The sequence below is a fragment of the Protomyctophum parallelum genome (genome assembly GCF_964188405.1).
Source record: "Protomyctophum parallelum genome assembly, chromosome: 13".
NCBI classification, from domain to species: Eukaryota; Metazoa; Chordata; class Actinopteri; order Myctophiformes; family Myctophidae; genus Protomyctophum; species Protomyctophum parallelum.
Window position 1 is genome coordinate 23428142 of NC_139708.1, and position 142768 is coordinate 23570909.

The following is a 142768-nucleotide window of genomic DNA, read 5'->3' on the forward strand; positions in this document are numbered from 1 at the left end:
GGTGCTGGACCAAAAAGAAAATACCACAATGAAATTATAAAAGACAGTCCGCAGTCTCCGCACACTGTAGCTCCCTTAGATGCAATTTACATGTGCCATTGTGCCAATAAATCACATCCAGGTGAGTTACAGGTTCGCAGACCAGATTTTATGTTGGCTTTCCAGGGTATAGTTTACCATAAACCCATCATCATTGTGTTTGTGTGTAATGGATACTGAAAATAAATATGAATACAGATCTTTAGTTTGGGGTGTTTGGCTTTGGCATGGTTTCGACAGTATAAGGATGAGAGTGTGCATGGCTTAAGGCCTCGACGGAGAGGATGAGGTGATTGCTCTGTGTTTTGTCTCAATGGGCTTGATGAAATGAGGGCTAAAATTAACCAACAAGCCCACATGCCTTTCCATGACCCTTTGGTGTGAGGGCCAAGTAAGACAGGAATGTGTGCTAGAGAGGGCAGTAGGCAAAGAGCCTTAAAAAGTGTGTGTTTGTGCGTGTGTGTGTGTGTGTGTGTGTGTGTGTGTGTGTGTGTGTGTGTGTGTGTGTGTGTGCGTGCGTGTGCGTGTGTGTGCATACGTGTACATGATTGTTTGGGAAGTTTCAATAACACTTTCCAGCATCACAATATAATTTGTGTTCTGTTTTCCTCAGAACTAAACAATAGAATACACACCATTTGTAAATGTACATCTTTGCTAAAATCATGAAATGCGTTAGCAGACTTCATTATCTATTCTTTGTACACTTGACAACGTCATGTCCCCAGGACAGATAACACATTTTACCTGATTCCCATGCTACTCTAAAGCAGTTACCCAAACATTGGGTCCGGACCCATTCTTGGGTCACAGGACCATTTTGCGGTGAGCAGAATATGTATTGAGAGATTAGAATATATATCATTTTTAAACATTCCATAAATGTAAAAAAAAAAAGGGCCACTCTTATCATTATACATCATCATACATCATCTCATGAACAACTGAATTCATGCGATTGGTTGGTTAAATTTACGTCATATTTGACATTTCACCTAATTTCTCCTTTCATTGTCAATGGCAAATATGAGACGTGTGGGGACAAGATTTAGCAGACATTTGACCTAATTTCTCCTTTTATTGTCAATGGCAAATATTGAGACGCGTGTGGGGACATAAGCTGTATATAGGAGGGGCTAGCGCCAAACTTTAAGAAATAGTGAAAATGGCACATGTACAAATATCACAACACGCCACGAGGCAAGCTTGTATAGGCTATTTTCACTATCAAATAGGGCTTAAGTGGTTAATTCATCATGTATTTTTGAAATTTGGGTACAAAAATATATTTTGGGTCTCGGCTGGAAAAGTTTGTTTACCACTTTAAAGAGATGGAAAAGGTTTTGCGGTCCAGACGTCAGGGCCCACACCCTGGCGGACTGGCGGAGTGAGTTTTATCTGTTGAGAATTCCTTCAGCTCGAGGCCACCTCCAGTGCGGACCTGAGTCCCCCATTCCTCAGATAAGACCCAGGCGAAACAGATACGTATGTACTTTACACACTGTTGCAATCGTACAGTCACAGAGAGGACAAACGTTGATGCAAACACAACACAAAAACACACAGAGGTGTACACATAAATACATATTAGCCCCAGGATATAGTATATATATATATAGTATAGTATACGGAAATAGATATCACTTCCATTATATTAATCCTGATATTCCTGTACACACAATTTAGAAATTAACCCCATTTATTTTTTTCCAAGTGCAGTTGTACTTGTTTTCTTTAAGTATATCTTATAGGATTTGTTAGACAATCCTTTCCAGTTGTGTGTTGTCTATGTGTGAGCTGCTGCTATTCTTGGCAGCCATGTGTCTCAATGTATGTCACTCAATGAGTGACATTTACATTATGAGGTGAACTCGCATCTGCTCGGTCCTAAGACTCTAGGCAATGAGCGAAAAAGATCAAACTGACGACCACCAGTGCTTTTCCCAGCCAGTATTTTAACCTTTTTCTGGTTGAGATTGATGCTGGGCTGTCAGTTCAGATAATACTCAGCTTTGAGGATTATGGTGATGTGTGAGCAGCAAGGAACTCACAGTGAGTCATTGCAAATCGTGAACACAGCATACTAATTCCAAGGGAAAAAACAGGTGACCTAACATTAAATAAAGCAAGCAAAGTAAAAATCACGAAGAATGATTTAGCACAATTTTAATAACGCAAAACAAAACGATACACAGCAACACGATATCTGACAAACAACATTTTATTGATGTTAACATGTCATTATAATGTATAGTGTGGTGACCAAAGCTATAGTTTTATTAACATAATATTTACGAGTAAGGTTTCTGCTGAACAGCGTTACAAGTTAATCTACAACTGACAAACAAAGAACATGAAAGTGGAAACAAGAGGGAGGGATGTTATTGTCAGAAACAGGAAGAGAGACAGAGACAGACGGACAGACAGATGGTAGACAAAACAAAGGCACACGTGAAGACAATCACAGTCTATCTTCGGCGAAGACGGAACGATACACAGCTTCAGTCAGTCACTGAAATGAGCGTCAGCTCGGTTAAGTCCACAGGGTTTCCGCTATAGCAGTGAGGGCTTCATGTTTAGTGCTGCGACATCCACCCTTCCTTGAATGTAAAATCAAGGCTTCCTGCCGAGGGTGGGGCAGGGTGGGGACTGGGGATGCTGTAGCCATGGAGACAGCCGCATCCCCCACAGCAGTTTGTCCTAGCACTGTGTTATTTCCATGACACCCGCCTCTCTCCATGTCTCTCTCTGTCTGTACTATCACTTCCAACACGCCAGAGACCGACCCTTGACTGGAGGTCGGGGGTCAAAGGTCACATATTGTGGTTCCCCACACTCCCGTGTCTCGCCTCTGCTATGCACCCATCACCTCTGCTACTTAAGTGGGCATGCCCTGACACTGGATAAGTGTTAAAAAATGATGTTCTGTTATCAGAACAGTGAATAACACAGCACCAGAGAGAGGGGGAGGACTGTGGCAGGTGGATGGAGTGATAGAGGTGAGTTTTACAAAGGGTTTATGCAGACAAAGGTGGCCGTGGCAACAGTGGAATGAGCCATACAATCACAACCGAATGAGAATAAAACGGATCTACTACCAGCTGTGGTTTTGCTAAAAAAAAAGAGAAAGAGAAAGAAAGCGCTGTCATATACACCCATCATACTTGTCCAAAGTCCATTCCTGACTATTGCTTAGTACTTACTCTTTGCTCCTGTAGTTTCCTCCTGATAGTTCACATACCGTACAGTATGTACGGTATGTACAGTAACCACACAACTTCAGCGCCACACAATCACTACGTTCAAGCCAAGGCCTCTTCTTCTCTGGCCACTACTCTTCCAAAACAATGATAAAAATCTGATCTGTCACTCAGAATTAAAAGAGGAAATATGCTACCAGTATACTGTTATTGGAATAGGCCCAAGAGCCAACATAACACACTCAAAGTTTGAGCAATCGCCAGAGATTCTAGGGCCACATTTACACACACAGATTTATTACAACAGAGCATTAATTAAGAATAATGTTGGCGTCAATGACATGGATTGTAGATCATGAAGTGAGAAAAGAAAACAGCCCACGGGTCAACATTATTGTTTAAAAAGGAAAAGGAAAATGTAGGCTAATAAAAATCATTCAAATCTTCAGAGGGTTACAGAAGACAAGATGACAATATGCGTGCCTGGTTGGAAATTAAGGAAGATCTTTGTGTTCAGTTGTCGATTCGTTAATAATCTGAAAAGCAAGGAGATCACAGTTAAAAATAGCAAAGTCCCTGTTGAGTTGCTGTATCAGCTGTGTTGCTGCTCAATGTGTGGATGAAAGTACACAATATGACACACTGCCCTCTAGAGGCAGTGAGAAGGATGTACAGAGGCAGCGAGAAGGATGTGTACAGTGCAACAATAATAATAATAATAATAATAAAACTTTATTTGTATAGCACCTTTCATGACATGAAATGCAGCTCAAAGTGCTTTACAGAACAATGGAGAATAAAAGAAAAGCAAGGCAACGACATTAAAAAAAACAAGCAGTAATGCAAAACAGTGAGGACATGAACAACAAAAAAAATAAAAAATAAAAGATCAATTAAAAGCAATGTTGTAGAAGTGGGTCTTGAGCTGAGCTTTAAAAATGTCTACAGAGGCTGCCTGACGAAGGTACAGTGGGAGCTTGTTCCATGCCGACGGCCCGTAGAAGCAAAAAGCTGCTTCCCTGTATTTTTTAGTTGCCATTTCTTTAGGCAAAGCGAGCAGGCCAGCAGTGGAAGACCTTAGGGGGGCGGTTTGGGACATATTTAGGCAGGCAGTCATGTAGGTAGGAAGGTGCGAGACCATTGAGAGCTTTATAGACAAGTAAAATAATTTTAAAATCAATCCTAAAAACAACCGGAAGCCAGTGCTGTGATGCCAAAACTGGAGTAATATGTTCTCTCATCTTAGTTCTAGTTAAAACTCTGGCTGCTTCATTTTGGACAAGTTGTAATCTGTCAGTTGTTTTCTTAGGCAGTCCTGAAAAAAGTGCATTGCAGTAATCAAGCCGAGAAAAAACAAAAGGCGTGGATTAGCGTTTTTGCATCGTCCAAGGACACATAGGCTCTGATTCGTGCAATATTTCTAAGGTGAAAAAAGGCAATCTTGGTAACATGATTAATGTGTGAATTAAAATTCAATTCAGAATCAATAATAACCCCCAGGTTCTTTACTGTACTGTTACTTTCTACAGTCAGGTTGCCAAGTCTGCTTAATATTGATTCTTTCTGTTCACTAGAACCGATTATGAGAACTTCTGTCTTATCCTCATTTAGCTTGAGAAAGTTCTCACTCATCCAACATTTGATGCTAGACAGACAGGTAAACAGCGGGTCTAAAGCACAGGGATCATCTGGAGCCACAGAAAGATATAGTTGGGTATCATCAGCATAGAAATGAAAATTGACTCCGTGATTGGCAATGAGTTCGCCCAATGGCAGTATGTACAAGGAGAAAAGCAGAGGGCCAAGAATCGAGCCCTGTGGAATACCAGAACTGATGTCGTGTTTGTCTGAGTCAAACTCGGCTAGATTGACAAAGTAACTTCTGTTTGATAGGTAGGAGGAAAACCAGGACAGGGCCGTACCAGACAGGCCTATCCAGTGCTCCAGACGCTGTATTAAAATTGAACGATCAATCGTGTCAAATGCAGCCGTTAGATCTAGAAGTAAGAGAACGGATACATGTTTCTTGTCAGCAGACACCCTAAGATCATTCATTACTTTTACAAGTGCTGTTTCTGTGCTGTGACCTTTCCTAAAGCCAGATTGGAATTTGTTGTGCACATTATTGTTCTGTAGAAACACATCCAATTGATGAAAGATGCATTTTTCTAAAACCTTGCCCAGAAAGGGTAGATTTGAAATGGGTCGATAGTTACCCAAAACAGAGGGATCAAGATTGTGTTTCTTGAGAAGGGGCTTAACTACAGCAGTCTTCAGTGAGTCTGGGAAGACGCCTGATTGTAGAGAGCTGTTTACAATTTTTAGGATATCTCCAATCACACTGTCTAAGACCTCTTTGAGAAAGGTGGTGGGAATTGTATCCAATGAACAGGAGGATGATGTCATCTGTGATATGGTTTAGCGGAGTTCGTCTTCATCAATTGTGCAGAACGATAATAGGCTCCCCCTGGAGAGATCTACCCTGGGACCATTAGCTGCTGTTTGAAGGTTTGCGCTAGCAGCAGCACCATTCTTAATATCAGCTCTAATGTTAAAAATGTTGTTGTCAAAAAAGCATGCAAACTCATTACACTTAGCTTTAGAGGCCGGGAATGACTGCTTGTAGGACTGGGGGGGGGGGGGGGGGATTAAAAGTCGTTCAATGGTAGAGAATAGGACTCTGGCATTTTTCTTGTTCTCATTAATAATGCCAGAGAAATATGCCTGCCTTGCTAGACGCAAGGCTTTGTTATAGGCGACTTGACTTTTTAAGAATCTCTAGGTGGATGGTGAGTTTGTTTTTTCTCCAAGCTCGCTCAGCTCTACGACATTCTTGCTTCGGTGAGCGTGAATGCTCATTTATCCAGGGTGTTACTCTGGTGGTATGTTTCTTTTTTGTTTTCAAAGGAGCCACTATATCAAGAGCTGACTAGTTTAAGATTAAAAATTTGAACCATATCATTCACTGGGGGAGTATCGGGCAGGGGGGGGGGCCCAGGTGACGAGAGAACTCGTCGGCTGCAGAAGAGCTAAAAAAATGCTTTTTTTATGGTATATTCAGTGATGTTTTTCTCTAGATCAGAGACAGTCATATTAAAACACAGCAGATAGTGGTCCGATAGCTCAGGCCTTTCAATAGTCCTTTCCACAGTGATGTTCAGCCCTCTAGAAATCACCAGGTCCAGAGAGCCCTTTTTTTTAAGATTTATTTATTGATAATGCAGATATTTACAACAATGAATTACAGAATCATGATTTATTTTTTATTTTTTAAACAAGACAAGACAAACTTAAAAAAAGAAAAGACAAAAAACAGTAAAAACAATGGTGACATCGTCTGGTAAGGGGGGTTGACTTTATTCCAATGTTTATCAGGTCCACCATGCCCGGGGTGAAAGAGAGGAGATGTATTGGTGAGGGAGTTAGAAATTCTTCCAATCGACTGTCATTGAGGGACCTCTTGGCGGCCTCAGTATCTTGTGGTTTTTTCTCCACCAGGGGACGCTGTGACTTCATGCTCTGAGATTTCTTCTCCACCAGGGGACGCTGTGGCTTCATGCTCTGTGATCTTTTCTCCACCAGGGGACGCTGTGACTTCATGCTCTCGGCGGCCTCAGTATCTTCTCCACCAGGGGACGCTGTGACTTCATGCTCTGTGATTTCTTCTCCACCAGGGGACGCTGTGGCTTCATGCTCTGTGGTTTTTTCTCCACCAGGGGACGCTGTGACTTCATGCTCTGAGATTTCTTCTCCACCAGGGGACGCTGTGGCTTCATGCTCTGTGATCTTTTCTCCACCAGGGGACGCTGTGACTTCATGCTCTGATATTTTTTCTCCACCAGGGGGCGCTGTGACTTCACGCTCTGTGCGTTTTCCTCCTCCAGGGGGCGCTGTGTTTTCTCCCCCAGGAAGCGCTGTGACCCCACGCTCTGTGCGTTTTCCTCCACCAGGGGGCGCTGTGACTACACACTCTGGAGTTTTCTTCCGCCAGGGGGCGCTGTGACTTCACGCTCTGTGAGTTTTTCTCCACCAGGAGGCGCTGTGTCTCCACCAGGGTGAGTTGTGGGTTCACCATCTGTGACATTCCCTGTTTTTGGCTGCTTGGCAACCATTGCCACCATATTATCTGTTTTGGCTAGGGCGCTATCTCTTGATTCTGCTCTGTCCTTGGAATTTATGTTGTGGGGCAACACGTTTCTGGCCAGTTTGGAGAGTTGACAGGGATGATTCATGTTATGAAACATGTTGGTGAAAAATAATTTAACACCCAACTTGTTTAGGTTGCGTGTTGCGTCTACAACAATAAAATTGAATGATTTTTGCCCGGGCGATTCTTCTGTGCATGCCGTTGAGATACAATACAGATCAGTCTGGTCTCAATCTTTGACCCCCGGACCAAAACAAACTGGGGAACCCCCATTTTATTTGACTGTGAAATTTTGAATTGTTGCAATTGAGGCAAAGATTTTGTGAGTTTGTAGATAAGAGATTTAGGCTATAATTTATACAATTGGAGTTGTTGCATTTTGTCTCCCTACGCTTCTATTGAGACATTTAGATTTAGTCCATGTCTGACCTAGACACAGGATCTGATACAAATGTTGACCTGATGGTCTAGATTAAATTAATCCCCTGAGCAAGCAGGCAGGCTCTTTTAGATCAATGGTAAAAATGTCAGGGCTGGAAACCGGGTTTAAATCCAGGGGTAGAAGTTACATAGTGCAGCTATAAGTGGTCAGATTCTTGGCCCGCAAACGCTTTGGGGATTTTCAATTTGGCCTTGATCCACAAAAGTTTGGGAACCACTGGCACTGATTAGAATATAGGCTTGTGTTCTAGGTTCTATTTGTACACATACCTCGCCATCTTGAGTCTCCACAGTTCGCACCACTATGCTCCTCTTCACGTGGGCCACTGGAGGTTCCCGGTGCGCATTTCCGAACGCACCCTTAGTGTCCACACTGGTTTCTGAAGGATGGGCACAGGAGAGAGCTAGGGCCAGAATCATCATCCACTATAATGTCACATGATACGATTTACAGCGATCACAGGTGTATGGAGAGGGTGAACGTTGAAGCTCTCAACATTACAGTTACAGGAAGAGGGAAGAAATGAACATGGAACAAAAATAACTGGAAGATGCAATCAAATCAATATACAAAGTCCAGTCCAGTATTGGGTAATCAACCATAATGCTAAGAAGTAATGATAGTGATACAGTCGTGTTGGCTGTACATAATAGTGGGTGGACAATCAAGTGCATCTCAATGTTGCACTTTTCTGTAGTATTGTTATTTGTATTTTATGTTTAATAGTGTCACTGTCAAACCTTGTGCTTTGTAGTATTGCACGTGTGTAATAAAAACAGCAGGTAATATGATCAGCATCCAAAGCCAACACGATTAATTCAATAAAGTAAAGATTGATCCACCTCTGAACTGCAGATTGGCAAAACTCTGAACTGGAACAGTGATCCTAAAAAAAGAGAAGCAAGTGCGATTACAATTACAGTTTCCAAACAACAGCAATTATCCTAAAGTCATACCAACAATCTAAAATGCCAGCCCTCTTCCACACACACACCTGCCCTCCTCCCCTTCCAGTAGTTTCCGATAGGTGGCAATCTCAATATCCAGGGCCAGTTTGACATTGAGGAGATCCTGGTACTCCTGCAGGTGTCTGGCCATCTCCTCCTTCAGAGAATGCATGTCCTCTTCCAAACGACTCACTGAATCCTGGTAACCATTTGCCTCCACGGCAAAACGGTCCTCCATGTCACGCAGCTGGCGTTCCAGGGACTCGTTCTGCATGGTGATCGACAAGAGAGTTGTGAGGCGATAATACACATTAATTAATAGTGGTTAATTAATGTAGATATTCACAGTGATCTTCATCTTAAAATACTGTACTGTGAGAGGGAGGATGACTGATTTAAGCAGTCACACCTGGCCTGAGTCAAACTAGAACTGGACTCAGAGCTGGGTGTGGCTGCGCACCTGTTGTGCATGGACTTGATCAAGGCACAACAGGTTAAATCAGTCATCTCCACAAACACTCAGGAGATAGCCTCTGTCCGGACAGTGGAGAAATCGCCTCTCCGGTGTAATGTGATATTATTGTGTATAATTCCCTGCACATGAAGGAATAAATCTACAAATTTAAGGAAGCTGTCCTGTGTTGTGTCCTTCCTTGTCCTGGGTAGTGACTAGTCTGTCACATGTACAGTACATACTCCAATTCCTCAATATACTACCTACCTACCAGTGAGGAGCCCCCAATGGGAAGACATAGCACCACCGTCTTACTCCTCTCACCAAACCACTCCCTGCTGACAGGTGCCGACTCAAACCGTCCGCAGGAGTATATGTGCAGTGACAAATATCACCCTTCCCTCCCTCGAACGCGGGCCAATTGTGTTTGTATACTGTAGAATAGATAGACCCTTGTGGTGGATTCAAACCAGTCTGCAGTGGTGGGCAGGTATTTTACCACTGCGCCACCTGAGCACACCTGTCGCTTAATCATTAGAACATAAAATTAACTCTTGATTGGTTGACTCACCGTCCCGCGGAGAGCCTCCAGGTCACAGGTCATCACTTGGATCTGCCTGCGATAGTCATTGGCCTCCTGCTTTGCCTGTCGCAAGGCCTCTCCATTGCGATTGGCTGCATCCGTCAGGTCAGCAAACTGTGTTGAAAGATGAACATTATGCCCTGTGCATCGTTGCACTTGCATCGGTGTATAATAGATGCTAGTTGTTGTTTTTGTGGTGTTATTGATTTTATCTTTTGTGTATACTGTGTAGGCTGGAAGACCTCCCACGGGGCAGCTGCACCTAAACCTAACCTTAACCCATGTCTAACCAATGACTAGTCTAAGTATGCACCCCATGTAGGCTATCTTTCATGAATTTCTTCATGAAAAAGAATCTCTCCTGTCTGTCAGTGTCTCTAGTCTCTTGCTTTAGACTGAGTGTCACAGTGTCACATCTGTCCTGTGCTTCTCTCCCACTTTCAGCAAATCTGTCTAAAAGTGTGGAAAGGGGGTGTGGACTGCCCACTCTCCAACAAAACAAAAACCATGAACTCTGCCTAAAGTTCCTAAACCAAGATATCTCGGTTATACGCAACCCTGTTCCTGAGATATTACAGATTATGACAGACACAGATACACACACAGGACTGATGATTACATTAGCTGAATAAAGAATGATGCAAATGTGAATGTGCTGACCTTGGATTTGTACCAGTCCTCTGTCTCCTGCATGTTGGAGTTGGCCATGACCTCATACTGAACCCTGATGTCTCTGAGAGCAGTGGTCAGGTCTGGCTTGGACACATCCAGATCCACATGGACCTGTTGAGCCTGCAGCTGCTCCGCGGCATCACGCAGCTCCTGCACACAGTGGCAGGAAGCAAGGAAGTTAGGAAAAGGAATAATATTTAACTAATTTAATCATAAAAATAAATATTCATTTATCTAATTTATTGATTCAAGTGTAGTAAGTGCTAGTAGTAAAGTTAAGTTAAGTGGCCTTTTGGAAACACTGGTGCCCACTCCCAAATCTCCTGCATGTTTCCATACAGCGTCCAAGTTAAGTGTGGGGTAAAGGAACGGTGGGCGGTAATGGTGGTGGGCTGATGGTTGGTGGGATGGTGGTCATGGTAGGTGGAGTGGTTGTGGATAGTGGTGGCTGGTGGGTGGAATTGGTGGTGGCTGATGGTAGGTGGATTGGTGGTGTTGGTGCTAGTGGTGCAGTTGGTGGGAGGTGGCCACGCTCAGTTAGTTGGTGATGGTGATGGTGGGTAGAGTTGGGAGGTGGTGGTGTAGTGGGTGATGGTGTTGCTGTTTCACCTCGTCATGAATCTTCTTCAGGAAATTGATTTCATCCTGCAGGGCCTCAATCTTCCTCTCCAGCTGCACACGGTTTAGAGATGCCTCGTCTACATCCTATGATGAGCGGTCAAACAGAATGTTTAAATAAATAGATATCACGCTGTGACAGAAGGTGACAGATACCTTAATACTTGAACTGGGAAGTGTGTGTGTGTTCAGGTAGGACTTTGATCTAGTCACAGGAATTACAGTGCACAGGGCGATGTTGCGCGGTTAAGGAGCACACCATACACATACACCACCACTATTATCAAATAAAGGCAGAAACTGCAAAAAAATAATAATACTGTAAACTGTACATAAAACGAGGAACTACAGTACAGTACCTGTCTAAAGATATTCATGTTGTTCTCCGCATCCTGGCGAAGACCGATCTCATCCTGCAATCTGGGCATCACACGAACACAACAAAATCAGTTGGAAACACTGACGAAGCATATATCAAAACATACTGCAAACGACACATCAAACAACTCCCCAGTATAGTTTACAGTTACATCAAGTTCAACAGCAAGTTTGTTTGAACAGTATTACTTAATACAATAGGGTTATGCTGTAGCATAGATACTGTAAAAACACAGCTTTGGGAATTGGGAGTTTTGTTGGCTAGTTTCTAATGATAGATGCACTACTGTTCCTCGATGCTACAGTAGCAGAGGTGTGCACACACACACACACACACACACACACACGCGCACGTACACGCACGCACGCACACGTACACATAAACACACACACACACACACACACACACACACACACACACACACACACACACACACACATGCACGCGCACGTACACGCACGCACGCACACATACACATAAACACACACACACACACACACACACACACACACACACACACACACACACACACACACACACACGGAAACAGACGCATGCACAAGCTCACAGTCGCAGACCAAAGGCAACATCTGTATGTGTTCATGCACTGTTAGCCAAATGGCCCACAGAGAAGAACAAAACCATACAGGGACCTCTCTGACCATTACTATTCACTCACTCCTTCCGTCAAAGAGCGGCAGCTGTGAGGTCATCAGAGGGAGCTTGTCTCTGAAACTGAGCATGCTGAATTTTAGAGATGATTTGATCAGATTCCAGAAGATATCCAATTATGAAATGAACACCTGGTATGAATGCAATAGTCTGAGTTAATTACTTCAGCCAACTACCTTAACAAGGATAATTCACTTTCAAACATGTTTTTACGCAGGCTTTTGTGAGCATATTTGATATAAATGTTATCATTGTGAAAATAAAGGTAATAGGTCTGCACACACCAAGACTGCGTTTTTATTTTTTATTATTGCATGATGGAATGACAGACGATTCTGCTATCCAGCCTTCATCAGCGTGTAGAGTTTCTGAATGTCAGTCCCTTTAAGGGAATGACATTCAGGGACTGACATTCAGAAACTCTCCACACTGATGAAGGCTGGATAGCCGAAACGTCTGTCATTCATGCAAAAAAAACAAAAAAATAACACAGTCTTGGTGTGTGCGACTCATGTACCTTTATTTTTACAATGTGATTTGAACAAGTAACGCACCATAAGTCAGTGCGCGGTGGTCACAAGAAAAAGGTATCTATATTAATTTATCAGACAACCTTAAGTTCCCATATGAACTCATTGTAACTTCAAAACTTCAACCTCCAGTCCATTTGTCACAGCCCTGGCCACAGTCTGTGCCACACCCACTCATCCACTGCCCTGATGACGTCCTGGACCCACCTGTGTGTCTCACCTCACCTGCTCCCTAATTAACCTAGTCTATATATAGCCCTTGATGCTCTCATGTGTTTGTTGTATTATAAGTTTGCTCTGCCTTGACTAAGTTTATTCCTGCCTTGAAATGGTGTACCTTATTTTCTAATTAAATACTTTAAGTTATTCCTGTGTTCTGCATTTTTGGATCCTTACCTGGATAGAAGCCTGACAGTATAATACAACCAAAAAGATGGATCCAGCGGAACTCGCCCAGCTTCGAGCTGCTGTCACTTCACAAGGACAACTTTTGGGCCAGCACGAAGCTATTCTGGTTCAGATGAATGACCGACTCGCTCAGCTGGTCACCGCCGTTCAGACGCTCACCGTTGCGCTTCCCCCCCCCGTCGCTCCAGGGGGGGTCCAGGCAGCCGATGGCCAGGCTGCCGCCGGGGGTCCCCAGCCCCCCGTTATCACTCCCAGGGAACCAAACGTTCAGCACCCTGAGAGGTACAGTGGAGATTCCGGCTCCTGCCGCGGGTTCTTATCCCAATGTTCCCTGGTGTTTGCTCTCCAGCCTTCCGCCTTTACCACTGATGGTTCCAGGGTGGCTTACATAATGACTTTATTATCGGGCCGAGCGCTCGCCTGGGCGAATGCGCTGCTAGAGAGACAATCACCATTGTGTCATGACTTTGATCAGTTTATTCAGGAAATAAGGAGAGTTTTTGATTGCCCTGTGAGAGGCAGAGACGCGGCTACGCGTCTGCTGTATCTCCGACAAGGACGCAGCAGTGTAGCTAACTATTCCATCGACTTTCGCGTCTTGGCTGTAGAGAGTGAGTGGACCGAGGCGGCATTAATTCCTACTTTTCTGCACGGCCTCTCGGATGAAGTTAAAGATGAGCTTGTTTCCCGTGAGATGAGTGAGGGGCTAGATTCGCTCATTACACTCGCCACCCAGGTTGACAATCGCATCCGCGAGCATAGAAGAGCCAGACAGCAGACCAAAGCGCCAGCCCCAGCCGAACGTCCCCGAGGTGGGCCGAATGCTTCCGACTATTCCCGAATGGTTCCGACGTTCCCTGAGACAGCCGAGTCTCCTCCCCCTGAGGAATCTATGCAACTAGGGCGCACCAAGCTGTCAATCAAAGAGAGAGAGAGAAGGATAGCCGAGAGACTGTGCATGTATTGTGGCAAGCCTGGCCATTTCCGGATTTCATGCCCAGAGAGAGAGGGAAAAGAGGAGGCTCAGCAGCAATTGGGGAATTCCTGGTGAGCCATATTGTTTCTTCCTCCCCATCATCTTCTTGCTTTAAAATCCCTGCCGTTTTGTCCTGGGAGAGCCAAAGGCAGCATGTCACAGCGCTTATTGACTCTGGGGCAGCAGGATGTTTTTTGGACATTTCCTTTGCCCGCCGTCTGAAGATCCCTTATTTTAAATTAAATCACCCCCAGAGAATTACTGCATTGGATGGGCGCCCACTTGGGAGGGGCGTGGTCAATTACCTCACTGAACCACTAGGCCTACGCTTGTCTGGCAACCACTGTGAGCACATTCAGCTTCACCTGATTGATTCTCCTGAATTGTCTCTCATTCTGGGACATCCTTGGCTTGTGCACCACAACCCCCACATAGACTGGCCATCCGGGACCATATTAGAGTGGGGCCGTTCCTGTCACTCCCAGTGTCTACGCTCTGCCTCTGGGGCTCCTAGGTCCCCTGGCCCTGGCCCCGCCTCTGACTCCGCCCCTGAGGGCCCTGAACCCCCGGCACCCGCCAATGTTCCGCCAGAGTACTCTGACCTCAGTCTGGTCTTCTCCAAGCAACGTGTGACGTCCACCTTGCCTCCTCATAGGCCCTATGACTGTGGCATTGACTTGCTGCCGGGGACGTCTCCACCCCGTGGGAGGCTCTATTCACTCTCCGGTCCAGAGGTGGCTGCCATGGAGAGCTACATTGACGAGGCCCTCTCTGCAGGGTTCATCAGACCGTCCACTTCTCCAGCAGGCGCTGGCTTCTTCTTCGTCGGGAAGAAAGATGGCGGCTTGAGGCCCTGCATTGACTACAGAGGTCTCAACAGTATTACGGTGAGAAACCGTTACCCCTTACCTCTTATGTCATCCTCTTTTGATTGTTTGCGGGGGGCTACGATATACTCTAAGCTTGACCTCAGGAACGCTTACAATCTCATACGCATAAGAGAGGGGGATGAATGGAAGACGGCTTTCAACACTCCTAATGGCCATTATGAGTATTTGGTCATGCCGTTCGGCCTCACTAATGCCCCTGCCGTCTTCCAGGCGCTTGTGAATGATGTTCTGAGGGACATGTTGAATCGTTTTGTCTTCGTTTATCTTGACGACATCTTGATTTTCTCCAGAACGCTCGAAGAACATGTCCAACATGTCCAGCTGGTCCTGGGCCGCCTCCTGGAGAACCAGCTCTACGTCAAGGCGGAGAAGTGCGACTTCCATGTGTCCACCATTGCCTTCCTAGGCTACATCATCACCACTAATGGTGTTACCATGGACCCGGCCAAAGTCAACGCGGTGGCTGACTGGCCCCGCCCCTCCACCCCTAAACAACTGCAGAGGTTCCTGGGCTTCGCAAACTTCTACAGATGTTTTATCCGGGACTACAGCAAGGTGACGTCGCCACTCCACGCTCTCACTTCCTGTTCGGTCAACCGTTTCCGCTGGACCCCCGAAGCGGACCGGGCCTTCAGGGAGCTTAAGCGGCGCTTCTCTTCCGCCCCGATTCTGACCCACCCGGACCCTTCGTTACCTTTTGTGGTAGAGGTTGACGCGTCTGATGTCGGCATTGGCGCAGTGCTCTCCCAGGCTTCCCCCAAGGATAAGAAGCTCCATCCTTGTGCCTTTTTCTCTAAGAAGCTCGACTCGGCGGAGCGCAACTATGACATTGGCAACCGGGAGCTGTTGGCAGTCAAGGTGGCGTTAGAGGAATGGCGACACTGGTTAGAGGGGGCGGAGCATCCTTTTGTGATCTGGACTGACCACAAGAATTTGGCATATATCCAGTCGGCCAAGAGACTCAATTCCAGACAGGCCCGGTGGGCTCTGTTTTTTGACCGTTTCCGCTTCACCCTTTCCTACCGTCCGGGGTCCAAGAATCTGAAGCCAGACGCGCTCTCCCGCCAGTTTGACCCCTCGGAGAAGGACCCAGACCCAGGCCCCATTATCCCTGGTGCCCTTGTCATAGCACCCGTGACATGGGGTATAGAGACCATTGTTAGACAGGCTCTTCAGCAGGATCCTGACCCGGGCGGTGGCCCACCTTCCTGCCTGTTCGTGCCTGGCACCGCTCGCTCCGAGGTCCTCCAGTGGGCCCACTCTTCCAACCTTGCCTGCCACCCCGGCGTTCGACGCACCCTGGCTCTCCTTCGGCAACGCTTCTGGTGGCCGTCCGTGGAGGCTGACACTCGCTCTTTTGTCCGGGCGTGCCCGGTCTGTGCTCGTAACAAGACCCCCAACCTGAGACCTTCTGGGCTACTCCGACCCCTGCCGGTACCACACCGCCCCTGGTCCCATATCTCGATTGACTTTGTCACAGGACTCCCCCCCTCTGAAGGGAAGACTGTCGTCCTAACTATTGTGGACCGGTTCTCGAAGATGGTCCACTTTGTCCCGGCGCCTAAACTCCCCTCTGCCAAGGAGACGGCCCAGCTCATGATCGACCATGTCTTCCGGTTACATGGCCTGCCTCTGGATGTGGTTAGTGACAGGGGTCCCCAGTTCTCCTCCAGATTTTGGAGGGCGTTTTGTTCTCTGTTGGGGGCTTCCGCCAGCCTCTCATCGGGCTTCCATCCCCAGTCTAATGGCCAGACGGAGCGTGTGAATCAGGACCTGGAGGTCACGCTCCGCTGTCTGGTGTCGGATAACCCCTCCGCTTGGTGTAGCCAGCTCGCATGGGTGGAGTACTCCCACAACTCTCTTCCCAGCTCCTCTACGGGCCTGTCCCCGTTTGAGTGTGCGCTGGGCTATCAACCTCCGCTGTTTCCGGAGCAGGAGAGAGAAGTAGAGGTCCCTTCTGTTCAAGACTTTATCCGTCGGTGCCGACGCACCTGGAAGAAGGCCCGGACCGCTCTCTTACGTACAGCTACGAGGAACCGGAAACAGGCTGACCAGCACAGAAGGCCTGCCCCTGACTATCAACTAGGACAGGAAGTTTGGCTTTCTACCCGAGACCTGCCCTTGCGGGTCGAATCCCGGAAACTGTCCCCGCGCTACATTGGTCCGTTCAAGATCATACGCATCATCAACCCAGTGGCTGTTCGGCTCAAGCTTCCCAAGACCCTCCGGGTGCACCCCACCTTCCATGTCTCTCAGCTCAAGCCGGTGTCTTCCTCCCCGCTGGTGCCTCCTGCTAAGCCCCCCCCTCCCCCTCGCCTTCTGGACGGCCATCCCACCTACACTGTCCGGCGCCTATTGAAGATGCGCCGCTGGGGCAGGGGTCGTCAATACCTCGTGGACTGGGAGGGATATGGTCCAGAGGAACGCTGCTGGGTCTCGGCCCGGAACATCCTCGACCCCTCTCTGATCGCCGACTTCAACCGTCGGGCTCCTGGGGCAGCTAAGGGGACGTCAGGAGCCGTCCCTAGGAGGGGGGGTCCTGTCACAGCCCTGGCCACAGTCTGTGCCACACCCACTCATCCACTGCCCTGATGACGTCCTGGACCCACCTGTGTGTCTCACCTCACCTGCTCCCTAATTAACCTAGTCTATATATAGCCCTTGATGCTCTCATGTGTTTGTTGTATTATAAGTTTGCTCTGCCTTGACTAAGTTTATTCCTGCCTTGAAATGGTGTACCTTATTTTCTAATTAAATACTTTAAGTTATTCCTGTGTTCTGCATTTTTGGATCCTTACCTGGATAGAAGCCTGACACCATTTTAACCACTTAATTGAAAACACCCATCCTTGATTCAGATGGCTGATATTGGCCTTGTTATATGTGATGTGAGGAGGCATTGTTTATTCAATGACTTTCAAAATTGAATTTTAGTTGATTTATTTAGCCTATTTTATCATTTCCCAAAAAATTATAAAAGAAAATGAAAAGCACACGGCCCCTGGCCTCACATATTTGGACAATATCAGTCAAGGACGGTTGTTTTTGATAATATATCACGGTTAAATGGTGTTACAATGGGTTTGTATAGGAATGGGGCGTGTCTGATAAAAAAAAGAATATCAAAACATGTTTGGAAGTGAAATATCCCTTTATAACCCCCTAGACTCCAGGCTCGTATAGAGTTTTTCCTGTCTACACACACACCACATCTCTTCGTGAAAAAACAGGTGATCTTACATGCAAGCTCACAACACATCACATTTCAACGTGTTGTGAGCTTGTAGATTGATTTATTTCTTTTAATTTTTTGACAAAATGTTCCCCTCAGAATATGGATGCTGATTAAAGGTATAACAAGAGAACATCTGCCTTGCTCACAGCTGTCTTTGTGAAGAGCTCTATTGTGTTTCCTTCATCCGTGGCTACTGGTGACTGCTGGATGAAGTTTTATATGAAGAGGAATCCTTTACCGAAGCCCCACCAGATGACACCGGTGCAAATGCCATCAAACCAGAAATGCACAATATATGCATAAGTAGACGTTTTGTTTCATTATTTAGAATTGACTAAGTAGTAGTTTATTTTACTGCTGATTTAATGTTCATCTAAACCACCTCACCTCAACTCTGTCTATGACAGATACAAATAAAAACTAATGACAATTATGTAGACAAAACTGAAAATAAAAATATATTAAAGCTGTTTTCTGAGCATTTGTGAGAAATAAGATATTATGAAACATGATATCCTGCTCCATTGTTCCACTGTACCTCTGCTTGAGTGTGGCCACGTCTCCCGCCAGGTTATCCCTCTCTATTTCTACGCGGGTTCTCCCCGTGCCGAGTCCGTCCACTTGCCTACGCAGGTCCCTCAGCTCCTCCTGGTAGATATCTCCCAGGCGACTGGGCTCCTTTCCTCTCAGCTGGTTCAGCTCGACCGACAGCACTTTGTTCTGCTGCTCCAGGAAGCGCACCTTCTCGATGTAGCTGGCGAAGCGGTCGTTGAGGCCCATCATCTCCACCTTCTCGTTGGTGCGGGTCTCCTTGTACTGGGCCTTCAGCAGCGAGTCGGCCGAGAAGTCTAGCCGGTCCCCGGGGCTGCCCAGGAGCAGGGCCCCGCTGGCCGAGCCCATGGAAATCCTGGTCACCGGGGTGGAGTGGGTGAGGTGTCGACTGGGGCTGCCATGCCAGGACAGGCGGGCGAGTCGGCCACCTGAGACTGTGCTGCTGGAGCCCGGGAGCCCGAAACGCCTCCTGTAAGATGACTGGACTCTCTGAGTCTCCATGATGAGGAATAGAGCTTGGTCAGGGGACAAACAGTGCTTTTATAGAGATGCTGCCCCCCCCCCCCCCCCCCCCACACACACACGAGTCCCAAGCAGAGAGGACACAGGGTGGGGCAACAGGGGAGGGAAAGTGGCAGTCAGTGAAACAAAAAAGCTAGAGAGCGGAGGGGTGGTTTATATGACACTCAAAACATAGTGTGCCAGGGATTGTTTGTGCTCGTCCACTCAACTACAAATGTCTTTCGGTATTTCTTTTTTCTCCACCCTCTTTGCTGCTCTCTTCTCCGTCTCTCTCAATTGAACGAATAGGAATTTGTGTGACAGAGCTTGGCCAGCAATTCAACATTACCACACATGCTGCTCCCTACAAAAACAGATCGAGAGTGGTTGAACTCTTTTGTTCAACCACTCTCGATGGAATGAAATTAAGTTCCTTACCCTCCTCGAACATGACAACAGTTGTGATTGAGAAAAGCTGACAGATGAAGCAGATTAATTGATACTATGGAAAGAGTAAATGTAGAGTGTGTCGCTGTGTGGCATGAAATCATTGCATAATTATGACCAAAACATCAACATGCATTGTGTTGTCTAAATCTGATTCATTCTCACTTCAGCTGTGAGTTAAAGGTCCCTGTAAATTACTCTAGGTCAAGACTCAAGAGTGGGCAAAGTTTTATGTAAAACGACATCTGTTCCCAAATTACGCCTATGTAACACTGAATGGAGTTACGGCTTTCAGTGCAAGTGGGAAAGATGCTTAAGCCTATAGGATTTAGTGGAATTACGCTGTGCGGCCCAATGCCACAATTGTGGGGAGGTACAATCTAGGGGGAGCAACTTGGCTCCTGTTGCCCTTCTGTCTTGCTTCTCATTTTGAGGCATAATAACTGTGCATAGCAGGGAAGAAATAGGAAACAGAAATGGAGTAGTAGGCTATACTCAAAATTCTGTTCGTTTAGGGTGTGAAAATTTACCCAAGTCAAACTAGGCAAATTGTAGTGGTTGGTTGTATGCCAAACTGATATAGTATTTGGAAGTGGTTCCCCCAGGGGGGTCCCCAGACTTCTAAAGTTACAAATATGATTATTTTTGGGGGTCGTGGCCTGAAAGGTTTGGGAACCCTCTGTATAGTATAGTGAAGACTTAACCTTTAATCTGTCAACAGATTCCAGAACGAAAAGAGGGCGCTGTTTTCCCTAAAAATAAATGACAGACAGACGGGCTCACAAACAACAGACAGACAGGCTGTTACAAATCCAATTTCCCTCTATCACCATGACAACCTTAGGGACCAATGCCAACAACACTAAAGTGAAGAAAATAAATGTGATTTTCTTCTTTCAAAAATCTGCTCCTAAAAAGAAAAAAACTGAGATTAGCAAAGCTGTGCAAGTTCAATTAGGAACTTCATAAACCTGATTCTGCTCAATTAGCCCATCATGATGTCTCTTATCTCTCTCTCTAAAATAAACAATTATTTATTGTATGTAAACCTGCCAATACGTACCCCACTCCGCCTCACTCCAACATCAGCATCCAGGCCAAGTGATATTTTTTGGTTAAAACAAGTTTGTTGTTAAAAAGTTAAATCACTATATTCTGATAGTAATCATTGCTATAGAGTGTTTGTTCAATAACAGGGGTCTCTCCAGCTCTTTAATAGACAGAAACAAATATTTCCGGTACAGTAGGTGATACATTTTCAGCCAATCAGGAGAAAGTAGCCATTTATCAGTTAAAGTTTTATGTGTTCCAGTTCCAATTATATCTGCTAATTTCTTTGTGTCGTCGTCACTTACAATTTAATTTGTTTAATCTGTATACTGACTGAGCTGGGGAGACATGGAGACTCCTGTTACTGAACAAACACTCTAGTCTATAGCAATGAGTACTATCACACTATAGAGCTATTTAACACTTATTTTAACCAAAGAAAAATAAAAGTCCTTTATTCCCAGGGGAATAAAGGACTTCTTTGTCATGAGCTCATAAAAGCATGGGGAGTGGAAACTAGTGGTACTGGAAGATGGTAAATACAACCCAGCAGGACTTCACTATGTGTTAGAGATAGAGAACAACAGAGTGACTTGAATTCCAATTACCTGCCGTTTAATGAAAGGTCAAATTAGGGAGCCCACTGTTAAATCTGGCAGGGTGTTGTTGTTTTAAAAGTCTCCAGTCCTGAGGATTAACGGCATGATTGCATCATTAAGGTGACACAAATAGTATTGGCCCCCTGGATTTTTGAACCCATCACAGCCGTTGCCTCAGATGTGGTCACTGGGGTAATATCGCCCCAAGGGCAAAACATTACAGAGAAGAGAGAGAGAGAGAGAGAGAGAGAGAGGAAGAGAGAGAGAGACGAGGGGGAGGGAGGAATGGTTGGCCCACACTTCTCCTTTTCCACCCCTTGCTTTTGCAGTCAGTTGACGGTCACGGCAAAGAGCTGATTCATGGGTCCACAGGAGGAGCCCATCTCGTTTAGCTAGAGACAGAAGAAAAGCACAGAATGTTAATGTTGTTGGACTACACTGATCCCCAGCCAACGCAACCTGGCTGCCAGCTCCATTCAGACCACACAGTACTCTCTCCACTTTGTCTTCAGGCATTTTACGCTGACAGTCCAATACATCCACCCCTCAGTCCCGTTAACACGTGAACATAAATGGTGGCATACTGTTGTAAATCTGACTGTAGTAGTCCAAGTAGCTGGAGCTGGCAACACACTGCTTTGCTCCTCCCTCCTTCACCAGACAAACAAAGCCTGGCTCAACAGCTTGCTCATTTGCTTCCTCTTAGCTTGCTATGAACTATGTCTCCGAGTCCATCCATCCATCTTCAACCGCTTATCCGTAGTCGGGGTGCAGGGGCAACAGCCAGAGAGCTCCAGACTCTCCTCTCCAGAGCAACATTAGTAACTTCCTCCTGGGGGATCCCAAGGCGTTCCAAGGCCAGTGAGTCGATGTAATCCCTCCAACTGCGCCTTGGAATGCCCTGGGGTCTCCTCCCAGTGGTGAACTTCTCACCCTATCTCTAAGGGAGATGCCAGCCACCCGTCGGAGAAAACTCATTTCGGCTGCTTGTATTCGCGACCTTATCCTTTCGCTCATGACCCACACTTCACTTCATCTCACCATAGGTGAGAGTAGGAACGAAGATTGCCTTCTGGCTCAGCTCCCTTTTTGTCACAACAGTGTGGTTGTCCATCCCACAAATGAATAGAAATATATAAATATTATTTGTATATGTATAATCTGATATTTATGTTTATGCATTCTGTTTTCTCCACTTGTTCAGCAACCTTTTCTCACCTCAGAGATGTTATAACAGAGAGAAGTCATGTTGCTGCGACACTGAAGCAGCGAGGGAGGGCCCCAGTGTGAATGGGGCGTACTGGGAAAGCAGGGAGCTTAACCGGGGCAGACAGGCAGGCTATAATATGACTCAGCACCACTGGGTCCAAACAGAGTGCGCAGGCACAAAGAGCGGCAATGGGGAGCCCAGTTCTGATGATCATGTGTGCCTGTCAGCAGTAAATGCCGGGGGCCCGGCGGCTCAGAGATATAGCACAGAGACAGAACTGCAGACCACAAAAACCCAATCGCATACCAAACGCATACCACCCAAAAACACAAACACGTGCCTGTGTATACCACCAAAAACAGCAGAAAAACACATACCTGTACAAGGATGCATATACGTGAGATGTCAATGTAAAGGTTGACTCCGACCTGTCAACAACACCATGGACATAAAATTGGCCGGGGAAGGTTAAAGGTGTTAAAGGACCATACTGGTGGTCTGGCATCTTTAACCCATTGACCCCCGACCCTCCTCCCCCCCCCCCAACCCCAACCCCCAACCCCAACCCCCAACCCAACATATCAAGCTCACCTTCTTCATGATTCTGTTCTCCAGTATGGTTGTGAATGTAAAAACCCCTAAATGGGTTTATACACAACCAGCATTAGCATGTTACCAACAAGCATCTGGTTACTGAGACTGAGTGATAAAAATAAAATAGCATCTAGGTCTAGGTGGTGAAGTAAGCTTGCTGCCGTGGGCGTGGCCGGTCACTTTGCAACAGCTCCCAGCCAGCAATTTTGAAACAAAACCTGTATCACACGAGGGGGAATCCCACCTGTGGATGTTCTTCATAAAGATGCAGGGGCAGAAAGTACTGGTGATCTAGCGTAGCCAGATGTATGGAGGTGATTGAGATGAGGTCTGAGGATGACCTAGAAGAGTGTGGAATGGTATAAGGGTGCAACAATGACCAACATGGAACTGCAAGTGAATCTCACACAGCCACTAAAACACACAATCCTCTCCAGCTCAATGACATGTAATTGACGTTCCACTCCAGTAACAATGAATTAAACCATCTAATGGCCTCACTCTGTGTGCTTGAGCAAATTGATTAGTTAAACTTATGCTAATATAATATAATATAATATAAGACTGAGCTTCTCTTCTTCCCAGCTAAGTCCTGCCCTATGCGGGAGCTAACTATTTCCGTAGACAACGCCCTGGTAACGTCTGTCCCAACAGCCAGGAATCTTGGTGTTGTCCTGGACAGTCAGCTCTCGTTCAAACCTCACATCACAGCTGTCACTCGATCCTGTAGGTTCACACTCTATAACATACGACGAATTAGACCGTTCCTCACCCAGGAATCAGCCCAGCTCCTAATCCAGACAACAGTCTTATCAAAACTCGACTACTGTAACTCCCTCCTTACTGGCCTACCAGCATGTGCACTTAAGCCTCTCCAGCTGATCCAAAATGCAGCAGCTCGCTTGGTCTTCAACCAGCCAAAATTCTCACATGTCTCCCCCCTGCTCCGCTCCCTCCACTGGCTCCCGGTCGCTGCCCGCACAGAATACAAAACTCTGATGCTGGCATTCAAAGCAACCAAAGGTATGGCTCCCCCATATCTTACAAGTATGATTGAACCCTACAAACCCTCCCGCGCACTCAGATCAGCCAACGCAGGGAAGCTGGAAGTACCCTCACTAAAAACGCCGGGACAACGCTCCACACGTCCCAAACTCTTCTCCCTTCTGGCTCCAAAACTGTGGAATGCACTTCCCATTGCAGTCAGAACTGCAGCATCACTCCCAATCTTCCGCCGTAGCCTGAAAACCCACCTTTTCAGACTCCATCATGGCCCTTAGCACTTACCCTAAACCCTTAGATAGCATTTCTGTTGGATTATATAGCATTTGATACAGACTTATAGCATGTTATGTAGACAGCACTGTAATTGTATTGTATGTAGTCATAGCACGCCATAGTACACATATATAGCATAGTAGTAAAGATGTATAGTTTATATGTATAGTGTATGTATAGTTTCACTATATAAATATTCCACTGTTACTTTCTTAGCTTACGCATGTTTCATGATAAATGCTTTTTATGTGATGTATTCCCATGCCTTGTTCTTGCTTAAATGTAAGTCGCTCTGGATTAAGAGCGTCTGCTAAATGCCTAAATTGTAATAATCAAATGCTGTTTTATGACAATGAAATATGATTTAGATTACACAGCGACTTTACATAATGACCAACAATATAATTGTGAATCTCTCTCGCACGTGCGACTTTACATAGTGACCAACAGTATAATTGTGAATCTCACACACACACACACACACACACACACAGAGGAAGCTATAAAACCAAAATCCATCCATCTTATCACATAAGCTCAACAAAAGGAACCTTTTGTTACAATAGCTTTCCCATCTCACTGCCACAGATATGTTCACAGAAATCCCTCTTGTGTGTCCGCCTCCGGTGTTTTCCTCAGAGAAGAAAGAACACAGAGATGTTCAGAGAGAAAAGGATGAGCGAGAGAACAATATCTATCACTCAGCTTCTTACTTTAACAATGGGCTCAGTCCACTGTGTCCATTTATTTACTGAGTCTGTATTTGTTAGCAGCTCATGACACCAATACAAGACATGCTAAGTTGCCTTCATTACGCTATAAGCGTAGGCCTACAAACAATTGAACAAAACACATTGTGAATTTGTGATAGAAGACAACAAAAAGACAAAACAAAACAATTTATTTGTTTTTGAGGGAAGGCATGATATATAAAACCGCTGTCATTAAACATAGGACTACTCTTTTCTTATTGTAAAATAAATTTGATACACTGGACTTTGCACTGCAAGTCCTGTCGTGGTACACAATCATTTACATATATAAAATCTCTAAAGAACTAGCTCATATTCATTTGCTTACCCCAGGGTTCTTTCTTTGTATCTTTCTTTATCCTTTAAAATATTAACTGATATAATTGCAATACAGAACTTATTTCAGCTGCCTTTTAGCATTCAGCAGCCAGGTAAAACTTCATAGATAAGAGTTAAGCCTAATTTATACATGGTCACGGACAACAACTGATTATCCAGCCACTTCTTAACAAAATTAGGCAAGTATTAGCAGAGCCTTTTAGCTTAGTGCTGATTAGACCATACATTCAATACTCGAAGTGTGAACCCTGGGCTAAACAAAGTCGTCTTATTGGGTGGAACAGTGAACTCTGACTGCTAGTAGGCTACTTGCTACAGTGCTGAACATGTGTGGCTCGCAGCGCACGCACACAAACACTAACCTCATCCAGTCACAGAAACACTGAGACCTAAAAGGTAAATGCTATAAGTATGGCCCATACAGGATTTAACATGCACTCAAGTCATTATTTTAACTTTCCCAGTTGTCACTTATGCAAGTTTAACTTTCAGCACAAGTAATGTTCTCAATACAGGTTTATATAAGTTTCAAAGTGTAACCCAACGATCTAGACACAGGTAACTAGAACAGTGGGCCCCTGAGAACACTGGGCACCATTGTGTTTAAATATTTTATATTTTATTTAATCTACATTTATTTTACGCATATTTTACATTTAAGGCCCAATATTTCAATTTTTGCATGTCAGCAGATATCACTGAAGCAAAATCTAAAACCCTGTATCCACCATTCTTCGGCACATTCTAAAAAACACCTGTCAGACTGAGCCAGACTGAGCATATTATTACATTTAAGGCCCAATATTTATTTTGCCACAAATTGCTACAAAACCTGTGAGTGTCATTTTCGGGACAAACAAGTTGAAGGGTAGATTTAGGTCTGATAACGATGTACCGTGTACGTTCAAATTGTGTATACTTTACATGATTCCAGACCATTTTCCAAAGCATAGATGTATTCATTTTTGAAAGAAAACTGCCAATGGCGCCAACATGGTTTAGGTGCCCACTAGACCTGTATCTGTAGACAACTACACAGCAAAAGCTTCAGTGTAAAGGATTTTACAGTGCAGGCCTATGTTGCCAGTGGATACGTTATATTTCAAATAATTGTAATTAATATTTCTAGGAATGTTTCTTGCACTGGAGCATGAACTAGACTGCCAGAGTCCATTTTCCACCCAGTTTTCAATTATAACCCCAATTATGAAATCTTTGCAAAACCAGCTGCTTTCAATTTATTACTTTTAAAATTTCCCGAAAGAAATTGTCTATATATAAAAAATATATTTATACATATATATATTTGCATATAACATCAAATTGGATGAACACAGGGATATAAATAAAAGTGAAACAACTTTCACATTTAAAAGTAAAAACAAAACACTTTGGTAAGGGGAACAAAAGCCCAACAACATTCATTTTACAATAAAAGTGCATCTGACTTAAATAGGCCCTTGAACAAAGGGATCCCAGTCAGGGATGTTTGGCCCAGCTGCACATCAACAGTGTGCTTTCAGGCAAACGCAACGGTCGGTCAATCACTGTCAAATCAAGGCCTATTGGGTAGTATCGCCAAGAGTTATACTTAGTTGCGTGCCCGTATCGTGCACCAAAACAACACCCGATCTACAAGATCACAACGCAAAGTTTTGTGAGCTTGTAGATCTGCTCATTTCAGTGTGGCATGCGCCCAAATATTAATCAGGCATAGGTATATTGCTGTAACAAAACACCATTTGCTTTGTCAGCGGATATCACCGAAGCAAATGCAGAATCTAAAACCCTGTATCCGCCATTCTTTGGCACATTCTAAAATGAACACCTGTCAGACGGCGAATGAAGGTACAGTAGCCAGTAGGCAGGTACAGGTACAGGACGACAAGGACACATTATTGGGAAGGCAGCGTGAGATTACGGGAAGTCTTAAAAAAAGATCTTTAAAATGATCTCTGTCAAAAGGGGAACTTGAAGACGGATCTTAGCAGTATCGGGGATAAGGAGGAGAAAGCAAAGTCCATTCTCATTAAACCCATTCAGGCCTGACGTCGAAAAAAAAAAAAAAAGTTTTCTAAATCATGACAATTTTTGGAAAGATTTGAGGAGCATTTTAACGATTTTTCAAAAATAGCAGACCTACAAGCTCGTATTATAACATAATGTTTAAAACACCAAAAGGGGTTCCTGCCCAAAATGGGTTTAACATATAGTGCACCAGAGACCATTCAGCATGGAGGGCATTGCCCTGGGGATTAAGGTTACGTGTCTTGGGTTTGAGACAGCTCAGCTATAGAAGCTTGAACGGCTACGTTTCCTGTCAAACACTTCAGCACATTTCAGGCCTTTCTCTTAACATCATAGTGAGAGAATGTAAACAGAGAAGTGGATCTTTATCATGTTTCCGGGACATATTCGGTACATACCTCTGACTTGCATGTAGTTATCGGAGTGCATTGTTCTTTAAAACATTGCAGTGTACGGAGATCATCAGACCAGTCAATGGAGAGATAACCTTGGTGTTTTGCTTCCCCCTGGTGGTGAATATAATAAGAACATGCACTGGTAAGGTTGTCAAGGCAGCACACGGACTGTGATTGTCAACACCAATAATGGCTCTGGTGCGAACAACAGTGCAGTCAGAAATGAAACCATCTGTCTGCCATGGCAGTGTTTGAGAGCTGTGGAAGGTCAGTTCCATGCTCTGGTGATCCTGGCGTTCTGCTGTAGAGCTACACAGGCTGCTGAGGGAGGCTACATGTGAACCACGACCGAGGCACGTGTTCAGAGACAAGTATAGGCAAGTCTCAACACAGGATCTGGGAGAAGGAATGTCGAAGAAGCTCCTCTGCGCCGGGTCTGTGCTTGGCCTCCACGAAGATGCGCCGAACGAAGTCACGCGTGTGGTCGGAGATGTGCGAGGGCAGCAGGGGGTTGGTGGGCTGTGTGGCTATCTTAAATATGGCCGCCATGGCCTCATATTCGGCCCAGGGTGGCTTCTCGGTCAGCATCTCCACCACAGTACAGCCGAGGCTCCTTGGTAACACAAAGATACACATGATAGGACATTTCTATTTGTCTCCCATTAAAAATATTTTAAGGACTGGGTGATGTTATTGACCAAATTAAATACCACATACAAGTTTTATTGAAAACTTCAATGTTTAATATGAATACGCACAAGATATTTGTATGATGTATTTGTTGTTCATTTAGTTCAGCTAGAACCATCTAATACCATCTAGAACTTTAGACAGCGGCGGAAGCTGTATGCCCAAGCAAACGTAGCATGTTCGGTCAGGTTCTCAACTACATTGTGGAACCATTGGTGCAAATGTTTGTATGTCAGAAACTGAACAGTGTGGGATATGTGCATTTATTTTTTTTATATTTATTTCCTGTTATATTGTATTGTTTAATTGTGATATGGATCTCCCTGGGTCTGACATAAAGATTGATTGATTGATATATATGACTGCTGGTGCTACTGGCATGACCCCAATGGAGACTGGGAATATTACGACCTCTGTTACAAGCTCACAGCCTGTCCTTCAGCCAATCACATCCCTCGTCTGATGCGTCACCAGCCAATCATATTGCACCAGGGACTGCTCTGGCATCAGGTGGATTCATACCACTGTCAAGGCCTGTGTGTGGGAGAGTGATGAATTCCTCCCAGTTAAACCCTACATACTTTGTTGACCAGGGTCCTCCGGGGTCTATCCTTGGCCCTCTCCTCTTTCCCCTGTACACTAAATATTTTCACCACAAACAGCTGATATGATCGACAAGCTCACAACACGCTCCAACGTGATGGAAACCATTTAAAAACATTCTTTTATGTATTTCTGCCAAATGTTTGTCTATTTTTGCCAAATGTTTGCTTATTATGACATGGCCAGAATAGGGATGCTAGGATTAAATGTAGCAACTTCCCTGATTATATAACATTTTTCTCTTTAAGAAAACTGCCTCTGACACAATTTTCACTTCCTTGACATTCAACTCCTCATGCCAAGAATCACTACTACTACTGCAGCAGCAGCAGCAGCAAGTTCATCCAAAGAATAAACCTCCTTATAAGGGCGTCAAGGGTACAACTCTGGGTAGTGGGTAAGGCAACCGAACAACTCTCTTTTTATTTTGTCGTCAGTGAACAAATGCCTTAACATCTGTAAATACAATATAATTCACCTTCTAGCCCCTTAAACAGACTGATCTGTTTCCTCATCTTACCCTAGGAACAAACCAAAGGAAATGTCACCGACGTCATTTTCTCTACCCTCATTCATTCACTGGGTGGCAAACTGCAGCCGAAACACTGATGGAATACATTGGAGTCAATGGAGCCGAGTGGGCCCAGGCCGTAGCGTAACGGTCTGGGCACCGGACTGGTAATCCAGTCGCAGTGTGCCGCGGGTTCGACTCCCGGACCCGACACGGCCTTTACTGCATGTCATCCCCCCATCTCTCTCCCGTTTCCTGTCAGCCTACTGTCTGTCCCTTCAAAAATCAATAAAAGGCGTAAGCCGCAAAGAAATATCTTAAAAAAAGAAAGAAAAATGGAGCCGAGTGGACAAGCATATGAAGTTGAACAAACATATTTCGGAATAATTGAGAGCATTGTAAAATAATCGCTTCTGGAAAATAAAAGACATATAACACATTATTGTCTGCTGTGTTGCTTTTCGATGTGTACACTGTAAATGTATAGAGGTATCTAAAGAGCAAAAAGGCTATCCATCGTTTCCTGATATCCACATATCACAATACCTCCAAGACAGAAACGTTACCTGCCGTTGTTGATTGATGCCTCAATAAAATGATGTACTGCACACATCGAAAAGCAAGTGATTAGAAAACAACCTCTGATATGTCTTCTTTTATAGTCCTAAACCGATTATATGACGGAAAGGTCGGAATTGTTCATAAATAGTGTTTGTTGATGAGCTGGTCAGTTGGGCCAGTCGGCTCCATCCACTGCTATGAATTTCATCGAACTTCCGGTGCGAGGTTTGTCACCGATGCGCATCCGGTGTCACGTGACTCACGTCCATTCCTTTCAGCATTTTCCTTGATTGATCTTACCAGCAGTGTTGATTTTGTTGACTAAAACTATGATGAAAAATGTTTGTCGACTACCCTTTTTCACTGACGAAAACTAAATGGAAACTAAATGAAAACTAAGCGATGATGACTAAAACTAAGACTAAATATATTGACAATTTAGACTAAAATGTTAGGAAGGAACTAGTGGACAAGAGATCCAGTATAAGTCATTTTACCCTTGGTTTTACACTACAAGCACATCGCAGCCCAAGAAAACAACTGTAGATTTAGTCTAAAACCGCATGACATTTAGTCGACTAAAACTAGACTAACACTAAAACATTCCAGGTGACTAAAACACGACAATAAAAAAAAAAAAACTTTATTCAAAAGTATGACTACGGTATGTCTAAAACTAAAATCAAATGTTACTGCCAAAAATCAACAGTGCTTACCAGACGTCAGCCTTTCTGCCATAGCCCTCTCCACTGATCACCTCCGGACTCATCCAGTAGGGGGTGCCGGTCACAGAGCGGATGCCGGTGCCAGACATGCAGATGGTCTGCAGCCTCTTGCTGGCACCAAAGTCGCCCAGCTTCACGTTGCCTGCAGAATCCCGCAGGATGTTGGCCCCTGAAGACAAACCCGTAGGAGAATACATTGAATATTATTCTATAACCACCTTCTTCCACACTAATTTTCGAATTCCGGACTTTTACTTGCAACACTATATATTTAGTAGGCCTATTTCTACATTGCATGATACAATACTTTTATATACAAGTAAAAAAAAGTGAGTGCTTTTTCCACCACTGAACAGAAAGAAGTTAGTACCTTTGATGTCCCTGTGAACGATCATGTTACTGTGCAGATAGGACATTCCCTCCAGGATCTGTCTGGTGTACTTCCGGGTCACATTCTCCGTCAGAGCCCCGTAGGCCTTCAGCTGGTCTTTGACTGAACCCTGGGAGGAAGGAAGTGCGTGGTTTACATTCCAGACCCTTAAAGACAGCAGGGCATGCAGTCATGCATGCAGACCCTTTGAATGTAAATGTGTCTGTTGATACCAGTGCCATGGTCTGCAAGTGGTTACTACAATTCACTTCCAGTTGTGAACGTTTGGTCGCAAACACAAGCACAGCAAGTCAGCAGACTTTATTGTGTCACACTATCACTTGTTTTCTGCTTTCACAGTTGTGCATGCCCACTACTTATTAATATATATTTATTAAGATATTTTGGGGGACTTTTCTGCCTTTATTTATAGATTACGGTGTAGATAGACAGGAAGGAAGGGGGAGAGAGAAGGAGAGAGACATGCAGCAAAGCTCGTCAGACTCGGGAACGGGACTGGAACCCGCGATGCACTGCCAGGCCGCTTATGTGCCTTAGTGCCTGGACCCCAGGCCGATACCCTCATGCATTTCCATAAATGAGAAGACAGTGCTGCCTCAGAATTAATGTCAATAACAAACCTTGTTAGCAGGGAATTGCCTTGTAACATCCAGCCCTAACTGTGAGACCAAAGACCAAAGCCTGATTTGTACTCACTTGCCCACTGGCAAGATTGCAGATCTGCTATTTTTGGTTGGGCGACACCGAGCGCGACTAAGTATACATCACCACTAAGCCTCTATGTGTGAATATTACTGGGACTCACCCCTGGCATGTACTCCATGAAAATGGTAAGGGTCTTCTCACCGAGGTCCCTCAGGCAGCCATAGTATTGGACAATACGCTCATGATGTAGATTCTTCAGCAACTGGATCTCACACTCCAAAGCACTTACCTCCTAAAGAAAAACAACAACAACAATAACAACAACAAGTCAATGGGAGGAAGAAAGCATTAATTAATGCTTAATTAATATACCGTCGTATGAGAAAGTATAAAACAGGCTTAAACCACATCATTCGTATCGTAAACAACATGGGCAGAGAATGGATAAAGACAAGCATCACCCCCAAATATTTGTCTTATTTCATTTCGTTTCACGAATGCCAAATCACACATCAGCAGTTTTGGAATGTCAAAATCAAAGAGGAGATTCCACTGCTCTCCTCACAAAAATGGACACCACTTGTAGATTGGCTATGTTCGGCAAATACATTTAGTGTAGAGGGAAAAAAGGAGCGTACCAGGTATAGAGCCCTGGGGGACTCCGCTCAACAAAGTATACAGGGTTACATCGATTGACTAACTGAAAACTATAATTTTGGTAAAAATGGGGATTTAACCATTTTAGGAGTGAATATCTTATGAATACAACGAACGGACAGTGACGAATGGAAGACAGCAGGGCGACAATTCTGGGGCAAACTTGCCGGCATATGAGTAGAACCCAAAGCCGAGAAAAAGGAGGCCAATGCAGTTCAATTCCTCAAAAGAGGTTCCGGTGTTTACTGTTTATTTTCGGGAATGTGAACACAAAGGTCACATCACTGGGGACAGACAGAGAGAGAGACGTACAGACAGACAAAGGAAAAGACAGAAAGGGAGGCAGATAGTAAAAGAGATAAGACAGATCGATAGAAAAACAGAGACACACACAAAGAAATAAAATAGAGTGAAGGGAAAGTCGAGGCACACAGTATTCCCAACAGCCGACACAAAAGCCAACAAAATACGACGTAGAAAACACAACAACTGATACACATCCGCTGCAGGCTAGTGGTTAGAGAGGAGGAGTGGGGGGGGCTTTAAGGGGTGACAGGAGGCCAAGGCAATGCCGACCCCCCCCCCCCCCCCCCTCGCTCATCAACCCCCACAAACACTCCACTCAGATACAGGAAGTGACAGTACATGTTTTCTCCATGGCAGACAGGAAAGGACATTAAAACAGAGGGGTGGTTATGTGTGTGTGTGTGTGAGAGCAGAGGGGGAAGGGTCGGCGTCTTCAATACATTCCACCTCTCCAGTGGATTTCTTTCCTGGGAGATTCATTGCTGCATCTTGAAATGGGGTCACTTGAACACCGCAGAGGTGCATTTAACAGACCAGTGTTCAGTGTCAGACACGCCGAATACCTGCACTACAGTACAACGGCCAGGGCGGATAAACCAACCATGACAGATTAACGTGCAGAACGTATCATGACCTCAGATCCCTGGCATTGTTCCAGCAGAGACGTGGCACTGGCTCAGCATCTCTGGTCAACCATCGTCAACATACTGGAAACAAAGGGACCGTGACTCTTAGGACGTGTGTGTGTGCGGCGCTACACTCTCAAAATAAGCAGGGAGCGATTACAGGCCATGATTTAGCAGCTATATGCGTAATGAATGCAGGCCGAATATGAAATGTGCAACAAGAATGCTGGGCCCACACTTTGCCGTGAATAGGTTACCCTGTGCAGACCGGCTTTAATATCTGCAGGGGGACTTAATTAAACAAAATTGGAGAGGAGTGCGTTCTCGCGATGTCATGAACTTTGTAAATGAAGACATTTAATAACAAGACCTGTCCTGTAGCTGATCTCAGGGCAGAGAATGAGCTGTGTATACCGTTAGGGGTAACATGTTAGGCATTCAAACAGTCAGTTAAATCTACTGCCACTACTACAGTAGACGGTCAGAAAATAGAACTGAAAGAAGGAGAAGCAATGGTAGACATCAGGGAGGATGTGATGGAAACCAGACATCTGTACACACAGTAAAAAAAAATTATGTATTTTTTTAAACTCTGACCATAGTTTTAACCCATTACAATCAGGAAAGCATCCGTGTCATTTTAGATTTAAAAGAATCTTCCTGTATTATATATATTTCTTTTTTTTTGTTGCAAACATTATTAACTCAAACTCAAATCTGTGCTTCTCGGGGGTTCCTGGAACAAAATATTTGAAGATGGGGGTCCCCGGGGTCCTCCTCAAAATACATGAAAATATTTTGGGAAGATATAGAAACAACGGTTTTTCAGAGAACTGTTAAAGGTTAAAAGAGCATCTCACCTTACTGGTCTCAGGGCTGTTTCAGAGAACTGTTAGGTTAAAGGAGCATCTCACCTTACTGGTCTCAGGGCTGTCAGGATCAAAGTGGACCTGCTTGGCAGCCAGCTCCCTCCCAGTGTCCACATCGTAACACAGATAGACCCTCCCAAACGCTCCCTGGCCCAGGAGCTTGCCCCTCCGCCACGTCACTGGAGCACTGGGTGCTTTGGAAGATTTACAGTCATGTCAATACAAAATACTGTAGTAATACTGTAACCCCGGGGAGATCGAGCAACGGACTGACCTCATACATACTTCCTTCTATGCATGAGGAGTCCAACTACAATTTACGTCCCAAACTCTTCTCCCTTCTGGCTCCAAAACTATGGAATGCACTTCCCATCACAGTCAGAACTGCAGCCTCACTCTTAATCTTCCGCCGTAGTCTGAAAACCCACCTCTTCAGATTCCACCATGGCCCGTAGCACTTGCCCTAGCCTAGCCCTTTATGTAGACTTAGATAGTAGACTTCGGTTAGCATTGTTATTTTAGACAGACTTATAGCTCGTTACGTAGACAGCACTAGAATTGCATTTTATGTAGTCATAGCACTTTATAGTACACATGTATATTGTATAATATATAATATAGTATGTATAGTTGACATAGATACTCCACTGTTACGTTCTTAGTTTATACATGATTCATGTTAACTACTTTTGATATATGTGATGTATGCCATGCTTTTTGTTTTTGCTTAAATGTATCCCATGCTTTTGTTTTTGCTTAAATGTAAGTCGCTCTGGATCAAGAGCGTCTGCTAAATGCCTAAATTGTAAATTTAAGTTCCACACTTACATTTATGAGCAACAGGGCGCTCCTGAGGGCGGAGCCTGCCCTGGGCGTCGACTAACTGCCGACTGCCCTGCAGGCTCTCCTCGCTGCCGTTGAGCGAGCGCCGCGACGGCACCAACGTGAACAGGTTGCCCTGGGGGCGGCGTATCCGCGGGAACGTCCGCCGGCCTGGGGGACGGAAGGTTTGTTTGATTGATTGATTGATTGAATACTTTAATTAATTTACTTTAACCCATTTTGACCTGGAAACGATTCTGCAAATGTCTTCTAAATCCTGACTGTTTTCTTGAAAAAGCAGTTTTTCTATGTCAGTCGTTCTCAAACACTTTCATGTCACTTTTCACGATTCTTCAAAAATAGCAGACCTACAAGCTCGTAAAAAATAGCAGATCTATAGCGCGCCACCGAGTGGCGTGCTATAGATCTGCTATTTTTCAATAGCTAAAGCATAACATAATGCTAAAACCAAAAGGGGTTCCCAAAATGGGTTAACAGTTTACAGAACAAAAGCACAGGCAAGTACAGTTCAATACACGGTCCGCTAAGAGGATTTAACCCATTTTGACCTGAGATCAGATTAAAAAAATGTCTTCTACATCCTGACAGTTTTCTGAAAAAGCTATGTTTCTATGTCAGTAGATCTTCGTTTTTTCAAAAATAGCAGACCTACAAGCTCGCCACCGAGTGGCGCGCTATGAGATTGTAGATCTGCTATTTTTCAATAGCTAAAGCATAACATAATGCTAACAACACCAAAAGGGGTTCCCGTCCAAAATGGGTACAGTCTATGGCTTGTGAGGAAGAAATGATAGGGTTGCTTATATTTAACATTTATATTTTACCGTCACTCATTCCCTTGGCAGAACTACCATACCACTGACCGAGTGCTATTGTAATTCTCCCCATAGAAAGCATAACAACACCACCTGAGAATATTGTCTCGACTATTTTGCTTAGGAAAGTTTAGGAAATATGGGGCGAAAAATAGGGCCCCCAAGTGTCTTTTACTACGTTGTTGGGCTACCATACCACGAGCTGCCAGAACAACTTCAGTGAGTGCACTTTGGCATAAATTGTGCAAGTCTCTGGTACTCTAACGGAGGGATGCACTAACTAACAAAAGAAATTCCCTCATTTGGTGTTTTGGATGATGTTGGTGGAGAGAGCACTGTCTAAAACACTGTCATGGATGTTCAGTTGGATTTAGATCTGGAGACTGCGATGGTTATAGCATATGATTCACATCGTGTTAATACTCAATGATCCTTCTGTCTCCAAAAACTCTAAGTGAACCAAAATGATGTGAGAAAATGCCCCTGAAAGCATAACAGAGCCACTGGACCTCCTCATTGAAGAAGTTGAGCATTCTACATTTGGAGAATATGGTGAAGGGTGACTCATATGACCATATCATCTTTTCCACATCTCTGTTACACCCCATGAACTCTCAAATGTGCATCTGTCTATGTAATGAGGGGTTTATACACTGCAACCCTGCAATAACTTATCTCTCCATGTAGTTGTCGACACATGCCGACAGTCTGAGTTCTCAATCAGAGGAAGATCTGCCCTTCTGTTTTTCCATATACCAATCAATGTTTTTTCCAGACTTGATGGTCCATATATATATATATGACACTAATGCACGAGCGTCACAGCCATAGAATGTGAGCTTTCACCCACAATTTCTATAGCTGATGTCTTTCCCATGCATGAAAATTCAGATGCCAGTTTAGTAATCGTTTCTATGGAAGTAGGTGGACAGATAACACATATCTGCACTGAGTTTAATTGAGTTGAAGTGTATCATCATTATCCTTAAGACTATTGAGATCTTAGATGCCACGTCTTTCCTTCGGGTCCTGTCAGCCATTGCTGCTCCCAGTTCTTGGAATGTCAGTCCTGTGTCCCTGGAGATTGTGTCAGGATTATGTATGAGGCCTGGTTCCTCTGGACGATTGGGGGAGCCGCCATAGCAGGATATCTGCTATTACTTGATCCTTGGAGCGGTAGCAGTGACCAGCAAAGATCGCTCTGCGACGTGTTGTTATTGGTGGCAGTTCACCATAGATCTGCTCAAAGTGTATGGTCCTGGAGTAATTCAAAAACAGACTCAACATAAATGTGAGACTGGGATAGATGAGAGGCGTAAGCTTACCTTCACTGTGGTCCTTGTGATGTAAGGAAACGTGGTACCTCCGGGGATAGGTCCCTCCTTTCCCCATCACCCTGTCGTACATGTGATTCTCCCGGTCTGGAAACAAAACACATGGCCAGAGGCCAAAGGTTAGCAGAAGAATGCAATAATTCAATTCACAGTTTAGCTCGTTTTGCACACACTATCCAGTCCACGTGAGCTTCTGCAGTTAAGACCGGCTTTGCTGCTCAGGACAACACTTGTGGCACTGTTACTAGAAGACGTGAAATGGTTGGAGGCTGTTTTAAGTGCTGGCTAGTGGCACCGTTGCCAGGAGCTATTTTTAGGAAGAGATGCCATGAATCTGGGCAGAGAGAGGCCAGTCAGTCGGGCAACACCCACCTGAGACCTCCTGCCGGTTATCAGGGTAGCTCTTTGCTCTGTGCATACGAGACTTCCTCATGGAGGGGCTGCAAGGGACAGAGACGCATAATAATTGGAACCCAGTGGAACACTACAAGCACAAACTTCTCATGATTACACACGATTAATGTGTAAAATGTGGGTGGCACTACTAGAAATGTTTAATATATAATGTAGCTGTACTTGGAACACTAGCTGTATCTGTCAACGTATCAATGTGAGTTATAAAAATCATTGCACACTATGAGAGGGAAGGTGACTGATTTAACCTGTTGTGCCTTGATCAAGTCCATGCACAACAGGTGCGCAGCCACACCCAGCTCTGAGTCCAGTTCTAGTTTGACTCAGGCCAGGTGTGACTGCTTAAATCAGTCACCCTCCCTCTCACACACACACACACACACACACACACACACACACACAGTCAAATTTAACTCTCAGGGGTGTACAGATGGAAGCAAATGGACCCATAACTCTTGAGTGTACAGGTCTGTTTACTCCCAGAGTTAAACGAAAACTCTGGGATTTTGACGGTGTGTGCAGGCCTGTCTTTCTTTTCCTCACCTATCGGAGCTGCTGTCCAGAGACTGACAGCTTCCAGAGACAGAGTTCTCCGTGCTGCTCCAGGGATCAAGTACCTACGGAGAGAGGACAGCATTATGTGTGTTTTCGTTGTAGTGTTTACATGTTACTATTTCGTATACATAAAATTAAGTAAAGATTATATAAATAAAATATTTGAATATCATTAACCCATTCTGACCTGAGATCAGACTCTAAAAATGTCTTCTACATCCTGACAGTTTTCTGAAAGCTATGTTTCTATGTCAGTACGTCGATTTTTCAAAAATAGCAGACCTACAAGCTCGTAGCGCGCCACTCGGTAGCGCGCTATGAGTTTGTAGATCTGCTATTTTTCAATAGCTAAAGCATAACATAGTGCTAACACCAAAAGGGGTTCCCGCACAAAATGGGTTAAAATAGGAAAGAAATCCACCCTGAAACAGAATCCACATTTCTTCATTCCGATGGTAACGGTCCCGTTAATCATTATTCATGCCTAATGGAGCAGGTCCAGATAGCGGCTTAGCTCCCTTGACGTGCGGCTTTAGAGAGGCTTGTTTTATGTCTCCACAAAACGTAATTGAAGTATTTCAAGATCATGAACCCATAAAACTGGGATTTTCCCTTTAACCCATTCTAGACGGGAACCCCTTTTTCGTGTTAGCATTATGATATGCTTTAGCTATTGAAAAATAGCAGATCTACAAGCTCATAGCGCGCCACCGAGTGGCGCGCTACGAGCTTGTAGGTCTGCTATTTTTGACTGACATAGAAACATAGCTTTTTCAGAAAACTGTCAGGATGTAGAAGACATTTTTTTAATCTGATCTCAGGTCAAAATGAAATGTGTGTGCGGTGCTGTGACTCACACACTGATCACTGGTCTCGGGGATGAACTCGCCCTCGCTGTTGATGCTGGTATACGAGCCCTGGCGAGCGATCCTCTGCTGACGCTCGGGCACGTAGCCCGGGGGCGGGGAGCTGCGCCCTGTGTTCTGAGAGCCTGACCATTGGACAGGAGAAGACACATTATGGGAACACATCCAAAAGAAGTTACATACAAACAATTCAAAGGAGCGACGGGAGGAGCAAAGTGAAATGTGATGAATTCAAACTAAATTGCGATATGGGGTATATAGGCTAAGCTGCGATATGACTCTGGAATTTGTAATACTAGAGCGTTGCCCCGTTTTGGGCACTGGCCTACTTGGAACGATGCAAGTTGGAAATGAATGACGCACCCCGTTATTATTTGTCAGGCATGCCCAAATATGGAGTATATGCAGATGTCAAGGTTCTTTATTATTTGTCTCCCGAGGAAGAAATTTGTCTTAGACAAAGGGCCCGCATGCAAGCGTAGCCCTTATGCCCATGTCGCCGCAGTGCAGCGCCAGAATGTCAGAACCTCATTGTTATGTCAGAACAGGCCAGCTCCATATATGGAGATGTCCGGAGCCCGGGCTTTTGTGCTGGTTCTGGACAACCGGGCACCGCACTCCCTGTGGTGGTGTGGAACGCGTGTGTCAAATTTGAAGTCGGTGGGGAATTAAAAAACTTCAGTGCACTGTGCCTACACATGTTGCGACTACACATGTTGCGACCGCACGTCGCAACATGTGTAGGCACAATGCAAGGAATAAATGCATTCGCCATGTATCCGAAGGAAGTCTGATCCAATCATTTTTAGATTTCTCCAGTTTAATCCTGAGTTTAAGTTTTGTTGTGTTCAAGATCTGATTTTAGGCATGTTTAAGCCTCCAGGAAAATCCGTGTTGAGGTTCTTAATCCACTGTTTTTCATTAAAACGTCTTTGTCCTACTGTCCAGTTGGGATTGTGTTGAAGTCCAGCGCATTTTAGAGCTTCAATGCCGTGAGCCATGAAATGTTGCACAAACCTTGTGGTTGTCTTTTTTCCGAACGGTTCTGTTACGTGGATTACAGACTTACACACTACGTTGCACGTACAGAGACTTGGTGCATTTATAGATAGATTTTTTTCAATTTTGTTTTTGCAGGTGAAACTTAAGGGAATTCTTATGGTTTGTGATATGAAATGTGAGCATACAATAAATCACAGTAATCATTAAATCATGTCTTCCATCATATTCAACGGCTCCAGTCACTTTCAGCTTAGAACAATGCAGAGGGGTGCGTGTTGGAAGCTCGTTAATGTTACATGCATCAAGGAAATGATGTTTCGGGTTAGGGTTAGATATCGTGATCCGAATAGCCCGGGCTGATATATGATAATAAACAAGACAAACACATCAGTGGAGACAATAATAACTGTAGTGATATTCAGAACCCTAAAAAAGAACAAAGCAAAAGTAAAAAAAAAACATCTCTCCTTTTATTATCTATGAAAAAGTGAATATAAATGAATATTTATGATTGTTGCAGGTGCCATTCTGCTCAAAGGGAGCAACGGTCTCCCCGCGCCCCCCCCCTCCCCCCCACTGCTCGGCTCGTGGAGAACCTAATCACATCAACCTCCTGCAGACCCTCCTCCCCACACCACTCAAAACAACCAATATTTTGTGAACCAGGCCTGCTGGTGGTCAGCAGGCATTGTAGAACAGCCAGCGATGGCGGACAGGAAAGGGAAGAGGACCCACTGCTAAGAGGGGAAGCCAGAGAGAGGGAGAGAGAGAGAGAGAGAGAGAGAGAGAGAGAGAGAGAGAGAGAGCAATGGAAACAAAGATAGAGCAATAGGCCGAAGCGGGGTGGACAATATGACATAACAGCGACCCAATATCAACATAGCAGTGAGCCGTCTGTTTTTTTTTTAAAGCCTGAACACGATGGCGCTATACTTCCTTTTTTCAATGTGTGTGTGAGCCAACTTGTCAAAGACAGAAAGAGGACGTTCAAGCCAGGACAGCAGGAGGTGTGAACCCCCCCCCCACCCCACCACACCCGCTGCTCACACTCACTAGAGGACAGGTGGCGCCCCCTGGGCTCCGAGGTCTGGTACGCTGTACTGACGTCCCCCGTCGACTGAGAGGCCTTTATCCTCACCTGCTTACACACTGTGTGGTGGGAGGAGGAGGGAGAGGCCTGGAGATGGAGAGAGATGGAGAGAATGACAGAAAGAGAGAGAGAGAGAGAGAGAGAGAGAGAGAGAGATGGAGAGAGAGAGAGAGTGGAGAACAGGCGGATTATACATGCACTGCTGTGAGCGAATAGGCTGTTGCATTTGATGTCCTGCTGCAAAGATGTTCTGAACTATCTTCGTACTTCTAAGGAAGGGAAATTGTTTCATGACTTTTCTGGATTTTAGGTGTTGATAAACTATATTAATCCCCCAAGATGAAAACGTCATTAGCCACTGCATGACAACACCATAAAAGCACAATACAAACATTAGTGTATAGTCACGACAGAACTTACACAAGAACCAGACACTGCACTCAGTACTACCCAATACAACAAGAGAACAACACACACAAGTCTACAAAATGACCAGCTGATCAAGTGCTGATCAGCTGAAGCCTAAAACAAATTCAAATGAATGTTGTTGCTCATTAATGGGGATACACACATACTCCATTACTGTATGCTCATATATATTTTTGTATGTGCATGCATGCATACATGTCAGAGTGTGTATGTTCACGTGTGATTGCTGCATTGAAGTGTTCTACGGTGAGTCTGTGTGTGTGTGTGTGTGTGTGTGTGGGGGGGGGGTCTCACGTTGCGGTGTTCCTGCGTTAGAAGCAGAATCTTGATGCTCTTCATGTTGGAGCTGCGGTCCAGTAGGTCGATGGCTTTGTCCAGGTCGTCCTGATTTCGCAGAGGAATGGACAACTGAACAAGACACACACACACACACACACACACACACACACACACACACACACACACACACACACACACACACACACGTCAGCTACTTTGACTATGTATGTATGGACGAGGGCTGGACAATATGAACAAAATATAAATAAAATAAAAAGCATATTACACACATAAAAATCCCAGTAAAGTGTTTCTTGTGTCCTAAACATTAAAATAAGCTCTGGTTGCAAAAGTGGCTCTTTAAGACTTAAGTAATCACTTTTGTCATGTGATGATATTACGATATATCAGAAAGGGAAGAAAATGTCCTTTTCACATCACTTCCTTTTTTTGTGAAAAGGACATGCATTGAGTGCTGGCATTTTCTTCCCTTTCTGATGTATCATCGAGCCTTTAAATAACTAGAAGGGTTTTTTCTCTAACATGGAGTGTTGCGGGTTGTCTGCTTCGGCAGAGTTTTTCTCCTCGTGATATCACGATATGCCACATCCCAGATGATATCCAGTCTCTATATCGATATAACATTGATATTGTATATAGACTCATTGTTGTGTATAGGAGCAGCGGGATTAGAGGAGAGGAGAGAGTTTGGAATCAAAACGGCACCTCATTGTTCATGTAGTGCAGGTCTAGCAGCTGGCCGAAGACCGTCTTGATTTTCTGCTGGATTTCCTCAAAGATCACCGGGCGGCCGAACATCAGGATTCTGCATAAGCAGGCATTTGGACAGACACATGGCCAAGATAAACCAGCTGCCATTGAAACCACAAGAGATTTACCGTCATGCCTGGTTTATAATTTCTTTTCTACTACGTGCACACATTGACACATATGCTAGCAAACACGAGCGCACACACACACACACACACACACACACACACACACACACACACACACACACACCTCTACGAAGTAACGTCCTAAGAGTGTGTACAAATGTAACCGAATGGACCAATTTTGTACACTCTCGGTTAAATGAGCGCTGAGGATTTTACAGTGTAAGTATACACCTTGCATAGCTGTGGTTTGTCCTGGCAGCCGCAGCCTAACCACAGTCCTTTCCCTTTTCCAGTCTGCAGCTCACATACCAGTCTTGAATTAAGTGCTGGAGTGTGTGTTGGCATTGACTCATTCCCATGAACTAAGACGTGCCACTGGACAAGTTCGGCATGTCTGAACAAGCATGCGTGTGTATGTGTGTGTGTACTGTGTATCCTAAATCATAACTCCACAACTCAATTATTTGCATATGGAAATATACATCCACAGTAAAAGATATTGATGTTAATTTAACTAAGCTAGTACACAATATACATCAACATTAACAACACAATACACATGATCAGACAAGCAGACCGGTTGTCTCACCTCCTCTCTCCCGAGAACTCAAACTTGATCCTGACGTCGTCCTAAATAGACAGCAGAGCGGGTCCAGGACGGTGGCATCAGAGGTCATGAAAGGGTCACAAATAAAGGGAGATATCTTTCATCACCATGTAAGGCCACGACTTCCCAGTTAAGTGTTGTTTATAAGCCAGGACAAAACGTAATGGCTGCGGTGGTGTGGGATTCTGGCCTCTCGACCTGGTATTACTCAGAGTGATGTAACTTTGTGTAAGAGATTGTACTGAGAACAGACTACTGGTTCTCTGTCCTACTGCCTACAGCGTGGATGAACCCGCCGCTGGTCATTACTTTTGCACCGCAAGCACTTCAAGAACATGGGAAAGACAGAACAGAGTATTTTCTGGTCCCCGGGGCAGGGGAAATTAGCCAGCAGATGGCTATTCAGATGGCTTTGGCGATCGCATGTGGGGTAGCTGTTAGACGTTTAAGCGTCTTGCTCAAGGATACTTTGACAAGTTGAGCGGGCAAGCCAAGGTCCAACCGGCCATGTTCCAGTTCCCAGAATTGACTGTACTAAAGCTCACAGAGATTTCAAAGGACATTATTTTAATTGAACTGGTGAATTTTACACCAGACAATGCAATTTGTCTGGTTAATCTTACACTGACCTAGCCTGAAGAAAGCATAATTATGCAGGCTGGCTTATACTGTAGGTGCTTAATTATACTTTTCTTTTTATCCAGCATCAGCCCATGCAGAGATCCCATACCTGTCGGTTAGCCTGGGCAGTGTGGGCGCCTGGCAGTGGCTTAGGCTTGCCAGTGTCATAAGATGGCACAGGCTGGCGCCGTGTCATCTGGAGGGCCACCAGGTCTTTCATTATAGAGTGGAGAGCCTGTCTCTCATCTGGACAGGATAATGGGTTGGAAAGGAATACACAGTTAGAGCAGGGATTGGTGGATTCATGCCATATACAGCGTGCGTGTGTGTGTGTGTCTGTGTGTGTGTGTGTGTGTGTGTGTGTGTGTGTGTGTGTGAGAGAGAGAGTGAGAGTGAAAGTGAGAGTGAGAGAGAATGCAGCAATGACTGCTTAGCCCTGCACTGGAAAGGTGTGTGAAGACAATTAGTAAGTCACCCTTAACTAAAACCATATTGGGAGAGTATCCTGTGACGGGGCGTAAAGAGACGACTGCCATGCTTTTTGATATTCCTATTCCCATGTTTGATCTTGGAGCGAGCGCTGCCTTGGCTGCGTTAGATCACGAAGGGAAAATATTCTCCCTTTGTGTAGCTTGGACAGACATCATACAGCCCAGGGGCAGCGGCGAGAGAGAACCAGACCCCCATCTCCATAACACTGAAAACCAATCCTTCACCCGCCGCCTGCAGTGTCTGGAGCAACGGCTAACACGGCCTCTATGGCCTGAGGGACAGCGCTTAGTGCTTGGAAACTGTGTGGAAATGTGCTTGCACGCGTGCGTGCGTGTATGTGTGTTTGTTTTTGTGTGTGTGTGTGCGTGCAAGTGCCTGTTATTATTTTGGCACACATGGAAGAAAATCATGTACTACTAGTCTGTGTAGCATCACAACATAGACAGACTCACTCATTTTGGCGACGTGTTCGTTTGTTGTCTATGTGCCAATCTTCAGAGACTGGTATCGGCAGCGCCACCTTCCATCCAGGACCTGCAGCTGTAAACACCAACGTCATTTGTTTGGTACACACAGGTCCATTTGTACACACTCAGAGCTAAATTAGCACCCATGTTTTTGCAGTTTAGGCTTAAGGAAAGGGGAGAAAGTTCCAGAAATTAGGGTATCATTTCTGTTTTTTAGGAATGACATTCAGACCCGCTATACGGTCAGAAATTGATATGCAGGGAGTGGACCGTAACCCACGATGCTACCCCACAGAACAGGATAACGATATTACAGCAGAGACCAGCAGAGGAAAGGGAATCATAGGGATAACAAGGTTTGAAGAGCCTGGTAATTAACATGTCTCCATGTTGTAATCAAGCTAAATGGTATGTGATTCGTTTTTGCATGATGGGGTATTTTAATGAGATGCTGTAGAAAAATCATAGCGTTCCTCTACAGATCAGGTCATTTTCCCCTATGGGGGGGGCATATAAAAAAGTTGAATCAGACTAAAGGGCTTTTCTGCGATAGTCTTGTCGAGTGGGAAACTCAAATATAAAAGACAGAAACTGTGCACCACACGTGAGAATGTGGAAGCGTGTTTTGTCCATGAGGAAGACAATTGGAAAGGTCTGAAACTCAAGCTGCATTGGCACTGAGCAGGGCCCAATCCATATGGAGAGAAAGTTCTTACTGGGAATACTTTTCCATTTTAAATATCTGCAAGCCTTCTCAAATATCATGTGCTGTAAAACACTTACTCAACTGTGTCATAACTCCACTGTTAATGTTAAGAGGGCAATTTTATTTTCATAGGGATCATTTGAGGTCGGAGCCAGATACACATTTCATGATGATTTGGCATGTCCCTCAATAAAAAAGTGGTCAATCCAAGGTGACAACGTGATAAATGTAGCCATTTTCTTTAGTGCAGTGTGGTCCCAAATCGGTAACAATAAACTGAGGAACAGCTATAATTGAACACAGACTACAAAAGTTATTTTGGAAAGACCTCAGTCTTCTTAACTTTAAAGACTTCAAACATGAATTGTTTAACAATTAGACAATGGGTTTAATGTAGTATTGTAAAACAGATGTAACATATTTTCATATTATAGATTTGTGCAAGGACAATAAGCAGCCAGCTAATCACTATCTCTTCAATTATTTGACAATAACAAACGAAAGAAGAAACTTCAACAAGAACAAATATTGCTACAAGGAGGTTAGGACGTAACGCGTGTATGTGTGTGTGGGGTGTCAGGCCAGCAGTTCAATGTTTTGCTTGAGCACGAGCCACAGTGAGTCATATCTTTGTGAGGTAGTATTAGTAAACTATGTCACTCCAGATAAGATTAGTATATTCACTATTCCTGCCCTACACAACATCTCACTACTCCCAGATCAATAAGTTCCTATCATTGATCCAAATGGACAACCACAGGTTATGGATAAAAACCAGAGGAAGCCAGAACCACAATAATCACCTCACAGACAGACATATCTAACCTTTTGCAGCAACTATGACCATTCTACATAAACATTGTTAGGTCGAGTGAGTATGGAGAATTAGAGCTCAAATTAAAATTCAGAAATTAGAAAAATGTACTCCTCGGAGCACAGGATGAAATATGAAAACTCTAACAGGTCCGTCTTGATGATATTGACTATAGAGATAACGTGTACCGATTTGCGTGAAGTGTAGGAGTAATCCAAAAATGGGTTTGGAAAGAACTCTCCTGGTGGCGCTATAATGGGCTGATGTGAAAACTTTGGGTCAGAGGTTCTTCTCTGGCCTCCAGGAGATCGGGCCAACGGCCGGTACACAGACGGATGGAGGATCACACGCGCACACACACACACACACACACACACACACACACACACACACACACACACACACACACACACAAAATAGAAGATATGCAAGAGAAAAACAAAATGCCTGGATGATACATACAGAAAAGGAAGTATAGTTGACTGGTTGAGGTGATGTATTTCAGTGTTCGACGTTTTGTCGAGGATAGAAAACAAGAGACTCTATTGCTGACTGTATATGAAATGTCTATCTCCGGCACCTGAGGCAAGTCAGTGACTCTGGATTTCTGGGTAATAATCACCCACAGGAATGCTGAGCATGTCCGTCTGTGGTCAATGGAGCGCTGGCACTTTCAAGCTGCCTCGCTATAGTCGCTGTGCTCACCTTTCCTTCCCCGACACCAAAACCATTTGGTCTTCAAGCCCCCATACATCATGCATGGTTCTTTCCTCTGCCTAGCATTAATTCTATGAGGAATGCAAACTCCAGGAAATACCAAGCCTTTACCCGACAGCAAATACTCTACCATGAGTTTAACATGGAGGTGAAGCGATCTGGCAATGTTCAGGTGACCAGAAGTGACTAGCCTCTCTGTCAATCTGTTGGTCACTCTGTTCTCTCCCCAGCTCTCCTGATTTTAATTAACCTCCAAAATGGAATGTGGGGAATTCAGCAGAGAGACAGACGGAGAGCGAGAGAGAGAGAGTCCACTGCCAGTCCAGTCAGCTGTGCCCGCTTTATTTTCCTTGTATCACATTTCCAGGACTAGCAGGATTTACATGGATTTTCCTCCTCCTCTCCCCCCCACTCCTCTCCGTCTGCTTAAGAGGTGTTTAGTCTGAGGCTGTTTTTCCCAGCCACAGTCCTTGCTCTGTCTATAGACTCGTGGTGTTGCATCTGGAGACAGTGCCTTGCAACAACCAAAGAAATACCCCTGTCAGGCCCTTCAGCTGATGTTCTGTGTTTTAAGGCTCCCGCCTTTCTCTGGATCTGGGAGACCTCCTACACTGTTGTTAGACCACAATAGAGTACAGGATACTCTGGTGTAATAGCATTTTACTTCTCCTCTTAATAGAGCAAAACTGCGGAACTGTATGATGTGATATTATCTACAGTCTTGTCTTGAAGGTGGAGAAAATGCCATGGATTTCAGAATATTTGATGCCTTTTACCTTCTGTTTTGCTTCATCCTGGGTGATGATCATTAAACATGTTCATATCACCCACTGTAACAAGTATTTTAGTAATAAGCCGCTATTAAGCGCAATAGGCAGCACTGAGTCTGAACCCAACTCAAACATAATTTGTCAGTGACAGATGTAAACCAAATTAGATTCAACTTTATTGTCACATCACAGGTTTACAAGGTAAAAAAGAAGGGGGTGAATTTAGTTTGCATAGTTCCCTTCATAAGAAAGGGAAGCCACACATTGGTTTGCAGTTTGCATTATTCCAGCCATAGGCTACAACAACAACAACAACAACGAGATCTACATGCTAGTATTAGTAGGCTATTATATCTGTAAAGTCTTTGTCTTGAGGAGGAAAAAAACAAACAAAAGAAACATCCTTGGCCTCTAAAGACTGTGCATTTGCATTTTTAATATAAAAGGAGTCATGTTGTATATTGACTTATTGAGTATATTGAATAATAAGTGTAATGATGGTACGTTATGGGTTACATATGACAAACAGAGCAAATACAAAGCAAACAAGGCCGCTTTCATACATGTGATGCTGGTCAGACTGACAGGTGCACATCATTACCTGTTGCTCTAGCTCTCAGGGATGAGAGTGCTCGCCTCTCCGTCTGCAGCAACTTCTTTCACCACAGTAGCTTGGTCGTAGATATGGTCCAACTGACCGCTAGTCCCTGTGAAGCATCGCGATTTCTGTGCTGTGCTTTAGTGACAGTAGTCATCAGGCCGACCACACTGAGATGTGTGCGGATGGCATAGTGGGGGGTCGCCCCCCAGGTGTGGGGGCGCTTGCAGGGGGAGCGCCTTTCCGACGTAAGTTGGTAGCAAATGATGTGAATGTAACACACAAGCTGAAACCAGAATGTCACATAAGATCCTCGGTGTTGGCTTTGCGTTTAAAAAGGGAGAAAATATGACAGCCGAAGAATTCTACAACGGGCTTCTGAAAACGTACAGCCTAAAGAACGGTCTGTTCAAAGACCACAACAGAACTTTAGAAAACATTTTGCGAGAGTCCCATTGCATGTCAACTGATGAGGCCTACAGCCCGAACTGGCGACGGTGAACACGGATTCATGGTCAGTGAATTTTTGGGTTTTTCCGCAATGCTCACAAAAGGTGCAACAATAACCGTATTGCCTTTATGAAATCCATTTGTAACTGTAGGCATACACCAAAGGAAAATGACCAGGCGATTTCCGTGATTTTGATGCCTCTCTTCCTGCTAACTTTGCAGATTTCCCCTCAATAGGACTGTCACTTTTTCCACTACACTACTAACGTTATGTATAGTTAATTGTGCTTGCAGATGAATAATGACATGGTCCAGTCACCTCGATGCGATTCCAACGTAGCCCTGAGTTATTTAAGTGTTCACTGTGTTCGGATAGGCCAATAATGCCCTACAACAACAAACCTCAGTGGAAAAGTGCTTCAGGACGCGACATTGTTGCAGGCGGTCAGACTGGTTGGTCGAAACAGTGTAGCTGACATAAAAGAGTAATAATATTCCCACAATACACCAAATGCACGGTGGCGGGAATCCTGGTACAATGTAAAACAAAGTTTGGTCACTTCCATCGACTGAAAAACAGACCTTTGCTGCTCTGCACGCATCAAACTTGAGAGAACCCTGCAGCATTCGCGAGGAAGCCAGTCATCGAAAAAATGTGAAAAACGCCGTTAGCTGTTGCAGAGAATATTAAATTCACACATTTTGTTTAAACGTGATGAGACGTCCACGACAGACAGTCCAGGGTCTTTCCCACCAAAACAAAGCGAAAATAAACTTTAATACGTCAAACTTCCTGACAGAAAATATAGAGAGAGAAAAAAGCTCGCCACCGGAATCCCCTTTTATGCGTCCAAGAAGACAAGTTACAAAACATGAAAAGTATATTCCAAGCTAGCTATGCTTCCCGGGTAAAGAATGCCATGTTGTTTGTGGCAATGGTCAAACAAAAAAAGTAGTAAAGATCTGGAAAAATGCTAATATTGTGATTACAGTAGCAGGCTAACTAAAGTAGCGTCTGTTTGTTCCTCTGTCGACCTCTGTCTCCGCGTAGCGCGCACAGTATTTATATGGCGTTCAAACCCGGAGCTCCGTGTGTACGTATGAAATGCATTGCATCCAACTCACTCACTGCTGCTGTTTTCATCCCAGACCACTGCCTCTATTGGTTCATCCCTCAGTCCATGGGACTGCCCTCACGTTTTTGTATCGATATAAATCATATTGGAATATATAATTATGGACTGTATGGATGTGTTTTTTCTTCTTTTAAAATCCAAGTTACAACTAATCTAATAATCGAATAGTGAAACTATATAATCTACTAAAATAAAAGGTTTGGCTGAAAATATGTAGCCTACTAACTAGAGCCTACTACTATAAAGTTTGGATGAAAATATTAGATTGGAGCCTTCAGATCAGCACTGTACACATCAAGATGGTGCAAGGCTGCAAGCAATTATGTGACTTTAGTTTAATGACCCAGAGTTGGGCCCTATTTTCGTCGGTCAGTGCAGCTTATTCACACACGCAAAGAAGTTTATCACTAAACTTCTTTGCCTTTTTACCATTTTGAAAGACATTTTTGAATAGTTCAAGTAGACGATCTACAAGCTCACAACTTTTTGATGTAGAGTTGAACAATTTTAATGTTTTTCAAAATAGTAAAAAAAAAAACGAAAGAAAATAGGTCCCATAGTATTTAGTCTTATATGCCTACAAAATGAAATACCAACCAGACCAGTCACTCCACACAGTTTTAGATGTTTTTATTTTTTCCAAAAGCATGTAAAAAATGAAAATTTAAAAACCATGGAAAGGAAATGCACAAACATGATTGCGTGTGTTTGTGTGTTGAAAGATAAGGTTACATCTTAAAATGCTGTAAACCAACTGAGCTGAAATGAGGGTGTAAGGACTATAGGAGAAGAGAGAAGAAAAATAAAGAAAACACAGCCCAAACGTTCTTTTTGCTATAAGGCCACCTCATTCCACAGATCAAGTTTATAAGTTTACAATATAGAATACTTTTTTTTTTTTTTTTTTAAGAATGCATACAGCTAAAAAATGTCAATGACAAACAGTGACACCTGCATAAAAGACAAAACTTAAGTCAAACACTGAGATTTAGCACAAAACTAAAATTAGTCACAAAACAAATAAGTCACAGAGCTATCATTCACCTGAGCCTCTTGGCACCAGTCAGTGTAGAAAAATGTACCTTTCTGTTTCACTCTGCAATTCACATTGTGCATCAGTTGTACCTTGGCGCACTGCTTTACAGAGAATGACAGAGACAATATGGATGTAGTTGAAGTGTCTATTCTAAATATCACATCATTGGTTTCAAATCATGCAGGGACCCTTTTTTTTCAAAAGAAAAATAAATATAAAATATACACTCTGACCCTTGGAGTGATGTAATTAATGTGTGTGGATATTATGAAATCTGATCATAAAAATGAATGCTGGTTGTACGTATGAAGTATCCTCAGGTTTAATATTGGAACTCTTAAAATAATATCAATTTCCCTTTTCAACACAGAAAAATCCTTAGTGTCAGTTCAACTTTGAGTGTACAAATGGATCCTTACAGGTCCATTTCCCAGAGTTAAATTAACAGAGAAATTTGCTTTCAAGTAGGCCTAGAGAAATTATTTTTTGAGGTCTGTGCATTTAACAAAACTCTAATTTGGAAAAGCATTAAGGTTTGCCTTTCTTTCTTTTCTTTAAAGAAAAGGAAAAGCTAATTTCTTTATTCCTATTATCCACAGCATGCTCAGATTCACAGTAAACCCTCAAGTCACAAAAAGTATGTGTCATTCAGGTGTCAGTCAAGTATCAGTGGTTTGTAGTCCTTTTTTTTAATAAATGGAGATATTTGAATGGCTTTAATCTCATTCTTTGTGAAGAATGAGAGATTGAGTCGTTTTGTCTGACTAGTCTTACTTGCCTTATCAGGGGCAGATAAATAAAAAGTGACTGATAGTGCAGCCTCGGCACTGCAGACTGTGGCAACTCGTTTATTCAAAACTTTGAATACAAGCTGTAATGAGTTCAGGTCTCAGGGCAAAATCTAGCCCACATTTTTACATCGACTGTCACACTACCATCTCCCCAGCAGGGGGCAGCCTGCACAGGGCTTTGGGTGGACTGCAAACTGCAGAAACTCCACTGGGGATCGTTGTTACAAACCTCCAAGCTCTGTTCAATTCAGTACTTAGGCCTATAGGTCCAGGTGCTAAGAAGCATTTAGCTAGTAAGACATGAGATGAGAACAGGAAGGCATTTTCTTTTAAAGCCTGATATACTACTTAGTCCTACGATAGTGTCGCATGGCGAAAATAGCTGACCTACAAGCTCATAAATCGAGGATGCTATACTCATGAGCTTTCCTCATAGCTCATAGTTCTGCTATTTTCAGCGCGCAACACTGTCGTACGGTACGATGTAGCATAACATAGGCATAAGGGGAACTATGTCCATGCTCTCTGGATGGGACTTGGAGACATTCATAAGAATTATGTAAAATGTGATCACATACAGTGGCCCCACAGTGGTTCTTTACTAGCACACTCACATACAGCAGAGAGAGGCCTAACATTAATGGAATATGAATGCCATAATGTTAAGTGGGGTTTCTACAAGGGTTGAGCCCTATCCAGACAGGAACATACTCACTTTTGACCCTCACAGGTCAGACACAGACAGAAGTGGAAGTCAACAGATTCATCAAAATAGCCAACAAATTCAATTAATGTTGGATTTAGTTTAGCATTTTAGAATATAGAGATAAGGGAGGTTTATTGACAAGACCTATGCTTCCCTGTGTTTAACATCTTGCCTGGTGATCATGCATGGTCATATGTGCAAGGCAAGCACAGTAGAATATAGTGTGGTACGTTCACTAAACAGACTACAGCAATATGTACAGATCGTATACGAACAACAATCTTAAAAACCCATTAATATTTCAACTATAAAAGCTCAGAGAGCGTCAACTTAGGCTGTGACATCAATCAAATCCAGCAAAACACAGAGAAAGTGCTTCTCGGAACATAAAAATAAAAACAGGTATAACTGATGAATGAAATGGAAAAAACACATGACCTAAGTCATCCACAACACAAGAGACAGTTATGAGGGAATGGGTGATTTATACGTAATCGACCATTTATAATACATCGATCAGTTTACGGCATGTCGCTCGATATACATACCATGTATTTTTCACATCATTTTTGTCGAGTGGCACTTGTTGAAAGGGTCGTGTGAAGAGTATACATGATCCGTAAGCCTAGTTCAGACCAAAGATTTTGCGACAACACAAAATCAATTTAAGCATGAAAAGACCCTTTTAGGCTACTAAGACCCAATCCCACTAATAGACATGCAAGAGAGAGAAAAAAATCTGTCATGCCTGTCGTTAAGACAAACAAAACATGGAATCAAGTGGAAACAAGAATGGTGAGCTATACTGCCCATGTGTGCGCTCATTTTACAGTACGTTGTACCCTGTTCGTTTCTCAAATATTTGAAACGTGACAAACTGTCATATTCTGACAGCAAAATCTAAATTCAATTTTTTTAAAGTTACGTTGTAGTTGAATTTGTAAAATGTTAGCATAAAATAAAACCAAAAATAAAACTAAGTTTGCAAGTGGAACCCTCCCCTCAGAACATTGACCTGAGTGTATGCTCTACTGCAAAGAGTGTATAGCCTCTGCCGATATGTTTGCCTTGGCATACAGTTTACTTATGAAAGAAAAGATGCAAATTCAGAAAGTAATCAAACATAACATCAAACTAACTAAAAGCTAGTGTGATTAGAATCCCAAACCTCCAGCAAAAAGTTAACGCTGGATTGTTGAGAAGGCATTTGGTCACAATCAACAACCAATTCCAAAGAGGAAAATGTCAAATAAAAATGTTCAAAAATAAAAAATAAAATAAAAAGCCACTCAATGTCTGGCCTGGTCATTTACTAGGCGTTTGTGCATGCGTGTACCTGTGTTGATGACTTGGGAAAAATTAAGTATGTGAAAGACTTAAGTGCACGCTCCATATGAGGCATGTGTTCTTCGAGACGAATTGGAGGTTTAATGTAGAATAAAGGAGGAGAAAGGCAGGGACACTACGGGTGGGGACACAGGCAGACATGATTATGTGGTCTTTGTTATGGTCTCCGTCTCCTTGGGGGTCCAAAGCTCCTTGTGCTGTTTGCGTCCAAAGCCTTCGTCATAGTTGCCTTTGCTCTTGAAGAGCTGCTGGAAATGGGCTTTACAGTAGAATTCACCCTGAAGAGCTGCGAAGGTGCCAAGGCTACAGGGTGGGCAATTGTAGGGTCAAATAAAAACAGATGAAATCAGGAAAATCACAACGTGAAGAAAGTTACACATAATTGATGGGAAGAAGGAGAGAGAATGCAGAAACTCACCTGAGTTTGGTGTTGCAGTGTTTGCAACAGAAGCAGTTTGAATGGAATATCTGACTGTTGGCAACCAGTCTCTCCATTGGGTAGACCGTCTTCTCACATGAAGAGCACACTTCCTTTTGAGTTTTAAAGCTGAAGGACTGAAAACATGAACGCACAACTTTACTACTGTGCCAGTGCCCAGTGCCACCAAGAACCCAGAACCCATTCCTCACATTTTAAACCACAATTTAAGTAGGAACTAATTCCAATATTCCCCCCTCCACTGTGAGCATGCGTAAATGTGTACGTGCATGTATATATGTGTGTGCACGGATATGTGTGTGTGTATATATATATATATATATATATATATATATATATATATATATATATATAAATAGTTCAATTTGTTTTCTTCACATTGCTTCCATTATTGCTAGCATTTAATTGTAATTACTTTAATGCATGATTCTCAAACACAGTAACTTAGGGATACAGTTAATATGGGGCTCTATGGTCTATGGTCGAAATATTGGGTAGTCGGATTTATGGGTGTCGGATTATTGGGACGTCGGACTAACGCTACGCCCGTGATCCCAGGTGCTGTCTGGTGGCTCAACAAGTCAGTACACGATCTTACAGAGATGCTTGCAAGCAACAACTTTCCTTCTTAAAACAAAGTTAGGTAATAAAGTTGCATAAATCTGGATAGATATATGATCCATTTCTGAAAGTAGTGAAAATTTATAGCTCCAAGGTGCTCTTTTGAAATAAAAGATGATGCAAATTAAAGGGATCGGCTCACTAGGACAGCAGGAGTAACAGAGACAAGTTGATACAGGAACATGAATTTGAGAGCACTGCGTCAGGCATATTTACCTTAGATTCTGGCATATTTACCTTCGATCGCTGGACAGGTTTCTCTTCAGTGGTGGTGCTTCTGTTTTCCTGAGAGGCGAGAAAACATAATGACATTTTATGCAAATATTTCAGTAACAATTGATGGTTCAAATGCAAAGATAATTAAAGTCACATGTCATCATTATGTACAACATGAAATGAATAATTTTGTCACTGTCCTCTCTGATTAGATCTAATAGTCCTTCCATTATGTCCTCATCAGTCTTTGCTCTCTAGTCGACTCTCCATCCAGGCCTCCATCTGTCTCCATGTGCACCCCCGAGAGGGGATCATGTGCCTTCTGTCTGGGTATGTGAGCCGAGCTGTGGGATGCTCTGCATGGGGGCTGCCCTCAACACTACAACATGGAACCAGCATCCAAATACTGACTCATAGAACTGCTCTTCACATACAGCTATACAGATTACATGGGGCTGGGTACAATAGCCGATATACCGCGGTTAATGTTTTTGATTTTTATTCACAACCTTTTGGGGAGATAATGTGATATTGCGATACCGTCGGTAAACAGAGATTTATTATCGTGATAACAAAAAAATCCATACCGCCCCAGCCCTAGCCATGACATGGGTATGGGAGTCGCAAATAACATTTCACCCATGTCTGCACAGCAGCCTTTCTTTCGTCTCCATGTTAATGAAGAAAGAAATATTTCAAATTGGATTTAGTGACGGATATTTATATAGGAAGACTGGAACAGCTTAACATCTACATAAGAGGAAAACTAAAGCACTGCACAATCTGCTTTGTTGCAGCTTCATAACATTTTTACTGTTCAGCCTCTGAAGAAGATGACCCACAATCATATACCAAAACGTGTACTTTTCAAATTTCTTGCAGCCTTTTCATAGAGGTCAGCAGACTCAGCACATTTTGTATCTTTCCCTGCAGGACATTCTGCAGGCTAACCAACAGATGTGGAGGTTGTCATCTAATTGCAGCCAGGTCGAAAGTTTAAGTTTCAAAATGGGCAGAGAAACACATCCCCAGGAGGTCAGCAAGACCAAATCATCCTGGGTCTGGTGTCAAGCCTGGCCAAGGGAAGCTATTCTGTCTCAATGATTTGAGCTGTACTGTAGTCATGTAGTAGTGTACATCTGCCTGTTCCCCGCCAGCAGCAACATGCATAACCACAGCATTTGAACCAGAGGAACAGGTAGTTTGAGTGGATTATAAAATGACGAGCATGCCAACGCCAAAAGCTACTGAAAATTTGAAAAACGCTGGTGCGCATGGAAAGAAGGGTTCCTTCTGTTTGGAAAGTCCTTGCTAACTTGACTTTTTACTAAAACCATGTTATGTAAGGAGGTCAGCTTGGAGAGGGGGAGGGGTCTCTCTCTCTCTCAAAGTTGGACAGGACAGAGAAGAAAGCCTCCAGGGAGACAACAGCTGAGCTCTGTTTGCAACTGCTTTGACTTGCACTGTGCGCACAAGTCCCTGCTTGTAGGTTCGGAGAAATGCAATGTGAACGGCGCACTGTGATGAAAACTTCACCACATACCACTACAGTGATTGGCAAGCGTGGGAGCACCCTACTCCCTTCAACAGTAACAATTGTTTGAAAATGAAATCAGGGCCCAGGCCGTAGCGTAACGGTCTGGGCACCGGACTGGTAATCCAGTCGCAGTGTGCCGCGGGTTCGACTCCCGGACCCGACACGGCCTTTACTGCATGTCATCCCCCCATCTCTCTCCCGTTTCCTGTCAGCCTACTGTCTGTCCCTTCAAAAATCAATAAAAAGGCGTAAGCCGCAAAAAAATATATTAAAAAAAGAAAAAAAAGAAAATGAAATCAGAGGTCCATTCATTCAACAAGTGAATCAATGATGTTGCAACTAATATACTAATAATACCAATACTTCCACTGAGGGTAAATCCAACCTCTTCTACAGTACATGCATCTGCAATGTCACCACCACTCTATAATAAACAGACCTACAGCATTAAGGTTGTGAAGACAATGAATATTATCTTTATGTGATTCCAGTTATCTTTTAAATTCACATTTAATTGTCCTGCTGATTACTTTGAAAACCCTTCATCGTCTTTTGCCAGTCAATGAAGGGCCAGGAAGTTAAGCTAGGGGTTTTTCTTAATTTACATCATGATTTCGGAATGACTGGCACATTGAGAGAGTAAACCATTCAACTTCCTTAATTAAGATGTAATCAGTAACTAAACCATCCTTCTCCTTGTTAGGCCTGGATCCTGATCAGCTCTGTATACTGCAGTGCTGCTAGCTTGCATGAGGGCTCACCCTTGGTTGGTTATCTGGCAAGGCATGCATGTACACAAGGCATACTGTACACTAGACAACAAAAACACCACCTCCTGTATTAAGCAACACTTTAGTTTACTGAAAACATTTTGTAACATGATGGATATAAGAGATAAACAGATAAACAAAGCGTTGGACGGTTCCCCTACTACGAGGCTTAAGGACATTCAAATAAGTCAAGAACAAATGAAGCAAAATACAAATGTTTGCAAGAGGAAATGTTGATCCGAGTGAGGACATAGCATTTTTTCAAATGATCAATGTTCTACTTGCTCAGAGTGTACAAATCAAACCAAATGAACTGTAAGGGTAAATTTGGTTTAATGTGTACACTCCTAGTTAAATGAACAACACTGAGGATTTTACTGTGTACCATGCTCTTCTAGTAAACAACTAATCATGTTTTGGAATACTGTGTACCATGCTCTTCTAGTAAACAACTAATCATGTTTTGGAAGAGTGTGTGCACCATGCCGCCTTCCATCTTCTTTTGCCTTATATGTACATGAGAGAAGAGGATGTCATTGTCACAGAAGAGCTGCTAGAACGTGGCAGGAAATTGTGATGACATGTCTGACATCCTCCGTCTCACAGAATCCACAATGGGATAGTCGATATTAATACTGGCAATCCATGTTCAGGTAAATCTATAATATGAGAATGAAGGCATACTCCATCAGAAAATGACTATGTCCATTGGATTGCACAGAGATATTAGCCTTAAATGCTCATGGTGCATCACTACCATACAAGAGAATAGAATACATGATGCATGTCCCCTTTAGTAATGGAGCAACGCAACGCCACACACACACACACACACACACAACTTTTCATTTAAACAGCAGCATGAATCTAGGACGGTGTACAGACTGTAACTTTGCCTGTATGCAAAAGCAAACCCAACCCCCCCCCCCCCCCCCCCCCCCCCGTAAATGTTTTGGAGTGCTTGGTTGGCCTGCTGCACAGATCAGGGTTTGATACTCTTCTGTTGAGGACTCCTATAATCTTATTACTTTCCCAAATCCCATTGCCTTTACTCCCAGAGCAAAGGCCCCTGTAGAGCTTGCCCGGTGAAACCCCCTGCCATCTCAAGTCTACATTATAAATTCAGGAATGTTCATTTAACTCAGTAAGAGTGTAAAAATGGAACCAAATTAGAACCGATTTGTGCATTCCTCGAGTTAAATTAACGCTGGAAAGAAGGCAAGGGTACACCATACAATCCTGAAGAGTTAAAAGAGCATATTTCGTACTTCACTGTACAGACGCATTGCAACAGATTTGCACAACGCATAGTCACTCATCTGTTATTTTTGGCGAGCGACATGGTCGTGTGTATTAGGCTCAAATTTGCGACAGCGTGGGAGAACTAGGGTGCAGTTTACAATACATGCCTGCATATTAGCATAATGATGTGTGGATTTTAGTGCCCAAAGTGTTCATACAAAGCTTCACCTCCGTTGAGACAATAAAAAGCTCTGGAATTCCAGCATGCACCATCCATGACATTAACCAGGCCTCTCTCATGCCATATCAGTGTTTGCAAGCGATATCAACTGACAGAAATGTTTAGAGCCATTACAACACCACTTCGGAATATTACATGGGAAAAATAGACAAAGTGGTGGTTCTGGAGTATATGCATGCAATGTGGAAAATGTTCGCTCTCCTGTAGTGAATTTGATATGCCTGATTTATACTTATACTATGATGCCGCCAATGCATTGTGAGCTTATAGATCAGCTATTTTTGGTGCACAACACTGCCGTACAACTAAGTAAATTATACACAAGGCTTTAGCAGACTGTAGGACGGGGATCCTTCAGTGCTGACTAAAGTTCTGAACACAACTGGCCTTAAATGGCAAACATGGAGGTCTTATGTTAACAAACGTCAGTGGTCATTTATTCCACTCATCCTTATTTTTAGAACAGCGTCTGATCCACTTGAGGGATGGAACATAAACAGAACAAATAAGAAATACCTCATTCTTCAGACGCATCAAAACACTGTTAATAGGCCTACGGCTTCAAAAGTAATAAATCCAAATTATGATCTATTTCAAGTTGATACACGGCATTGGCCTGAAGTTAAATACTTTCCTACTGAAGATATCATCTTAGATTGCACATTTTGGACATGCCCTGAAGGCCTCGGCACCGCTCCAGTGATGAAAACGGCTGCCACAGGGTAGATATATAGCCTTGCCTAGACAGTATTCTTCCACCTATTGCTCTAAACATGAAGAGACAGAGTTTGTAAAGTTATGTGGGAAAAAGTACCTAGGATGAAATTCACGATACAAAACTGGGAGTGCTATAAAGATAAAATATTTGTTTTGCATAACATCAGTGTTAATTTAATTCTGTGCATGTAGCAATTTCACTGTAATCTGGGTTGAGTATCAAAATATAACAATAACACTTTTAAAGAGATTTCTACACTAAAGGGCAGTGCAGAAAAAGATGTCAAATGGGACATTGCTGGTCATTGCATTGCATTGCATTTAACGGATGTCTCAAACTAGTTCCTTTTTCCAACTTCCTGTGATAGACAATCAACGTAACAAGACAAAATGCACTTTTTGCTTTGGGTGCCATGTTTGCCGAGATAACTTACACAAGTCTGGGGAGACTACTTCCTGTGAGGAAATGCAGTGTGTGAGATTGCTGCTGCAAGACAAGTGTCAGCGAAACAACGCTTTATAAGGCCTTTCTCATCTTAACCACTTAGACCAATTTCATACCTCGTCATATGATGTGGTGTCATAAGAGTTTTTGATTGATTGAAGTATTTAATACGGTATTTATTAACAGTATGCACTGCAGAATGGGTACATTTCAAAAGAAAGTTCAAAAGAAAGACTTTTACTGTGTACCATGATAGCATTACACTTGTTTACAACAGGGTCAACAATTTTCAATTCAGCAGAACATTTAGAGACGTACAAATACACTTCTATACACAAAAAACTAAAAAAACTAAACAGGAAATCATCATATAAAAAGTTTCTTTTTGCAGATAGTCATGGCATCGCAGTTACAATGTTTATTTGTTTTGTTGGGTTTTTAGGTTGTCCAGTTGAGCTTGGAGATCACTGTTGAAGCGCTTGGCAAGCTTTGACTTGCATTTTAGAAATTCAGAGGATTTGTAGTCTCTGGTTTTCATTGCAGTCAGTATGTCCGAATTCATCCATGGCTCCGAGCGGGTTTTGAGTTTTGACCCTGATGGTTCTCAGGGATGTCATGTTGTTCAGTACTGATGTAAATTTGGTTTTGAAGCAAAGCCGAGATTCTGGATTTGTCCGAGGTCAGAATGAGATCAATGAGGGTTTGAGTAAATCACACACAAGTTTGATAATTAGCTGACTGACACAGTGCAGGTCACAAAACCTACTGAATGATTTGAAGACAGGCGCCTCTTTAAGTTGTACATCTGTGTTCAATCTACTCTGCTATTTTCACTAATATTGATTTTGTCATGACATGCTGAAAATATGGACACCAGGTTGGAAGTGCTTACAGTAGGAAGAAACTGATGTGTTAAAATGATGCGTTCATCTATCCTGTGCTGGAAAAAGCTCAATAACCACAGGATATGAGCACCATGTTGTATTCACTTTTTTGTACATGTGTGTGGTTGTTCACCACCACTGCTACAACCTCATTCGAGGGGAAACACAAAACACTGAATGTAAAAAAACATAATAATAATAACAGATGCTCTAATATTTCACAAGTGTGTTTTCACACTGGTGAAATATTACACATCTGTTAGTTCAACTGCTCCATGTTTTGTGAATGTCAAAGTGCAAATCAGGTGCTCTCTTTTACTCAAACAGCCTTTATGAAAACTGTGAAGGAGACAAATCCCAGAGATGTTTTTCATAGTAACACCTAGTTGTTACTTAGGTGATGAGAACTGAAGTCTCGGAGCAGCAGAATAACATCGCCTGCAATTTCACGAGTTATTTTCAAGTTATTTTTTATTTTAAAAGGACAACTTTAGTTTTTTTTCAACCAAGATTCATGTTTTAGGTTGTTATTAGAGAAAGTAAAAGATGAGTGTTCGGGATATACTGAATGTGTCAAACTGGCATATTGAGCCTATGACACAGTGTGGCTTCCCCCCAGTAGTACTGAATGTGAAGGTAGCCTCGTGATCTTTTGTGGCCAGATGTAATTTCTTGGGGTCTAGTAGGACTATAGTAAAGAATAAAAAAATAAATCGCTATAAAATTTTGTAAAAAAATACATATTTAGCCCCGTGCTCGAATGCCCCCACCACCCTGTCAAAAACAGCTAAAATCCCTAATACGAAAGAAAGCAGCAAATGGAAAAAAAAGAACACTCATCTTTTACTTTCTCTAATAACAACCTAAAACATGAACCTTGGATGAAAAAAAACTAAAGTTGTCCTTTAAACACATGAACCGTAGCATCCCCATATCTGGGTTGAAACAATAGGCGAAGTTTCAGCAAAAATAGGAAATTTGGTGAACTGAAAATAGACTGTGTAGTGTGTACATCCTCACAACGCATGTCAGTGCAAGTTTAGAGTGGGGGGGAAAAAAAGGAGGGGAACATAGGCCTCCTGTCAACAAAGTTTATACTATCGTTTCCAGACCCTAGATATGTAACGATCTCAAAACCTTTTCAAAAATATAATTTTAACTTAAAAAACAGTACTTACTAATGCGAGTACTAGCTAAGCTCTAGCTATCGAATCAACCCAAACTTGTGGTCAAAGTTAATCATTCAACAAAAGCAGTGGACTGTAGATGCACTCTGATGCATTTACCCAATTTCTTACAGGATGGCTGTACTTCATTAACGTGGAAGGATATTGCTTACTATTTCAGCTGACAGGGAATGCAAAGCATCTGTGGATAGTAACTGGTCTAGTATGTCATCTATCTTACTAACTAGACCACAATGAAGCCTTCTAATGAAATTAATGCCAGTGTAATTACCAGTATTCTCACTTCAAAGAGAGAAAGAGTGAAAGGTATAGAATGTGTTCAGAATTTGAAACATGTATTGACATGAACATGCAATAACCCAAGGAGAAGCTACTGACATCTACACTTGGAAGTCACTCAAGTCAAGATTAGAACCTGCCTTAAGTACCAAGAAAGACAGATGTTATCACATAGATTGAGACAGAGAGGGACAGGCAACATTTCACAACTGAAGCCTGCTGGGGGATTGGAATTCAGGACAACAGGCCCCATCACGTCCACAACATCCAACATGCAAATATCTGGTTTACGTCTCACTACATTTTACACTACCCATAACAGATGGTTCCTGTTATGAGTATTCTCATCCAGCCCTTGTTGGGTTGAGAGACCATGGATTTTCTTTACAAGCCAAATAATGTTGATTTTGTTGTGGTGAAGTCAAGTGGTTAACCCATCAACAGCCACTCGCACACATGGCATCTTGTTGGGACACTTTGACAGGACATGTCCTGTCAAAGTGTCCTTGCGCAAGATGCTTTAGAATATTGTTCGAAAATGACATGGGTGGTTTCATTTCAGGTACAGGGAGACATTGAACAACAACACATTTCAAAATTAGTTTCTGGAGGCATTTCTGTTCTGTTATGGCAAATTAGCATATTCTAGTATCTGCTCTATGCCGAAATAACACGTTAGCAGCCACCAGGCACCAGCCTGATGTGGCAAAATACCCAATTTCCACTCATCTGGTGTTTATTTTTTTTAATACTAGACCAAGTTTTGACTGTAGCTCATCACCCACAGTCAAGGAGGCAATCAGAGGAAACACCCATGCTATACATTTTGATAGTGATTAAAATATGTACAATGGCAATTTAAATGTATAAAGCGACTTCACAAAATAACCTACAGACGCAACAGATCAATCTTTGTAACACCAAGAGAAAACTGAGACGTTTGGACAATACAGTCTGGACAAATCCTGTAATACCATACAAGTCTCTCTCAGGTCCCTTTGGAGCAATTAAATGACAATTATTGGATTATCTTCATCTTAATGGAAATGAGTCACTGTGGGCAGGAATTGCATTTAGGCCATCAGAGATTGGGTTTAAACTAAGTGAAGTGTGGTAGTTAATATTAATGTAACTGGCCTCTTAATTGAAACAAAGTGAGTAATAACAATGCACTAACAAATGTTGGCGTTCAATGTGCATGTTGTGGAAACTGTTAATCTGAGTATTAATCAGAGTAGTAGTTTAGTATTGTTGTACACGACTGGTTAGTGGTTAGAAGAGTAACCCTCCTCAAACAAATGGCACTTTCAGACATTAACAAATTGGGTGTGTATGCCCATTCTTATTTCTTACCATTAACAGAAGAATGTATGATAATGGAAAAACATATCTTAATAGTTCTCATCAAAGCCTTGCCTTTCATTCTGATTAAAGCCTTTAAAATTGTGATAGCCATTGCTGTTATATAGTCTGTCAGACCTTTGATGTAAATCAATCTAGAGTACTAGGTGGTCAGTCTGTACTGTACACAGGAAGGCCAGACAGATCCTTGACCGTTTAGTCCATGGAAATGACCATAATACTTACTTGCCCCTCACCACCACACAGGCCAAGGCTATAATTATTAATTATACAGGCAGCTGTAGATGAGGCATCTTGAATGGATAAAAAGGTGGTTTGACAAAGCCACATATAGGTTTGTAAAGTAAACTGGTTGACGAAATACACATGGTGGAGAATCTGTGACTTTAAACGTGTGTACTATAGTGTACATCCTTCCGCCAGTGCATAGAACCAGTGTAAAAAGCACCATCAGGATTCCACCAAGGGTTTAATCCAGTCGCTTCATTCATTCAGTATTATCGCAGCTATCTCATCCATCAGTGCTCAGTGGTCAATGAGTTCATGCGCAGCACTGAATGCACAGACAGACACCTCTTATTCACTGGCTGTTGTATACCTGCTTTACAGACATTTTACATAACACCGTGACTAGACTAGATCAGGTCTATATGCACGATGATGAGAATTTTACACTATTAGAACTGTGCCACCAGTCGCACCAGACAAGACAACACACGGCCAAGGGGACATCGATCACCATCAATCACACTAGAATCTGAGAATAAAATCTATCGAGGAAGAGGTCACTCACAGATTCAAAGACAAATCGCAAACTTCCACAGAAAAACAGACCATTAATAGGGGGTGTGTGCGCGCATCATATTATGCAATCAACATTTTACGAGATTACCTTCGTGAGTGATCATAATTAGCAAGCAAGCTAACGTGAATTTACAACGTTAAAAAGGGGGTTGAAAAAATGAAATCTGAAGAGCGCAAAGCAGAACATTATGAACAACACATCGGCGGCGCCTCGTTTAGACGCCCTTTAATGTAATTAGAATCGAAAATATAAACAAATATGCTGCTATAGTCTCATCCTTACAGACCCCACCACCACGTTGATGGGTCAGATAAGACAATATGCGGCTCCCATGGTGGTGCTGGTGGGGAGCTAGCTTTAACATTAGCGAGTGGACGGACATGAAATTAAGCTCACCTCATCATCATCACACAGAAAGCAGCAGGAAAACTGTCTCGGCCGCACGACGGTGTCGCGCCGCACCTTAAAATAGCCGATCCACAAGCACACAACGCGTCGCCTCGCGACGCGTTGTGTGCTTGTAGATCGGCTATTTTCTGCAAATCAGGCTAGAAGGAGGAGAGGCTGCAGCCACGGAGAGACACACACCAATGGATGAGGAAACGCTGGCTTACCATCTGTGCTCCTGTCTCTCGGTCTCACACAACGACGACAATGTGGTGGGGCTCTGACTCTGTCCTCCGCTCACTCAATGTGCAGAAGTGGACGTTCTTCTCGTTGGGCTTCCGCGTGTGCGTACGTGTGTCTGTGTGGTGGATCAGTCAGTGTGTGTGGCTTTGTTATAGATGAGCCTTCTTGCCACACAGACCCGGCGAGTTACCTCCTGCTCAGTGCTCAGTGAGCCTCGGTGCAGCACCACCCCTCTCCTCGTCGACGTCGTCGTCGTCTCGTTTTTCAAGTCGCTTTCCCACTGTTTTTTTTTTTTTTTTTTTTACTTGCTTTTCTTTTTTTTTACCCCCACATATCACAGCAGGAGATTGCACGCTATTGGTTCTTCATATTTCTGCGCCCACCCCCCCATCCTCGCGTGTGTGTCCCCTCCCCAGTCCCTCTACTGTCATCATGCATAAATTAAGTCACATCTCCTAATAATACGGCTGGGCACGCCGCTTTGAATGCATTTTCAAATTGATGATTAGATGGATTATGAAAACTCAACATGCATGGGCATGTTGATACGGTAAGGGGGTAATAGATAAGGGAAAGAAAGTGTGTGGGGGCACTGGGGGGTCACGTCTCTCCCTGAGTTTAACATTTTACTTGACATAAAGTCCAGCAGCAGACAGTCCAAAAACACACTATAGCCTACGCTGTAAGCCTAGGTCTCAACGTTCATGCTGTATGACTCAATCGTCTCAATGGCTACAAAAGCCAGATGTCCACACAAATATTCTTTTACACTCTGCCTTTTCCACTATTGTGCTATCTTTCTGTTACTATAGTATAGAGACCTCACGCTGACTAATCCTGCACCCATTATGACATCTCTGTCTTTGTCCCTTCTATTGCCCATATATGGATATCTCTCTCTCAGATCCCTGGCTTGATGACGTCATCAGTATACAGTTTGCCCATATATGGCCATGCCGATTGCCGATATGTAGTGTACGTGCTAATAGGCATACCACAGCATAGGTAAAATAGAGCATATTTCTGGACCCACTGAAAATAATTATTTTAAACCTAGAATCCAACAGACTACGGATAAGCGGTTGAAGATGGATAGTTTCATTACCATTCAAAGCCATGTGAATGGTAATGAAACCTCTTTTGGGGTTTTATTCAGGTTTTTTTAAGAGTTGATTAATAACACCCATGAAGTCTGCATCCAGCTAGAATACAAGCTCAAATTCTACCGGCAGAAGCTAACTCCATAGAGATAAATAGGCTGACTGTCATAAAGGTTTCACCAGTAAATACAATAGCACCTTAGCTTTAGCAGACAGACTGGTCTTAACAAATCAATTCTCCACCTAAATAATCTATTTCATGCAAGAATCTTAAGCTACTTGGTAAGTAGACTCCCAATACTATAGGCTAATCTATCTCCCTTATGTAAATGGACTAATACAATAATTAATCACCCAAACATAAATGATTAAACAGCCCAATAGAAAATAAACACACAAGGATGACAGTGTAGTAGATTTATTTATTTTAGAACATTTGTCTTTCTGTATGAATGCATATAACTGGGCTAAGTTTTCAGGTGCACAGATGTTTAGCTGGGGCAAATACGCTGAGGGACACAGATTTACAAACAGCCATAGATAATAGATACAAAAATAGATGAAAAGGGAGTCTTAGTCAAAACTTGACACCCACTCATAACCTTTTCATACAAACAAAATGCAGCTTGATGACATCAATTTCAAGAGAATAAAAAACACTAAATGCCAAGGAAAGGCACTTTGCTAAAACTTAATAGACAAAAAAACTGTTATGACATGTTACATAACGCAAACACAATTCGTCATGGAACACCTTAAAAAAGCACTGTCTAAGAGTTAGCACTGTAGATTTAACAACACACTTAGCAAATAACCATTAAGAAAATACGTCATCAAATCTTTGAGCACAAAAAGCATGTGGAGATGTGTAAGAGAAGAAAAGACAACCAACACAATTGGAGAGCTCTCTGACAAAAGAATTAACTCTATTGCTCAAGTGGATTGACATTGATGAACATTCTCTGAATTCAGATTAAAACAGTCATATTATTATGTAAAGTGGCGGAATTATGTGGGCCTGTCTGATGCCAGGAGGGGTTTGAGCCCTATCACAACTGCCTCACCAGTATCACAGTATCATCCCTTATCGCTCTTCACTCAAGAACATTATCTGAGGTTCACCAAATCATTAAAATCCCTCGCTTGTGCCAGCCTTCTCCGATATGCTGTCCGGCTCTCTGTCTACAGATCCTACTGCTGTGTCCAGATATTTTGTGTAATTTATTTTCTTTTTTAGTTGTCCCACCTGCTCTTTTTACGCTTTGGTGGATCTGGAACAGCAAAGCTGTCTCCCCCTTTGTCCCCCTTCCCAAAGCTGTCTCCCCCTTTGTCCCCCTTCCCAAAGCTGTCTCCCCCTTTGTCCCCCTTCCCAAAGCCGTCTCCCCCTTTGTCTACCTTCCCCTCCCCGCTAGCCTTGTCTCCACATTCCCTGTCACCACTCCTCCCATCATCTCGGTCACCACTCCTCCCATCCTCTCGGTCACCACTCCTCCCATCCTCTCGGTCACCACTCCTGTCACCACTCCTCCCATCATCTCGGTCACCACTCCTGTCACCACTCCTCCCATCATCTCGGTCTCTGTCCCTTCTGCCTCCTTCTCCGTTACGGCTGCTGCCGTGGCGATCCCTGTCCCCTTGACGATCACGCTCCCTGTCACCGTGGCGGTCTCGGTCGCCGTGGCGATCCCGCTCTCCTCCGCTGCTGTGCCGGTGGTCACTCCTGTCACCATGGCGGGAGTGACTGTCTCCGTGGCGCCCTCTGTCATCTCCATGCCTGTCCCGGGAGCTGTCCCTGGGTGACGATGGGGCAGGAGGAGGGTACGTAGTTTGTGAACTGGGCTGACTGTTGGGCACCATGCTCAGGGAGCCAGCACTGGCGAAGCCAGCCAACTTTGTCCCACCACTGAGAGCAGGTGGAGGGGCCATGGGTGAGGCAGATTCTGTGGGCACCGAGGTCATGCTTCCAGCACTCGTCCATCCAGAGCAGCTATTGGACTTGGCGGTGAGCTTAGGAGGGACGCCAGATGCAGCCACAAAGTGGTTTTTGTACTGGGCCTGAGGAAAGATGAAGACTCGGAGATAAATGACCATTTATCTCCGAGTCTGCCATGTTGGGAAAACAAAACAAAAACACATGGAGTCATTGAGGACTCAACGGCATACATGATGAGAGGCAGTGGGAATACCTGAAAGGCTTGTTTCATTGCTGACATGCGGTCTCCCATAGCTCCCGTGGTTGGTTTGCTAAAGCTTTCAAGCATGCTCGATGACAATCCACTACCGCGTTCCTGGAAATGAATACAACAGTTAGTAATATTATGAGTCACACTATGACTCTAGTAGTTAATCTATAATAAATGTACAAAGAAAGCTCTTTTGAGTGTACTAGTATTGTGTAGATTCATGTCAACACGTGATCAGACAGCTTGCTTGATAAAATTCTGTTAGGATACATGCCTTCTGAGACACAACTGAAATTAAATCCAGCTGAGAAAGGGTAGTGAACTTTGAAAGCTATAGTTTTATTATGTACCGTATACAAGTATTATGTTGGAGCTGTTTTTATCACTGTGATGCTCATCTTTAACAGAATTTTATAACAAAGGTTATACTAAATTGCTTGTATTAATTAGAGACCATTATTGATGCCAAAAGTGAAATTCAGTAGTCATAATTACTCAAGTCCTTGAGCTTATATGTAGTAGTGGTCTCCGTCTGGTGAGGCCACCCTTGGTAAAGGGAGTTTTTATTTTGTATGCCTTTGTTATAGATAGGACAGTAGGCTGACAGGAAGTGGAGAGAGAGAGATGAGGAGTGACACAAGTTACAACAAAGGCCGTCAGGATCGGGACCCCGCGACATGCTGTCAGGCTTCATCGTAGCCTAGGTGGCCGGACCGCTACGCCAGCAGGCCGGTTAGTGGAGTTTATCGCCCGTAATATTACTCTCAGGCAGCGCTTACTCACAGATCATGTACGTGTTGCATGATGGACAATTCAGCAATAAATGAAATCTGCGATACTGTGCCAATAGTATGTATACTCACTCAAACTTTTGACATTATCATCATTACCATTAACATAATACAAAAATAGACAATATATTTACCAGGTGAATAGTTTTTCTATTTTATTTAATTTTTTACACTTACGCTTTCAGCTCCCAGGCCGGGTCTCTCTCTGTACCCCAAACCACCTCCTCCAATATTCAACTTCTTTCCTTTACCACTTTTGAAACGAGATTTTCTAAACCAGGGATTCTAGGGGGGTAGAAAAATAAATTAACATTAGAAATTTACCTTGTGAAATACACAGTTGAAGGTTATTTTAGAAGCTTGCTTATGTAATTCACCTGCATGGCCAAGTCCATCAGCTCTTTTGACACATTCTGGTTGGCCCCCTCCATATTACGGACGAGGTCACCAGCGAATGACGTATCTTTATTGGTGAGTAGGGTGTAAGCCAACCCCTTTTCTCCAGCACGACCTGTTCGACCAATCCTGTGTGTATGCGTGTCAATGTCTCTGGCAACGTCATAATTCACTACAGTGCGAATTGATGGGATATCCAAACCACGAGCTATTGATAAATAAATAAAACAGCAGATTAGGCATCATAAAATGACTGTATTAATTTGCTTCGGTAGTCAAAACAACTTTTTCAATGCAAAATGCTGTGTATATGGTCTATTGCCAGGATTTGCCACCCTTATCACTGTCTGGCACTCACCAGCAACATCAGTGGCCACTAAAATGGGCAGGTTCTTCTTTTTGAAGTCAGCAATGACTTTGTTCCTCTCACTCTGGTCCATGTCTCCATGCAAGAGACCTAGGCTGTGACCTTCCTGGGTCAGATTCGTGGCTAGCTCATCGCAGTTGGCTTTCTTAGTGACAAAGATAAGAACGGAGCCCGAGGACGTGAACTCAACCAAACGTCGTGTCAACCAGCTCCACTTCTCTGCTCCACTGTGAAACAGCTCCACCATCTGGGTCACATCTTCATTGGCCTGTAAGAAGAGGGTGATGGGTGTTTAGGCTCCTTTGCCCTTTGTACTACAGAGTATGAGAGCTGCTTAAGTCTATTAGGCAACATGCTAACGCTTTAATAGGTGTTAAATGAGTGAGGGCACATACCTCTCCTATGTCTCCCTGCACCACACGAATGGGATCTATTAAGATGTCTCTGGCCAGCCTTTCTATCTTCTTTCGGAAAGTAGCACTGAACAGAAGGGCTGTAATGGCAGTCATGTTTAGATCCAAAGGAAAACGACAACTTATGTTGTACGTTAACACATACTGTATATCAAACAGCAAATTAGATACAACATACTGGACTTGCAATTACCGGTATTACTAAAAACTGGGTGCTGAATCACTAGTGGTAAATACTAAGATAGCAATCCTCTTTCTTACCACCAATATACTACAGAGAGGTGGTAAGACAATCCTTCTACAGAGTGCGTCGTATAGACCTGATACTCTTTCCCTATGATGGGTTGAATTTCATTCGCTTTTTCCTATGAAATGAATGTGTGCAATTGTTTGTGCTTCCATCAATTTATTTCATTTATTAATAAATTACCTGATACCTACATTATGTGATCATGGCTCCCTCTGCTGGGAAAGACCTGTTGTGCTAGGTTGATATGTATGATTAAAGCTGCTATAAGTAATAATGTCAAAATATTAATGACCTTTTTATTTTTTTGGTATTCAGACAGCCAGCAATGGGTAAAACGCTCCCGAAAAATATATAGTCTCTGTGACACATCTAGGGGCCGTAATCTGAATTCAAAGATGTTCCTAGAAGCTTTGTCATTGGTCGAAAAAAACCTGGTCGCAGTGACTAATCAATCAGGAAGCAGACAGGCAAATCGACCAATGACAAAGCTTTTAGGAAAATCTTTGAATGCAGATTGTGGCCCCTAGATGTGTCAGAGACTAATTTTCTTTGGGAGCGTTCTACCCATTGCTGGCTGTCTGAATACGAAAAAATAAAAAGGGCATTCAAATTTTGACATATTATTGCTTATAGCAGCTTTAACTGCTATGAGCCAATTGCCAATGCAAACTTTCTGTATGGCAATAATCTGTCAATGGAGTGCTGTCCTTAATTACAAACTATCATATAATCTTTATTTACCCGTTAAATCTGATTCTTGAATACAATGTCTGGTATACTACGTAATAAACATTTCCTTTTTTATAGTCACCCTGTCATAATACACACAATCCCAATCCATCACATTAAAGGTTTATCTACTTACTCTGTCTATCTGGACGGACATGGCTAGCAACAGACCTCACTTGGTACTCTGAAATACAGAAAAGTATTATAAGAACTCAACACCAAACAAACCGAAAAAGAATACATTTTACAACATGTTAGGCAACCCACCAAAACCCATATCAAACATGCGATCTGCTTCATCAAACACTAGGTACGTGACCCTCTGCAGAGACGTGGCCTTCTTTTTCACATGGTCAATCAGTCGACCCTGTGGGAAGACAAACTGTTCAAATTACATTTGCAGTAGCACATAATGCACATTAACATCCTGCTTCTAAAAAAATACATGGATTGATCATGCACAGAGCCGCGTTACCCAATTCCTTCCTTACCGGGGTGCACACCACTATTTCTGCGCCCTCCTGAAGAGCCTTGGCTTGCTCCCACATGCTGCCTCCTCCGTAGACCGCCACGGACCGCAAAGAGTAGGCTTTGCCAAAGCGCTTACACTCTGCATGGATCTGTGCAGGATTTTTAGTCGTCATATTATTTTGATAACTTTCTCCAAGATAGGATAACTGCATTCTTGATTTCATCATGTAAATCAGGGGTGTCCAAAGTGCGGCCAACGGGCCAAATGCGGCCCTGGGATGAATTTTATATGGCCCACAGCTTCATACCTGAATTGTATTATGAACGGCTACCCTATGGGATTTGTCAGTGTTCCTTGTATTTGTTTTTTACCTTGCTTGTATGGTTACATTTGGTAATGTGACATATGGCTGAAAAAAACCATTGATATTAAATATTGATGACGATAGTTAAATAGAATCGTTTAAATGTGATGCATGTATATGTGACTTTGTTATAGTCCGTCGGTACATTATGTTAGGAGATGTAGTTGGCCCTTGGGTGTTTTAATATTTACTTTGAAAAAAGTTTGGACACCCCAGATGTAAATGATAGATTCTTAGATATCTTGTAGTTGTCTTAAGTATTACGTCTGTTTTCAATGTCTTCCAATAAATGTGAGCCCAGTTCCACATGTCTTACCTGCTGACAGAGCTCCCTGGTAGGGCACACTATGATCGCTATTGGCCCCTCTCCGGCCTCCAGTTCCTTCTGGTCCATGATATGAACCAACATGGGCCAGATAAAAGCTGCAGTTTTCCCACTACCTGTTTTAGCTATTCCAATCATGTCACGTCCAGAAAGTGCTATGGGCACTCCCTACATCCCAGACAAAATAGAAAATAGGTGGAATTAAAAGAAAAGAACAAAATGTGTTCTTTCTGGTATTATTTCATTAAAAATGGTTTACTATACCTGACACTGAATAGGTGTGGGCTGAGTGTACTCAGACTTGCGAATAGATTGCATTAGCTGCTCATCAAACCCAAAGTGGGCGAAGCTGGTACAAGGTTTAGGGGGGGCTGCACCAGATGCCTAGGGACAGTAAACAGAAGATATAAGAGAAATAAGTTAAGTTGCCAAGATTATAACAGCACACATGTCAAAGGCCTAAATAAAGTTTTAAATAACAGCATATCTATTTTATTTTCAGTTTTTTTCCCTACCAAGTCTACCATTACAAACCCATTTTTGAGCGGGAACCCCTTTTGATTGTTACATACATTGTGTTGTGATTTGGCTATTAAAGGGTGGCGGATCTGCAAGCTCATAGCGCGCCACTAAGTGGCGCGCTGCGAGCGTGTAGGTCTGCTATTTTTGAAAGGTCGTTGAAGAAATGTGCCTCAAATCTTTCAGAAGATTTCGACGTCAGGCCTGAATGGGTTTTAATATCTTACATTAATATATTACATTCATGGAACTGGTGTAATCAGGGACCTCTCATGTATACTACAGTGATGAACACTATTACAGTATTGTTCCATCATCACTATGTCTCATGTTTATATCAACAGGTTCTATTTTCTGTCTTTGTATTTTGCAGTAGCACATAATGCACATTAACATCCTGCTTCTAAAAAAATACATGGATTGATCATGCACAGAGCCGCGTTACCCATTTTTTTCTGTCATTACATTATTTTCTGTCTTTGTATTTTCATACAATTGTCATCACACAGACTCATTCTATGCAAATTGAACAGACTGTACGTACACTATGGTGCGGGAGGGGGGGGTTACATATGTATGTATGTATGTATGTATATACATGCATGCATATAGAAAAATGGGGGGGGGGGGGGATGGCTCATGATTTACTGAGATTTATATTTTATTTTATGGAACACGGAGTGGGGAGTAAATATATGGAGAGAAATAAATGGTACAATAATGCTATAAATGTTTATGTTCACTCTCCTCCCAGTTCTGTACAACTGTATAAATGAGTGTGCTTATCAATAAACAGAATTTAAAAAAAAGAAAGAAAACAGCATATCTGTGTCCTGGACTTACCCGCAAGTTGAGCTTCTGTCTCAATTCCAATTCTTGAAGTGGTGTTAAAATGTTGAGCTCTTCATGCTCTATATAGAAATTCTTCTCAAAAGGTGGATAGTCGATCTACAAAAATAAAAAGCATGTTAATAAAACTAACAAAGATATTGCATGAAAGACTTCAGTCTAATAATGGTTTAGCTATTGATAGCAAATCATTGTTTCTTGAATGCATAGATTTTTAACTATGATCCAGATTTCACACTCTTCATTTTCACAGGCCTTTGTGGCCAAAGGTGGTTCATTTTCACTTTAACAAACATTTCAGGCCTTTGTGGCCAAGGGTGGTTCTGTGTTGTGAAGTCATGTATCTATCTAGTGGCATGAGCTGTGAATAGTCTACTTTGGAGGGGACACACATAGTACAATACATACAGAAGAAATAAAATCAGTACTAAAACGTTACCTCAGAATGGTCAATGGGCGGTAGAGGCAGGATGATTTTCTTGGTGGTTGGGGGAATTGGGTTCCCATCACTGTCATAGTCGATCATCTCATCCTCTTCCTCCAGGGTCAGCCCGGCAGTCGGATTCTCTGCCATGTATCGAAAATATGCTTCCTGCAGAGAGTACAGAACAGAATTACATTGTAAAACACTGGGCTAGCTCGCTGCATAACACAGCGTACATGCTGCACTTGTGAAGTGACTCACCAATACCTGATGGGACGTTCATCTTCAGAATTAGAACAGTCAAAGTTAACTTTCAACACACTTTCATCACATATCAAATGTATTCTGTTGTCACTTCAAGTGTGAAAGATTACCGTATATATGTTCAAATAAGTAAACATTGAAGATGATTAACCAAATACGCAACCTGCATGTTGCGTACAAGAGGGTGTGAGAGTGGGAGCCGGGAGGGGGAATGGTTGAAATCGACACTTCTCTGATCAGAGATGTAGTGAATTAAGAACTTGGGATGGATCACTCACTTGTTCATCTTCCTCTTCAATGTCATCACGAATACCCCTGAAAAGACAAGCGGAGAAAAAAAACTTCCCTGCGGCTCGTTCAAACACCAAATGCAGCCCACATCCCACTATGACTAAGGTCACTTATCTGATGTAAATCTTTGTCAAATCGAGGAGTTTGTCATATGCCATCTAAGCCAATTGAAGATATAAAAAGAATGATCATTGTAAACTATCAGGATAAATTATTTGCCAATAAAAATAAATAAAAAAATGCTAATTTGTCTTGATTGATTTATCATTAGATGACCATGGTACAAATTTGGGCACCTGCATAAGGACCTTAGAAAGGACTAAAACAAATACAGTAAGCAAATAAACAAATGCAAGTCTTACTTTGCAGATTTCTTCTCCTTTTCCTTTTCTTCTAGTTTCCTCATGTCTTTGGCTGCTTGGCTCTGGGACAATGACAGAACATAATTTTTTTTAATCAGGAGGAAAATCTAAAGCACAATCTCTTAGGTCTGCAATAATTTGTTAACACGCAGCTCGCCAGAACCGCAGTGACCGTAGGATTAAATTGTCTAGCAGTACTTGGTGAATGAGTGCTTCAGATAGTGATTCGGAACTTTGTGGCCATATTTGTACTTAGTCGTACGACAGACAAAAACAGCCAATCTACAAGCACCTATATCAGGATTATTGATTAGGGTTGGAATCGTTTAGGATTTAAACAAATCCGGTTCCTTAACGATTCCCTCTTAATGGTTCCCGTTAACAATTCCTATAGGCAGTTCCAAATGGATCCTTACAGGTTCATTTGGTTCCATTTGTGCACTTTAAGAGTTGGACCATGAAATGTAAGTTTGAGAACCACCAAGTATTGTAATTATACAGCAGACGTGAAGTCCACATACGAGCTCTGACAGCCGGGATCGGTTCCATCACATTTGTAAGTGATTCTGGTTCCTCGTGGTTCTGGATCCCCAACCCTCTATCCTTGATGGCCCGCTCACCTCGACCTCGGCCATGAAGGCATCCAGTGGGTCATCCTCGCTGTCGGAGCCACCACCAGACGGTAACTGTTGCCGTGTGGGCGAGTTCTCTGCCGGAATATATGGCAGATCAACATTGCTGCCGGACTCCTCTTCGTCATCCTCAAAATACCTAGATGATGAACATAAGAAAGACATGAGAGAGACCTTTTTTGAGGAAGAAGCAGAGCCTATTGAATTTATATTTGACACACTGGTACTCCTACAGAGCAAATCTTTATGGAAGGGGTGCACACACTCACGCATTTTCTTCATCAAAATTGGCTCTTTTTGTCCCTATTTTGTAAAACGAAGGGAGCTGCTGGTTTTTCCCATATGCCCCAGATGACCCTGTGGCTCCAAATGACGCAGCTTGAGGTAGGCGGGGTTCCTCTTTTTTCCCAGAAGAACCTCCGAGAGTGAATCCTCCAAAACCAAAGCCTCGCTTCCCCCCCGTCGGACCACCCTTATTCCAGTTCATAACTGCACTGTGGTAGAAAAATGGAAGGAAAACAATAATTATGGGAAGAATTGAACAATCAAAATGTGACGCCAGCTTCATAATCCCAGTGCCCCAATGGAACAGCAGCACAAGGTGACATGTTACTTATGTTTGTTAACGCTACCGGGTCAGGTAAAGTGTTTATTTATTCCACAAATGGAACCACGGTTCCATTGTGTTCCATTTGTGCACTCGAGTTAAATTAACTATGGATTTCCTAAGCCATCTGGGTCAGGCATAGGGGTCAGGCCTGCCAACATTTGACCAGATCCCCCCCAAGGCGGTAGGCGGGTAGAGTATAGATGTGATGTAAATCATGTAATTCCCTGTGTTCTGGTGAATTTAGGGAGTTTGATACTTATATCAGGCTTGCTTTACTAGCAACTTAAAAAAAAAAGATGGCTATTGGCTACGTTTTTAAACTGTATCCATTAAAACTAACAGTAGACTACCGAAATTGATTTGATGACTGAATCAATTTAATATCCATATTAATAATAACCAGTGATCACTTAAACGTGAATATAATATCCATATGTTATGATGATTGCATGGCATGTGCTGACCACACCCCCTAAATGGGGGGGGGGGGGGGGTAATGTAATTTCCTGTGTTGTGGTGAATTTCAGAATTTGGAGTTTGATACAAAATCAAGGCGAAATCAAGGGAACTCGTCTCCTGCCGAATCAAGGAAGGTTGGCAGACTTGGCAGCAGCCCTGCTGCGTAAATGCAGAATGTAAGGTCAAATGTTGGGTCCAACGCTGCGTGGTCTCATTTCAAACAACTATTCCAAGCATCATATTATATCATATTTAGGACATGCTAATAAATGCAGCAGTTTGAGCAGAAGAACCATGGTGTGTGACAGTGTGAGTGACCACGGTACTATTCAGTGACCACCACACCACCAGGACACCAAGGCGTCTTAATTGTTCAGGCCGCGACGGTGTGCGACGAACGATCGAGGCTCGACGGTGTATAAAACATGCTTTAGTTGGGTTGACCTCCACAACGCAGGCCGCACCGTAACGTTCTTAGTTTAAGCTGTGCGCGTTTATAACGCTTCATAGGACCACATGGACGCCATATTTACCTGTTTGTTTTCGGATCCAAAATTATTTATGGTCCTCTTATTTCTTCCAGATCCGTCCGACCTGTTTGTTTGACGTCATTACTGTGCGACGCCGCGCACATATTGTCCGTCATGATCGGTCCGTACGGCGGTGTCGCGCGGCCAAAGAAACCCGCAGATCTACAAGCTCACGAAGCTGCGCGGACGCGGAGCGTCGTGAGTAGTATAGTTTTAAATCCGATTAATTTTTTTTTTTTTTTACTATTTAGATAGTCTTGAGAAAACATGCTGCTATTTGTCCCAACTCCCAAAGTGACTGCAAATAAACACCGCCCCTGCAACTGTATATACTTTCCCCATTTTCAACTGTTTTTATTATATTTTGACACTTGCTTTGGCAATGTAAACGTATGTTTTCCCCTGCCAATAAAGCTTATTTGAATTGAATTCAATTGAGCTTGTAGATCTGCGTTTTGTTCTTGGGCGCGCGACACCGCCGCACGGACGTAATGTAAACAGGAGCGCCGCGGCCAATCAGAGCAGAGAGCTGTCACCGCGCTGGAAGGGAAGGGAAAGATAAAAGTGCTGTTGTGTGTTTTTTCTCTCCCTCATATTGGCTTCATAAAGCGTTACATCGACTGACTGACGCGCTGCTACGAGGCGTTATTTCATCCCGTCGGTGCTGAAAACACGTCCCACACCGGTAGGTTACTTACTACTGGGGAATCTATTGGCAGAACCAGGTCTGTTTGTGATTGTTAATGTGATTTATGACCACAGCAGCAGGCTAACGTTAGCTTGTTCCCTTCCCTCCATCATGGCAGAAAAGAGAGGTCTGTCGTCAATCCATTAAAACGTCGTTGTTTTTAATGGTTAGTTTTCTCTCTCCTCCAGCGTCTGTGGAAATGCTTTCGGTGCAGCCTTGAATAACTCGTTGGTTGATTTCTAATAACACAGTTATTACGAGACAGACACTTGAGGTTCACATCATTAGCGGCGTCAGAGACAGCCTAAGTGGATTGGCAGTAATGCTTGAATGAGACTGTCACTGAATATCTTGTGAGTTTTAGATAGAAATATATTATTATACGTCAGTTTATGTTTCTCAGAATGAGAAAATTGGTCTTAGTTACAGGAGCAAAATTATTTAACTTAACTACTACCAATATTGTGTGTGTTCAAAATTCAAATGCTAATAAATATATATATTGTTGACATCAGAAGGAGTTCATCTTGGTCCCTGGTCCTTACAGGGGTTGGTTCCCACTAACAGTACTTTTCTCCACAGATATACCCTGGTTGGGTTTTTGAAATTTAATGTTTATGCTGTCAACTGGATTCATGTCTTTTCTCGTAAGTGAACAAGAATAATACAGTAATACTGCACATCATGAGCACTACTTAATCTAAGCAGTACACATGTTGTCACCACTGAAATGGGAATGCATTCTTTAATAAAAAATACATTTCTTTTATGATTATGTATTTTTAGGCTATATTCTGTTTCTGAAACGTTTGAATTCACAGCATCACATTGTTTAGATAGGCCTACTAGTTAAACAGTAGAATAAGCGAGAGTCATTTGAGAACTAATGGAAAATGGAAAACCGCTCCTTAAATTCTTTTGCATTTCCTCTTTTTTCCATGTTTGTAATTATACTTCTGTGTCTGTCAGCGTTGGGTATCAGAAAAATTGAGTGTGGAGAGCCTGCGGGATTTGGAGTTATTTGGAGGTGAGATCCCAAAACAAGCCAAGTTACTAAAGTACACAATATTCTTAAGCCACAGCTTCAAGTTCACACGTCACCAGATGTCAAACATACGTCACCAGATGTCAAACACACACCAAAAACAAACTAACATTTAATATAAATTGTAACTTTGTTCTCAAAGACAAATTGCTTTGCTTTGCTTCTTAAAATCAACACTGTTCAAAGCAGTGTGGGTATTATATGTTGATTTCTGTTCCGCGACTGGTTTAACCTCAAAGCTTGTGTGCATTTCTGTTACATAGGTGGGCAGTAGCCCTAATACAAGCAGTCATGTGTCTTGTACTGTATGCTTTCTGCTGTTAATCAATGCTTCAGGTTGTTTGTTGTCAGCACATGGTCCTAATTTCTTCTAAATGCACAAGGTTTTCCTTTTTTCTGCTTTTTGCATAGTTTTATCACTGATAATTAAAAGCATCATGATTGAAGTTACTCAAGATTACTTGGGTTAGGGAAAGTATAAAATGTAAATGTCAAGTGTAACTTATTTGACTATATATATACTTATTTATATTAGATTTGATCCTGACTGACTAACTATAATGAACTACATCATGGAATTCAGTAAATACTGGTTATTTTATCGACATGTCATGTTTTGTGTAATTTCAAAGAAGCCTATTATACTAAATCTGATCTATGCAGAGTTTTCATGGTAAACCGTATGAATTAAATGATTAAACAAACCATTTTTCTTTGGCACAGAGATTATAAAAATGTAGGTGTCAAATGGAAAATATATGGGGTGGTGTTTTGGTGTAGTCTTTGTTTTGCAAGCTTTGCCTCATTGTCATTTTTCCTGCTGGCATATAATTGCATTATGGTGCATGTTTGTACAAGCATATCATTTTAGTTTTGGATGTGCTCTGCTCCCATCACTTGCATAATACTACATATATCTGGAAGAACAAAAATACATGCAGAGGCTTATATATTTTTTATTTTCTAAATTCCTACATTATAGGATTTTTTTTTTTTTTTTTTTTATGTGAATGCTTTATTAAGGTTTGTGGAAACAAACTGACTGACCAAATCATATTGAGAATGTTTATTTTGAGAAACGATTGTGCTGCCGTGGCAAATTTTGGCTGTAATGATACTTCTACAGTATATCCAGCCCAATGATCAGTTTTACATGAAAGTAATTAGTGATCAAGTGATGATCACGCCCATCAATAAGTAAGACTGCGAGTGGCTCTATACATGGATCCTTCTCTTGTGCTGTGTGTGTGTGTGTGTGTGTGTTTATATGTGTTTTATTTCATTGATGTGGTTTTTCTGTCCCAGAACAAGCTCAGGGACCCTCTCACAGGAAAGTAAGTGTGGTAAAGTTGTCACAACTTTGTCAAAACCCCCCGTGAACCTCTGTGTGTGCGTGCGTGCATGCATGCGTGTCCACATTGTGAGAATATTTAACGGTATGGAAAGGATTCCACCAGCCCTGAGGCTGTGCATTTTCCACGCATGAGCATTTGGTTCATGACACTGCTTAATGGCCATCCCACTTCACTCACCAGGGTAACTATTAGAGAAGATGGGGGGGAAATGGTAGAATCTTTGTGCCAACACAAATTAAACTATTTATACTAGTCAAAAGTAATTTGGACATATTATATGCTTACCCCGCCCACAGTTATGAGAACAATGAGAAAAAGCCAAATATTTATATATATATATATATATATATATATATATATATATATATATATATATATATAAGGGTATTTTCCACCTGGCCAGGCACATCATCCATTTTCACTAAACACACATACAGTGGATTTTGTTTCAGAGAGGGGGATTAAATAATCCTCTTATACCTCCTGCCTAAATGGGTCCAAACTCAGGCTTTAGTGTGGCGTTTGTACAGTATGTGATGTTCCAAATAACATTTGGTTTGGATAAAAGTGTTTAGTCCCTCACTAAAAGTTGTGACTTAATTTAGATGAAACTTACAACTGTTTAATGTTGTGTGAGTAACTGAATGTTTGACTTTTTACACTGTTGTTTGTTAAAATCACACTTTGGTTAAATGTCAGTTTGTGACTGTAGGGTGGATGGACTGGATAGTGTTCAGTCGTAGTGAATAGTGATGCATGGCAACCCCTTCTCAGTGTGATCGCCATGGCAATCGTAATGGTACCCGCAGAATTAGAATGGATAGACTGGGAATGTTTTTAAAGTAATTATTTGTACATTGTAATTTGGCTGGTAAATAATATGAACGTGACTGCTATACTACTGCATGTTTGCGTTCATGCCAATAAGACTCAAAGTTGGATCACAAAGGCTTAATTTTGGCTGAAGGAGCAGCAACTGAGGACATCCAATTTTGGTCTCATGCACTGTTCACACAAACTGCTCGTTTAGGAAAACATTTCTAAACTACAAATTCTATACTACACATGGTGGCTCTTTATATGCGCTCTAATTCTGGGATTGTGCCTCTTCACTGGTCACCATGGAAACACCAAATGCTTAGACAGCTTTTTGACCCCCACCACCACCTTTTTTGCAATGAGAAAATATGATGCTGTCGTTGCTATTTACTGTATCCATTTCCATCATTTAAATGGCTGTTTTATTAGAAATCAGAAGCCTTCAAATCAGAAGCCTTTAAATATACTTTGCTGCACAACCATTATGGTGCTCAAGAAGAAAAAACTTATTCTCAACTGCCTTTTTTTTCTCCTTCATTTGAAAGTAACATTTGTATGATGTGTTTTGAGGAAGCACAACTTGTGAGAAATACCTGGTTCCTGTGAATCTTGTGCCTGTGATATCAATGGGTTGATTGTTGATGGGTTTGTTTTTAATGTTTTATTATCGCTGTGGTGCCATTGACAAGCCATGTTTTGTACTTTTATTATTCAAAGGGTGTTTACTCTAATGTCATGTGTACTGTGGTGTTGGGTTCCTTAAACAAAGTCAGGATTACAGATGACATGAACAATTTGTTCATGTCATCTGTAATGCAGCTGTTACAGTATGTATACCCAGTTAATTGATGATGTACTACATTATATGCTTTTACCTGACACACAGAAGGCCATGCAGCAGGTATAGGCCATAGCATAATGGCTTGTATGAATATTCCTGTCTAGAACTATCATGTGCAACAGTTGTGCCATGACAATAATTAGTGGACAAATTCTTATAAATAGAATACTTTAAACATGGTATTATAACAAAAGCAGTGAATTGAGGGACTTGTGTGAGAGGGGACTGATTCAGACAGATGGGTACGCGGTACAACTTGTTGAGTCGCAAAATGTAACAACGCTTCTAGTTGCCATTCTCATAGGTACTTGAGGCACAGTGCTGCACATCATAGCGACATTAGCCTTCCATTAACCTTCATTCTCCCCTCAGGCCCATGAGGAGAGCCAGGAGAGCCTGACCCCACTCCCCCATAGGGACACCATGGGTAGCTTCCTGCCTGACCACAATGCCTACGAGCTCCTCACCGTCATCGGTTAGTAAACTCAGAGATGAGGCCTAATATTTAGCTACCACCAGCACTGTGCTGTTTGTCAGGGAAGGGTTGAAGATGTGTTGTGTGTAGATTGTTTCCCCGCCCATTGATGTGTGTTACATGTCATGTCAGGTCGAGGTCTGGAGGACTTGATGACGGTGAACATGGCCAGGTACAGACCCACAGGGGAACACGTCGCTATCCGCAGGATTGACCTGGAGTCATGCACCAATGACATGGTTGCCTACCTGCAGGTCTGTGCATAGTATCTCCTGGGTCAACCATGGCAGAAATGACTTTATTGTTCCTGGGCAGCACATTCTTTTTAGTTATCATCTGTTGATATGATGTATTGATATTATGTAAAAGCCTTTCAGCCTATCTTGCCTCATTACATCACATTTGGGTCCATTTATGTATCCTCTCTTATCAACATTCCTCTATTTGCCCACTCTTATGCCTAAGATTCGGCAATATACGCATATATTTGTTATTTAATGGTGTTCTCTCCGTCTCTTCCACACAGGGTGAACTGCATGTGTCCAAGTTGTTCCATCACCCCAGTATTTTACCTTATAGGAGCATCTTCATAGCTGAAAATGAGCTATGGGTCATTACGCCATTCATGGCTTATGGTGAGAAATAAATAGCCTTATGAATCCCACATTTTATAGGAAATCATGAAGGAAACAATGTCATCACAGCCCTGGCTGAGACCCTGACCTTTTCCCCCCGATTGATCACTCTCCAGGGTCAGCTAGAGATTTGATCAGCAGTCATTTCACCGAGGGGATGAACGAGCTGGCCATCGCTTATCTTTTGCTTGGCATGCTCAAAGCTCTTGAATATATCCACCACATGGGCTATGTACACCGGTAAGTTCTCTCTCTCTCTTTTGTGCTGGCACACACACGTTATAATATCCAGACCAGTCACTTCCTGCCTCTCTTTAGGAGTGTGAAGGCCAGCCATGTGTTGATCTCGGCTGACGCACAGGTGTGCATGTCAGGTCTGCGGAGCATCTTCAGTCTCATCCGTCATGGCCAGCGGGTCAGAGTGGTCCATGACTTCCCCCAGTACAGTGTTAAAGTTCTGCCGTGGCTCAGCCCGGAGGTGCTGCAGCAGGTGAGGCATTGATTCAGCAACACCTTACCATGACATGGTACCTACAGTAATATCACATAGAAACGTATGACAGTTTTCAAAATGCTTAACTACATTAAAATGCTCAAGGGTGTAATGTGTGAATTAATAGGTTAATACTGGTGTAAGTTTGCAACAAAGTAGCTCAATTTGTCAATGGCTTAAAACACACACTTCCTTTAGTCTGTTTACTCCAACAGTTAAATATTCCAATATAGTCATTGGAGTGTCTGTGTCTGTGCTCTGCACACATGAGTGAGCAGATGATCTCAATGTTACAGTATCATGAGAGGATACGATTAATTTGACTGTAGACTGCATTAAGATTCTAATCTGATTTAATTAGTTGGATGTTGTTGACCCAGCATTGTAAACATGCAAAAATATGTACGAGCTAAAACGGTGAAAAACAGAATATGGAAATCCACACTACTACTGTAATGATGATGATTGGGATGATTTGTGTTTCTCAGAATCTACAGGGCTACGACTCCCGGTCAGACATCTACAGTCTTGGCATCACAGCCTGTGAGATGGCCAACGGGCATGTCCCCTTCAAAGACATGCCAGCGACACAGGTGGGCCGAGGCTTGATAAGTGGTAACTCGGCGTTCAACCAGTCCAGTATTGCCCATGTACTGTATATACTGTAGCTATCAGCCCCTCTTAGGCCCCCATTTACACTGGCAGACAAATCTAGCCTTAATCAGATCTGAGCCACGTCGAGATTGAAATCTGATTGGTTTAAATGAGTCCAACAGGTCACATGACTCATTTAAACAAATCCCATTCCAATCTGGATGTGGCTCAGATCTGAGTCAGGCTGTATTTGGCTGCCAATGTAAATGGGGCCTTAACCCATTTTGGGGCGGGAACCCCTTTTGGTGTTAGCATTACGTCATGCTTTAGCTATTGAAAAATAGCAGATCTACAAGCTCATAGCGCGCCACCGAGTGGCGTGCTACGAGCTTGTAGGTCTGCTATTTTTGAAAAATCGAAGAGCGACTGACGTAGAAGACATTTTTAGAATCTGATCTCAGGTTAGAATGGAAAACTGTCAGGATGTAGAAGACATTTTTAGAATCTGATCTCAGGTCAGAATGGGTTAAACTCCCCTTGCTCCACAGATGCTGCTGGAGAAGTTGAACGGGACCGTGCCGTGTCTGCTGGACACCACCACCATCCCCCCGGAGGAGCTTTCCATGAAGCCGTCTCGCTCCGGCGCAGACTCCGGGATCTGCGAAGGCCCCGGGGCCAGCGGGGCCGCCGGCCGTCACTCTAACGGAGGAGAACCTTCCTCCTCCTCGTCGGGACATCCTTACAGCCGAACGTTCTCTCCGCACTTCCATGCCTTCGTGGAGCTGTGTCTACAAAGAGACCCCGAAAAGAGGTGAGCCAAAAATACCTGTATGTGGTGGAGAATACCTTCCTGATGGCCAAAGTCATTCATTAAATATGAAATTATCCCTTCAGACCGTCTGCCGCAGCTCTCATAGGCCACTCCTTCTTCAAACAGGTGAGTAGGATAGAAATACAGTTCTGACAGAACACGTGAATTGAAAATAAAACATAATTTCCATAAACTGTCAACTGTTTTTATCAACTCCAGATTAAGCGCCGGCCATCAGAGGCCCTTCCCGAGCTGTTACGGCCTGTGTCGCCCATCACCAGCTCCGATTGCTCCCAGCCCCAGGACTCACAATCTGGCCTGGCCAGCCTGGAGTCTGGCCTCAGCCACTTGGATGTAGACGACTGGGACTTCTGACAGTGGAGCGGACATGGAAAGATGTATAAAAAAGGGATTTTGACAGCAATACTGAGCTTTTCTTTTGTAATGCCCCTTTTTCCCTTGTAAATAATTCAGATCTTAAAACTAAAAAGGGAGTGTCTCCTCTCTGAGTGACTTTAAAAGCCAGCAGCCATTTTGCCTCTTTGATGTCTCTTGCAAGCTTTCGCTCTACTAGATATGCACAGACTGTTGCACTGATGACCTCTTTCTCACGAACACGCACCTATCTACAAGTTGTTTTCCACTCATCACAAGCCACCTGGAGCTGCAACAGGACTCTACCCCTACTGGAGCCGTTAGAATTAGAACAGAGCAGTTTATGGATCTAGATTATCATGAAAGATCAGAGGAAAGCTTCTAAAAAAATATTCAGCAGGGGATACTCTACCTCTTGTATGATCACAGCTACTTTGTGTCTCCATCTGCTTCATGCAACATCAGAAGTTCACATGGTTTTCCCAGAACTAACTAAAAGATGGAAGGTTCCACTTGTTGGTCCCAAGGGATGACATAATGTACAGCATGTGTATGCATCCCTTACAGAAGGCCTCTGCCTGTTATGTTCCGCCTGTTTTGTGTTCCTATATGTCCCATGGGGGCCAGTGTTGTTGCACAGGAGTTAATGTTTATTTCAATCTCCAAGAACGAAGGACTGTCTAGTTCCTGAACCTAACTTTGGGCAATGTTACAAAAAAAGTGAATGTTAATGGTGCTTGTTGGGAAGTTTTTATCTGATTGCATGTACATATTAATGGAAGAGACCAGAAAAAAGTGTTACAAATGTCAATATTGACTATTTTACTTGATAATAAACATTGTTCACTTACATGTCTCGATTTAAACAGCAACAATCACTCACATCGACTATGAATATCAACATTTTATTCCAAATTGAAAAGGGGGAGGGGGTTGTGTACACACAATGAAGCTAATCATCTTCCTCATCGGAGGGTGGCTGGTCTGTCATAGCCTTTTGTTTCTGGATCTTTGTCATCAGTTCTGGAATAAATGAAATCAGAACACTCAGGATAATTAAAGTTTTTAAAATAGTTCAAATCTATTAAGCAGTAACCCATTATTTCTCTGGGGCTCCCCATAAGATGTATCATATCAAGGATCTTCCTACCTTTAGCGGGGTTGAAGACGCCGTTGGTCTGTGTGTTGCACACATAGCAACGTTGGGACTTGCGGTAATGCTGTAGTGCACAAGCCTCACAAAAGTAATGTCTACACCTGGGAGAAAAATAGTCCGGTTATCAAATGCATATGTGGTTAAAGTTTCTCCACATACACAGCAGTGATCCCGAAATGGAAGAGGCTTACTTTGTGATAACGGGGTTTGTGTAGGAATTCCTACAGATGAAGCACTTGAAAGGAATTTCCTCCTCGTCACTGCTCACCTCATAGTTCTCTTCGTCTAGAGGAGAACACAAGTGGTGTTCAGGGATGTCATACTTATACAATAGAAGTTGGCCGACAGAATTGCATGTTTCCTGTCGTACTCACCATTGGCGCCATATCGGCCCTCGTCCAGCTCTCTCTCAATCTGCCAGCCATGCTTGTAGTCCGAGCGGTCGTGCAGGAACTTGCAGCTGTCTGTTAAACAGGAGTGAAGCTCATGGGAATGTTCCATAGTAATGACTGAACAGTTTTCACTTTAACAGGAGAGCAGTCTTTCAGCCTCTACAACCCACCTCCAAAGCCACAGAAGCCAGTTTCTTTGTAATCTTTGCAGATGTCTGGCTGGTAGTCCCACCTGACTGTGGCCCTAAGGTGTTCAGGGGCCCGAATCGGTCCCTTCCTAAAGAACGGGGTGGAAGAATCAATCTCTGTTGTATGAATCTTAATGACAGTAAAGGGGGTTGGGCAATTAGTCTAGGATGTACAAAATAAATAGGATTTTGAGTGCTCACCTAACCATGCCTGAGGAAGCGTTGCCCATGGTGGTGTCTTTTGGCTTGATGAACTTGGTATAGTTGTTGATTCCGCGATAGATTTTATCATCCTCTTTACCTTCTAGCTCCTGTTGAGGAAAAAGTATGCAATTTTTTTTACCGTTTTGAAAAAACATTTTAAAACAGTTCTGTGACTCAGGAGATAGAGCAGGTCGTCCAATGATCCCTGGGTCGGCGGTTCGAATCCATGCTCCTCCTGTCGAAGTGTCCTTGGGCAAGACACTGAACCCTACATTGCCTCCAACGGTGTGAGCTTGCCACCATTGGTGTGTGAATGTGGGAAGTGAGGACGCTGCCGTCGACTGTTCGCTGCTTCACCTCCCAATGTATGAATGAATGAACCATTGTAAAGCGCTTTGAGCACTATAAAATGCAATTCATCATTATTATTATTAAAGAAATGGCAAATAAGTTTAGTGATAAGGAGTGAGGGGTGGCGCATCCCTATGACGGTAGAAATGTGGCATGCCCAGCCAGGACTATGCAGTGGAAAAGCACCACAACAAACAGGAAACATAGGAGCCAAGTCACCTTGACAGTAGAGAATGTTAGATGTGTGCACCAAGAGCATCTGCTATCTCAGAACTGTTGATTCTTCAGAAAACGGCAAAGCAACCACATGACTAGTTTTGATTATTCTGGCCGATACAACTGCCCCATACATGGCCAAATAGTTTACTTGACAGAACTATTTTGTCCTTGCACACACAAAAATGAGATGAGTCATTAACAAAGCCTATTTAAATTAATCTCCTTACCTCCATGACTTTCTGACTCCTCTCAAAGATTGCCTGTGCATCCTTGTCTCTCTCAGTGTCCAGCTCATATACAGCGGTTGCGCCCATATCGTCAGGCCCTGATGGTTTCTTTTCAGAGAATGGGAGGGAAAATAAACATTTAATAAGCTTCAATTGGGTCAACTCTGCTGAGATGGTATGTAGCTATAACAACATAAAATAATATGTTATGTAAAATCAACTAAATCAAACATATTGAGACAGACATAATGGCTAGATGTTGTCAGCGGGTTTGGAGGTCGACTACTGATGAATAAAGTATGTGACCCATAGGGCTTGATTTGTGTCAAGTTCATGAGCTCCGGTACCTAATAATTTACAAATTAAGCACTAGCGACGATGGATTTGAACTCACTGCTGACCGTGTAGACTTGTAGGCAACCGTGATCTTCTTCTCCTCTTTGTCACCTTCACCTTCACTGGATGACACAGCCTCTTTCTCGACTTTCTTTGTCTGCAAAAGGAGACAGACGGTGTCAGACTGGCAGTCAAGTGAATTAAACAATAGGCTGGCTAGTTCTGAAGTGATTGTGAACAAGAGTTTAGTCAGACTATGTAAAATGAACACATTACCCTCTGAATCATAGGGTTCACTCGAGTTTCTTTCTTCTCCCTTCTGACCACACTCTTTTGGTCTTCATCACTGTTGCCATCTGAAAAGATGAACCCATTAATCGTCACGTGGAAACACACACACACACACACACACACACACACACACACACACACACACACACACACACACACGGTTTTGCTATTTTTGAGGCGCCAGCCCCTCCTATACAGGTTTAGTTAAACAAACATTATAAATCACACCCGTGTGAAGTGAGCGGCGCTAATATATTAAAGTCTAACTCATGTTGATTAGGACGATGTGATGGAAAACAAATGGTGCAACAAACATTAAACGCCATTAACAATAAAGAGACAATATGATGTAAATGACACATTTATCCCGTCATTGTCAATGCGGTTACAAAACATACATTGAACTAAAGACAAACATTAAACCTGTGTATAGGAGGGCCTAGCGCCCCTCAAAAACGCCATTGACAATGGACAGAGTTTAAGGTTTGTTTAGTCACTAACACAAACATTAAATGTTTGTTTTGTCTGTTTGTATTACATCACCTAATCTGACATAGCCGCAATTTGTAACTATAGATTTTTTTATAATGGTATGAATCTAGAGTTGCAATACCCTCCATTGACTCCCAGTCCCCACTCATCCAATTTGGTTTGCGATCTGCTTGTCTTAAACTACATTAAACTCACCAACATTGCAGCTGTAGTCCAAGCTTGAATTATCCTCTTTCAATCTGCAGAGCTTGTTTTTCATAAAAATCCACCGTAGACAATGTTATGAGCTACTTTCTGTCAAGAAATTCTGTGCAGGTGATTCTTTTTCTAAGTGCTGGAGTTTGGAAGGACTCCTGTTTCGAATTTGCACATAATGCAGGAGTCAACAGCGCGACCCGTGAACAAAAACGAGTGCTTCCAAACTGCAAAAGAATCACCTGCAGAGGATGTCTTGACAGAAGTAGCTCATAACATTGTCTACGGTGGATTTATATGAAAAACAAGCTCGGCAGATTGAAAGAGGATAATTCAAGCTTGGACTACAGCTGCAATGTTGGTGAGTTTAACGTCGTTTAATTAAGACAAGCAGATCGCAAACCAAATTGGATGAGTGGGGAGACAATGGAGGGTATTGCAACTCTAGATTCATTCAATTATTTTAAAAAATCTAGAGTTGCAAATTGCGGCTAACGTTAACCTAATCATAGCAACATGAGTTAGAGTTAGACTCACTTCGCACGGGTGTGGTTTTTTATTTGCGTCTGGGCTGATTTCAGGGACTGCTGTTGGTGAAATGAGATGTGAAGCTAGCAGCAGTAGTTGTAGTTGTAGCCATTATACTAGTAGGTACAGAGAATGCACATGTTCGATTCCGATTGACCAGCTCTTACCTTTATCACTGTCGCTTGCTTTTCTCTTTCGTGCGGAGAAATTAGATTTCTTAGTAGATTTCTTAAACAGAAATGTGCAAGAAGCTTTAGGCTCTTCTGAGTCCGCCATTTTCAAAACAATGTAAAAGAAAAAAGAAAAAGAAACGACCTAACTTACTTTAGCGACTCCCTGTGGCCTGGAGACATACTGGATGTCTTTGGTATCTTTGAAGGACAAGTTGCGCACTCTAGTGGTCAATAAGCAAACCATCACTGCAATTTATTCTAGCTTATCGTGTGGTGGGTGATATTATTTTCGAAACGCGTCTTTCTTTAGGCTACTAGTAGTGAGTGACATCATCATTGTACTGTTCTGTAGAATACATTTTCTTTCCTATATATTTATATATATATTATTTATAGAATATATGATTTTCGGTCTGTGTCTGTGTCGTGTCCGTGGACACATTGAGTGACTGAAGGGAGTTTTTGTCTGTCTGTCTCTCTCTCTCTCTCTCTCTCTCTCTCTCTCTCTCTCTCTCTCTCTCTCTCTGCCCAGCATCTCCGCTCCGACCCTCGAAGAGGACAGCGGGCATTACGACCGACGTAGGGTCCAGGAGGAGGGAGGGGTCCGTCCGTCCAGTGCAGGCAGGGAACCCGAAAGGCTCCGATCGAGCCGCCCGCTGCTGAATGGAGTCTGGCTGCATCCACACAGCAATGGCTATGGGCTTGACATCGAAAAAGGCATCAACTCGGAGCGTCGGTGTGGAGCGGAAAAATCTCATCACGGTTTGCAGGTATGTAGCCTATCATCACAATATGCAGCCCATCTCTGCGGGTGACACGACATTGACATTTTACAAATACCTTTCCTTGCCGGCTTCATTCATGGTCTTCTGTGTCAGAGATTGCCCAAGAAAACACCAGGACAGTAGTATGATTACGGTTAAAAAAGGGGGGGAAAAGATATAGGCCTAATTTAAAAATAAATGCTTTATTCAAAGCTAAATCACCATCGTTATTAAGAGGGGATGGAGGCAGGCGGCTCAGCCTGGCCCTGGCAGGTGCGTTTTCACCTTCAGGTAACCGTACCCCGGACATGATATGATGACATGACATGACATGGCACCGTTCTGTTTAAATCAATCATGTTCATTCTGAATCTGAACTATAGCCTAGCCCTAGGAGTATATAACACCGGCCGTCTATCATAATATCTCCGCGGTATAATGGCAGTATAAATGTATAATATAGGCCAGTTTCTTCTTCCATCACCAAAGTGACACTGTAATGATCAGGGCCTGTTTGGGACAAGGACATTCGGAGGCTTTGACTATAATATGCTCCTTTAGCAGACTGTGATGCTAGAATTTGAATGTGGAGGAAGCTATTATTGATCATAGCAGAATGTTTGTTGACACTGTACTCACTGTAGGCTGCTGTCATTTAGCTTTAAGAATAAATTATGTCACATGGTAGCCTGAGAGTCTGGGCCTCTATTTTTATCATCAGACTTACACAGGAATGAACTATTGTTGGGGAAAATACCTTTATTTAATTAGGCAAACCTTACCTGTCGTGTCTTTATCTACTTCTCTGTATTATTTGCAATTGAATAGTTGACTCGTGCTTAGACTGAGCCTTATAGTTAATATGTAGTATATGGTTCATGTTCATGGTTGAATTCTGTCCTTAAGTGTATCATGTGTCAATACTGAGTAGCCTATTGAGTATTCTCATTGGTTTGATAATTGTCTGAAGTGAATGTGCAGCATTTGTTGTGGAAAATAAAACAAACTCAAAACACTACAAAATATTCAGACTCGGAAATAGACACACAATCAAGCAAGTGTTTTATTACAGTATACCTTTCTGTCAAAGGTTCATCTCTTAGTGACACACATACATTGTAACTGAACATATATAGCATCACACAGTGCATGCTTCAAAATAAAGAAAGTTCTCACAACAACAGACTTAAGACGGCAACAAAGATTAGCAAGAGCACACAAAGACGACTGTTTGTATTTGGCCTTATTCCAGTGACTGACCAGGCTAAAACCATTTTAATCCAAACATTTAAAGACGAAGGACAGAGGACAAGAGAGACTGAAATAAATTCCAACAAGTAATGCTCATTACACAATAGTCCCACCACACCCCCATATTTCCTAATGGAAGACATGACATTGATTAGGTACAGTTTGGAAGGCACTTCTTCCAGGCTTTGAATATTTGATCAAATATCTGTATCACTGTCAGCCAGGGCTGCAGATCTGTCGACGATGGCATTGTTTCTAGAAAAGGCCATCAGGTAGCCTACTACATCAAAATGACTTTTGTATTTCTCATATATTCTGGTGACAGTCGATGGCATTCAAGTAGTTAAAGGTTGAGTGTGACCTCAGGTTTTACTGCAGAGATACTGTGTAGGCTACTTGCTGTCACTTCTGGCTGTGCATTGTGTCATGCTAAATTGCTGTGTCCCAGCTATCATGTTTGTGGAGATCAGCAGGGCAACGTTGCTTCTATGCAATGCAACGACACCATATACAGCCTTGTTTCTGCTGACAGAGATGCAGCTACTTTCAGATCCTTAACCTCGCTAAAAAGCTCACATTAGTGCTCAGTTAGAACAGTTCAAGCTCTTTTTTTTTCGAAATACACGTGCGTATATATAAAGTTTAACATCTGTTCCTTTACTATTACATCATACACATTTAACATACAATCAACACACACAGAGATTAACATTTTCTCAAATCCCTTTTACAGTTCATTTGATGATCTCATATCATTTTTTGGGACTTAAAATGTTTGCTTGTTTGTTTGGGGTTATGCAACTTTGATCCATATAGGCTTAATACAAGAATCTTTTGTATTGTAATAAAATGTTCGTTCAATGTTATATCTCATGGGAGGGGGGTCCTAACAAACATAAATGAGCTTTATAGTCCCATTGAGAGTTCACCATTATGTATATTCAAAGTTATTTTAACATTTTTACCAGTTCTGGCATAGTGTACTGTTTCTAGGCTCCTTTTGATATCATGTCAGAGGGTTTCAAGGCCCTATTTACTTCATTTATGATGAGACATACATATACAGCAATAGACATTTGTTTTTATAATAAAGGAAAACCTGCTGAACAGTTTTAACACCATGGGAAACATTTTCTACTTTAGGTTTATGTCATGATTTAGGCTTGATGCATTCGGTTTAAACAAAATGAAATTAGAACTCAAATGTGCATCTTTGCCAAGAAAGTGATAACAGTTTGACTTTGATGATCTCACATATTGTTGCATTGTTGCTCTGGGTATCAGATTTAGTCTAACACTGGCTCTCAGAGCCAAGATGCTGTAATTGTTTAAGAATTTACATAAAATTACTCTGGTGTATTGAAAAAGCCTACTGTAAACCAGGGAAATCAGCAGTCACAAGTTTCTTTTTTTCAGGCCATATGATGTAATGTATAGGCCTAATATTTACTGTTTTTCAATTTTTTGTTTTTCATTATTCTTGCTAAGGGCTCACATGCCGAGGTCCAAGACTGGATGAACATTGTTGTTGTCGACACAGGGAACCTAAAGGAAACATAGACAAAATTGATGAGACTTTAGAGATGTTCTAGATTTTCTCACTATTTCTTCCTGCAAACAAAGGGAAGATGGGAAAAGGAAGGAAGGAATGTTGGTGTGTTGCATTCTGCCTGAGGTTGAAGTCGTCATAATCCTAATTTATATTTATAATTTATACTATACGTACAACTAAATATAAATTTGCCATTAGGTGTGGCTCAACAATATTTCAGGTGCAAAGTGCTATGTGTAAAACATTCTCTGATTTTACTACACAAAAGCAGGGCTTGTCTTGAACTTGTCTTGAACAGCATAATTTCATAAAGATTTGCGTAATTTTTGTCTTAGTTGTCTTTTCTTTTTTTGTCATTTGTTCCTTGTAAAGAAACATCTCCAATCCTTCCATATTGTAATAATTCACAGTGGCATACTGTCGTCTTTCATGTTACTCCCCCTTTTAAATACAAACATATATCTGCACTCAGTTCTCCCCATTCAGAACCCTTTTTCCTATCTTGCGCACTGATCCATTCTCACATACTCTGACCATAAAACACTTTGCCTGGACTCTCATTCACAGGGGGAGAGGAAAGGAGACACACCCTCCTTCAACTATATCATATTTCAGTGTGTTTGGATATATGCCCAGAAATCATAAGCATTAATCCCATTAAACATTTCCATCACAACACAGGGGAAACTCCTTGTCTATACTCGTGCTGTCTGGATGGAGAATGCTGATCCAGTACAGGACTGGGCCTCTCCACCACAGTCCAGGTTGATAAAAAACAAGCAAACCCTCATGGGGTGACACAAGTCTGTGGCCATGGAGAAGTCCGCCTGTGTCAGCTGTTCCACGACTAAGCAAAGAGAGGCAGGAAGAGGAAGAAAGGGAATGAGAGAGAGAGAGAAAGAAAGAAAGGAGTCAAGGATGGGCTCATGGGGAAATGTGGAAAAAGTAATAAAACCGAACACTTGATGAGTTAATTAAAGGCTTGATCTGCTTGGCATAGCTGCTGACACAGTATGGTCCATTTAGAGTAGACCAAATGAACACTTCAGATTTTTTACTGTGCAGGTGAATTATTGTAGGCTATAGATGTTGTTGCTGATCAAACAGAGCTGTGTAAGTAAGTACAGTAGAAGAACAAGAGGGCGTTTGAAGAGAGTTGAGAGTGGGCCTGGCTGGGATCCAGGGTGAGTGAGAGGGGGCACAAAAGACGCTTGTCATAATGCCTTGCAGTTGTTTTTCAGTGTCAAATCGTACCAAGTGCATGTTGCTGTGGCAGTCTATCGATTTGCATTTTGAGGCATGCCAGTGATTCCTACTTGTTAACTCCCCTTCACACCAAAATACCGTGGTCCACTTCTAATCATTTCAATGTAACATCAGCTTTTGTTACATGAATTGCATCAGCACAAATAATAATGTCTTAATACCAATGATGTCGTAATGTCAGTCAGAGTGAGACTATCCTCATGATGTCATACTACATTTTGACACTTTTCTGTAACAGAATCTTGAAGTCCAGCAAACAAACTGCTAAATGGACAGAGTCAGCCGTAGGTGGCCACACCCCTGAACTATTTGTACTTTACTAGACAAGTTATTTTGACTGATGAAGTGTAGCCTACTGCATGTATGGCGACTTTGGGTACCCAGAAAAGCGCAATATAAATCGTATATATTATTATTATTAAAGCAGAGTCTATGGAGAGCAGTATCTATCTACTGGGAGGCATCCTATCTAGAAAAACTACAAGTGTAGCATCCTGTACCTATGTATGACCACCACCCAAGAGGACTGTCCTACATGGGTTTCGTATAGTACATTTCTTGATAGAATTATGATGCTACTGACCTGCTTCCTCGATAAATCCTGCATGATCAAAAAATTAAAAGTTCCGGAAACAAATGTAATCCAGTTTTTGAAGTAACTTTCGATAAACCCTCTGAAAAGGTTGCCATGGCGTCTGTATGTTCCCTGTGATGGTGTTGTTCTGTTTTGTCTTTTTGTGTCGTGGAGGTAACTGCCAGTCCCCTCGCCCGTCGACGCCTATAGAGGACGTCTAGAGGGTTTTGCGTTTGGGAAAGAACTTCAAGGCTTTCCGAAATGAAGTGGTTGTCGTGCCCCTGCTGAACGAGGCACCCCCGAGGTTGAACTTGGTCTTGGCACTGACAAAGGTCTGGCTGCCCAGGGACGTGGTCTTCCTGCCCCGGGTGATGAAGGAGTCTCCCATGGCATATGTCGCCTTTGCCCTCTTTATTGTGCTGCTGCCCATGGAGATGGCTGTCTTCCCCTCGGTGATGCTGGTGTTGCCCATTGTGGCGAAGAAGATCGTCTTCCTGACCCGGCGGCTGAGACGGTTGTTTTTTCTGGGGTTCACTCGGCACAGCGCATCGGCATCGCACACTCATGCAGCACACCCTGCTCTGCGAGCCCTTGGGGTGTGATAGTAACAGCAGCTCTACGTTCCAGACCAGACCAGAAATGCTAAGCGCGGAGAGAGCTACCCACCGTGTCACATAATACTGTCGTTGAGCTGGAAAACGTGGGCTCTGGAAGGCCACATACCACCACATGTGTCCCTGTGAATGGACAGAGGCAGCCGTAGGTGGCCACAGCCTATCTGGGGGGGGACCAGGACAGTGGAACGATTGTCCCCGTCACCACGACGACATTGGACAGCTGAAGGAGACATTGTTGCAACAGGGGACAATCTGTGGTGACATCACTTTCATCCGAACCATTGTTCCCTATGGCACCTAGTTGTAAGACATTGCTACTGTGAAAAATGCCATATAGCATTCTTAAAATGACATGCATGGGTAAGACATGGAAAATGGAAGGTGGTATGTGTTCATATTTCTCATATATAGCTGAGCTTTTATAGTTCACCCTTATTATTTTCATATCTTTGCTTTCCTTTGAAATATGGGTGTGGCTCAGTGTTTTTCGTTTGAGATTTGTATATTTAATTGTATGTATATTTAATTGAGTCTATATTTTCTTCCACCTTTTGATCACATTAATATATCTAAAAAGTCAAAGTTGTTTAATAACTAAAATAATCAAGCCAAGCAATGTTTAAGCATTGTTACTTTTATATGCACCAGTCAGTCTTCCTCCTAAAGACATATTTTCCAAATGATTTTGCTGTTGAACACACCGCATAGTTATTTGAAATGCATGCAGACAGAGATATAGACCGGTATTAAAAACATGCAAAATGAAACATGCTTTAGCGCCGAAGTACTGAATGAACAATATGGGGTGAGAATCGTAGGAGAACAGTGCTGATGGCATGCTCTCTTGTGTCTCCACATACAGTACATCACACACACACACACACACACACACACACACACACACACACACACACACACACACACACACACACACACACACACACACACACACACACAGCTCTGTCACACTTCCCCTCCCTGCCAGCAAATCCTCATCTCATTACTGGCATCATTTGAATAATGATCAAAGCAAGGCTGTGGAAAATCTTTCTCATTTGAATGCAAGCCCATTAAGCTCGCAACTCATTTTGCACTCGCACACATTGTTGGATATACACCTTTTCAAAAGTGACAAATTCATTAAACATTGGTTTATTTGAAAAGCAACTCCTGATTCACTGACCTGCTAAAACGGACACGATAGATATCCCCCAGTTTTGAGTGTGTACACAGTATTCACGTGTGGAAATTCCAGTAGAGGTTGCTGTGAGTTTCTGTTCCCCTTGTGAGGGTGGTTTTGACCACCGACACGGACTTGGTTCCATGGGTGAAGGTCACGGTTGTGATAGAGCTTGTGTTCTCGCCTCGTGTGACAGAGGTTTTGCCCACCGCTAAAGTAATGTTGCCCAAGGTTATAGTGGTCCTGCTCCAGGAGATCGAAGATTTACCCCAGGAGAATGCGTACTTAGTCTTCAGGATCAAAACCCTGCCTTTAGTGAAGGATGTCTTACTCGACAAGTATGTGGTTTTCCACTCATCGTTAGTGTCTGTTTTCGACTGCTTTTCCAATTTTGGTGTTTTAGACCTGGTCCCTGGAGTTCTGTCCATCGATCGATCTAGGTGGTTCTGCGCTTGGACATCAACGCTTTGCGGAAAGAGGTGGTGGTGCTTCCTCGAGTGAAGCTGGCTCGTCCCAAAGCTACAGTCGTCTTTTCTCTCTGAATGGTGGAATCTCCCATGGAGGTTTTGGTCACTCCCCTGAAGATGGAGGAGTTGCCCAAGGAAACGAGAGTCTTTCCCCTGGCAATAGAGGTTTTACCTACGGCCAGGGCAGTCTTGCCCTCAGTAATACTAGTGTTGCCCATCGAACCGGAGGCAGTGAGCCCTGGTCCGTGCCTCTTAGCAAGCACACCGCATAGCCTCCTGCCTCTAGTACAGCAGGGTAAGGTCAAAAGCCAAACTAAAGCGGTGGCACAAACTGCCCTAAATAGATCAGACCATCGTATAGAGGAGGGGGAGGGAGTATTTCATCATTCTTTGATTATGGTCGGTCCTCCTTTGAGGGACCCAAAGTGACCTGGAAGCCCGAGTGGACAAAGGCTGCAGCGCCGCTGACCGTGTCATCTGCCACTGGAAGAGACAGGGTGTTAATTGTATGGTTGTCATGGTAACACTGCCAAAGAACTGAAGGGTTACATTGTGCAGTCGCACAATCGCGGTGACCTCAGTAGCATCAGATGGCGCGTCTCCCAAAAACCTTACTTCTCGCTATTGTTCTGACCTTCAAATACAGTAGTACATTTGTCTTGGATGTTGGAGCCTGCACTACACTTTATTTGTACACATTGTATTGCCGCTCTCAGTCTCAACACGTCAAAAGTCAATTTCCTTCACATGACTATAGTACAAAAATATTCGAGTTGCTAAAGTGATGTTTTCTCAAGTCCTCTTTTTCTGTACTTGTCCAGATTCTCTGTGAAGACTCTCCTAGAGAAGTACACTGCAGAGCCTATAGATGACTCGTCTGAGGAGTTTATCAACTTTGCTGCCATATTAGAACACATCCTCAGCCACCGCTTCAAAGGTAACACAACAGGTAACATACAATGCTCTGATGAAGGCTCTTAGCCGAAACACGTACGCGTTCGTTTATTGATGTGCGCCAATACAAAAGGTGGAAATGTGAGTACTTTATATTCCATTGATTAGGTAGCTGATCAAAACCAACTGCTTTGAATGTGTGACGAATGGCGATAAAGTTGAAGAACAAGCAATATCTAAGATATCACTTTATAAAATTGTGCAATGCTGTGTGAAACGTAATTATATTATTACCAGCAGAGTTGAATTGGGCTTATGTTTTACTCTTCTTCTTTTTGTCTGTACATTTGTCTGTTTGAAGGATATTTCCAAAATATATAAACTAATTGGCATGACACCTTTTGGAATGGTTTGCCATAGGGAAAAGAAGAACAGTACCGTATGAACTCTTCATAATTATTGGCCAAAAGGTGATGTGGCAGGGGAGGGTGAGGCTTCTCATTAAAAGCTGTGTAACTTCCAAAGATGTCATGTTTCATGAGCCGTTGAAGAAAGTTTTCTCATTTGGCAAAGAAGAACTCATGGGATGAAGAACTCATGGGACTCCTTAAAGGAGTGTAACATGCAGCACGGCCTATAAAAAGGTGCATCATTTATTATCCGACAACATAACCCATTTTTTACTTATCTTCATATAATTGGTCCTCTCTGATGCGCACGATAAAATTGTATTATTTTTGAGGGGCGCCAGCCCCTCCTATACACAGGTTTAATTGTTGTCTTTAGTTCAATGTTTGTTTCGAAAACGCCATTGACAATGAAGAGAAAATGTACGTCATCTTGTCCCTAACACAAACATTAACAATGAAGAGAATTTAATGTTTGTTTTGACACTGTTTGTTTTACATCATCATTACACGTAAAACATACCTGTATGTATTAAGTTTGAGTCGTTGTATTATAGAGAATTCCCTCCCCGATGTTGTAAGATGATAAGAGCGCCCCTCAATTCACACAGGTGTGATTCTTTTTCTTTTATTAAGACAAGAACAATGGCGTCCATTATAGGATGCTAACTTTCCAGGAATAGAAAAGCCAGCAATTTCTACTAGCTTGGGTTCCCCATCGATGATGTCACTGGTAGGTGGGGTTTCTGAGCTGTAGAGACAGCCCTCCTCTGAGACACAGACCGAGTAGACAACCATGGTGACATTTAACAGCATTAGTATGGACCAATTATATATGAAGATAGGTTGAAAATGTCTGAAGTCGTCTTTTAATGGATTCACGTAACACCACAACATTGTCAGGACATTATACTGTATGTCGCAGACAGAGCAAGCAGAGAACTGGTTAAATATTCACTGCACTTGTTGCCCTCCCCAGGCCACACCCGCTTCCATTTGTTTTAGGTCTCCACTCTACTGAGCACATTTATCTTGTTCAATAGATGTTCTTTTCTGACAACAGACAGCTAATCATATCCATAATCTCTACACTATACAGTGTCTCTACATTGAGCTGTACTATATTCTATATGTGCATGTTAACTGTGTGGACTACTGTAGGAGCAGGTACAGTATGAGTCATCACTGTGTTTAAACCTTGGACCAGGTTCAGGAAGCTGGTTCAGCTCAGATGGCCAGCGCAGTTTTTGGGAATACATCCGGCTAGCATGCAGCAAGGTGCAGAACAACTGCATCGCCAGCATAGAAAACATTGAGAACATCAGCACATCACGAGCCAAGGCAAGGATGCTGTGTGTGTGTGTGTGTGTGTGTGTGTGTGTGTGTGTGTGTGTGTGTGTGTGTGTGTGTGTGTGTGTGTGTGTGTGTGTGTGTGTGTGTGTGTGTGTGTGTGTGTGTGTGTGTGTGTGTGTGTGTGTGTGTGTGTGTGTGTGTGTGTGTGTGCGCGTGTGCGTGTGTGTGGCTGCGTGCATGCCTTTGTGTGTTTGAGTGGGACAGAGAGATGGGTGGGGCATAGAGAGATAGAGAAATCCCTCTGTTCCTACTCACTACTTTCTCAATCTGTGGCTCTGTGCGCCCCATTCTCTGCCCACTCTCTAGGGCCGGGCATGGATTCGAGTTGCCCTAATGGAGAAGCGCCTGTCAGAATATGTGGCTACAGCCCTGAGAGACACTCGAACAACCAGGTCAGATTGACCACAGCAACGTTTAATAAATGATATGCTGTTTATTGAAAATATATCAACATTTCCAATTTGAATGTATTCAGTATCTTTCTTATATTGAGTGCAGTCGAACTGAAACCTCACACTAGTACTTAGTGACACTGACAGCTATTCATGCGGCAGGAGGTTCTATGATGACGGTGCCATAATGCTGAGAGAAGAGGCTACAGTTCTGACAGGAATGCTCATTGGGCTCAGCGCTATTGACTTCAGGTGAAAACCCATTTAGTACTTCAGAGCAGTTCTTACCCTTTGAACCCAGCTTTATAAGAAATGTAGCACGTTTTACACAATGTAGTTACCATAAATCCCCAATTCCCCAAATGTCAATTTTGAGTGATGACACACACACAAACGCACGCACGCATGCACACACACACAAGCACCCCCCCCCCACACACACACACTTTCCACTAATGTTCTTACAAAGTTTTTTTCTCTTATATTAAAGATTGGCATAATAATATCTTTCTCTGTGCAGTTTTTGCCTGAAGGGGGAGGTACTGGATGGCAAATCTCCAGCTGTGATCGACTTTACACCTTACCTGAAGTTCACCCAGAGGTGAGACAGACCCAGCTGAATTATTTTAAACAACCATAAGGACAACCATTAGCTGTGTTTGTCTGTGTGTACCATACATGTGATGACATGTGATTGATGTTGTAACACTCTCTCATGTGTCCATGGTGTGAAGCTACGACTACCTGAGTGACGAGGAGGACAGACGCAGTGTGGACAGCAGTAACAGTGAAGAGAGCGTCCCAGAGCATCCCTACATCCCCCTGGTCACCGACGAAGAAAGCTGGAGCAACAAGTGTCGCAAGATGGAGCAGAGATTTAAGATTGTCTACGCCCAGAAGGTGACGACTAAAGACCAGTTGAAAATGTCTTATATACATGATGATGGAAAGTGAAGGGGTGGCGCTAATTGTACAATCGGTTGTCGCAGGAACACACTATCTGATCTAGTTAGTCTCCCTGCAGAACAAACACCTGCCCCTGACCAACCTGTAGGTGTTGGTACCCCCGGCCAAGTAGGATTCAAACCCCTAGGGCTCCATTTTCGTCAACCCCAAAAACCCCTTATCCCTGAACTTCTTTGCCTTTTTTCCTATTTTGCAAAACATTTTTGAATAGTTAAAATGGCCAGTCTACAAGCTCACAACGTGTCAATGTAGATTGGCTATTTGAACTATTCAAAAATGTTTTTCAAAATAGGCAAAAAAGGCAAAGAAGTTTAGGCATATGGGGTTTAGCGGTGACGAAAATGGAGCCCCTAGTCTCTGCGGTGCTGAACAGGAACTTTAATAAGTTACATGCATTTGTAACCATTGTGAAAGGCATAATAATACTGTACTCTCAAGGAAATTGGGAGACATTACAGTATTCTGCTTCTGTATCATAGAAACTATACACCATTTGTACCACCATAACGTGTCCACAATCACAGTGTTTGTATTGTTTCTATCTTAAATTGACGTTTGTCCGTCAGACTGACCCTATCTACCTTTGTGTTGTGGTGCAGGGTTACCTGGAGGAGCTGGTGCGTCTACGGGAGTCCCAGCTGAAGAACGTGGAGTCAGAGAACAAGCGCCTGAGAACCATGGTGGACGAGCTGACAGCTCAGAGCCACCAGGAGAAGAAGGAGCTTGAGGCTGTTGTCCTGGAGCTACAAGCACAACTGTAATTGTCTCCACCAGGCCACGCACGCACGCACACACACACACACACACACACACCCACACACACACACACACACACGCTCAGGCACTGTAACCACTGTAACCACACCAAAGGGTCGAGACGGTTTTAGCGTTGTCCGGTGTGATATGTCTTGTTGCACGTTGACACACGTCGTCCTACAAAGTGATTCAACGCATGGAATTTAATGGCCCAAACCACACCAAAGGGTCACCAAGCAACTCCTTGCAACCGTTTGGACCCAAGGAGTTGAATGGCGACCCTTTGGTGTGGTTAGGGCTTAAATTAATGATTAATTTAAAATGCATGTTATTTTGGAATGGATGTCATGTAGTAAATTAATGTGTTTTCCTGTGGGCTTCCATCAGATCATCCCTCATCCCCTGCGATTCTGCTCATCTGGCTAAGGACCTCTCCATCCCCCTGGTCAACCAGTGGTCTACCATTAAAAACAACCAGAGTGATGTCAAGTTATTCCGCAGGTAAACCTTGGTGCGATTGTTTCTCTTACACAACACTAAGATAGATGAATAGTGAATGTAATGTGTTTTATTTTAAATAATTTGTTCACATAGTTCTATGACATGTAGAATTAGATTAGAGTCAGTATCACTGCACAACCAGGGCATGATGAAATGGACTTGTTATGCTCCATACAGGGACACAATTCAATTCAATTCAAAGGAGCTTTATTGACATGAGAAAACAAACGTTTACATTGCCAAAGCAAGTGTCACAAATACAATACAATAAAAACAGTTGAAAATGGGGAAAGTATATACAGTCAGTGGTGTACAGCATTTAACAGTGCTATGTCACATTGCATCGTTATATTAACCCATTGATGCCTGAGGCCGATTCTGGGAACGCCTTCTAGGGCCTGACCTAAGGTTTCTGAAAACCTTCAAATTCTGATGATTTTTTTTTAATAGTTATGTTGCTGTCTTTATTTTATTTTATTTTATTTTATTTTTTATACATATTATTTATTATTATTATTATTATTTGTTTGCATACTTCTATTAGTCTTCTATTATGTCTATGTATATTTGTATGTGCCTTTTATTTCATATGGTGCAAGATACCGGGGTTGTGGCTCTTTCAGAGCGGGAACTCTGGGGGGAGGGGAGGGAAAAAAAGGGGGAAAAAAATGTTCGAAAAATGTTGTAAAATATTTTCGTGTGAACATTAATAAAAAAACGTTGATCAAAAAAAAATAGTTATGTTGCTACATGTATAGCAATAGCTGATGAGACACAGAGAGAGCGCCGGCATCAAGGGTAGAACAACGTATACGTTGCACCAGGCGTCAATGGGTTAAAGCAATAAGCCACCAGAGGTCTCAGGTCACCGGGTATTTTACAATGGCTGGTAGGCGTAGGCAGACCCGACGTGTAGCGGAGGGTCTTCTACCCTCTGGGGCCTCTGGGGCCTCGAATGGCTTATTGCTTTTCTAAAACGGTTACAAACATATAGTAATATTAACCTAATAAAGTATTAAATTCACAAAAGTAGCTACGCTTTGCGCCACCAGAGCGAGCCACATCACTTCCTTGTTTTGCTCGGCAAGTAGCCTATGTGACGGGAGAATAGTGCTTAATGTCTTTACGGGGCTGCCTGGAGCCACACATTCACAGTCATATGAGCCTGGGCGGTGCTTAGACGCCCGCATGGCATGGGTTTGTAAGGCAATCAAGTGCTCCCCTTCCCCAGTACAGCTACAGAAATGCGGAATCAGCTGGGAATTATATAAAGTGATTGAAGGTGTGGGTTATTGGTGAAATTTACAACGGTCACGTGATGGTAACCAGCCAATCAGAATCAAGTATTGGGACTAACATGTTATAACAGGGTATAAAGCTTTTTTTTAAACAAATTGCAGCAGCAGTCACTTTGGGACAAATGGCAGTATTCTTTTCTCAGGACTATTTAAATAGTATACAGGAAAAACTCAGATTTAAGATCTGTTTAAAGGTATATTCAGTGATTTCACTCAAAAAACCTTAGGTTTCGTTTTTGGCTGTGGGACCCAGCCTTTCGTCCAATCAGGATAGAGAGTCAAAAACGAAACCTAAGGTTTTTTGACCCCCAGGGGTTAACTGGGGACAGGAAGGAACTCCTTATATGGCCAGCACACTCTATAGTAGGGAGGATTATCACAACAAAACAAAGAAATAAGTGATATTTGAATTAAGTGAAATCACTGAATATACCTTTAAAGGTAGCAGCTCTGTTTACATGTGCAAGGTCCAGCGGTCTACTTGGTACAGATAGTAGTCCTTAGGGTGGTTGTATTCCATTGGCTATCCTTCTTTTATCACAACAGTTCACAAATCTTGCTGCTGTGTTTGCACATTGTTGTATTTCTCCCAGGTATGGGAGTTTTTTTTTGTCATTGGTCATAGTTTCAAACGCATGTTGTGTGTGTGTGTGTGTGTGTGTGTGTGTGTGTGTGTGTGTAAGCTGTGGGAAGTATGTGTCTCTGATGTCTTGGTATAGTGGGCAGGTGGTTAGAAAGTGTAGCTCTGTTTCCACCACATTTTGTGTGCAGTGGGTGCATATAGTCTGTCTTCCCTTTGGGAGCGGGGTCTGTCTATTGCAAGGCTGTGTTCACTGAGTCTGTACCTAGTCAATGTTTTCCTAAATTGTTAGTGATAGATAGCATTCCATTTAGCTTTGGTTTGGTTCTCTTTCCAGTATGCCAGGTAGCTTTCTTTTTGTTTTCTTATAATCTGGTTGAGTCCAATGGGTTTCCGTCTGGTGGTTGTGCTTAAGTTTGTGTATATAGTCCCTGGACCATGGCCTCACTAACACTGTTGCAACATGCATACAATATTTGTCTTGTGTCTTGTCCGTGTTTAATGGCCGCCCAAATGCTTTTCCAATGGAAGTTACATGGTTTGACAAAATATTTGTGTTTGATGCGGGGGAGGGGGCACAACACAGCCATGAAACAAAAATGTTTTGTCAAACCATGTGACTTCCATTGGAAATGCATTGGGGGTGGCCATTAAACACGGACAAGACACAAGACAAATGTTGTCTGCATGTTGCAACAGTGTGAGTGAGGACTAAGGGGGCATCCCTGTAGGTTCTCTCCGTAATTGAGGGCTATGTTATGGAGCGTGTCTGGGTTACTTTCTTTTAGGTGGTCATGAAATGTAAGTGCTCTTTTCTTTATTTTGATGATGAGTGTGTATCTCCCTAATTCTGCCCTGCAAGCATTGTTTGTTGTTTTCCGTTGGGTGCGGAGGATGGATTTGCAGATCTCACAACCATAGAGGGAGATGGGTTCTATAACATGGGGATGTCTATCTTAACATTCCTTTTCTCTCAGGTCGTTCACAGCTTAACTATACGTAGACACCTAACTATACGTAGACACCAAAATACACAACCTTAATTAGATCAAAACTGAACAGACAGCACAAGTTGCACTATAAGCAAGTAATGCTAATAGTGACAAAATGAGTACAGACATTGTTCAACAAACATATGTACATTCAGGAGGAGTTTCCACAGTTTGGAACAGCTGTCTGCCGATATCAGCCTGAACTCAGACTCCCAAAAGACAGATGGGAAACAGAACGGAGACGCTGCCTGGTCCTCAGCAGGTATGAAATCTTTGAGAATACTTATAAATTATGATACAGTTTATTCATGCGTTTACAGCATGTACAGTACATATGTCCAGACCGTGATGCAGTGTCAAAACAACACACAGATGCCATCTGTATTTCGTGGACTGAAACAAACTCCCCAACACAACACCAACACATACTGTACACATCATTCAGAGGTATTCACACAACCACGTGTACAGTACATACGCACACATACAAAGGCATGCTTGAGGCCTGTGTGTGGAGTGTATTTGTGTGGGAGTTTCAAGTTATGCTGGACTCAAACTCCATTCAACGAGACAAGGTTTTATTGTACAATTTACAATTACAGTTTGGGCATTTAGCAGTTGATCTTATCCAGAGCGAGCAAGGAAAATAAGTAAATAGAGTGAAAAGAAAATAATGTAATGCTAAAAGTAACTAGGATACCAGGAAAACATCAAACCTAGCAACTGTCTAAACTGCATGCTACAGTAAATATTATAGCCTACTCTTAATCTACATAACATCTGCATAGTTATATTTCTTCCATTCTCTCCCTCCAGGAAAAGACTGTACCCCTTCAATGCTGGGCCTGTGTGGCTCTCTGGCATCTTTGCCAAGCTCCAAGTCCTTGGCTAGCCTCAAATCCAGCGAGTGCTTGGTCAATATTAGCACCGACCCCAGCCCTGCAATCTCTCCCAGCTAGGAGGTACAGAACAACAGTGCTATCAGCTGTGTCGAGACCACAGCCAAGCTAAAGCATAATTTATACTCTGTCGTACACCATCACTTTCAAGTGAATAAAACGCAATGCCATGGTCGTACAACGAAGCATAAATTAGGCTTAAGAGCCAGCCTCAACCCCCCACTGGCCTGTCTGCCTGGCGATGCTGCACTGACCGTGACTAAACCACCTAGCTATAGCCATTGCTTTGTATCATTATCAGTTCCTGTCATCAAACTCAACTATGCTCTACATCCTAGTGGTACCATGAGAATAGAAGGCAATCTCCAATCAGTCACCACCTCTGGATTTTTCTTCAAATGGATGTAATATTTTGACAAAGCTCAAAGGATGCACATTCTTTGGTTTAGTGCTTGTTTTTTCTTTGGCAGACTTTGACTTCAGATGAAAAAGAAGAAATACATGCACATCCAAACTCTGGCTTGGGCAGGTGCCGAGTGAAAAATAAAACTGAGGAAAATGAACAAATGCTTGCACACTGCTGGGCTCCATTTGAAGGAGTGTATTAATTGCAACCTGAAAGTGCTGTGTGTGACATTTCGGGCTACACGCCCTTCATCAGACAGTCTGATGAAACGTCACGAAGCACTTTCCGGGTGCAATAAATACTTTTCTTCAAATGGAGCCCAGCACTGTGTGAGCATTTAGTTCATTTTACTTCAGAACATTCTAAACTAAAGCATCCATTTACCTACTGTATTTAAAGCCTTCTCCTACCCTGGTCCTTCTCTTAGTGTCTTCATTTACCTACTGTATTTAAAGCCTTCTCCTACCCTGGTCCTTCTCTTAGTGTCTCCATTCATCCCACTGCTTTGTTTGTGCGTCAGTGTGCCCTCGTTGTCGGCCTGTTTAATTATATTTCTTGTCAAAATGTGACCATTGCCATAGTTACGCGTCTTTGGATGCATACAGAAGCAGATCGATAATATAACAGTTGATGGTCATATTCACAGATTAGGATTGAGAAAGAGAGAGTTTAAGATTAAGAAAGACTGACTGTCCTTGTGTTAAATTGATACTGATGGTGAGTGTGAGTTTTATTAGAATAGCATTAAAGGCAAATTATGCTTCAGTGAAAAGGTGGCATGTGACAAGTCACTCTACACTTATAAGAGGCGTTTTTGTTTTGTTGTGTGACTGACTGAGGGGGGGGGGGGGGGGGGGGAGAAATCAAACATTACTGTATGTGTAAATCTGTGCAGGATTAATTTATTGATCTTATCAAATGTTATGCTTGGCACCTATAGAGGGTATGCGCGTGACATCATCATTATACCCGTAAGTTATGCGGGAACGCCTACTGAGTGGCAAAAAACTACTTTCTGGCCATGACTGCCCATACATCCAACAGAAAATGATTGCATTACAACGTTAAACTCACTTTGCCACTGGATTTGCCACTCACTTTATGCATGCGCAATACCCTCTATCTGGTTGAACTTTCCTGGATTTAGTTTTACGTGTACTTGTACAAATGTATTTTATTTGTTTTATGACCAATGTTTTTTGTTGCAATAAACGGCCTTTTTCTGTTCTATCTCTGACTCTGTGTGCAAGCTACAGATAGGGTATAGAAATGAATCAGTGAAAAAGGTATTTGCATAAACAAAACAACTGGAAAGTTTGCACTAGACTGGAGAGAACGACAACCACCTGGTAGATATGCCTGTGCTATGGCACCATCTTGTGGTATGTTGTTCACTTGAAATGTCTTAAATGCGTAGTTGGCAGAACTGTTCATTAACAAAAAATGGGTGCAATCATTTGCCAGAAATATAGACCAGTGGTTCTCAAAGTGTGGTCAGGGGACCTCCAGGGGTCCTTGAGGGTGTTCTAGGGGTCACCAGCAAAATTTGTTACAATGGCATCAAAATCAGTTTAACCACTTTCAATATATATATATTGGCTATTTGAAAATCTTGACATTTTTAAAAACATTTGAAATATTTAAAATACGAATCTGTGACCACGGGCAAATACCGGAATGCAGAACACTTACTAGAAATACAAACCATTTTCTATAAGTTCCAAAGTTGTATTAACACAGGCTCTCTACACATTTGAATAGAGTTTTGATAAATTATCTTAACTATACATGCTAGGATACATCCAGACAGAATAGTATTTTAAATTGTAGTCAGAGTTGCTATTGCATGTTCAGACGAAAACGAGCAATATTATGAAGCCCAAAAGAAAGCTTGTTGTATTGTTTTGGTGTCAGTCCGTAGTGAGTCCACCATGACATGACACTGCATGTGCATTTGCTATTATGGTTGCTGTAGCCTTAGCCTATAAACCAGCCTTTACTTGTACAAAGTAGGTCTTCTGTTATAACGCTGATATTGTACCCAGGAGAATACTCGTGTGAAAGCCCCAGTTTATACTAGGCCGAACAGAACTTGATCCAGGCAGCAGCATCAGACCTCCCCTCCTTGAGGGGGTTTGAAGAGGAGGTGCAGCATGCATGCATGCCCCAGCCCAGCTGCACCACACTAACTGGTGGAAAGAATTTCAACAAGTGGGTGGGAACTCCCAAGCTTTGGGGGCTTACCTAAGAGACAGATAGTTCTTATGGCCAATAAGTATCAAGTAGTAGCTCTGTAGTAGCCAACCGGATAAAGATTTTGCCCTTCGCATCGCCCCTAGGAATTATATAGTATTATTGCAGAGAGGTTGAGCTCTTGTGTTGTCACTTTGCACAAGGGGCAGCAGTGTACATGCTTTTGCATCACTGAAGTGAATAGTTAGCCCAGGACTTTTTTTGTTGTGTGTGTGCGCGCTTTGCCTTATTATGTAGGCTATATTGTACGGTATGCGCTCCATTGATAACAAGAACCAATCAGCTCAGCTTTTAGGTTCCGAAGAAGATGAGAGGAAATCATGGTAATCACAAAAGAAGGCTCTTAGCTGGCTAGCTAACGCTAACCCATCATTTTGGATAATCACCCGAAAATACTCTTGAAGTTAAAAGCCTGTTGTAAACTGAATCGCCGTACAAGAAGAGGTGAAAAATAAAGCACTCATTCAAAACGCCAGTCCCTTCTTTGCTGAAGTTGTAAAGAAAGAGTGGTCGGCAGACAGACAGTTGGGGGATGTCGGGCAGAAGTGCAGCGGGTCGGGGGGGCAACAACTGCTTACAGCCTCTTCGAGCTACTGTCCCCTTCCAGCTCCACAATAAAGCACTGCTCTGCAAAGATGCCAAGACAGGTAAATATATACACCAAAACATAATCAAAACGTCTTTGTTTGTTCAATTCACGAATGTGTTTTTAAGTTTTATTTTATTACTTTCGTTTGCTGTCACGTCTGATTTTCTGTTAGACGTCTGGTCGACAACAGTCTGAATCTGAAACTCTCGATTATATGCAGTCTGAAACTCTGAATGATCTATTTCCCAAGGGCCAAGGCCTAGATATTACTCCTTAGCCCCCCCAGAACCCCCACCCCCGCACATGGGCTTGTCTGTTTACATGATCTAGTGTAGTCAGTGCATGTTGAAATGTTTTAAAACAAAGTTGTGGCAAGCTCAGTTGTCAACTTAACCCACTGGAGAAGTACTTACTTATACGCCACTAGAAAGGCAGTTGTATGTTATTTGGATACTCAATCACCACTTTGCACTCTGACCTCCTGTGATCTCTGTTGCATGTGCCATGCCAGCAAAGCAGCAGGTTTAAAGGGCTCTTTGTTTTGTCCTGGTTGCCCTGTCATTCCCATGTGTATGACTGTAACCATGAAACTCAAGTGTATATGCTATGGTGTTTATTTATACATCCTGGCTACCCTCTCGGAAGTGGGGTGTTGGGAGTGTGTGTGTGTGTGTGTGTGTGTGTGTGTGTGTGTGTGTGTGTGTGTGTGTGTGTGTGTGTGTGTGTGTGTGTGTGTGTGTGTGTGTGTGTGTGTGTGTGTGTGTGTGTGTGTGTGTGTGTGTGTGTGTGTGTGTGTGACGCTCACAAGTTGGTCTGTCTGTGCCTGTGGGGGTGGGTTGGGGGCAGATATAGTGGCCTTTGGGAACTGTTGCCAGGCTTTTGCAGCAGCAAGTCTGCAGACAGATTTGCTTTAAGCTCAACATGGCTCACACCTGTCAGAGATTACAAAGAGCCACCAACATACAACCACCTACTTCCACTGCAGGTCCTTAGGCGTAGCCTAGGGGGACGGCTATTTTTTACACAACTACCACTGCTGTTGCTTAGGCTTCATAGCTGGTGTACACAGATACTTCAACTATTTTTGAGGGGCGCTAGCCCCTCCTATGTCCAGCTTTGAGGATCTGTGACTGTAAACACAAACATTGAAGGCAAAAGTGAGGACGCAAATGTCTTTGCCTCTTTTACACAACTTCGGGAGTTTTACACACTCCCGACTTCACAGTTCTTCCGATACCTCCAGGTCAGAGACTATACGCGCAGAAATATACCACATTTTGAATCTACTCTACCTCCCTCACATGATTTCTATGCAATCATGAACCAACTCCCCGATTCTAAGGGTCTGGTTTCACAAATGGTAGACTTTTTCACATCATATGAATCTCCCTCTACACAACACCTGAAAGAGGCCTGGGAGGAAGATCTAGTTTGATGATGATGCCTGGGAATCGTATCTTAACACCAATACACAGTTGCTCCATAAACTCCAGACATCAATTGATCCAATTTAAGGTAATCCACAGGTTGCATTATTCCTGCACTAAACTACACTCATTTTATCCCTCTGTTTCTCCACTATGCTCAAAGTGTGACACGGCAGAGGGCTCCCTAGGACATCTATTTTGGTCGTGCCCTAAACTAACAAAATTTTGGAGTGACATCTTTAAGTTTTTCTCAGACGTGTTTGACTGTGTTATCACCCCAGGCCCCAACTGTGCTATCCTGGGCGGATTTCAAGACCTGTCATTTCTGACTCACTACCAACATAAAGCCATACAATATGGCATCGTTATCGCAAAAAGGAATATTCTGACCCATTGGAAAGGAGTGGAAGTACCCACTTTTAATGTATGGCTAGCAGAATTGACCAACCTGCTACAAATGGAAAAGATAAGATATGACGTTTCTCTTAAAACGAAAGTATTTGACAGAATGTGGCAACCGTTTTTTTTCTCACCTATCATTAACAGGCTGAAGTATGTATGCACATAAATGTTTTATTTCATTTTTTTTTTTCTACAAAACTCTTAACTGTGATCTATTGTATAGTATTATTTTCATTTGTGTATGTTTCGTTTCTGTGCTAAATGTATTATTTTTCCTTTTTTTTTTTCCCTTTTTCTTTCCTTTGAATGGGGGGGTGGGAAGGGTTTATGTGTGTGTGTATATGTGTGTGTGATGTGATTGTTTGTAAAGTATGTCTTGTCTTTAAACCTGAAAATGTATAAATAAAATTGTAAAAAAAAAAAGGAAAAAAAAGTGAGGACGCAAATTGTGATTGATGTATGATGATAAGAGCGTCCTTCACATGATTTGTTGCGAACGCAGTGATCACTAACTATGAGACCCTGCAGATCATGTCTGTCTGTCTGTCTGTGTGTGTCTGTCTGTCCCACTGTGACACCACCCGCCCGCCACCAGAGGGCATCAGCTGTAGCACACACACACACACACACACACACACACACACACACACACACACAGGGCGCAGCTGTAGCACACACACACACACAGGGCGCAGCTGTAGCACACACACACACACACAAACAAACAAACAAAAACAACCACACACACACACGAGCTGCGTTCGCCTCCCGCGTTTGCGCGTCTTACTTGTATTCAGATTTATTTTGATTGTCGTTGTAACCAACACGTTATTACATGAATGAGTTTGCCTGGGCGAGTTCATGGTCCTTACGCAGATACAAATTGTTTGGTCACTGTACAGTTATATATATATATGTTCATTTATCTCTCCAGAATCTGACAGGACCAAGTCTCGTCCCCCGAAACCAACGATCCGCCGGACCCTGTCCTTGGATGCAATTGTTGGACCATATCTTTTGGGACAGTGGCCCAAGGAGTCGGAGAGCCCAGCCGTTAATTGTGTCAATGACAAGGCAACACAGGTGGGCTCAGTTTGTCAGTTAAATCACCACAAATGTCTTTCTTGACCTTTTGCAGTCCCTATGCTATTTTCTGTTTTGTTCAAATGGCAATATCACTGACACCTGACCTCAACTGATCTCTAGAAAATAAAATCACTATGAAATCAGGTAATTCAGTATAAAACAATTGTTCTACTTATTGCTTGTCTTAAAGATTTCTAAGCTACCGTATCTGAAATAGTCTATGCAGGTGTTCAGCGGTTCCAGTTTGACGCTTTGAGCAAAAGGCAGCGAACTGGAACTAGATGTTTTGTTCTTTTCAACCAAGCTCTGCTGCCTCCCCCCCCAACTGTATCTACCCCTAACTAGTGCACAAAAGGCCCCGCTAACCTTCCCAGCTCTCAGCTACATCTTCATTCTCGAGACACAGTTTAACCCGAACAAACCCCTTTGCCTCCATTGTGGAGAACAGACTCCTCCTGACCTCATTATACAGACACCCCATCCCCCAGCACGCTCCAGATCCTTGCACACACACATGCACGCATCCCCACGGCACACACACACACACACACACACACACACACACACACACACCACCATCGCCCCTCCCAGCACTGAGCCTCCTGGCATAGTTTCTCTTCATTAAGTCTGTTGATGTAACTGATTATTGCCATTATATCCCTTCCTCAGATGGAACACCACCTTTTATTCTGTTATTCAGAAAACCTCATGCAAGTATAGGATAGAGGCATAGAGCATACAGCCATATGAAAGCGATGCTAAGACGGCAAGACTGATTATGATTTCACACATGGCACAAACATGCATCAAGCATGCACAGTTGTCTAGCCGATTGTCAGTCCTGGGTCGATAGTCGAGACTGATGTATATGTTTTGCAATGTCCTGTTTATGGGAGATCTTTGTCATGTAGTCCAATGTTAATTGTTATTCTTTATTGTCAATTGTCATTGTTCTGTGCTGTTCTCATCATTACTGTTCTTATTGTCCTGCCAATATATTGTATACATAACCCTTATACTTAGCAGTAGAGCTTTTCTGAGCTTTTCTGAGTTTTTCTGACTTAACCTGGCTATATATATAATGAGTCTATGAATATTCATACTTTATATCGTCATAACGGAATAATAATAATAATCTTTATTGTCCCGAAGGATATTTGTCAGTTCAACACCCACATCAAAAACAACACAGAGCACATAACACCAAGACAATACAAAAAAAACCAAACATGAGGTCCCCACTGTGTACAGAACCATCCTATCGGTGGGGCAGTTTGTTTAATGTGTGAACTTGTTTTAATATTTTCAAACATGAGGCAGAGCCAGTCGTTGAAACATTAGCTCTGCCACACTGTCACCTTATTGAGTCTGTCTTTTTATAGGTTCATGTCCCATGATCCCCCCACGTTCATGTTTTGTGGAAGAGGGAGGGGGTTGGGCAGGGCTGGTTGTAACTCTACACCAACGTCACTCTCACTTATTTAGCCAGGCTGTCTGATTAGAAGCCCACTACAGGGTAGAAGATGGCGTCCTTGTTTTAGACTTAAATATACAATTCCCTCTTGTAGTGAGTTGTGTCAGCTTTTAGTAAGATGGTGTTTCTGACTGGTGCCGACATGAACCTATAAAAAGATGAGACGAGAGCTCTGAGGGCTGATACCCAGGGGACAGGTTGGATATTGGCCACAGATGACGCAGAGGACATAGCCTAGCCATGCAATGGTGTGTGTGAGCGTTGCCGTGCTTTATTCTCGCTGAGATTGGCTCATGTGTGACACAGGCCTTGACATTGACTGGAACAGAATCCCTTGCATACAGTAGCGCTAAGGGTGTGCAGCAGTTGACTAGACGTGTAGAGGAACTGGATTGCACTGCAGGGTCTGACTCTCACTCGGCTCAGAACGGGGCCACACTAGAGGATGAGCCACCATTCAACCCCTTCCGCGCAACAGCCAACAGCGCTCATTCCAGCGGCTGCCGTGAAAGGATCAAGAGTCAATGTCAAGAAGTCGGTATGAACATTCCTCCATTAGGTGTGGCTTCTCAGCCCTCTTTTGAGAGAAACTAGGACGGTAATGATGCGATTGGCACAAAACGGTGCACAGCTGTGTGTGTGTGTGCGTGGTGTGAACAAGTTTGTTGAACGCTGATAGTTGCATGTGTTTTTATGGTGTTGCTGAGTGGCAGGCTGTGTTTTTTCTCGTTGCCTGCCTCTGCACAGCTGTTGGGAGGCAGGTGTGCAGAGACAGCTGTGGAAGAACACCACGTCTGTCCTACATTCAAAGTAGCTTTAGTGCTGTTTAGAGTTCACTGGGTTTCATTGACAAATTGTTTTTCTTCGCAACGGGGCCTCAAGAAAGTAAATCCTACCGATTGCCAGAATGATCACAAATGAAACGTACTGAAGCAGTTTCATACCTACTGGACCAAAGTCACGGAATGTTAAATGTCGTACTTTGTGATTAGTCACTTCATATTAATGTTTCATACTTTTCATTAAAAGAATCTCACTGTAAAAATTGCATTTTTGGTTTCTCTAAAGACACCGAGCTCTTGGTCAGGGGAGACCCGGGGAAGAAGGACTGCTGGTGGACATAAACGCTCAGCGTCATGGGGAAATGCAGAACACTTGAAGGAGGCATGTACTTTTATGATTTTTATATGTATATATCGTACACACAGATTTGACGGTGCAAACACTGTGCTCCCCACCGGTGATTTCTCATCCTGTTTCAACACCTTCTTTACCACTATCCTTTAAAAAAAACTGCTCCTGACCAACTTTTCACTCTACTGTGGCCTCAGGTAGCCAAGCTGAGACACCAGTTGCAGAAGCGCTCCAGACATGCCCCCCCTCCAGTGGGGTTGGATCGTCCCCCCCACCCCCTACCTGGAAACCAGGCAGCAGGAACCACTCAGGTATGCAACCCACAATTGGGTATGGGCAATTAACCAAAATATATCAAAACCAATATTTAGAACCAATAACCGACTTGTAGCCAAATTATTGAGAAGCAATTTTTCTTCTTTATTATATAGCAACGAATGGGCACGTTTTTTTGTTTATATACGAATACGATTAGTACCACTTATTATTATACTTATTATTTCACTTTCAAAACAAATTTGGGTCATTTTATCGTCTACTCTGGCTTTTGTGAACACCCCAGATAGTTTTTAAGTTGCTTTATTCAGTATTTAAATATTTGATATTAATTTTCATCAGACACGCCCTTATTATTACACAGTACAAACACATTGTAACTTCAAACTTGATAGATTAAGATTAATCAAAAACACCCGTCCTTGGATCTGGTGAGTGACTCATACTGCCCTCATACGTGATGGCAGATTTCTATTACTTTTTTCATTTAATTTGCATGTTTTGGGGAAAATGAAACAAATAAAATTCAATAAAAGTGAGAGTCTGAAAGCGATTGCACTTTAGAACACCTCTGACCTGGTCTTAAGTCTGGTACAATCCCTTGTAGATCACCAACTGTATTGTTTGGAACCCACGCACACTGCTTGCAATCAAAATCCATCCGAATTCAATGCAACACTTTCAACATGGTTCAACATTTGCTGGGCTGGAAGAGGCACCAAAATGTAAATTTGTGGTCAGAAACGGAAGATTTTCTTTTCAAGCAATTGATTTTAGCCTTTATTTATCATTGTTGTTTCCATGAAGAAAATGGAAGTCCCGCACAGTGTCTTTAGCCTGGCTAATAAGCCTGTGCGACAGTGTGATATGAGGCTTATTAGCCAGGCTACAGTGTCTTCACTTACAATAGGAGTTTATTATGCTACAACGTTTCGGTCTGCACAACCTTCATCAGTCAGCCTAATTTGTAGCCTAATAAACTACTCTTGTAAGTGAAGACTGTGTGCGGGACTTCCATTTTCTTCATGTTGCACTGGTTGCCTGCTCCTACACAACTGTCCCAGTAGTTGTAATACAAAAGGATTTTTCTCTACAAACATTGTTGTCTCGCCCTATGTTTTTGCTCCTGTCCATCCATCCGTGTCTGTGAGCAGCTAATCTTCGGCACCTTTGAACCAATTGGCATGAAATGTTGCACCCACACTCCCAATAGGCCAAAGAACCTCTGCCCCACATGTTTCAAATTAGCCTCATGGTGGTGCTATAACAGGGCCGTTAACAATTGCTGTTGCCAAGTGGAGTTCATAGAAAGAGCTGGCAGAAGCTAGCAACAGGGCTATAAAAAACAGCAGTGCTTTTCTTAGGAACTGGTGTCAACTGACTGTGCATGTGCCATGATATCACAATTTGACAATTTGAAACTAACATACCACATGGAACAAGCGCAGCCAGAACATAATCACTGACAAGACCATGTGTATTCCATATAACTGATCTTTTATTTACAGCTCCCTTACCACCACAGCGTTGACCATATATTAATAATAATAATAATAAAACTTTATTTGTATAGCACCTTTCATGACATGAAATGCAGCTCAAAGTGCTTCACAGAACAATGGAGAATAAAAAAGAAAAGCAAGGCAACGACATTAAAAAACAAGCAGTAATGCAACACAGTGAGGACATGAATAACAAAAAATAAAAGATCAATTAAAAGCAATGTTGTAGAAGTGGGTCTTGAGCTGTGCTTTAAAAATGTCTACAGAGGCTGCCTGACGAAGGTACAGTGGGAGCTTTTTCTATGCTGACGGCCCGTAGAAGCAAAAAGCTGCTTCCCCGTATTTTTTAGTTGCCATTTTTTTAGGAAAAGCGAGCAGGCCAGCAGTGGAAGACCTTAGGGGGGGGGTTTGGGACATATTTAGGCGGGCAGTCATGTAGGTAGGAAGGTGCGAGACCATTGAGAGCTTTATACACAAGTAAAATAATTTTAAAATCAATCCTAAAAACAACCGGAAGCCAGTGCAGTGAAGACAAAACTGGAGTAATATGTTCTCTCATCTTAGTTCTAGTTAAAACTCTGGCTGCTGCATTTTGGACAAGTTGTAATCTGTCAGTTGTTTTCTTAGGCAGTCCTGAAAAAAGTGCATTGCAGTACAATCCCATGTATTGTATATAATCATAGGCCCTTTCCCACTAATGGCTTTATCTTAGATCTGTTTACATCATTAAAATGTTGATAATTCATTCAAAGCTACTTTCTTTTCTTTTTTGGCTAGAATAATCAAATCAATATTTTCTTTAAGATGCATTCAAACATGACAGTAGCAACAAAAGTTGACTTTGTACTATTGTATCCTGGAAAATGGTTGGCACTAATGACAGTAGTCAATGGATTAAACATGCCAGAACACTGGTATGGTCCTTTTAATGCACAATGAATACATATTTTAGCACACTGGAATTCCCACTACCATTGCTTTAGTCCTGTTTACTTTTTTCCCCACAGACATTGCCCCTGATTCCCCTGAACAGACTGGCCTCGCGGCTCAGACGTAGCGTTGAAGGTCTGAACCTCGAGCTGGAGGAGGTGTTTGTGTCTGAGAAGCCTGAGGAGAATGAGGTTAGAGCTCGGAGCTACTCTTTCAACCCTCTGGCCATTCACAACTTGCAGAACGCAAACTACTGTGTATCACATTTGGCGGTCCCTTCTTTTGTAATCTTAATAAAGTGGTATGCGTGTGGAAGTTATGCGGGAACGCCTACTGAGTGGCAAAAGAAAACGACTTTCTGGCCTTGACAGCCCATACATCCAAACAGAAAAGTGAAAGTCCCCTCTGATTGCATTAAATGACATTAAACTATGTTAAACTCACTTTGCCACTCGATTTGCCAGTCATTTTATGCATGCGCATATACCCTCTATTGGCACCTCTCCCATTTATCCTGGATGTTTCAGATTTTAGATGTCCCAGATGGCCACAGGGCCCCTGTTCCTGCCCAACGATGTAGCAGTGGATCCCAGAGTGACCCATCGCCGGCCCCCATGGATCCCTCCCTCCTCTCTCCATCTCAGTCTCCATGTGCCTTGGAGGACCTCTCCCTTCTGTCTCCATCACCGTCCCCACGTCCTATGAACCCAGCGCCTCGGCCTTTGTCTCCTTGTCCCATGGGCGGGCCAGGTTAGAGGACACGACTGTGTTTGTTTTGTTTGATTGTGTGTGTGATGCTTAAATGGGACTTTAAGTTGGGTTAAGATAGAAACGTTATTTATTTTTCTTCTTCACATGTTTAGTTTGTCCCTTTTTGTGCAGAGCTGGTGGAATGTGAGACGCTGTGCTCTTCGGTTTCACCATCACCTCCTCCGGTAGCTCTCCTTCCCTCTCTGTTGCAAGCCTCCTCCGCTGCTTCCCCACGTCCCAACAAGAGCTACTGCTTCCAGAGAGAGCCACCAGAGGGCTGTGAGCGAGTTTGTGTTTGTGAAGAGGCAATGTAAGTAAATGCTGTATATCGATAAAAACAACTTGGTGAACATTTTGATGTTTTCTATCATGATCAGAGTAATCGAATACCTCTCTCTACCTGCAGGTCTCCATGCCAGGCGGAGTCTTCCATCCAGCCATCCTGCCCTGACCCTAACAAGGTTAACTTTACTCCTCATGGGGGCTCAGCGTTTTGCCCTGTCAGTTTGCTGAAGCCCCTTTTACCTTCTATGGACCTTCTCTTCCGTGGCCTGTCAGTCTCTCCTGTCACAGGCTGTCCAGGTCAAGCTTCTCCTACCAGACAGCTGGGCATGCAGTAGGAGGACATCTGAGTAGAGAACCATCTGGACTAAACAGCACTGTAAACAACACCTGGAAATGCCCTTGGTGATGGAGAAGAATTATATTTTCCTGCTCAGGATTGTCGATGGATTCTCATTGTCATGGATACTGGACACTCTTTATCATCTTGTCCAGTACGACTGTAAAGTCATGTTCATTGGACTCAACGCTGATATTAGCACTTGAATTGTTGCTATGTATGACTCATGACCTAGGCTAGCTCTATATTATGGAAATCACAAAATTAGTGATTCTTGTTTGTTTTTTATACAGATACTCAATATTTTACATTAATGATCTTTGATACATTTGAATAGCATTTTTACTCTGCCTTTCATTATGGCACAGCTATCTGCTAGTGAAGTTTTGTTTTTAACTAGAGCGGAGTTGGGCACTGGCCTACTTGGAATGATACAAGTTGCCCTACCCAGCCATTATGTCTGTGTCCCTTTTTATGCCCATATATGGAGTTCTTTGTCTGGCATGCCCAAATATGGAGTCTATGCAGATCATGAATTCAGAACAGGCCAGCTCCAGATATGGAGATATAGGGGTGATCAGGTGCAGAGACATAAGAGTAAGACAGAGTTATGCAAACTCCGTTCACGTCATGGGGCCAGTCCAATGGCGGCTCTCCTACATACTTACATACAGACTTCTATTGAATGGGGACAACCGGAAGTTTATGGAATGCATTGGTGTATATGGGCTCGCACGAGTACAGCCCATTCATGGGCCGTTTTCTGCCCCCTCAATATCGCAACTCTTCTATTAGATGGCTCTGATCAGGTGCAGAGCCCGGGCAGAGGCCTTTTGTCTCGGTTCTGGACAACCGCAGGTCGACACCGGGCACTGCACTCCCTGTGGGGGTGTGGAACGAGTGTGTCAAATTTGAAGTCTGTGGGGCGAACGGTTCCCGAGTTACATGGACTACAGCTGTACATGCGTACAGACAGAGACTTGGTGCATTTATAGATAGAAGTGAGAACAGATTCACTTGGTACATACAGTGCTGTCTGCCATTAACACCTTGACATTAAGTTTAGATTAAACTCACAAGTCAGTCCAAACACTCAATGGAGACCGAGGACAATCTACCAGCTGCTTTTGTTGTTGGCTAAAAACCGTGTGGAAGCTGTGATGGAGCTAAAAAAAAAAAAAAAAATGCATTACAGAACCAATCCAATGTCTTTAGGGTGGCCCTGGCCTTAATATTGATGTGGTGGCTGATGTTTATTTTTGTTATGGGCTGTTCCACCAAATAAATTGCATTTAGAATCCGTAGGTGGAGATCTCTGATCGTCTGGCAACACAAGACTGAAGTTTAGATGGACAACCTTCCAACATAGTTTCGTAGAAACAAACGTCATCGAATGAATGACATAAATACTCAGTGGATTTGTTATTGCATTTTTTTTAGATAAAATATTGGCAAGATATATTTTCAGTTTTCATAGGCCCTGTATTTTGTGGTGTTTTTGTATATTGTATTAATTTCTAAGAAGATATTTTAAGGAAAAGGGACACTGACAATGCTATTTTTGTACTCGAGTATAAGATAGGCAGATCTTTTCATGATAATACAATCTTATTATATGATGTTTTCATTTACATTGTCATGTTTACATTTCCATGATTTATTATTTACAAACGGGATGATAAAATAAAAGCTAGTATTTCTCAATCCAGGCTGACACAAAAATATTCTCACTTGACAAAAATTGAGTATTTCAGGATGTAATGATGTTATGACATGATTATCAGACATTCCAAACATAACTACCTAAATACCACATAACAATTGAAGCTAATTCCATGATCCTAGTAGTGGGATTGGCATATACGACACCAGTGAGTCTGTTTTATTTTATTCTTTGATCCAGTTGTTTTATTTTTCTGCCCAGTTTAGTCACCCCCCTTTCCCAGGGCCAGTACGTAATCTACCTATCAGACCGGTTTCTATGCAATGTTAAAGAATGAAATGCGGCTTATATGTTGCCATTATTTGCATTTTGTAGTGGTTGGTTGGGCCTGATGTATTTGTGTAATTATTTTCGTCTATGAGGTGAATGTGGTTTAAATGTCTTTGACTTTAAGGAAAATAAAAACTTAAACGGAAATGTCAATGCCGCTTGGCGCTTTCTTTGTTGTCATCTATCCTGTGACACGTGTAGTTGTGGTTTTTAAGTTTAAGCACCGCCTTTTTTCCTAACTCCTTTACGCGATTGGTCGAAAATTGGGTTTAGACCTGCATTTGGGCCAATGACATTTCTCCACATCCGAGGACGACAACAAAACAATGCGACATTTCGAAGGAAGGTCCACTCACATTTCAAATAGCTGACCTGGTAATGCCTTACAAATGAATATCGCCAATTTGTAAATATCAAAAGTAATGTGTAGAGATTCTGACTGTTTGTTCATAAAATAGTTTAATAACAGATCACGCTGTAACGCGTAGTCTTCGATATACATATATTTGTTTAAAATGTATCTTGGGTCCTAATCAAAGATCAGGCCTGGTTGTTGACACCACTTTCCGAAACCAGTTCTTATGACGCTACACTTCTGCAATCTCTCAGATGAAAACCTGATACTTACGGATACTTATCCTTTATGGTATTTGACGTTTTTATGAATATACCTAGCAGGGTGGTGTTATTTCTAAACAAGTAACGCATGACCAGGAGCAGTACCTGTTAGCGTGCCGGTGTGTAGGTGTGGCACCGTGGTATAAAATGCATGGAATGGACCAACAAACAATGATGACATGATAGTATGTCGTAGTTTGTCAGTGCAGCAGCAATCTGCAGGGCTCCTCCTCAGACTGAACGTTTATGGTGCACGGCTGTTTTTACAGGGTTGAGCCGTTGTTGTTGTTTACGCTGTAGCCCCGTTGCCTTGGGGGTAACGCAGCACCATTATTGTGGAGCGGGACGTGGGTCTGAGGGGCCTGGCAGGGACCGGAGGAGGAGCAGTATCGGTTTCCATACCCGGACTGACCGTCATAGAAGACAGCATGGCAGCGGGGAAGGGAGCCGGGATAAAGCCCGGATCGGTGCTGCAAAACGAACGCGTCCGATTCGCCGTGTGTTTCCTGGGGGTCTTCGTTTGTTATTTCTACTACGGCATATTGCAGGAGACAATGTAAGTTGCCAGGTAGTGGTACATTGCTAAATCAGAGTGTACTTTAACTGTACACATGTAACCACATGAATGGACTGTAAAATCTAAATCTGACATTTGTATCTGATAGTGACAGTGTGCAGCATGTAACCCAATGGACTCTCACGAGTCGTGAGAGTCCATTGGGTTACATGTTGCACACTTTCACTATCGGATACAAATTGATAAATACTAAGGATTTTACTGTGTTGGTCAAACCAAATGTGTTGTTCATGTTTCAATAGCTACACTACAGTATGTAATAGCATGACACATGGTGACGGTCTGTTACTGCCGAGGTCACTAGAGGGACAGAGATTATATTACATGTTACATTATGGTGACTTGTGTAACCAGTGTCTCAACTCTCAACCAGGCGCTGCTCTTGAAACTGTACATTGCACTTAACATATTGTTCTTATATGACATTTAGATTCCTGTGACTCATTTTCTTTACCATTGCTACCTGTGGTCATAATCACTGCTGTTTCTTTCTGTCATTCAGCACTCGGGGACAATATGGCGAAGGTGACAAGAAGGAGACCTTCCGATTTGCCCAAACACTGGTCTTCATCCAGTGCGTCATCAATTCTGTGTTTGCTAGACTCTGTGAGTACTGAGTAGCCTGGGCACCATTTCATTTAGGGTATATGATCCTGTCGGCAGCGGATGATATCGTTAAGTCATGTTGTAGTATTGTTTTGTAGTCGACAGGCAGGAACAACAGACGGCAACTTTATTGAGGGAAAAGGAAGGTTCCTTCCTTTTTTCTGAATAAAAGCTACAGGCTACGAGAGCTTTTATTGTTGTTCCTGCCTGTCGACTACAAAACAATACTACAACATAACGTAACGATATCATCCGCTCCCGACAGGATCATACAGACTTTTGAAACGGAGACCAGGCTTTCCTCGAGGTGGTGGAAAGCCTGGTGAGGCGAGGTTAAGTACTGAGTAGTACATGGTGTAAAGAATAACCACAGGGGACCAGGAAGCATGACACCACATTATAGCCTCTGAGGGAAAACTGAGGTGTAATTAGGTTCACTACGACCTTTGACATTTGTATAGGACTCTGGAAGAGCTTAACTGAAACTTACAATTTAAGGTTTCCGTCCATACATTTAAAGTCGGTTCTCCATCCTCAGTGATCCAATTTTTTGAGGGCTCCAGACCGGACCACACCAAGAGCTGGCTCTATGGCTTGTGTTCCCTGTCCTATCTCGGCGCTATGGTGTCCAGTAACTCTGCCCTACTGTATGTCAACTACCCAACGCAGGTGAGCCTGTCTTAATTAGATTGAATAGAGGATACAGTATGTTCATTTAGATAAACCCTCCTGACTGTACATCATTTAATATCAAATTGTGTGCTGTCTTGGACTGTGAATGACTCTCTTTCTTGTGAAACTGTAGGTGTTGGGGAAGTCGTGCAAGCCCATACCAGGTATGCTTGATATCGTGATATCAATTTATATGTGTGCTTGAGTGAGCAGTGCAGGTGTGAGGGGATTCATGTGTATTACTTGTTGCTCTGCTACCATACTTTTACCATAATCTTTAGCTTTTTGAAGAAAGCAGTGTCCTGTGTCACTATAAATAAATAAACAAACAAACAAACAAACGCACACACACAGACAGCTCAAGGAAAAAAAATCAAAAAGTACATCTGGTTTTCCGTATGGTGAGCATGTGTGGAAAGTATCGTGCTATGTTATCAATGCGTTCTACTGAAGGTCATCTCTTGTTGCTCATAGATTAACTCACACATTTGAAGTGCCTTATCTATGTACTGTATGTTCCACTCTCAGGGCTAATGATATGGTATGATAATGTACCCAAACCTTTGATGTTGCTAAAAAAAACTGTGTGTTATATTCCTGTGTGCTTAAAGCTGGTCTACTGTTCTCAGTAGACCAGTAGTTGTTGTGTATTGTCTGTCGATGACGCAGAACAAAACCTGCCTGTCTGCCTTTTTGAAATGCTGCGGTTACTAATTACAGCGTTTTAGCTCCGATGCCGATCCCAATTTAAATTAGTCTACTCTAGACTAGAGTGGACCTGAACTTGTTGATGGGCTGTTTTTCCACAAAGATATTTTGGGAAAATAGGGGGGGGGCAAGTATGGACCCCCCGGTCAACAAAGTATACATGTTAACTCGTTAAAATTGGGAAATCATCTGTATTTGAGCTTTTTCTGTTTTTCAGAATACTTTTGGGATTTAGAACAGTGGGGTTTTGTTTTAGAACAGTGGTTCCGGCCCAGACGGTTAGCTCAACCGCCCGGGCACCTAGGCTGCTGAACGGCCAGCCTAACGGCGCAGGGGGTCCCAGGCCAAATGCATATCATTTGGCATGAAATGGTTTGGAGAACTACTGATTTAGAAGGCATTTGTAGAACCGGTCTCTTAATGGGTTAATGAAGCAGAGTGCTCTGAGAAAAAAAACGCCTCACCGTTAGAGGTGTGTGTGTGTGTGTGTGTGTGTGTGTGTGTGTGTGTGTGTGTGTGTGTCTGCTTAAATTAGAGCTGTGCGTTATATTCCTGTGTGCTTAAAGCTGTGTGTTATATTCTGGTGCGCTTGCTCTTTCAGTGATGCTCCTTGGCGTGACTTTACTGAAGAAGAGGTACCCCCTGGCCAAGTACCTGTGTGTGCTGTTGATTGTGTCTGGCGTGGCTCTGTTCCTCTACAAACCCAACAAGAGTATGACTACAGATGACCATATATTCGGCTTTGGTGAGATTCTGCTGGTGAGTGCACTCTTCACATCACCACTTAATCAACCAGGCAGTTAACCCATTCAGGCCTGACGTCGAAACTTTCTGAAAAATTTGAGGCACATTTTAACGATTTGTCAAAAATAGCAGATCTACAAGTTCATAGCGCGCCACTCAGTGGCGCGCTATGAACTTGTAGGTCTGCTATTTAGGTCTGCTATTTTTCAATAGCTAAATTATAACATAATGTTTAAAACACCAAAAGGGGTTCCCGCCCAGAATGGGTTCTTAAAGAAATTGAGTTGTGAGCACATCAATTTGAAATTCGGAATTCTCAGAAAAAGGAAAAAAAAACTGTGTGGGGCTAATGAGAAGCTCTCTCCCCTGCATGAGGCGTGGCTATACTGTGTGTTTAGGCTTTCCCTGGAACAATGAAAGTTTAATAATTATATATTGTATCTTACTTTATTTAGTTTGCCAGTTGTCACGACAACTAGGGAATAGTAGGGATGCACCGAAACTTCAACCTTCAAAATTATTTGTCAGAAAATAGAAAAGAATAAAAATGATCATTTTCCGTGTTCGGAGTAATGTAAACAAAAAATATTATTTACAGAAACAGAAAAACATCTGCTGGGGTGTCAAACTCATTTTGGAGTGAGAGCCACATGGGGGGGGGGGGGGGGGGGGGCCTCCAGCGGAGTCATATAAAGGTAGTATAGACTGGCTAGCTGCAATGAACCAAAGCAAAGATCGGGCCATAACAGGAGTTATTAAATGGACCCATGACACGACAGCATTAAAAACATCCAGCATGTACGCGGTTGGCCAATCAGAGGCAGTAACTAGGACATGCAGCTAGCCAGCCGCGGTGCGGGAGGCGGGACATGGGTAAGTGAGGAAGCCAAAACTTTAAAAAGTGATTAAAAATACTTAACGGCAATGCCAATTAACTCTGCTTCGCACACGTTTCCGCAGTCTCCTACTGCTACTCTATGCATCTTTGAAACGTCTCATCATCAACACTCGAGTGACCCCGCGGGTGTCTGTGAACAGACAGTGGTACAGCTGCGTCTATAGAGCGTCGCAGTCCCGCCCCCTCGAGAGACCCGGAAAAGAAATCCCTGTTCATTTTCCTCATAGACTTTTCAGAAAGTATTTATTTAAAGACGTTTACGCCGCGGACAAAGCCAACTCTCGTGACCAATCATGACAACAAACACAATTCTTCGGGCCAAACAATTAGAAAGTAGGAAGAAACGGCAGGTTACAACACTTTTTTTTGTTGTTATTTTTCTTCTTTGTAATTATTTGTTTGGTCCAAAATATTGTGTGTGTGTTGTATGTCCATGAAATGTCCAACATTAAAGGAATACTGATCTGAAAGTATCCTCCCCATGTCATAGCTTGCCTCTCTTACAATGGACGGTTTGACTGGTGTGGCCCAGGACCACATGAGGGCTCACTTCCAGACGAGTCCCTATCACATGATGCTGAACATTAACTTATGGTCCACCTTGGTGCTGGCGATCGGTAAGTCAACTACCTTCTCTGCATGGATGGCTTACTACTACTACTATTTCATAGCACCCTCTATCGTCTCTCTCTAACTTAACTAACAATGTATAAATCAGGTTGTTTAATGCTGGAGATGGGCCATTAACACGACACGATCGATCTCAATGGGAAGTATTTGCTTTTCCGTCAGATTATTGTCCATTCCCATGATGGGGAACAGACAAGGGTGCAAACATAACTATGAGATTCTCTTGCAGTCCTAGAACATTTGAGTCTGCAAATGTGTCATTTTTGGTTGGCTCTTCCTCAGTTTTGGCGGTAATAAACCCTTTACATATCCAAACCATTGTTTGGATGTGCGTGCTGCCATGCTCTTCTGCATACATGACTATTTAGGTAGTCACAAGGAAATACAATTTCAATCAGCTGTAAGTAATAAACCATTATGAATGCAATCAAGGAGGCGGTCATCGCTGCCAATTTCCGACATCTTTTGGAAAACATTGCATGGGCTGCCATTGCCCTGCAGAAGATCAATTCAACAAATCTGTGTCTGAATAAAGTAATGTTTTAATTTGAGAGATCAAAGGGTCATTTACATACATATTTCATAAAGACCCCGGACAAGAGGAAAACATACAAAGTACAAACCTCATCTTACAATGTTTTGAGTGGTGATCTGGCCTGCCCATCATCTCGGGTATAGGAATAATCTGAACTTGCTATTCATTGGCGACTTCCAGACTTTTCATAGATTGCAATCGTGATGCTTTGTACCCGTCCCTGACCACACGGGGCCAGACACAATTAAATCCAGTTATAAACCTAGACAGAACACAGTTGGGGTCTTGAAAGTCTGGCACCTATTTACATTATATGATAATGAGAGAATGAAATCGTCCCAGCTGTTGGCTCAGAGACGACCGTAACCCTGCTGTGACTGTGTGCACTGTGCGTGGAAATGCATCCATTGCTCTATTTCTCCTCCTCTTTCACCCCATTAAAAAAAAACCTTTTGATTCATTTTTTCCCCCCAGTGATGCTTCATTTAACTGCTGCCACCACTAGGTAGCGCCCTGCGACCACACTTTGTAATCAGATTGAATTGAATGCAATTTAAAATGACAGCCGCAGTTGAGTTAAATTGAAACATAACATCTGTGTATTTCTGTATTTTGTTGTATCAGATTGATGAGATTGACATACATTTCCGTTGACACACATTGTTTTCAGCGGTATTGACGACCGGGGAGGTGTGGGAGTTCCTGAGCTTTACAGAACGCTTTCCCAGTATCATCTACAACATTGTTCTGTTTGGATTAACCAGTGCTTTGGGCCAGGTGTGTATGCATGCACATGCGTGTGTGTGTGTGTGTGTGTTGGGGGGGTGATGATGATCTAAATCACATGACTGGTACACTGTTAGCCATCCGTCTTTCTTTCTAAGTATTGGCCAAAATTATAATGTACTTACACATGTACACTCAACTGTACTGTTGTTTTGGACGCGACATAGACACAAACACAACCAAGGATTTCCACTTGTTTTGTGCGTAGATTTTTATTTAACCACTTAGGGCGTAGGTAGGAACAAGACAACGTTTATTAGAAGATGATCGTTGCAGGCTGCCAAGCCCTCTTAATAATAAGTAAGCCTTGCCGAGCCATGGGGCAGGAGCCTATCTCCTGTTTCTGTAGCGTGAGGCAGCTTGATGTACAAGTACATCCCCTGACATGACGCTAGTATGTTGCAGGGACGTACCCCAATCCAACACTTGATGCTGAGTGCCAACTGTCAAGCAGGGAGGCACTGGGTCCCATTTTCTTCAGAGTCTTTGGTATGACCCGGCCGGGGATCGAACCCCGGTCTCCCAGTCTCAGGACGGACACTACAAGGCTACTGAGCTGGTGCCAAGCCCTCTTGCCCTCTGCTTTGTCCTTCCAATCGCCGCTACGTGTCTCTCACAGTGACTTTTAACCGTCCAAGGCATTAGGCATTTAACCAGTGTTGTTTTTGGCAGCAAATTTCTATTTTAGTTTAGCCATAGTCTTTGGACTGAAACTTAATTTAGTTTTATTCACATTTTAGTCACCTGGAATGTCTTCGTGTTAGTCTAGTTTTAGTCGACTAAACGTCATAAGATTTTAGTCGACTAAATCCAAAGTTGATTTAGTCGACTAAAATATATTTTGGCGGGTCTTGATGCCGTCGTAATGAGTGTTTTTACACTTGCTGAAAGTTCAGCTATTATCAGCATGCAACCAAGTGTAAAATTACTTATACTGGATCTCTTGTCCAATGTCCACTAGTCCCTTCCTAACATTTTAGTCTAGTTTTTATTTGTCAACGAAATTGTCAGTATATTTAGTCTTAGTTTTAGTGATCGTAGCTTAGTTTTCATTTAGTTTCCATTTGTTTTTGTCAGTGAAAATAGGTAGTCGACGAACATTTTTCGTCTTAGTTTTAGTCGACGAAAACAACACTGCATTTAACACAGAGATGACAGCGGTATATGGCCAAAGCCTTTTTAGGGTAGTGAAGTCAGAATGATCACCATCCCCTGAAGCTGTCTGTGTTCACTTCAAATACCATTAACTTCTATATATGTTATATATATTATAACGGCAATATTACAGCAGGATGGATGAATGAAGTAAATGAAATATATATTTTTAGTAAATTCATATTTTCCATTACAGTTTTGTTGTGAGAAACTTACTTAAATGTTTGTTTTGGGGAGCATCCTCTGATGATCTTCAATGTCATCCCTTCCTCCCCCTAGACCTTCATCTTCATGACAGTGGTGTACTTCGGGCCTCTCACCTGTTCCATCGTTACCACCACAAGGAAGTTTTTCACCATCCTCGGCTCTGTCCTTCTGTTTGGAAATGTCATAAGTTCCATGCAGTGGGTCGGAACAGTCCTGGTGTTCCTTGGTAAGAATTAACACTAAACGTGTTTCTGGTCGCAGGCGTCTGCCCCCAACACTCGCACCAAAATGAAACGGGCACCGGAGATGTATTTATTTACAGATCTAAATCCTCTAAAATAAATATCTTCGTGATTTTTCAAAAATAGCAGACCTGCACTATGAGCTTGTAGATCTGCTATTTTTCAATAGCTAAATTATAACAATGTTTAAAACACATCACAAACATCCAAGCCCTACTCACAGCGGCACAGAAGGTTAAATCAGGACTCTGTTAGGTCGAATACTTGTACTCCTGTAAACAAAGTCTGACGCATTCTTGTTTGTCCTTTAAAACATCATTGCCACGTTTCATCATAATTGTCTTGTTAGAAAAAAAGAAAAAGAAACATGTATTATGTTATACGTATGCACCATTGTTGTTTCCCTCTCCTGTAATGTCTGTGCTAACCCGGGGTTCTTTTAAAAAAACAAAATAAAAAGTTGGTCACAAAAAAAACAATGTTTAAAACACCAAAAGGGGTTCCCGCCCAAAATGGGTTAATGTTAAAATTCACGACCTTATTAATATGTCGCTTTCTCATTTAAGGTCTTGGACTGGATGCCAAATTTGGGAAGGGCCCAAAGAAACACTAAAGCAAGTGGAACATGTGGCGAAGGTCCTAAAGAAGACGACAATAAACAGGAGGAATATTAAGGCTGACATCACTCTATAGCCAGTATCATATTTTCATATGACATCCAGTATAGGCAAATTTGCCTATGATTTGTTTCAGATGTTTTTTATTTTTTTAAGTTGAAGGGCAAAGCCCAATAGTTTTCCAACTCTATCTTATATTGTATATAGCATACTTTGGATGTGTTGAAAATACATTATTTTTCAAACTGGACTGTAGACGGAGGCCATAACATGCCCAATTCGTTCAACAAATATCATGCCTTTTGTGGAAGAATATTGAATGGATGACAACGTATTTGGGAAAGAAAGATGGAAGACAACCCATTTCAATACATTTCAATATACATGTCTGTGTTACAAAGATTTTGCTAGTTATTCTTTGATATAAAACGAGCTACCGAATGGAGTTTACAATAAATTGTGTCTTAAACAAATCATGTAATGTCATTCTCATCAAATATAAATGGTTAATTATGTTCACTGTTCTCTGTTCAATCTTGCAGTTGATTCTTTTTCCAGAAGTGGAAAATTACTTGTCATAAAAGGGAAAGTGAAAAATTAATTCATGATGCCAACCTATAATATAGGTTGGCATCATGAATTAAGAAGCCTGTCGTCTGCCGGACTATATTATAGTCCGGCAGACGACAGGCTTCTTTTGTTTAAAGTGGGAAATTTGGTACAGTATATACCTTACCGGTAGTGTGTGTATATATGTTTTTTTATTGGCCTAAAATATTGTATATACATACATTCATGAATCCACTTTCTGACCGGCTGTCAGTATTGGGCAATATTTTTATAGGGGTTTCTTGTGACCCTACCATTAACATCCTATGGTAAGCAAAAATGTCAAACTTTCCTTATGCTTTAAGTAGCATGTGACATATCAAACTAGGGGGTTTTAGCTGGGCTAAAGAAACTTCAGTAGATATTGGATGGAGCCCGCACACCACAGGTACAAGACAGACGTTCTTTATTGAGAATTCTGACAATGTTTCAATCTATTTGATCTTCACCATGACCTGATGAAGATCAAATGGATCGAAACATCAGAATTCTCAATAAAGAACGTCTTTCTTGTACCTGTGGTGTGTGGGCTCCATCCAATATCCACTGAAATGGATTCAGAATCATGAAAACCCCCTATAGTTTGACATGCCACTTAAAGCAAAAGGAAAGTTTGACATTTTTGCCTGCCATATAGGATGTTAATGGTAGGGTCACAAGAAACCCCTATAACAGAAATTGCTCAATACTGACAGCCGGTCAGCAAATAGATTAATGAATGTATGTAGACATACATTCATTACAATATTTTAGGCCAATAAAAAAGACTACTATATATATATATACCTACATTTCCCACCTATCCACCTCGGCTGCCAGACTAATAACTATTGTCTCTTGTTTGTTCAAGTCCAAGTATGAAACTACTGTAGATGCAGCTCATGGATTTGTAACAACAGCGACCCCTCTTGGATTATGGGCAGTTAGTCTACTCTAAATTGAAAGCTACCACCAGTAGGCCCACCTGGCTTGGGCAATTATAGTATATATTCTATATAAAACAATTTGAAGTGATTAAACCATAGACCGTAAAAAAATAAATGAATGGATTACACGGTCCATTCATTATGGATTATGGCTCCTTTGAGAACCATCAGGGTCAAAACCCGCTCGGAGCCATGGATGAATTCAGACATACTGACTGCAATGAAAGCCAGAGACAAAAAATGCTCTGAACTTCTTAAATGCTAGTCCAAGCGCTTCGACTGTGATCTCCAAACCCAACTGGGCATCTTAAAAACCCAACGTAACAAGCTAAGAAACAGTGTAACTGCCATGACCAAATCAGCCAAAATAAACTTTATCAATGATAAAGCCGAGGAAAACAAAAACAATCCTCGGGAGCTCTGGAAGCTACTAAACAACCAACTAGGCTGTGGTCAGAAACTAAAAACCAGGTTTACAAACATAAACATAAAATCGAATGACACCCTCATCACTGACAAGCTTGATGTAGCCAACTACTTAAACATCTTCTTTACAAACATTGCAACAATGCTGGTTAACAAACTGCCCTCCCACTGGGAATTTTGGTGTAGAGCACATCAAAGCCTTCTACAAAAACCTAGGTGTTTGTAAAGATGATTTTAAAATGGTAATGGTAACAACTGAGGAGGTACTTACAAAACTGAGTGCCCTCCAACCCCACAAGGCCACTGGCCATGACACTATTCCCTCCAAATTTCTCAGAGACTGAGCCATTTCCATAGCTCCAATCATCACCCACATAGTAAACCTCTCCATCAAACAGGGGCAGGTCCCCCAAGATTTTAAACTGGCCAAAGTAACCCCCCTGCACAAGAAAGGGCAACTACCGCCCTATTTCTATTCTAAGCTCCATCTCGAAAGTGATGGAAGAAATAGTCTATGAACAGGTTGAAAAGTATCTTGCCACTAATAAATTAATGTACGAGTTCCTTTATACGATCTCCTCACTGGTCAACAAAAACACCTTGAAGACCTTAACAGGAGCCCTCGTAGGCCTACAAGGTTTCTTTGACTATGCATGCACCTCTTGGTACCACAGCACCTCAAAGGCCCTTAAAACAAGGCTCCAGACCTCCCAAAACAAACTGGTCAGGCTCCTACTTGGCCTCACCCCCCAAACCCACCTCACCCCTGCCCACTTTGACATGCTGGAATGGATTAGGGTCACTTAATTGGGTCGTCCACTCACAGTTTACAGTCTTTGTATTGAGTTTGTGCTTGAAATGTACTGTAATTCTGCAAACTGTTAATACATATTTCAATCAATCAATCAACCAATAGAGACAGTATTACACCCCACACAGGGTTTAAAGTTTAAACATGGGCGTGTAGAAATAGCCAATCTATTTGTAGATCTGGTAGGGTTTAACCTTACTCTAAGGGTTTAACCATAGAGTTATATAACCTCGTCAGAAGGCTTTCCGCAGTAGTGCCACATGTAGTAGACTAGACGATTATTGTTTGTGGAAATCCCTATTGCAGATGATCCGGTATAGAGCCCGCCTACTGGACGCACGCGCGCACACCGCACACGCTTACACACACATACACACACCATATCCGCTCTAACCCGGATCTGCAACCTCCTAAGCGAATTTAATTTCTACGTATATAATCATCGTCCCAGTCCCAGACTGCAGTCAGCTGAGTTCAGAGTAAGGACAGGTCTCACTCGACCGCGGTTAAAATCCTTTTCTTTTTGGGGAGATAATCAAAGCGCAAACGTCACAATGCTGGCCACCGTCGCCAAACAAATGAAAAACCACCCAGCTGTAAGTACTGTATATTTTGTTAAACGAATACCACTACATTCACTGTTGAAGACATTCCAGTGTGTTGAGTTGCTCTCTAGGTTAGCGTTAACTAGCATAGCTACTAGCTAGTGGAAGTTGCTAGTGTTGACGAGTTCTAGTTATATGATAGATAACGATAGATAAACGAATATTTATGAACAGCTACTCCTTCTATAATATGATTGTTTGACTGTTTGTCGTGTTCGCTTTCTGGCAACTGATGCTGACTGGAGTCAAATCAGGTCATGGCGTCTATTACTGTTGTTGGCAAATCATTAGCCCATGGCTCTGCATTAGCCGAATGGGCCATTGCTGCAGCAGCTATACTAGTTAGCAAAATGGTGTACTAGTGTACAGAACAACGTCAGTATGACATTTTATGAGCTACAGTATTACTATGGCTGTGATATTCGCTATCGCAAATAATTACTGCAAATGATGTAGCATAATTAAACGCAGAAGACATTTGGGCCCGCGACTTCATGTGACGGCTCCCTGTGAACTTGAAGGGCAATGGGTGACTTGAGGACAGAATGTATTTGGGTCACATTTCTTTACCTCTATGGATGGACTACTAGCTCCTCGTGATGAATTATTTAAATTATTCACTTTCATTAGGTTCTTCATTCTTGGTGGTAAATGTGTGGCCCTCTACCTTTTTTCTATATAGATTAGAATGTCGAGGAGCCTAAATCAAATTTACAATTTGAAAATGTAACAAATACTGTGCTTGTTATGTTAGTATATGACATGTTCAATTTCATTACAGAAGCAGCTACACTCATAATAATGAAGGCCCTTACCATGTATTTTTCTTTGCCAACAGTTAATTCCCCTTTTCGGCTTCATTGGCCTTGGGGGTTTAATGTGCGGGGCTTACCTCGCTCGCCTGGGCCTCAGGAACCCTGAAGTCTGGTAAGGAAGAACTGTTCTCATCTGGAGTGGGGTAGTTGATGCTGTAGCGACAAACTAAAACATGACCAAGTATGGCCTGCTTCAGAGCCGAAGAGTTTGATCAATACTCCCCCGGCGGAGTAGTCTCTCAAGACAGACTGTTGCCTCGCAACAGTTGAGGAACAACAGGGGGAGGCGCTGTTTTCCCGAATATTTGACGATGGGATTCTCAGATTGCCGGCGGAGAGGTCCAAAATGTTCGGAATTCCCAGAAAATCTGTAATGTAAATGTAAAATGTCCATGAAAATCTTCATGGGGGCCCTGGGAGTCTTCATGGGGGCTGCGGCCCCCACAGACTCTACGTGGTTGGCCTGCTTCATTGCCGAGTTGCTGTTGAAGTGTAGCTCAAGCCAGTGGCACAGAACTGGTTAACGGCAAGAATGATGTTTCTTCCTTTTATGGAACAGAGAAGGGGAGTGGAAGTAGTGAAACAATAACATGTCAGACTGACACTTTATTGCGTCATTGGAGCACTGAAACCAGCTCCATCCATGTACTTGTGACGACAAGTGTCAGGCTTCAGTTTGTAGCTTCACGTCGCTGGCTTCCATTGGAAATGACTTGTAGCCTGTTTGCTTTGTCGCTACTACCGTCAACGCATCATGTGGCAGACATGAAGATGCATCATGCCAATATTGATACCAGTAATGCTGAATATTGGTAGTTGTGATACCATCAGTGTAGTACACTTGCAGGTACAATATTTTCAGTGTATAGATTCAACAATGGCACATTTGTTCACCTGTCTCTTTTGCCGTTTATACAGCTGGGACAGGAGAGGAGCCGCAGAGCCATGGAACAAGTACAAGCCCACTGATCAGTACAAGGTGAGATTCAGACACTACACTTGGAGAACGTCAGATATATTGTTAAAGTTTTTATCAAGTTTTTCCAGAAAGGGGCAGAAAGAATGTTCCCTAGCTTGTGGATAATGACTGCATCGAATGGTTTTTTCTGGTTAACTTATGATAATTAGCTGGTCACCGAGTTCAGGTTAGGAGCAGGAGCTTAACCTGTCAGGCCCTCTGTTATTGGATTGAGGTTCAAAAACAAACTTTAAATTGGTTATGCTTATGAAGTTAGTTATCTTAACATTTCAGTGACTAGCATTGTCAAGTGTGTGATTTGATGGATGGTATTTTGTTTTTCTTTATAGACATTCGCTTTTAGTCAAATCTCCACAACACAGGATTCTTGTGTGTTGAAATAAAATAACTTGCCTAATTTATTTCTAAAGACCCTACAGTATGTCTATACAAGGACCCCTTCTTTTTGTCCCCTGTACACTAAATCTATTCACGACAATATCTGATCTACACCCCCCCCCCCCCCCCCAGTTTTATTCAGTTAACCAAGACTACAGCAAGCTGACGAAGAATGGTCCTGACTTCTAAGATCTTATCTGCTGGAAGGGAACTGAACTGGACCAAAGGCTTGAGAAAAGAACAAGTGATATGCACATCACACTCCCCTAATTTGAACTACGGTAGTTCCCTAAACTAAATGGATGTAAAGAAGCAATAACCGCACAATATTCTGTTTTATCCATTTTGTTTTCCCCTTTAATCCCATTGACTTTTTGAACCAATGTCTCTTTTCTCACTCTTTGTGGTTGTCTAATAAAGTTTAAGGAGTATCCTACATAATGGAAAATAATCAGTCTCCTTTCTTTTTGTTTTGAATCATATGATTCCTCAGACGTCCTTTCGCTGTCGAAGATACTCAGACAATTGCTGTCAGCACTGCTGTGACACTTGCCCTTCCACATGTTGTTTACAGTCAATGCATTATACTCTAAGGGCATGCCACCTTTGTCCTGCCTTAACCCAGCTGCCACATTTATGACACTATTCTTGGCCACTGTCCAGTGCCTTATCTGCCTGTGTGTTGCATACCACATTTGATCCTGCTCCCAACAAAAAACCTGGCTCCCTCTGGTGGTAGACACGTTGGTTCACTGGTTCAGGAAGCTTCTGTGCAGCTCTGCATGTGTTTTGTTCATTAACATGACCTAAACATCTGCCCAGTGCTGCACTGCAGCATTAGTGTGCTGGCTTATGATGTGCTATAAGACCTACTGCAAATGACTCCGGAAGGTGAACCTAAAAGACAACATTGCACTCTCTGAAAAGGTTGATTTATATTTGGTGAGTAAAGCAATGATTTGTTGTCCCAGAGTTAACTCAAGTACAGCAGATGAGGCACAGATACAGAAATGCACCGAGGTGTTTCTCCTTATAGAATGCCATCGCTCTCTGCCAGATGAGTTTGTAAATGTCAACGGGTCATGCTGTTCATCTCTCCAGCATGGAAATATGCGACAAGGATGAGCAGCCAACACAATGCAGAAAATGTCAAGGAGACCTTCACATTTTAATAGAAACCCATGTAACCCAAGTCCAAAACTTCACGTACCCTCTCAAGGCTTTAGTGTGCCACTGTCATATTTTACCTTTTACACTTTATTTCCTCTCAACATAACAAAGTTAACTTTCAGCACAATATGCCTACTATAGCAATATTCCATGGTACATTTTGATGTTGGCTTACTCTTAACCTCTGGCATCTGATTTTCCAGATCCCCTTTTTGATAATTGCAAATTTGCACAGATTCAAGCCTTTCTTTATTGTAAAATTAATTGTTTTCATTCCTCAGAATTGTACTTTTACATAAAATATATCAAATAAGATTGAAGCAAAGTTTCAATGTGGTGTAGCAAAACATCCTAAAAGTATCTATGAATTTTCCAAAATGAACATTTGTTATAGATCAGGGGTGCACACACCTTTTTGACTTGAGAGCCACTTTCAAAATGACCAGCTCAACAAGATCTACAATATAGATCATCTGTATTGGGATCTGAAAAGCAATTTCTTCAAACTCCGTTAAATTAGTAAAATATTAGGTGTTTGTAATGTTTTGAATATATAATGGTGGTCTCAAATGTGTTTAAGTTTAAACTTTGTTTTGTGGTTTATTACTTTGTGCTGCAGTACATAACACCTTATGTTTTGCGGCTTTGGATGGCTAAAAGATATTTGCTTAGGATAATTGTATTCTGCTTATCCTTCGTACTATATAGCCTATCTGCACATGCCAGGTCAGTGGTTTTCACATAGTCCAGCACCCCTAAGGGTGCAACGCAGGTGGCATCCACTTAAATGATTGACTAAAATAACGTACAGGAATGGCTATTTTGAACAGTTTCACTATAATCTCTAAAGCATATATATAATAAGGGAATTCTGGGCAAAATGACAGACCATATTGGACCAAATCATGTCTAACAAAAATCCAGGGGTCATTTGATGATTAGCTTGATATGCAACATTGATTTCTCACTCTACAGTAACAAACCAACATCTTTTTTTTTAGACAAACATGTCAAACAAGTCTTTTTATTGATCCAATTTAGTTACCATGATGCAATAAAGACATAAAGGAACCCCATATTTTCCTCCTTACAATGTATGTATACAATCTTTTCAGGAGTACAACATAAGTTAACTCGTTCAACCAATGTCTCTGAGAGGGAGGATTTTCAGATTTCCATTTTTGGCTGTGCCAGCCAGCAAAATAAAGTCCCTACAGTATGTCTCTCAAAATCCAGATCCTAGGATTGAGTACTATGTCACACCCTACTATTTCTGAAGTTGTTCAAACTATATATTTCCAGAACTCCAAGCATGGACAGCTCCACGGTATATGAAGCAAATCTCTCCATCAGAGACTTTGCATCTCTGGCAGTTGGGGGGATCATTATTGAATATTCTATGTAATCTATGTGGAGTATAATGGGTTCTATTAAAAAATCTAAACTGAGATTAAGAAAGTCTGAGAGCATTCAAGTATGTAATGCCAATCGATGTCATCATAAAGGCACCCCAAATCAGATTCCCTTTTTTTCTTTACAGGCATAGTATTGTAGAGTGGTAAATTACTAATCAGTATGTTGTAAGATGTCAGGCCTATAGTGTTAGAGCAGAGTGTGCTTAGAAGATGTTTCTCAAATGGGGACTAAGTCAGATGAATTCTGCGAACCCATTTTCTGAAGTATTTGAATATAAAATGTCTCAGTAGGTTGAATTGTTCAGATAGTTGTCCTGCCGGCTGCAAACCATGACAGGCTGGGAAGGCCACCCAGCCAGCCTGGCCAAGCCCACTCAGAGGAGCACCCTTTTCTATTTTCATAATTTGTACTGGCAGGGAGAAGATGCATTGAACCAAAAATAACATCTCATGTAAATACATTTTAATAGCATTAAAGCATAACAAGTTAATTAAATTTCATTTTGCTCAGAACACATTTCACTGAGTGTAAAATATCACTTTTATAATTACTCCTGCATCTCAATTTCACAACTGTCCCTGTTAATCTGTATGTACGGCCACTGCAGAGCAGAGGTGCACAAGCTCTCTTCTTGTCACATCACGTTTTCTTTCCATACATCCTGATATTTTTGTATACTTTTGCTCATCATAATCCTTATCCATACACACCCTTGATACATCTGATGTTTAAACTTCTTCTAGACTAGAGTACCATACGTTTGGAAGGTAGGTCAGTAGGCGTGGTCAACAAGGTGAACTTGTTGGTGCCTGCCAGGGCAAAGACCTTCCGACGCTTTCAAACTCGCCCGCCTAGTGGCGAAAAATAAAACTTCTGGGAACTCAGATTATGCTGCTGGTAACTTTCTTCTTCTTTGAATGAGGAAATCTTCCTTTCCCATGCATAAAAATAAACTAAACTTGGCATTTGATAGGTTTGGTATAAGCCTGACCAAATTGCCCTTAAAAAGGACCGCACTAACTTAAAGGTAGCTCCAGACAGCACAGACTAATCTGAGTTCCCAGAAGTTTTCTTTTTCGCCACCAGCAGCATACCTGCCTGACCCCTAACAATGGGACAAATATGATAGTATCTAATCTTAACCAGTTTAGTTCCACGTTTTGATTGCTTTATTACGGTTGCTGATACACTACATTCACAGAAGTACACCAAACTGTCAGACTATAGGTCACACATCTCTGGAAACAATTCCTATAACTATCTCTAATAACTATAAGACTTGTAATGTTCTCTAGTAATAATACAGTGTAATTGTCAGTCTAACATACAGTATAGGATGTGACAGCAGCACACCCAGAAATAGAATCAGGCTTTGCACTTCAAAATCACAACCAGGATGTTTGTGCTATTCACATTCACCTCTATAACAATATCCACCCCTAATTATCCATCTCGTTTTTCTCTCTGTCACTCTGCACGCACGCACGCGCACGCACACACACACACACACACACACACACACACACACACACACACACACACACACACACACACACACATGCTTCCCCACACAGTAAGATACATTAATGCTCAGGATTGTGTGAGAGCTGGCATGAATTAGTGTTTATTTTTATTTTATTCTTTCGTTCACAGTCGCAAGTTGTTTTTGCAGTGTATTCTGTTGCCCTCTACAGCCCACTCTCTCCAGTAGTGACTGTGGACACTGACAGGACAGTTGCATTTTCTCCCCCTTTTCTCTCATTATTCACATTTGTGTGTTGTAAACTTGTAACTGCTGTAACCTATACGTTACACAAGTACTGACTCACCTGCCAGTAAAGAGCCCTCACTAGGAGGACATATAGAGCCCCCACCCTACTCCTCCTGAACAAAAAACACTCCCTCCCTGCTGACAGGTACCGCCCAAATATCACGCTCCCTGCCCCAGCTTTCGTTCCCCCGAACACACACACACACACACACACACACACACACACACACACACACACACACACACTGTGTTTGTTTAGACGCTCAACAAAGATGCACTGTGGTGGATTCAAAACCCCAGAATCCGCAGTGGACAGTGGTGGTGGTGGTGGGCATGCACTTTACCAATGTGCCACCCGAGTTACTTTTTGATTTCTGTAAATTATTTGGATTATCTGTAACCTACTTTACTCGTGTATTCGTATTTTTAGATAGGCCTACTGTAATTGGTCCTAACTAATTAACACTCAGTGGTGCAACCACTCCTACAACCAGCAATGTGTACACCTATGTATGTACCCATGTGGTCATGAGCACCAGTATATGACTATAGGGTACCAGTAGGGGGCGCCAAAAACAGAGAGAGGGATAGTGCTGCAATGTTGCCTGCTAATGAGGGAGAGAGAGAGAGAGGTGGGGGGGAGGAGCTTCACCACTCAGTGTCAGTTCACACGGGTGTGATTTTTTCTATTAGTGAGGGCCAACTTTATGAACATAGGTTGAAAATGGGTGAAGTCGTCCTTTAACCAAGCCCTATTACAAATATATGCTAGTAAGAATAGCCCTATACCTGTATACAAACTCACAACACTTTGAGATGAAAGTGTACTTTATAATTTGTACTTTTAATACTTTTAGTATGGGCTACTAATATACCACTTCGAATTATAACAATCGGTTGAAGATTATCTGAATATCGCACAAGTAAAATATCATCTTCTTTGCAACGGGCCATTGCGCTGACCACTGGCAGTGTTTACCTATACTTGTGAGGACCTCTGCTTGGATTCATGGTGTGTGGGGCACCGACGATCGGCAAGCTCACAACGCGCTGCATGTGGACGCAACACTTGGAGCTTGTAGATCCACGGCTTTCCGTGACAATTACCTAAACATGAGAGAGATGTGCCATATATGCGCACGCACGATGATTCCATTCACACCTCTCTCTCTCTGCACCCTCTCTCTCTCTCTCTCTCTCTCTCTCTCTCTCTCTCTCTCCCCTCACATGACCATGACCATGAAATGGAAAGCAAAATACAGCACGATATAGTTTCACATGACACGCATAGACTTGTTGGTGTAGGCTACTGCGCAATGGCATTTGGCCTGGGTCCTTATTGGTAGGTTAATATCCACAGTTTCTCTGTAGCGGTCCGCAATTAACCTATTGTTCAAGCTTCACACTCCAATACAAATTAA

General features: G+C 42.6%; 10 protein-coding genes and 1 long non-coding RNA gene across 21 annotated transcripts; 5 read left to right on the top strand and 6 right to left on the bottom strand.

Moving 5' to 3' along the window:
* Positions 1-2300: 2300 nt before the first annotated feature.
* gfap (glial fibrillary acidic protein) lies at positions 2301-19526 on the bottom strand. The gene is made up of 9 exons (XM_083780567.1): positions 18731-19526; positions 11462-11522; positions 11094-11189; positions 10473-10634; positions 9801-9926; positions 8823-9043; positions 8671-8714; positions 8098-8207; positions 2301-3775 (listed from the first exon to the last, which is right to left on the bottom strand). Exons 1-9 carry the CDS (start codon positions 19243-19245, stop codon positions 3734-3736), a joined length of 1377 nt encoding a protein of 458 aa, XP_083636693.1. The 5' UTR covers positions 19246-19526; the 3' UTR covers positions 2301-3733.
* Positions 19527-25307: 5781 nt separating this feature from the next.
* map3k3 (mitogen-activated protein kinase kinase kinase 3) lies at positions 25308-50380 on the bottom strand. The gene is made up of 17 exons (XM_083779328.1): positions 48843-50380; positions 45220-45307; positions 44385-44521; positions 43637-43677; positions 42875-42974; positions 42164-42277; positions 41404-41527; positions 39340-39473; positions 38471-38544; positions 37886-37953; positions 37505-37600; positions 35350-35514; positions 34567-34715; positions 32224-32355; positions 31398-31527; positions 31019-31196; positions 25308-28550 (listed from the first exon to the last, which is right to left on the bottom strand). Exons 2-17 carry the CDS (start codon positions 45221-45223, stop codon positions 28322-28324), a joined length of 1875 nt encoding a protein of 624 aa, XP_083635454.1. The 5' UTR covers positions 45224-45307; positions 48843-50380; the 3' UTR covers positions 25308-28321.
* A 660-nt stretch (positions 50381-51040) lies between these two features.
* limd2 (LIM domain containing 2) lies at positions 51041-65938 on the bottom strand. Of its 2 annotated transcripts, none has more exons than XM_083780317.1 (4): positions 65665-65938; positions 55603-55650; positions 54724-54860; positions 51041-54608 (listed from the first exon to the last, which is right to left on the bottom strand). In XM_083780317.1, the coding sequence occupies exons 1-4, from the start codon at positions 65665-65667 to the stop codon at positions 54449-54451; spliced, it is 348 nt and encodes a 115-aa protein (XP_083636443.1). In that variant the 5' UTR covers positions 65668-65938; the 3' UTR covers positions 51041-54448. The 2 variants fall into 2 exon arrangements, with proteins under 2 accessions (XP_083636443.1, XP_083636442.1); XM_083780316.1 differs by having other exon boundaries at positions 55582-55650.
* Positions 65939-68013: 2075 nt separating this feature from the next.
* Positions 68014-78093, bottom strand: ddx42 (DEAD (Asp-Glu-Ala-Asp) box helicase 42; the record flags this gene model as incomplete). Its single annotated transcript, XM_083779016.1, has 18 exons — positions 78014-78093; positions 76681-76905; positions 76400-76550; positions 75780-75841; positions 75405-75441; positions 74878-75030; positions 74433-74537; positions 73335-73454; positions 73062-73238; positions 72401-72529; positions 72177-72276; positions 72046-72093; positions 70913-71010; positions 70509-70785; positions 70132-70358; positions 69932-70039; positions 68967-69068; positions 68014-68835 (listed from the first exon to the last, which is right to left on the bottom strand). The coding sequence occupies exons 2-18, from the start codon at positions 76896-76898 to the stop codon at positions 68014-68016; spliced, it is 2934 nt and encodes a 977-aa protein (XP_083635142.1). The 5' UTR covers positions 76899-76905; positions 78014-78093.
* Positions 78094-78557: 464 nt separating this feature from the next.
* strada (STE20 related adaptor alpha) lies at positions 78558-86990 on the top strand. 7 transcript variants are annotated; one of them, XM_083779993.1, is made up of 14 exons: positions 78564-78695; positions 78887-79051; positions 79281-79345; positions 79668-79725; positions 81049-81077; positions 83131-83233; positions 83366-83487; positions 83760-83868; positions 83985-84108; positions 84187-84358; positions 84850-84954; positions 85504-85766; positions 85850-85892; positions 85986-86990. In XM_083779993.1, the coding sequence occupies exons 3-14, from the start codon at positions 79310-79312 to the stop codon at positions 86139-86141; spliced, it is 1320 nt and encodes a 439-aa protein (XP_083636119.1). In that variant the 5' UTR covers positions 78564-78695; positions 78887-79051; positions 79281-79309; the 3' UTR covers positions 86142-86990. The 7 variants fall into 7 exon arrangements, with proteins under 7 accessions (XP_083636118.1, XP_083636121.1, XP_083636124.1 ...); XM_083779992.1 differs by lacking the exon at positions 78887-79051 and having other exon boundaries at positions 78558-78695; XM_083779996.1 differs by lacking the exon at positions 81049-81077.
* Positions 86991-87027: 37 nt separating this feature from the next.
* On the bottom strand, positions 87028-91001 carry rnf113a (ring finger protein 113A). The gene is made up of 10 exons (XM_083780001.1): positions 90888-91001; positions 89491-89570; positions 89273-89371; positions 88879-88986; positions 88079-88188; positions 87860-87966; positions 87672-87761; positions 87489-87582; positions 87292-87398; positions 87028-87164 (listed from the first exon to the last, which is right to left on the bottom strand). Exons 1-10 carry the CDS (start codon positions 90994-90996, stop codon positions 87094-87096), a joined length of 975 nt encoding a protein of 324 aa, XP_083636127.1. The 5' UTR covers positions 90997-91001; the 3' UTR covers positions 87028-87093.
* A 487-nt stretch (positions 91002-91488) lies between these two features.
* Positions 91489-108835, top strand: rundc3aa (RUN domain containing 3Aa). Of its 3 annotated transcripts, none has more exons than XM_083780439.1 (11): positions 91489-91663; positions 99386-99513; positions 101073-101206; positions 101525-101610; positions 101773-101862; positions 102131-102211; positions 102345-102510; positions 103176-103333; positions 103720-103833; positions 106859-106965; positions 107520-108835. In XM_083780439.1, the coding sequence occupies exons 1-11, from the start codon at positions 91557-91559 to the stop codon at positions 107660-107662; spliced, it is 1314 nt and encodes a 437-aa protein (XP_083636565.1). In that variant the 5' UTR covers positions 91489-91556; the 3' UTR covers positions 107663-108835. The 3 variants fall into 3 exon arrangements, with proteins under 3 accessions (XP_083636565.1, XP_083636567.1, XP_083636566.1); XM_083780441.1 differs by having other exon boundaries at positions 99386-99501; XM_083780440.1 differs by lacking the exon at positions 91489-91663 and adding an exon at positions 98105-98435 and having other exon boundaries at positions 99386-99501.
* Positions 92703-97107, bottom strand: LOC310869617. The gene is made up of 2 exons (XR_014570176.1): positions 96310-97107; positions 92703-94453 (listed from the first exon to the last, which is right to left on the bottom strand). It is a non-coding gene; the product is annotated as an uncharacterized lncRNA (long non-coding RNA).
* A 1564-nt stretch (positions 108836-110399) lies between the features above and the next one.
* fam117aa (family with sequence similarity 117 member Aa) lies at positions 110400-122599 on the top strand. 2 transcript variants are annotated; one of them, XM_083780190.1, is made up of 8 exons: positions 110400-110908; positions 113614-113762; positions 116308-116407; positions 116575-116684; positions 119159-119272; positions 119609-119831; positions 119964-120141; positions 120238-122599. In XM_083780190.1, exons 1-8 carry the CDS (start codon positions 110794-110796, stop codon positions 120449-120451), a joined length of 1203 nt encoding a protein of 400 aa, XP_083636316.1. In that variant the 5' UTR covers positions 110400-110793; the 3' UTR covers positions 120452-122599. The 2 variants fall into 2 exon arrangements, with proteins under 2 accessions (XP_083636316.1, XP_083636317.1); XM_083780191.1 differs by lacking the exons at positions 110400-110908; positions 113614-113762 and adding an exon at positions 115238-115777.
* A 443-nt stretch (positions 122600-123042) lies between these two features.
* Positions 123043-131956, top strand: slc35b1 (solute carrier family 35 member B1). Its single transcript, XM_083779613.1, has 9 exons — positions 123043-123620; positions 124144-124247; positions 124786-124916; positions 125053-125083; positions 126229-126386; positions 127760-127886; positions 129105-129211; positions 130655-130808; positions 131391-131956. Exons 1-9 carry the CDS (start codon positions 123493-123495, stop codon positions 131435-131437), a joined length of 987 nt encoding a protein of 328 aa, XP_083635739.1. The 5' UTR covers positions 123043-123492; the 3' UTR covers positions 131438-131956.
* A 2692-nt stretch (positions 131957-134648) lies between these two features.
* ndufa4a (NDUFA4 mitochondrial complex associated a) lies at positions 134649-137441 on the top strand. Its single transcript, XM_083779636.1, has 4 exons — positions 134649-134809; positions 135657-135745; positions 136552-136612; positions 137123-137441. The coding sequence occupies exons 1-4, from the start codon at positions 134768-134770 to the stop codon at positions 137177-137179; spliced, it is 249 nt and encodes an 82-aa protein (XP_083635762.1). The 5' UTR covers positions 134649-134767; the 3' UTR covers positions 137180-137441.
* Positions 137442-142768: the final 5327 nt, after the last annotated feature.

Coding starts and splice junctions, on each gene's coding strand:
- limd2 (XM_083780316.1), bottom strand. Junction 54,861..55,581: donor TAAATATGCCAGAATCTAAG/GTAAATATGCCT, acceptor TCATGTTTTCAG/TCCTTCAGCTTTAAAACTCA. Junction 54,609..54,723: donor CACTGCAACACCAAACTCAG/GTGAGTTTCTGC, acceptor CCCACCCTGTAG/CCTTGGCACCTTCGCAGCTC.
- ndufa4a (XM_083779636.1), top strand. CDS start 134,768: ATGCTGGCCACCGTCGCCAAACAAATGAAAAACCACCCAGCT. Junction 135,746..136,551: donor CTCAGGAACCCTGAAGTCTG/GTAAGGAAGAAC, acceptor CCGTTTATACAG/CTGGGACAGGAGAGGAGCCG. Junction 136,613..137,122: donor AGCCCACTGATCAGTACAAG/GTGAGATTCAGA, acceptor CCCCCCCCCCAG/TTTTATTCAGTTAACCAAGA.
- rnf113a (XM_083780001.1), bottom strand. CDS start 90,996: ATGGCGGACTCAGAAGAGCCTAAAGCTTCTTGCACATTTCTGTTTAAG. Junction 89,571..90,887: donor AGCAAGCGACAGTGATAAAG/GTAAGAGCTGGT, acceptor TCATCTTTTCAG/ATGGCAACAGTGATGAAGAC. Junction 87,583..87,671: donor GGGCCGATATGGCGCCAATG/GTGAGTACGACA, acceptor GTTCTCCTCTAG/ACGAAGAGAACTATGAGGTG.
- gfap (XM_083780567.1), bottom strand. CDS start 19,245: ATGGAGACTCAGAGAGTCCAGTCATCTTACAGGAGGCGTTTCGGGCTC. Junction 11,523..18,730: donor GTGGCCACACTCAAGCAGAG/GTACAGTGGAAC, acceptor TGTGATGCCCAG/ATTGCAGGATGAGATCGGTC. Junction 11,190..11,461: donor ACATGAATATCTTTAGACAG/GTACTGTACTGT, acceptor CGCTCATCATAG/GATGTAGACGAGGCATCTCT.
- fam117aa (XM_083780190.1), top strand. CDS start 110,794: ATGTCGGGCAGAAGTGCAGCGGGTCGGGGGGGCAACAACTGCTTACAG. Junction 113,763..116,307: donor TCAATGACAAGGCAACACAG/GTGGGCTCAGTT, acceptor GTTTCTCTAAAG/ACACCGAGCTCTTGGTCAGG. Junction 119,273..119,608: donor AGAAGCCTGAGGAGAATGAG/GTTAGAGCTCGG, acceptor TGGATGTTTCAG/ATTTTAGATGTCCCAGATGG.
- slc35b1 (XM_083779613.1), top strand. CDS start 123,493: ATGGCAGCGGGGAAGGGAGCCGGGATAAAGCCCGGATCGGTGCTGCAA. Junction 126,387..127,759: donor GCTTTGGTGAGATTCTGCTG/GTGAGTGCACTC, acceptor CCCATGTCATAG/CTTGCCTCTCTTACAATGGA. Junction 127,887..129,104: donor CACCTTGGTGCTGGCGATCG/GTAAGTCAACTA, acceptor CATTGTTTTCAG/CGGTATTGACGACCGGGGAG.
- strada (XM_083779992.1), top strand. CDS start 79,310: ATGTTTATGCTGTCAACTGGATTCATGTCTTTTCTC. Junction 83,234..83,365: donor CGAGCTCCTCACCGTCATCG/GTTAGTAAACTC, acceptor ATGTCATGTCAG/GTCGAGGTCTGGAGGACTTG. Junction 84,955..85,503: donor AAGACATGCCAGCGACACAG/GTGGGCCGAGGC, acceptor CTTGCTCCACAG/ATGCTGCTGGAGAAGTTGAA.
- map3k3 (XM_083779328.1), bottom strand. Junction 32,356..34,566: donor ACAGCCCTGAGACCAGTAAG/GTGAGATGCTCC, acceptor GTTTTTCTTTAG/GAGGTAAGTGCTTTGGAGTG. Junction 31,528..32,223: donor TCATGGAGTACATGCCAGGG/GTGAGTCCCAGT, acceptor CCTTCCTCCCAG/GGTTCAGTCAAAGACCAGCT.
- rundc3aa (XM_083780439.1), top strand. CDS start 91,557: ATGGAGTCTGGCTGCATCCACACAGCAATGGCTATGGGCTTGACATCG. Junction 91,664..99,385: donor AATCTCATCACGGTTTGCAG/GTATGTAGCCTA, acceptor GTACTTGTCCAG/ATTCTCTGTGAAGACTCTCC. Junction 102,212..102,344: donor TACCTGAAGTTCACCCAGAG/GTGAGACAGACC, acceptor CATGGTGTGAAG/CTACGACTACCTGAGTGACG.